Below are 121,896 nucleotides of genomic sequence, written 5' to 3' on the forward strand. Positions count from 1 at the left end.
GCCCCATCCCTTTCATTATTGGCCATTTCGGTGTGACATTATACATCGTGAGTCTAACTGTCGGTAGTGATCATCCTTTTGAATAAAGCATTGTCGCAGGCAGGTGGAGACGCCGAGGGACCCAACTGCAGACCCATAGCGCCGCCACGTGGTGAACCAAAGAACGACGGCTTCCTCTCGCGGTGCTCGTGCTCCAGGACCGCACAGGAGACCGACATCTACCGAGGGAAGGGAATTCTAAAGAAAGGTCCAGCTTTCTTTAGCCAGTCCTACCAATTCCACTAACATTTCATAGCCCTGCTCTGTGCCAGACACCGGGGGACAACTCCTAGAACCGATGATGAATAGGACATGGCCCCCGCCCTGTGGGGAGGACAGAGGTGACCACCAAGAACCCAGAAGGATCTGATGGAGATGGGAAGAGAGGGGCCACAGTGTCCAAGGACTCAACAGTCCATAACCAGGCCAACAAGTCTTAGCAAGTCTGCCCCTTTCCTACTACATGTTCAAAGGTATTTCCTCTCTCTGGGATTTCTGAAGAATTACTTATATCCGTCACGAGAATCCTGGATAGAGACAGTTCTAATTGTTAAGAGAGGTTGTTCTTAGCTCTTCTGAGGTCACATACCCTTGGAGAAGCTGGGGAAGTCTGTGGGTTCACCCTCTTAGAAAATACACCCATGTCACATGCAACAACACAGCAGAGAGCTTCTCAGACCCCGTGATGCTCCTGTAAGCATTCCCCTGAGGGTCCCTGGTCTCCAGGGTCACCCTTCCTACTTCAGGGAACTAGATTACTAACTGTGAGATGGGTGCAGGTCATCAATGAAATCAGAGAGATTGCCAAGCACCCACGATACCCTCCGGAAAGCTCCTTTACAAGTTGGCAAGGGACTTGGCATTAGGACCTGTACCCCCTTCGTCTGACGGTCTGGATGCCACAGACGTTCAGGGCCTGGGCTTGGGTCCACATGCCTGCTTCACCCTCAGAACAATCACTCAGCTTCCCTGGGGCTTGGCCTTCTCACCTGCCAACTAGGAGAAGTGATGCTAAGTCCCTTTCCTGGCTGTACTTAGAATTAAAGTTAAGTCTGAGTGCCTGACAGATACTAAGAGCTCAAACACTGGCTTTTTATCATCAACATTATAATCAGGATGAATTAATTCTCTAACCCAGCCAGCGACGATTTACCTATCACCCACTATTTACCCAGTGACAAATACTAAGTATTGGAGACACAGATTTGGCTGGATGCCTGGCTACATAGCTAGACCCCAGCTTCCAAAGTTTGGTCCAAGGACACACAGCAAAGTTATCACCAAGCTGTTAGCTTGTTAGAAATGCCAGACCTCAGGGCACCTGGGTGGCTCAGTGGGTTAAAGCCTCTGCCTTCGGCTCAGGTCATGATCCCAGGGTCCTGGGATCGAGCCCCGCATCGAGCTCTCTGCTCGGCGGATAGCCTGCTTCCCTCTCTCTCTGCCTGCCTCTCTGCCTACTTGTGATCTCTGTCTGTGAAATAAATAAATAAAATCTTTAAAAAAAAAAAAAGAAATGCCAGATCTCAGCGCCCTGCCCAGAACTACTGAATCAGAATCTGCATTTTAACAAGATCCCCGGGCAATTTCCAGACATTTTAACATTTGAGAAGCCCTGCTATAAATCTTGAAGATAAAGAGAGAAGATGGCTTTTGAACAGTTGCCTTACTTTGTAGTCTAGAGAGAATCAGAACCAGCCAGAAGCAAATTGTCTTTGTTCTTTGTCATGCAAAGTGTCACTATTCAAAGCAGGTCAGAGCACTGTTTTGACCTCACAGAGGTTGTCCTTCCAAGTACTCCGGCGCTGCTGACAGGCTGGGAGGAACAGTGCACAGTTGGCTCAGAAGCTAAGGAGCCTCCTGGGGGAAAGGGACAAGAAATTCCCATGCCTTTTCCTTTGGAAAGTCAACATCGTTGGAAGTTCTCTGACAAGCCGAGGCGGTTGCAGAGCGATCTCCTAGCAGGAATGGCCACTGAGGGAGCTGCAGGAGAGCATAACAGCCAGGAATGTTGGGGCGATGTGGTCTAGTAGAGGGTGGCTATGTAAATCCAGAAATGAATCCTTATAACAGGGGTCAGTCTCCCCACTTCCCAGGAAGGACCCTTCAGCCTGGAGGAAGGTTCTCGAGGAAAGTCCCAGGGAGCTTAAGAGTCACCCCCAAAGCTAAGCCCAAACTCTGCTCTCTACTCGCAAAACACCCAACCAGCACAAAGGGTCCTCTGCTGAGAATAGCCACACTGCGGGTTAGGGGTGGCAGGGGGTGGGGTATTAAGTACAAATTCAGTACAATCAAGACAACATTCTCCAGGGACACACAGGAGGAAACCTAGTTTGGCATTGAGCCATCAGGAAGACCTTCTACCCTTTGAAGCAGACTGGGGGCCCAGTGAAGGTGGAGCAGCCAATACAAGGCCTGGGCCTTGGGTACAAGGCAACTTGGTCTCACTGAAGCTTGAGAGCGGAAGCGAGTCTGCGACTACAGAAATTGATTAAGGCCAGATCTCCGAGGACCTAGAGGACCTCCTACAGAACTTGCAAGTACCTGGGAGCAGTAGAAAGCCACAGCAACTTTTGAGAAGAAACCATGCTTCAGATCCTCCGAGGACCCCAGCAAGGGTGGTTTGAGGAATGAGAGAAATTTGAGGCAGGAGATCCAATTAGAGGATAGCCCCAAGGCCTGACCCAGACAATGGAGGGGAGAAACTTGGGGAGGCATTTTGGAGGGAAAAGACAAGCCTCCCCACTTGCTGAAGAACAAAGAAAAGGCCGGGAACTGAATATGGCCTCTAGATCCCCACCTGGGCAGGTTTGAAGCCAGATGAAGAGGAGCTGCTGGGAGAGAAAAGGGGCTCTGGCAGCCTGGTGGCTTCTCACCAGCAGGCAGCGTGTCTCTCTTTCTCTCTCTCTTCTTGCTTTCTGTTCACCCTGCAGCCCCGCAGGAAAATACTCTAAAACCCAGCCAATGCTTGGGAAGATCTGAGAGCAGCCAGAGCCCCGTTAGGACAAGGGGGCTGGAGACTGAGCAGTAGAGTCAGGCATGCAGGTGTGAGGGCCCAAAAGCACCCCAGACACCTGGGCTGTGAGCTTCCCTGGTTGGCCCGAGTGGGTCTGCGTTGTCTCACATCACATATTGCAGGGGGATGGGGAGGGGGATTAATCTGTGCATGGGACTCCACTGAGAAAGGAAAACTTGAAACTCCCACCTGGTTTCCCCGGGGTTCTGTCCTCAGTGCCTTTGTCCCGGTGGATTTAGTCTGTACCCCATCACTGTAATAAACCACACCTGTGATTACAATATCTTGTCTGGATCCTTCTAATGAATCATCAAACCTAAGGGTGGCCTCAGGTTTCCCCAAGGACCCACCGTACTCTCCAGGCCTGCCTCCTCACTCAGGACACTGCTGTAGCAAACAGCAACGAGCATACAGGTGCATCTGGACAGTTCCCTGCCTCAGTTGTACCATGGAACTCATTTTCTGGATAGGCACCTCTTTAGTCCATGTCTAGATGGACTAAAGCCACTGCTTGAGGACTTAGCCATTCTGGTGCACGTGCAAACCTGGGAAGATGCAGGTGAACACCGCTTCCGTGTATCGACCCTTCAGGAATGGAAGACTGCAGCCAGTGGGTGAGGCACTCTCATTCTCATCTCTTGGGTGGAAAATTCAAAATTGCCCCCTGTGTAGTTATTCCAAGAGTCCTTCATGAGGACACTGAGCTTGACCGCCCACAGCAGTCACCGCTCAGTTCTTCGCCTGCTCTGGCTTTTCCTCCTTCCCCGTTTTACTCTTTTCAGCTCTCCATTCTGGTGCCGTAGCATCACTTTGCTAAACAGACTACGTGTACACAAGCCCACGCTCAGGATCTGTGTCTGGGGAGGAATCCGGGCTCAGGCTAAGGAAAACTTCCAGATGACGATGGCCTTGTGCTCCTGGGACCCTGTGGCACCTTCATTTCAGCAGCAAGATCGTCTGTGGTCATGTCATCATTCAAAGGACTCATTACTGCTGAGAGTTCTATGCCAGGTTCAAAGTCCAGCTTCTGCCTCTGTCTCCTCAGTGTGGTCAAGTCTGCAGGAGACCAGGAACAGACACGTCCAGGGAAAGGAGGCGCGTGAAGGGAAATGCACATTCCCTCCGTCCCCTCTGCACGGGCAGCTCTACCAGCACTAGACGTGCCCTGCGTTATTAGCTTCGTATAACCCTTACCTGTGCTCCTGCAAAGCCATCTCTACAATACAGCAGCCGTGCAATTAGTCCTTCTCTGGAGAGCGAGAGCGCCATCCAGTGTAGCACTGTGCACTTGCAGAGTCTTGATGGGTAGAAGTGATAGAAAATGTCATTTTATCTTGCCAAAATGTGGAATGTGAATCTGACCAAACCTCTAGAACTAATTACCACTTTAAAGGAAATATGGAGGATAGAGGAATGTGTTAAGATACAATCCATCAAATCCAGAACATGGAAAACTCTAGAAGATAAATGACCTGGTTTCTTTAATAAGAATCCGACGAGATGAAGAGCCAGAGAAGGAGAGACAAGAATCATCCAAGATTAAATGAAGCTTAGAAACATGTCAAGCAAATGTGATATGTGCACTTACTCCAACAAAAGCAACTGTAAAAAAAAAAAAATTTCTTTGTACTCCATCAGGGAAATTTGAAAACTCTCTCTATATTTGATGATATTAAGGAATTATTTTGAATTTTTAGGAGTGATGATGGTAACATCGTTGTATTTTTTTCTAAGAATGTGTCTGTTCTACTGAAGCATTTACAGATAAAATAATTTGATGTCTGAGATTTCCTTTAAAATATCTCAACATGGACAAAAAAAAAAAAACAAAGAGGGTGGCGGAGGGGGGATAAATTAGACCCACACAGTTGTGATCATTGTTGCCTGATTGGTGTGTGCCTAGGTGCTCATTAAGCTTTTCTGTCTGCTCTCCTGCAGATTTGGAAATTTTCTTTATTACAAAAAAAAGAGGAAAGGGAAGAAGGAAGGTGGGAAAGAAGGAGAGAGGGGGAGGAAGCTGTCCTTTTGAAGCTCTCAGAGATGTGGCTGCTGTTTCTCTAAAGATGATGTCATCCCAGCAGCACTTCTGGTAGTGGTCTAAGAACAACAGTAGGAAGAATGACAATGATGCTGATCATGATGTCTGTGCTGAGGTAGGGCAAGTGTCCTTGTCTGGGATGGACTGAGAAGGAGCCACAGTGATTCACCAAATTCTGTCCACAGCTGCCTTCAGTCTGTGCAGGTCCTGTCTCAGTCTGGGGCTGGGCCCCACTGTCCCCAAAGTGCTTGTTTGGGACAGCATGCATATGCCTTGTGCAAGCCAATCCCCACAGGAGATGGGGAGCAGAAATGATGATGGCAGGGAGGGCTGGTTGAAGCAGAATTCTAGGAGGAGAGACTTCCCCAAGCCCTCACCTCAGCTCTCTGCTCACACGGTGAGGGCACGCAGTAGACGAAATTCCTGTTTGGTAAGTAGTAGGAAATACTGAGTATCCATAGTTCAGTCCCCTCCTTTCTTCCTCTGGGGAGTGAGCTGCCCCAGGGAACAGAGTCAAGAACTTGAACCAGACCATAAAGACACAGAAAACCCCTAAAAATTTTTAAGTAAAGAGATGAGGGGTGTTTATCTTTTATTTATATCTTACCTTCTGCCCTTTGTATCTTCTGTTCCCCTTGCCCAGAATGCTCATCCTTACACTTTCCACCTCTTGTCTTGATTAGCTTGCACTCATTCTTTAGGATGCAGTTTAGCTGACACTTCCTCTGAGAAGCATTCTCTGACTGCTCCATCACTTAGAACCTACCTATGACCAAGTCCATGTTCACTTGTCTCCATACTAGACTGCAAGTCCCAAGGAACAGGGACCCCCTGCCCTGTTCATCCTTGAATCCCTTGAGTCCCTAGCTCCCCACCTTATGATAGTACCAAATTAATCACCTAACGTGAACTATTGAATTGACTTTGAAATGTGACCAAAAATACATATATATTGGAGATAGATAGAGCAGGAATCAAAGGTCCTCTGTCAAGAAGGATGGATGGAAGATGATAAGGACAGGAGAGGACTGAACATGGCTCAGAGACAGGGCTAGCCAGCCTTCCCTGGGATTGATATATGCAGATAGAAGAGTCCTTCTCTTAGGAGTTGCCTAAGCTGCTTTGCACATCACCTTTTGCTACATCCTTTAGGATGCTCTCTATTATCCTCAAGTCAGTGTCCCCTTGTCCCAATCCCTTACTCCACTGTAACTCCAGTTACAATCAAGCCTTCATTATATGATACTTTCCCTGTTCACATGCACTGGGCTTTCCTCTCCAGTCTGTATCCTGATACAATTTATCAGCAACATGATAAACCCCCTCTTTGCTTAAACTACTTTATTTCTTTTTTTTTTTCAGCTCACCTATACAGTGATTGAATTATTTATACATTCTGTGACCATGGCAGTAGGAAAAAGAAAATAGTCATCATGTCCAGATATATATGTATCAGATATATCTGGACATATCTGGATAAGTGCTCTAGATAAGTGTTTCCAAATATTAGTGTCACATGAATGACCTGGGGTTCTTTTATATATATGCATATTTTAGGGAGACATAATTGACATAGAACATTATATTAGTTTCAGGTATACAACATAACAATTTGGTGAGAAATGCTCATTGCGCTAAGTCTGGCTAACATGCATCACCACACGTGGTTACAATTTTTTCTCTTGTGATGAGAACTTTTAAGATCTCCTCTCTTAGCAACTTTCAAGTATACAAGACAGTATTATGAAGTACAGTCACCAAGCTGTACGTTACATGTGTGACTTACTGTCTTATAATTGAAAGTTTGTACCTTCTGACCACCTTTGCCCATTTTGCCCATCCCTATCTACTTTTTTTCTGTTCCTTGCCACTAAGATCCAGACCCACCCACAAGTAAAGAAATAACTGAAAGGGGTTTGGTAGTGCTGAGCTCTGGACACCATGAGAGCTCAGAGGTGATTCTTTTATTTTTTTTAACTTTATTTTATTTTTTTCAGTGTTCCAAGATTCATTATTTATGCACCACACCCAGTGTTCCATGCAATACACACCCTCCTTAATACCCATTACCAGGCTCACCCAACCCCCCATCCCTCTCCCCTCCAAAACCCTCAGTTTATTTCTCAGAGTCCACAGTCTCTCATGGTTCATCTCCCCCTCCGATTTCCCCCAATTCACTTCTCCTCTCCTTCTCCTAATGTCTTCCGCGTTATTCCTTATGTTCCACAAGTAAGCAAAACCATATGATAACTGACTGTCTCTGCTTGACTTATTTCACTCAGCATAATCTACTCCAGTCCTGTCCATATTGATACAAAAGTTGGGTATTCATCCTTTCTGATGGAAGCATAATACTCCATTGTATATATGGACCATATCTTCTTTATCTATGCATCCGTTGAAGAGCATCTTTGTTCTTTCCACAGTTTGGTGACTGTGGCCATTGCTGCTATGAACATTGGGGTACAGATGGCCCTTCTTTTCACTACATCTGTATCTTTGGGGTAAATACCCAGTAGTGCAATCGCAGGGTCATAGGGAAGTTCTATTTTTAATTTCTTGGGGTTTTGTTGTTGTTGTTGTTGTTTTGTTTGTTAAAGATTCTATTATTTATTTGACAGGCAGAGATCACAAGTAGACAGAGAGGCAGGCAGAGAGAGAGGAGGAAGCAGGCTCCCCGCTGAGCAGAGAGCCCGATGCGGGGCTTGATCTCAGGACCCCGGGATCATGACCTGAGCCGAAGGCAGAAGCTTTAACTCACTGAGCCACCCAGGCACCCTATTTTTAATTTCTTAAGGAATCTCCACAGTTTCCCAAAGTGGCTGCACCGACTTGCATTCCCACCAACAGTGGAAAAGGGTTTCAGGGACGATTCTTTTTTTTTTTTTAATTTTATTTTTTATAAACATATAATATATTTTTATCCCCAGGGGTACAGGTCTGTGAATCGCCAGGTTTACACACTTCACAGCACTCACCATAGCACATACCCTCCCCAATGTCCATAACCCCACCCACCCCCTCCCAACACCTCTCCCCCCCATCAACCCTCAGTTTGTTTTGTGAGATTAAGAGTCACTTATGGTTTGTCTCCCTCCCAATTCCATCTTGTTTCATTTACTCTTCTCCTACCCCCTTAACCCCCCATGTTGCATCTCCTCTCCCTCATATCAGGGAGATCATGTGATAGTTGTCTTTCTCCGATTGACTTATTTCGCTAAGCATGATACCCTCTAGTTCCATCCACATCGTCGCAAATGGCAAGATTTCATTTCTTTTGATGGCTGCATAGTATTCCATTGTGTATATATACCACATCTTCTTTATCCATTCGTCTGTGGATGGACATCTAGGTTCTTTCCATAGTTTGGCTATTGTAGACATTGCTGCTATAAACATTCGGGTGCATGTGCCCCTTCGGATCACTACGTTTGTATCTTTAGGGTAAATACCCAGCAGTGCAATTGCTGGGTCATGGGGTAGTTCTATTTTCAACATTTTGAGGAAACTCCATGCTGTTTTCCAGAGTGGTTGCACCAGCTTGCATTCCCACCAACAGTGTAGGAGGGTTCCCCTTTCTCCGCATCCTCGCCAGCATCTGTCATTTCCTGACTTGTTCATTTTAGCCATTCTGACTGGTGTGAGGTGATATCTCATTGTGGTTTTGATTTGTATTTCCCTGATGCCGAGTGATATGGAACACTTTTTCATGTGTCTGTTGGCCATCTGGATGTCTTCTCTGCAGAAATGTCTGTTCATGTCTTCTGCCCATTTCTTGATTGGATTATTTGTTCTTTGGGTGTTGAGTTTGCTAAGTTCTTTATAGATTTGGGACACTAGCCCTTTATCTGATATGTCATTTGCAAATATCTTCTCCCATTCTGTCAGTTGTCTTTTGGTTTTGTTCACTGTTTCCTTTGCTGTGCAAAAGCTTTTGATCTTGATAAAATCCCAATAGTTCATTTTTGCCCTTGCTTCCCTTGCCTTTGGTGATGTTCCTAGGAAGATGTTGCTGCGGCTGACGTCGAAGAGGTTGCTGCCTGTGTTCTCCTCGAGGATTTTGATGGATTCCTTTCTCACATTGAGATCCTTCATCCATTTTGAGTCTATTTTCGTGTGTGGTGTAAGGAAATGATCCAATTTCATTTTTCTGCATGTGGCTGTCCAATTTTCCCAACACCATTTATTGAAGAGGCTGTCTTTTTTCCATTGGACATTCTTTCCTGCTTTGTCGAAGATGAGTTGACCATAGAGTTGAGGTTCCATTTCTGGGCTCTCTATTCTGTTCCATTGATCTATGTGTCTGTTTTTGTGCCAGTACCATGCTGTCTTGATGATGACAGCTTTGTAATAGAGCTTGAAGTCTGGAATTGTGATGCCACCAACTTTGGCTTTCTTTTTCAATATTCCTTTGGCTATTCGAGGTCTTTTCTGGTTCCATATGAATTTTAGGATTATTTGTTCCATTTCTTTGAAAAAAATGGATGGTACTTTGATAGGAATTGCATTAAATGTGTAGATTGCTTTAGGTAGCATAGACATTTTCACAATATTTATTCTTCCAATCCAGGAGCATGGAACATTTTTCCATTTCTTTGTGTCTTCCTCAATTTCTTTCATGAGTACTTTATAGTTTTCTGAGTATAGATTCTTAGTCTCTTTGGTTAGGTTTATTCCTAGGTATCTTATAGTTTTGGGTGCAATTGTAAATGGGATGGACTCCTTAATTTCTCTTTCTTCTGTCTTGTTGTTGGTGTAGAGAAATGCAACTGATTTCTGTGCATTGATTTTATACCCTTACACTTTACTGAATTCCTGTACAAGTTCTAGCAGTTTTGGAGTGGAGTCTTTTGGGTTTTCCACATAGAGTATCATATCATCTGCAAAGAGTGATAGTTTGACTTCTTCTTTGCCGATTTGGATGCCTTTAATTTCCTTTTGTTGTCTGATTGCTGAGGCTAGGACTTCTAGTACTATGTTGAATAGCAGTGGTGATAACGGACATCCCTGCCGTGTTCCTGACCTTAGCAGAAAAGCTTTCAATTTTTCTCCATTGAGAATGATATTTGCGGTGGGTTTTTCATAGATGGCTTTGATGATATTGAGGTATGTGCCCTCTATCCCTACACTTTGAAGAGTTTTGATCAGGAAGGGATGCTGTACTTTGTCAAATGCTTTTTCAGCATCTATGGAGAGTATAATATGGTTCTTGTTCTTTCTTTTATTAATGTGTTGTATCACATTGATTGATTTGCGGATGTTGAACCAACCTTGCAGCCCTGGAATAAATCTCACTTGGTTGTGGTGAATAATCCTTTTAATGTACTGTTGAATCCTATTGGCTAGTATTTTGGTGAGAATTTTTGCATCTGTGTTCATCAAGGATATTGGTCTGTAGTTCTCTTTTTTGATGGGATCCTTGTCTGGTTTTGGGATCAAGGTGATGCTGGCCTCATAAAATGAGTTTGGAAGTTTTCCTTCCATTTCTATTTTTTGGAACAGTTTCAGGAGAATAGGAATTAGTTCTTTAAATGTTTGGTAGAATTCCCCCAGGAAGCTGTCTGGCCCTGGGCTTTTGTTTGTCTGGAGATTTTTGATGACTGTTTCAATCTCCTTACTGGTTATGGGTCTGTTCAGGCTTTCTATTTCTTCCTGGTTCAGTTGTGGTAGTTTATATGTCTCTAGGAATGCATCCATTTCTTCCAGATTGTCAAATTTGTTGGCATAGAGTTGCTCATAGTATGTTCTTATAATTGTCTGTATTTCCGCTGCTCTCCTTGGTATTGAAACTGCTCTCCTTGGTAGGTGAACTTGGTCCTGGCTGGGTTTCCCGTTGATCTTCTGGGGGAGGGGCCTGTTGTAGTGATTCTCAAGCGTCTTTGCCCCAGGCGGAGTTGCACCGCCCTTACCCGGGGCCGGGCTGAGTCATCCGCTCGGGTTCGCTTTCGGGAGCTTTTGTTCCCTGAGCGCTTTCCGTAGAGTTCCAGAGGGCAGGAATGAAGATGGCGGCCTCCTGGTGTCCGGCCCCGAGGAGCCGAGAGCCCGGGGCCCCACTCCTCAGTGCGCCCTCAGAGAACAGCGCCCAATGACTCCCGCCACCCTGGCCTCCGGCCGCGCTCCGAGCTGACCGAGCCTGCGACCGGTCCAAGGCAACCCCGAGCTGAGAGTCACTCCTCGGCTCCGTCTCTGCAGCCGGCTTCCCCGTTCTAATACCGGTAAGCTCTGCGACACTCAGACACCCCCGATCCTTCTGCGACCCTGCGGGACCTGAGGCCGTGCTTACCCCGCCTGGGCTTCACCCCAGTTAAGCCTCTGGAGCGATGTCCCTCAGCGGAACAGACTTTTAAAAGTCCTGATTTTGCTCCGTTGCTCCGCCGCTCGCCGGGAGCCAGCCCCTCCCCCCGCGGTCTACCTTCCTGTCGCTTTGGATTCACTTCTCCGCCAGTCCTACCTTTCAGATAGTGGTTGATTTTCTGTTTCTAGAATTGCTGTTCTTCTTCTCTTCAATCTCCCGTTGGATTTGTAGGTGTTTGCAATCTTTAGATAAGCTATTTAGCTGATCTCCCGCTACCTGAAGTAGTCTCAGCTGCTACTTCTCCGCCATCTTGACTCCTCCCCCATTCAGGGACGATTCTTAACTATCCCAGAGAAGATGAGGCCTAACCTGATTTCAAAGAGCCTACTGCCCAGCATGAACCCAGGGCCATTGAGAGGGAGCTGGCAGGATGATTGCTCCAGAAAATGTTCCCATAACTCACAATAAGAAGTCCCTGCCCACTCTGAACCTCCCGTGACCCCTCCCAGACACTGAGCCCTTCAGAGGTGGCATCACAGCCATGTGCTGACCTGATGGAGGGGGTGGAGACAGCAGGTCGTCCCCAGAACCCATTCTCTCCTCTTCCCCCAGGCGCAGAAACAAAGTGCACTGCCACCTTCCCTTGCAGTTAGGTATGTCCTTATGATGAGCTTCAGGCCAGGGGAGGGAAGCAAACAAGTGCACCACCTGGGAACTGACCCACTGTGATGTCATCCTCACTCTCTTTCCCCATCCAGCACACCAAGTGGAGCAGACTCAGAGGACCCAGAGGAACTAGGAGCCCACAAGGTGGAAGGAGCCTGCCTCTGCCCTGCCGTGGCTGCCTCAGAAAGGTGAGTGAGGAATAAATGTGTGTGTGTTAAGCTACTGAAACTTCATCATTTCCCTCTTGGGCCACCTGCATCATCTATCTTAATCATATACCCTAATTCTAAATTTATTTCAAACTAAGAGATACTCAAGAGCAGGTTCTGTGTCTTAGTCATCACTGGATACCCAATGCCTGGCTGCAGTGTGTACTCAGTTAACATTCTTCTGGTATTTTCCCAATATCTGCTTATCCTTGGTCTTTCAAAATTTAAGTGAAATTAGTCAAGCCCCATATATATGACAACTTTTCCAAGGATTTGGGAGAAGAGGTGGGGCAGCAGAGTAGGGAAGGGTAGCTTTTCTTTTCTTCTTGTTCCTGTTCTAAATCTTCTTGCCCCCGATGTTCCCCCTAGATCCTTTCTCTTGGTTTGTACAAAGAAACTTTCTTTCACAGGTATGTGGGTTTCTTGCAGAGTATTTTAATATTTGAGGAGAAAAGAAAGAAATGGTTGCACCGGCACAATACAGATAAATTATTTGTTCCTAAAAATTACTTGGGAGGATGACATCTGTGGAAATGGTGGAGTAAGGACTTCCAGACATCCACTCCTCCACAGAAGGGGTGCCCCAGCATGCACAGGGAGCCCTTTGGCATCATCTAGTCCCAGGCATTTCAGGAAATAACTATATAATTAGTAGCTGACAACTAAGCTAACCAAGCAGAGACTCTGGTGGCCACAAAGACAAAGATGAGAAGATCATCACAGCAAAAACAGACATGGCTGATAGCAGCAGGTCCGTTCCTAGTGCCAGGGACTGTGTTTCTCTTTCCCATCTTCTAATGCCCAGTCTGTGTTCACTTAACACCAAATGTCTCAAAATGTGTTTTTAAAGGCAATTTGTTCATATCAGCTGTAAGGTCCATGCATTACCTAACTCTGCAGTGTCCTAATCTGTAATGGTTCTTCCTTTCTCTTCCTCCCCCAGACTGAGCTGGGCTGATTGAAGCCTCTTGATGTCAGGCCTGTTCTAAGACTTTACAGGCATTATCAGATTTAATCTTCACAAGAAACTGACAAGACGGTCTTTCTTATATCATATTCCCATAAAAAGGGGAATTCCCCTATTGCCCTTGCCAGGCAGTGGCAGGGCACACTGTGTCCTAGACTGCTTATTAACCACACACAGCCCATGTGGTAACTCAGATAAAGATCACATACTTGTCTGTGCAATAAGTCCTACCATCTCCATGGAACAGGTGAATACCTTGAGTGCAGAAAGGTAGCACACTTTCATCTCTGAAGCACACAATACCTGTTAGCTGGCTCTGCATCAGCAATAGTAGCTCCTGATCCACCTCACCAGAGTGTCTGTGTCTCCCACAGAGCCCAGCAAAAGAAAAGGCTCAGGACAGAAATGGATGTGCCCTTTTGTGTGAGCTATGACACACACACATCCCTTTTGAAGGCACAAGGGGCCACCTCTGGGTTTTTCTACTTAATGTTTTCCCACTCTATAGGACACAAATAGGAATCACTCTGATCTGTGCCTTCTAGGACCCCATGCTGTGTCTGAGAAGAAGGGAAATACTCACAACACCTTGAATGTAAGGCAAGTGTTAGAAAGCCCTGCATATTGGAGAAGGAACAGCAAATAAAGTCTAAACCCAGCAGGAGAAAAGAAATAATAGAGATTAGAGCAGAAAGCAATTAAATAGAAACCAAAAGAACAGACCAACAAAACTAGGAGCTGGTTCTTTGAAAGAATGAATAAGATTGATAAACCTCTGGTCAGACTTATTGAAAACAAAAGAGAAAGGACCCAAATAAATAAAATAATGAATGAAAGAAGAGAGATCACAACCAAAACAGAAGAAATGCAATTATAAGAACATATTATGAGCAACTATATGCCAACAAATTAGGCAGTCTGAAGAAATAGATGCATTCTTAGAGACTTATAAACTACCAAAACTGAAATAGGAAGAAATAGAAAACCTAAACAGACCCATAACCAGCAAGGAAACTGAAGCAGTCATCAAAAATCTCCCAACAAACATGAGCCCAGGGCCAGATAAATTCCCAGGGGATTTACCAAACATTTAAAGAATTAATATCTATTTTTCTGAAGCTGTTTCAAAAAATAGAAATAGAAGGAAAACCTCCAAACACTTTCCATGAGGCCAGCATTACTGTGATCCCAAAACCAAAGATCCCACTAGAAAGAATTACAGACCAATATCTCTGATGAGCATAGATGCAAAAATTCTCACCAAAATACTAGGCAAAAGAATCCAACAGTACATTAAGAGGATTATTCACCACGACCAAATGGGATTTATTTCTGGGCTGCAAGGGTGGTTCAACATCTGCAAATCAATTGGTGTGATACAACACATTAGTAAAAGAAAGAACAAGGACCCTATGATCTTCTTAATAGATGCAGAAAAAGAATTTGGCAAAGTACAACATCCTTTCTTGATTAAAACTCTTCACAGTGTAGGGATAAAGGGAACATACCTCAACACCATAAAAACCATATATGAAAAGCCCACGACAATTATCATTCTCAATGAGGAAATATGAGAGCTTTTCACTTAAGGTCAGGAATACAGGGGCGCCTGGGTGGCTCAGTGGGTTAAGCCGCTGCCTTCGGCTCAGGTCATGATCTCAGGGTCCTGGGATCGAGTCCCACATCGGGCTCTCTGCTCAGCAAGAAGCCTGCTTCCCTCTCTCTCTCTCTCTGCCTTCTTCTCTGTCTACTTGTGATCTCTCTCTGTCAAATAAATAAATAAAATCTTTAAAAAAAAAAAAAAGGTCAGGAATACAGCAGGGATATCCACTGTCACCACTGTTGTTCAACATAGTATTAGAAGTCCTAGCCTTAACAATCAGACAAGAAAAAGAAATAAAAGGCATCCAAATCTCCAATGAAGACTCCAGCGAAGCAGTCTAATTCTTACTCTTTGCAGATGACATGATATCCTATGTGGAAAAGCTTAAAGACTCCACCCTGAAATTGCTATAAGTCACATAGGAATTCAGCAAAGTGGCAAAATATAAAATCAATGCACAGAAATCAGTTGCAATGAGACTAGAAGAAAAAAAAAATTAAAGAGTCAATCCCATTTACAATTGCACCCAAAACCATAAAATACGTAGGAGTAAATCTAGCCAAACAAGTAAAGGATCTGTACTCAGAAAACTACAGAACACTCATTAAAGAAATCAAGGAAGACACAAAGAAATGGAAAAACGCTCCATGCTCATGGATTGGAAGAACAAATACTGTTAAACTGTCTATGCTACCTAGAGCAATCTACACATTCAATGCAATCCCTATCAAAATACCATTAAGTTTTCTTGCAGAGCTGGAACAATAGTCTTAAAATTTGTATGGAACCAGAAAGACCCTAAATAGCCAAAGGAAAGTTGAAAAAGAAAACCAAAACTGGTGGCAACACAATTCTAGACTTCAGGCTCTATTGCAAAGCTGTCATCATCAAGACAGCATGGTACTGGCACAAAAACAGACACATAGATCAATGGAACTGAATAGAAAACCCAGAAATGGACCCTCATCTCTATGGTCAACTAATCTTCAACAAAGTAGGAAAGACTATCCAGTGGAAAAAAGACAGTCTTTTCAACAAATGGTGTTGGGAAAATTGGACAGCCACATGAAGAAGAAGAAAACTGTCCCATTCCCTTACATCGTACACAAAAATAGACTCAAAATGGATGAAAGACCTAAATGTGAGACAGGAATCCAACAAAATCCTTGAAGAAGACACAGGCAGCAATCTCTTCGATCTCGGCTGCAGCATCTTCTTACTAGGAACATTGCCAAAAACAAGGGAAACAAGGGCGAAAATGAACTATTGGGACTTCATCAAGATAAAAAGCTTTTGCACAGCAAAGGAAATGGGGGACAAAACCAAAACACAACTGACAGAATGGGAAAAGGTATTTGCAATCTGTCTTATCAGATAAAGGGCTAGTATCCAAAATCTATAAAGAACCTATCAAAATCAACACCTAAAGAAAAAATAATCCAATCAAGAAATGGGCAGAAGACATGAACAGATATTTCTCCAAAAAAGACATCCAAATGGCCAACAGACACATGAAAAAATGTTCCACATCATTCAGCATCAGGGAAATACAAATCAAAACCACAATGAGATATCACCTCACACCAGTCAGAATGGCTAAAGTTAACAAGTCAGGAAATGACAGATGCTGGCGAGGATGCGGAGAAAGGGGAACCCTCCTGCACTGCTGGTGGGAATGCAAGCTGGTGCAACCACTCTGGAAAACAGCATGGAGGTTCCTCAAAATGTTGAAAATAGAGCTACCCTATGACCCAGCAATTGCACTACTGGGTATTTACCCCAAAGACACAAATGTAGTGATCCGAAGGGGCACCTGCACCCCAATGTTTATAGCAACAATGGTCGCAATAGCCAAACTATGGAAAGAGCACAGATGTGAAGGATAAAGAAGATGTGGTATATATATACAATGGAATATTACTCAGCCATTAAAAAATGAAATCTTGCCATTTGCAATGGATGGAACTAAAGGGTATTATGCTAAGCAAAATTAGTCAATCAGAGAAAGATAATTATCATATGATCTCACTGATGTGTGTAATTTAAGAAACAAAATAGGATTATAGGGGAAGAGAGGAAAAAAATAAAACAAGATAAAACCAGAGAGGGAGACAAACCATAAGAGACCCTTAAACACTGGAAACAAACTGAAGGTTGCTGGAAGGTGGGGATGGAGTAACTGGGTGATGGACATTAAGGAGGGCATGTGATGTAATGAGCACTGGGTGTTACATAAGACTGATGAATCACAGACAGACCTGTACCTCTGAAACCAATAATACATTATATGTTAATTTTAAAAAATAAATAAATAAATGTAAAATAGATAGATCAATGCTAGGTCGATAGATCAATAGATAGACAGATCGATAGATCGATAGATAGGTAAATAATCAACCCCCCCCCCCCAAAAAAGAAAGAAGCCCAGCATACAGTAATGAGTTTCCCAGTAGATCAGTGAAAGATGACTGGGGAATCATAACTGAGAAGACAGAACTTATTTGTTGATGGAAATATAGGAGAGCATCATGGAAGAGATGGTGTTTGCCAGGTCGGCCATGGTAGATACACAAAGTGAAGCACAGTTTACTTAGTTTATTACTAAGTAAACAAGAGCGAAGAGTAGAAAATTGTGTTGCCCACTGTGGGCCTGTTGTTCCATATATAGCCACCAGAGGGCAGTACAACATGGGCTGGTATTTAGGGAAAGTTCCTTGGTTTTGGTGTTGGTTCCTTTACCGGGTTCAGTCCTCAGCAAAGTTTAAGTTTCTGGCTTCTGGGGGCTTGGCTAGTTCTGAGCATTCCTAAAGTGCCTGCACGTGGAAGCGTCTTGGCTGAAATGTGAAGCCATCACATTTGTATGGAAGCATTTTTTTTTTCCACATTTGCCCTCATTGCCTTCCCTTGGGCCCTTGCTCTCACTAAGAGGGTCCCAACACCCAGGTCGAGCCACCATCTGTTCCCCCCGCGCAGATTCCCGCCACTTAAGCCTTTTCTCCACCACCCCCCCAAACACAACTTCCTGTTCACTTTCCAAGACCACCTTCTTCCTAAGATCTCCCCGCAACCAGACCAACTTAGTGGTTCCATTCATGTGCATTACATTGGAATGTAATTATTTGTGTTATTTTCATTAAAAATTCTTAAGTCAGAGAAGTACTTTATTTTCTTACTTCTCAGGCACATCTCGTAAAAAAAACAGAGGACTCAAATTTGCACGTGTCCCGTTCCCATGGGAGAAGCCCGTGCTCACATCTCTGCAGAACCCCGCGTGCCACATACCATAAAACCACCTCAAGGCGGGAATGTGTGTGGGGTTACTTTGTATCCCCAGTGCCCAGCAGAGTGCCTAGCACATGGTCATTGCTCCCGAAAAGATTTGCTGGATGAAGATGGAATGAATGAATGGAATAGCTGTTCCGATTCCACCATCAGGGCTCTGACGGTCAGGCCGAACTATCCGCCCTTGGAGCCTTACACGTGCTGGGACCACTAACACCGCAGCAAAGGGCCTGGTGTGTCTCTCCCCTGCCTACGGCACCCATGACTTCCTGATGCACTTAAAGAGGATCCGGGCTCCTCACATGGCCTCTGAAGCCCGGCATATGCCCCCGGGGGGCCTGTCTCATCTAGCACGCTCCCACCCACCGCGCTCCGCCCACTGCCCCATCGGCACAGTCATCCTGCGGTTCACGGTGCGTTGGCACGCCGATGCCTCTTTCCCACATGCCCTTCCTTCTGACCATGCTCTGGCTGGCTCTGCTTTAATATTCAGATCTCAGCTTCAAAATGACTTCTCTGAGAGGCCTCACTGGTCATCCAGCTCAAAACAGATGCCCATCCCTACCGATCACGTGAGTCAGTTTAATGGTCTGTATCGCATTCACTTGCATTTCCACCTGTTGATTTGTGTATTGTCTGATGCCCTAACTAGACAGTAAGACCTAGGAGACTGGTGTCCGCCCCCCCAGTGCCCAGCACAGAGCCCAGCCCAGAATAGGCCCATGTGTGCTGAGCATACGCTCCTGGGTTAACCCTGGACCAGAGCCTCTTCTCCCCAAGCTGCACCCCTCTGACTCCAGGCCCTGCTGCCTTCAGCCACGGTGAGGTGGCTGATAATACACTGATAATACGCGCCCGGCATGTTAGCTGTTAGAATGGACTTGCGCAGTTGTATCACGAGGGCTCTTTTTGTGCGTGTTTCCCTAGCAGAGCTGTCAACTCAGAGAGGGCAGGCATGGTGACTTGTCCCCTCTTCCCAGGTACCTAGCCCCCTCCAGGGTGGGCGGCAGAGCCTGTGACAATCAGCAGGAGTCTCTCTCATCTCCACTGAGAACAAAGAAATCGTGGATTCCGGACCTGGGGGGCCCCTTCAGCTGGTTCTACTTGCACGTGCTTCCGGTTACCCTCCTTTGCATTTACTTACCTTCAACAAGCCCTTTGCAAGTTCCCCTGTTTTCCAAAAGAAGCCACTTCCCAAGAGTGGGCTGGACCCATGGGGTAGGAGACGCAGTTCTGCAAAACGTTAAAATAGATGCCTTTCCTTTGAGGTTTTTTCTGCTTCCCCCACTCCCTTACAAACAGCATCACTGCATCTCCAGACCCCATGGAAAATCTCCGCGAGAAGAACGTAATGTATGTCCTGCACAACTGCCAATATCGCAGCCGATTTCCAAGGAAAATTGCCTCTATCCATCACAGCAGCCCTGAGCCAGACACGCATTAGTGAGGAAGACCCCGAGCCAGCCTCTCCCAAGGGGCTTCTCAAGGCAATGGAAAGAAAGCCCATCGCTGTAGCAAAATAAAATGAGAGAAACAAGGAAGTAAAAGAAAAACCACCCCTAATCAATAGACATCCCCCCATGCGGGCCCTTGGCTACCTTCACTGAACCCAGGGCCAGACACTGTCTTGGAGCCCGGGATGGGTGGTAGGAGGGAGGGCTGCAGGACCACAGCTGCGGAAGCGGGGGCAGAGCCAGCCTGGGCACGGCGGGCATCCCTCCAGAGAGGTGAATAAGCACCAGGGCCTCTCAACACATTCCTACAGAATCCATCCAGGCATTTCCTTGGCGGGGGTGGGGGCAGGCAGGAGAACCCACCTTTACTCTTGAAACTGGAAGCCAGGCAAAGGCACCCGAGCTTCTGTCTCCCATGGGGTTTTCTGAGCCGATGGCTGTCCAGACCACATTTCCCACAGAGCCTTGCTGCTACTTTGTCTTGGGCTGCGAGGGGCTGAGAAAGTGCCCAAAGTCATAAACGCAGGAAATGGGGAGCGGAGGGGGAGGGGGAGCAGGCGGCTAGGGTTTGCGCCTAGGTGTCCTGGCTCCTCTGGGCCAAGATGCCTTGTCTGTGCCCTGGGAAGAAGGCTGCCCTGCCCCGGGGGTGGGCGGGGGAGAGTTCGATCACCACCGCCACGTGCTCTGTCTTTCCTGCAGCATCCTGTGCCTCCAGGCCTCTAAGCAGCAGCCCAGGGCACACATTTGTTCTGTCCCGGTGGAGCCCCACCATGGGGCCAGACAGCCTGCCCTCCCTGAGTCGAGATGCTCCCTCCCGCCCCACCTCTGTCCTGCAGCACAGTGGGAACAGGACTCCCTTTTCTTGCTGGAACTACCATGATTGGGGAAGGTGGTGGGGCCAGATCTCCTGTGGGGAGGCCCCCCACAAACAGTGAACCTTGAATCTCCTGAAGCCTGGCAGGAAAATGAAAGCATGGAACCGAGAATGCTCCCAGAGCAGACAGCACGTTTGCGCCAACACTTGCTAGGGCGGCCCAGTGCGGGGCAGGATCCATCTTCTTGCGTTTCCTTTAGGAGGGGTTGGGGCAATCTGGGGTTTGGGTAGAATCTGGGGCCTCTCTACTTGTGTGGCTATTTGAATGGAAATTTTGGAACAAAGCTGCAAGGCCTTTGCAGGCCACCTCTTGAGTGAGTTGAGAACATAAGTGATCAAAATGACTTCCAGAGATGAATATCCCCAATCAGTAGATGATGAAAATCAAGCATGTCCTGCTGTCACCCAGCAAAATGTCTGGAAGACCAGGCGTGGTATCCATGGTTCCCCGTGTACAAAACTGGAGCTTCCTTCATACATGGGGCTTGCCGTCCATGTGGGGCACTGGGTTAAGCACTATACGGAATCAAGAAGTTGGGGTACAGTTGGAAGCACGCACAGCCAGGGAGCAGAGGAAGGAAACTGAGGCAGAGCTGTACAAGCGTGAACAGCTGGGGTGCAGAGGAAGGAGGCTGGGGTACAGCTGGAAGGGCATGGGAGAGGGGGGTACAGCTGTACGGGTGTGCACAGCTGGGGTGCAGAGGAAGGAGGCTGGGGTATAGCTAGAAGGGCATGCCCCTGGAACCTGGGTGTGAATTCTAACTCTGCCACCTTGCACTTCTGTGATCTTGGGCAAGTCACTCTGACCCTTGGGGCCAGCTCCCTCTCTGACCACACCAGTTGGGAGGGTTCAGGGAGTGGTGTCCACATATCCCATGTCATATGGTCCCACTGTGGCAGACCATGGTCAGTCACATTCTGCAGATCAGTCACTTTCCTGCAGGTAGCAAACCCCAAGTGGGTTTGCTGGAGCTGATCTTAGGCATATGAGCATCCCACCAAGGGTTTTATGTAGAAGAAAAGGAGACCCCCCTGATATATAGGATTTCAGTTTCCTAGTCTGCTTTCTCTGACCATCTAGATGTTCAGTGCTTTGTCTTTCTTCAGGTTCACGGCACCTGGCTCAGGTTAAACACACCTGACTTAAACTAATTAAGGGAGCTCTTCCACTGAGAAGTACTGAACATAGTAACAACAACAGTCATTGACTTGGGAGCGCCTGGGTGGCTCCATCAGTTAAGCATCTGCCTTCGGCTCAGGTCATGATCCCAGGGTCCTTGAATCAAGTCCTAAATCAGGCCTCCTGCTCAGCAGGGGGTCTGCTTCTCCCTCTCCCTCTGCTGCTCCCCTTGCTTGTACTTTCTCTCTTTCTGTCAAATAAATCAATAAAATCTTTTAAAAATATATTTTTAAAAAGTCATTGACTATAACAGAACACACAGCATAATGAACCATATATAGTTTGTAAAACAGTTAACAGAGAGAAAGAGAGAGTCTCAGAGTATATAGGCAACACTTTCCTACCGTCCAGCTTGTGGGACTGCAGCCCCTTTTCCCAAAGCCCCCAGCTGAACATGAAGACCGAGGGGTTTCCTGTCCACCTGCTTTTCTTCATGCAACTTGACCACACAGACTGCTCTCTGGGACAGCCTGGCGGTCAGACAGCCAGGAGTGCTGGAGATAGCACAAGTGTGTAGGCACCTGAACAGGGTCTAAATCCCGATCACGTCCTCTGAGGTTGTGTGGTTCCATTTGAACCTCGGTTATCTCGTCTGTGAAATGGACATACCCATATCCAGCTCATAGGGCTAAAGAGGGATTTTGAGGTCATGTACCTGAAGCACTCAGCGCAGAGATGTTCTCAGTAGGTGGTAATCATTCTCATGCTCAGTAGAGAGCCCTTCTGGGGACAGAGTCTGCTTGGCTTTGCAAAGTCAGAAATCTGATTTTGTCAGCCCGTGGAGAGTTTAAACCACATACCCTGAAACTGAAACATTAATCAAACTGCCAGTGTGTTCACTCCCATTGAGAAATTACCGCCGTGGTGTATTCGTTTCCTGCTACTGCTGTGGCAAACCCCACAACCTTAGCGGCTTAGAACAATGCAAATTTATTATCTTGCAATCCAGGAGGCCGGAAGGCTGGCCTGAGCGTCACCAGGCTCAAATCAAGCTATTGGCAGGCTGCGTTCCTTCCGGAGGCTCTAGAAGGGAACCTGCCTCCTTGCCTTTCCAGCTCCTGGAGGCCACTGCATACTTGGCCTTCTTCCTCCACCTGCAAAGCCAGGAACTGCAGCTGGAAGCTTTCTCCCAGCACATCACTCTGCCCTCACTCTTCTTTGGCTTCCCTATTCCATTCTGAAGGACACTTGTGATTACGTTGAGCCCACCTACATATTCCTGGCTAATCTCCCTTATTTTAAGATCAGCTGATTAGCAACCTTAATATTATCTACAGCCTTAATTTGCCTTTGCTATGGAATATAAAGTATCCTCAGGTTCTAGGAATTAGGACGTGGACCTCTTGGGGGGATCGTGATTCTGCCTACCACACATAGAAAGAAGAATACTTGAGGCCATATAACAAACACAGTATTTCCCACCCAACAGGGTTGTTGAGCATAGAATTAGAACCAAAATGGTGCCAGGCTTATGATGCCCAAGTATTCACTTCCACCATGGTCAAGCATGACCTGACCAATGGACCCAATGCCTACATAACTTCTTCCCTGATGAATGCTGGGCTGGCCCTGGCAATATTTGCTTCTGTGACTTCCCTTTTCCAATCATCCAAAGCTGATCAAACCATCACTGACACAACCAGTCAATGCTGCCTTCTGATTGACATGCTTTTCTTTAGGTGATGATCCTAAGGTCTAGGTGTCCTAGGTGTCTCCACATTTCAGTGATCACAATTTGCATCTCTTTTGGTATCCATTATGTATGGCATTTTAAAGTTGAATTCTCAAAATGTCAACATATCTCCAAGTTCTGAGGGAACATCTAACTATGTTCCCCGAGTACTCACAATATCATGATTCAATCCTGTGGGTCTCCTGAGAGCCTTCTTTGAGTCAAGCACAGTGATGATACCTGGAGGGAAACCAGACATGGCCCCATCCCTCAAAAAGTTCACCCTGTTTTGAGCTAGATAAGGCCTGTGCGACACAGGTACAAGATATCACCCACCAAGACCTTTGAGACAGGCTTCAGAATGGAGAGTTGCTTATAAAGCTAGGGGGTACCGGGAAGGGGATCCAAGGCTATGACATGGTCGCTCCAACACTAATTGAATCATTTGCCTTTGGAAGGCATTGTAGTGTGACCCATTATTATCATGGCCAGACTCTGACTGTGGGCAATTTTCCCTTAATTTTGAATACTAACCCAAAGGAAAAGAACAAGTCGTTTGTTCTTATGATCACACAATAGGTATGAAACCATATGCTATGTTTTTCAGTTGCCAAGATTCTTAATTATGTTCTTTATGTTCTGCATAACGATGAGTATCTATTATGTTCAGGATCACTAGGTGGGTGTCGTCGTCTTTTATCAAGTACCAACAACTGCTAACATTTACTGAGTGATTCCTTCTTGCCAGACCCCCTGCCCTGCATTTTCCCCACGTTCTATCACTCAATCCTCCCAACAACACCAGGAGGTAAGTACTATTACTATCTTGATTTTGCAGATGAAGTAACTGCAGCTCGGGGGGCGGGGGAGGTTTCTGTAAACTGCCAAGACCACAGGCTGCAGCACAGCCCGGGTGGAGGACAGATGTGAACCCAGCGAGTCCCCAGCAGAGCCTGTGAGCTCAGGGAGGTTGTGGCTTCCATGCATCATTTGACCGTAAGTAAGAGGTCACCAAAGATAAACTGCAGTACAAAACAAAATAAAACACCACTAGAAAGGATGGCTACTTGCAGGCAGTGGCTTATAGAGTAGTAAGATTTGAGGGTGCCTGGGTGGTTCAGTCGTTTTAAGTATCCAACTCTCAGTTTCGACTCAGGTCTCGATCTCAGGGTGGCAGCATGGAGCCCCACGTCCGGCTGCACGCCCAGTGGGGTGTCTGCTTCTAATTATCTGTCTCTCTGTCTCTCTCTCTCTCAAATAAATAAATCTTTTTTAAAAAATAGTAGGATTTTATGGAGGGCACTTATTGCATGGAGCACTGGGTGTGGTGCATAAACAATGAATTCTGTTACACTGAAAAGAAATTAAATTTTTAAAAATTGATTTTAATTAAAAAAAAGTGTTACACACACAAAAAAAATAGTAGGATTTTGACAGGATTTGCATTACAAGCAGATGGAACAGTAATCATATTTTTTTTCAGTTGTGTTAAAATACACAGAACATAAAATTTACCACGTAAACCATTTTTTTAAAGATTTTATTTATTTATGACAGAGAGAAATCACAAGTAAGCAGAGAGGCAGGCAGAGAGAGAGGAGGAAGCAGGCTCCCTGCTTAGCAGAAAGCCCGATGCGGGGCTCGAACCCAGGACCTGGTATCATGACCTGAGCCGAAGGCAGCGGCTTAACCCACTGAGCCACCCAGGCGCCCCCGTAAACCATTTTTAAGTGTATGGTTCAGTGGTACTACATAGGTTCACATTGTTGGGCAACTGTCACCACCATCCATCTCCAGAACTCTCTTCGTCTTGCAAAACTGAAACTCTGCCCCCATTAAACAATAATTCCCCACTTCCTCCTCCCCCAGCTCTGGCAGCCACCATTCTGCATTCTGTCTCTGTGAACTCTACCATCTAGATACTTCATATAAGAGGAATCATACAGTATTTGTCCTTTTGTGGCTGGTTTATTTCCCACAGCAAAATGTCCTCGAAGTTTATCCATAGCGTAGCACTCATCAGTATCCTCAAGTCCATATAACCAGAATTTTTCTTCCCTCTTAAGACTAAATACCCATTGACTGTGCATATCCTCATTTTGTTTATCTATTCATCCATCCCTGAACACTTGGGTTGTTCCCACCTTTTGGCTATTGTAAATAATGCTGCTGTGGACAGGGATGTACACAGCATCCATTTGAGACCCTGCTTCCTTTTGGTACCTGCCCAGAAGCAGAATGGCTGGATCCCATGGTAATTCTAGTTTAATTTCTCAAGGACTCATTGTACCATTTTATACAATAGCTGCATGATTTCATATTCCCACCAACAGTGCACAACAGTTCCAATTCTTCACCTTCTCACCAACACTTGTTACTTGCTGTTTTTTGATAGAAGCTATCTTCCTGGGAGTGAGGCGGTATCTCATGATGGTTTTGATATGTACTCCCCTAATGATTAGTGATGTTGAGCATCTTATTAGCCTTTAAGAATTATAATCTTGATATCCTTAATGCACATAAATAATGAAAACACTGACTAGACACTTGCTCTCCAGCAGGGCTGTTTTGAGGATGAAATGAGAAAGGAGACATGGAAAAACCAACATGGCAGCTGGCAAAGAGCAGATAGGCAGTAGTTGGTAACTCTGTCTGTTATCAATTGATATTATTGTGCTACATACCAAATCACCTGAATTCAGACACTTAAAACAACAACCCATTTATTACTGCTCATGAACTTACAGTTCTGGTCTGGATGGTTCACTCATGCAGCTACAGTCCACTGCACACTAGATAGGCAACTCTACGGATTTTGGCTGAGCTCTTTCACATGTTTGCAGTTGGACTGGCTCTAAATTGGTCTAAGCTTGCAAAGCTGGGATGACTCAGCTGTTTACATGTCTCTCACCTCCCTGCAGCCAATTAGCCCAGGTCTGGCCTTGGAGTAATGCCAGGGGCCCAGCGGACACATGCAAGCACGCTTCTAAGTTTCTGCCCGTGTCAGGTTTGCCAGTTGTCCCATTGGCCAAACTCATGTGATAGGCACAATCCAATATGAGACCCAGAGAGGCATGGGAACAATTGAGGCCATTAACACAGCCAATCCACCACGTTCTCCAGGCACCAGAAGGGGTGTGACCAGTGTAGGCAGCACTCTGTCAAAGTGACCTTGAACCACCATGACTACAGTCTACAACCTTGGGTCAGCCTTTCTTCTCTGTTTTCAGAGATCATATGCAACCTGCTTACGCTGGCAACTGCAGATTCAAAAAGAAAGTGAGCTTAGAAACAGGGCCAGTGAGGACGCTTGGGTGGCTTGGTCCATTGAGTGTCTGACACTTGATTTTGACTCAGGTCATGATCTCAGGGCCATGAGATCAAGCCCCGCATGGGGCTCTACACTGGGCATGGAGCCTGCTTAAGGTTCTCTCTCTCCTTCTCCCTCTACCCCTCATTTCTCCCTCCCTCTCTCTCTCTTAAAAAAAAAAAAAAAAAAAAACAACTTTAAGAAATAAGCTCAGTATTCTTGATAAAAGCAAGAATTCTGGAGCCAGATATCCTGGGTTCTACTCCCAGCTCTAATATTTATCAACTGTGCGATCCTGGCCAAGCACTTAACCTCCCTGTGCCTTAATGATATCAATGAAAAAGAGATAAACATGTTATATTAGGGTTGTGGTGGAAATTGTAAAAGCTAATATAATAAAGCGCTCAGAGCAGAGCCTGGGACCTTGTAAATATCATCTAAGTATTGGCCACATTATTCTGTTTTTAAGGTAATTGATGTAAAGCAATGTAAAGATTACAGTCATTCCCAAAGAATATTCAAGTAAGGAGAAACCCTAGCCCCTGATACTTGTGGACGTCAACGCATTTTCTTTATGCACCTCAAAATTCTTATACATGCCAGACATGCAGGAAAATGCACAATAAAAAGACTTCCTGCAAAACATGCAGCTCATTAAATGTTATATGGAGAAGAACTAGAAGAAGCAAGAAACGACATCATTTTCCAGGAAATTCCCTTTAGAACTGTAAACCTTGTGTAATAATCCTATTTTACTGAAGTTCTTTCTTCCTTTTGGAACGTATCACAGGGACTTACTAGCAATTCTCGTGCTTCTTTCATATTTCCAGGGAATGCATTCCTGAAAACAGAAATGTTATAAGGTTTGTAACAGAGCCCATGAGCACCTCAACTTTACGACTCTAGGCGGGAATCCTGGCTTTTTCCCCTTGTAGCCAGGACAAGTAGTCAGCCTTCAGCAGGACGGGGGGTGCCCTTGGTGGCTGGGAGCCTGAGTCCAGTGTTGGCTCCACCACTTACTACCTGGACCTCAGTTTCCCTGATGCCATTAGCAAACCCTGCTCCACAAGATGCAAGGGAGGACAGAGAGGGGAAAGGATGCAAAAGGACGAAACTGTCCTTGTAATTAAGCAGCAGTTGTGTCCATGAAGGTCCCATCAGGAGACAGGAGCTCCCCTGGCCCCTTTAATAGAGAGAAGTTGACATAAAGAATCGGTGACCAAGTGTGGGAGACTTGGAAAATAAAACAAGACACTGAAATCACAGGAACCACACCAGCAAGAACAGCTACTGGCCAGAGCTGGGGAACAAGGAGAGGCTGGGATTACTAAGATAAGGTCACTCCCAGGAGGGGCCCTGTGGGGCTGCCACACAAGCATCTGAGGAAAGGGCTGCATCTGGCTAGCACTGGGGTCTTTGTTGGGGACAGGGTGATGCTGATCCCGGAGTGTGGAACTCCTGCCACCTGGAACCCAGCCAGGTCCTTTCATCACACTGAACACCCTGGGCTCCCTGGATCACAATTTCATCTGTAAAATGGAACTGCTGGCCTTTGTCACTAGAGTACACATCTCCAGCTATAGAGTTTTCTGAGTGTGTGATCCTTGCAAAGACTTCACTGGGCTTCCAGCATCTTCTTCTGGAAAGGGGTCTTTCCCAGGGTTCTCCTTTAAGAGAGAGACAAACAGACACATAAATGGGTTTCCTGGAGGCTGAGCTCGGCTTGAAGGCATCCACAGGCTCCTCCCATCTCAGGATCAGTGACAGATCCTATGATTTCCAGGTGGGGATGGCATCCCAGGGATCATCCCGCAGCCCTGGGTGTGCCTGCCAGGCACTGTGAGGGACTGACACCCAAGGGCGTCCTGTTCTCACAGCTGGACACCTGAGCCCACCTGCTCAGTGAGCCCACACTGCCTTTTTACCCGCTCTCCACCACAAACCTTGCTCACGCCATCCAGCCACTGACCTCCTGCCTCCTTGAGCTCACCAAGCTCTCACCCCACCTTGGGCACTTGGCACAGACCTCCTTCCCTCTGTTTAGATTGCCTTCTGCAGACCTTTGTTCACCTGGCGTGTGATACAGAGCTTAGTTCAAATTTCTTTCTTGGAGAGATACCCAACACTGACTTCCACGTCTCTCCAGATACTCTGCCTTTGACCCTGTTCCATCTTCTTCCCAGTATGTATCCCTGTTTCCAAATTACTTGTTGACTCATTTACTTCCCATTTTCCCCAACTAGAATTAAGATTTTTTTAAAAGATTTTATTTATTTATTTGACAGAGAGAAATCACAAGTAGGCAGAGAGGCAGGCAGAGGAAGAAGGGGAAGCAGGCTCCGCGCCAAGCAGAGAGCCCGATGCGGGACTCGATCCCAGGACCCTGAGATCATGACCTGAGCCGAAGGCAGAGGCTTAACCCACTGAGCCACCCAGGCGCCCTAGAATTAAGATCTTGAAGGCAGCAGCCTTTTCTGTCCTGGTCACAGTGGCAGCCCACACCCAGCACAGTTTCTGTGCCATAACAGGTGCTCAAGAACTGGTTGTGGAATGAATAGATCAATAAAATATTTTAAACTCTGGAGCCTCGTCTCTGAATGCCTGGGCACATTTAGCAAGACACTGAGTACACACAGGGCACCTAATCAATTCCTGAGGGAAGTATTCCTTCCAGCAACTCTCCCCTGGGAAGCCGGCAGCTCTGTGGATGTCTTCATAGCATCAAACCAACCATTCACTGGGGGGAAGGGATGGAGCAAGGTAACACAATCTGAGGTCAGAGGAGACATCTAATCTCTCACACCTGAGCTCCAGCCCATCACCTGGAGGGTTTGTTAAGACAGAAATTACTGGACCAACCCACCTCGAGGGTTCTGATTCAGTAAGTCTGGGGTGGGGCTGGAGAACTGGCATTTCTAAACACGTCCACAGGCATGCTGATGCTGCTGGCCGGGCATTCCACTTGGAGACCACAGCTCACCAGGTAATTATAGGGACAGTCATCCCTACACACAATTGTTGCAAAGATCAAATGCAATTTTTAGGAACGTGCTTAGCGCCATGTCTGAAAGGCGAGGCATGCTCCATGTTTATCTGCCCTACTTGTACCTGCACTGCTCACCTGGAAAACCTGAGCAGCCTCCCAGGGGCCTCTCTGCCTCCTCTCTCTTCCGTGCAATTGATTTCCCTGGTACTTCAGGAGACAGAGTCCTTAAATACAAATCCAATACCACTGCTCTTTTCAAACACCCCAATGCTTCCCTGACGCCTGCTGACTTGAATCCAAATGGAAACCATGCACGGTAAGGCTTTTCCCACCTTACTCCGACATTTTATCCGTACTTCTCTTCTCAACTCCTGCATAAGCCTCCCAAATCAAACCTTCACTTGCTGGGGGAGGCCAGACGTGGTATTCTCTACTGGGCACGTGGAGTGAGGAGTTCACGTGGCATGGCGGGGCGGAAGGGTAGGTTCTGTGGTAGGGGGTGGGGAGGGTGGGAGTCAAAATCTGGGTCTCTCACTTTCCAACTGTGTACCTGGAGCAGGTCACTGCATAGTGCTGTCCTCAGTCACGAAGGGAGAAGAGCAGTCCTCTCCTCAGTGGGCTGTTGACTGAAGGCATCTATGGGAAGCACTTAGAACAGCACTCAGCATGGTGATGACTCAGTGAAGCACCGATCTGCTGACCAAGAGCCACTAGTGGTGGGAAAGATCAAAAGGACCCCGACCTTGTCTGCAAGGTGCAGGAGACACCAGAGCTGGGGCAGGAGGGGGGACAGGTAAAACCCCCATCCCAGGGTGTAGTCCTTAGTAGACTTCTCTTTCCAGATATCTCTTCCCCACTAGTTTGTCATCCCCTTGCAGACAGGAACTGTCTTATTCACGCACGGAAGGAAAGAAGAGCTATCCTAGACGACTGGGAGTCCCTTGTTCTTTGGCTCTAGAGAGCGAAGACATCAACAGGATGGTTGTTACCGGGGAGGAAACTAAGAAGCACCATCTCCAGCAAGCCTGTCCCAAGATTGGGTGGCCTTACCTTCAAGGGTTCCCTGAAGACACATGTCGGAGCCCTGAGGTGGGCTTGGCTCTGTTCTCTGCCAGACCTTCTCCCTCATACCTGCCCCCCCCCAGTTTTTAGCTCTTTTACCAGTTAAAGATAATCTTCTCCCTCACTGTAAGTATGTGATAAAAATGATACAAAAATCAGTACAAAGAAACAAGCAATGTCGGTACAGGATATAAGGCTTGCAAATTGCTAAAGCTTCCAGCAGAAGGTCAGGCAGATGTGGGAGGTGTGAGCGGCGGCACCTAAGGTTTGCACACAGAAGGGGCAGCCCGTCTGTCGCGAAAGTGCCTCAGCATTCCCTGCAGGGACAGTTGGACGCAATATTGGTAGGCACTGGAGGGCTTCTCTGGGCTCTTCCAGGAAAAATATTCTGGGTACCAAAGTGACTAAATCGGGCTCTCCTATTCCAGCCCTTGATGTCTGCACAGAAGCGGAGAGAAGGCTGGGAAGCAGCCATCCTGGGTCAGAGGACCCCCAGCCCTGCTGCTCGGTGCTCACTGAACATCGCCCTGCTTGAGCCTGGCTGACCTCCTCCCGGGACGCACTCCTCAGGCCAGCCGCACAGAAATGCCAGGTATGCGATCTCTTAATTGGAGACTTGGCAGAGACTGAGGACGATTCATTGGCCCCACTGCCCAAGCCTACATGTAGGCAGACGGGGGAGAGAAGAGTCCCCAGCCAGAGCAAAGGATGCCAGTTTCCACTTGGCAAAGTGGCAGACATTTCAGAGAGGATTACAGGGCAATTCTAACCAGCTGTCACAAGGGCTGAGTGTTGTTCTAACCAGTTGCCCCTGTGTGAACCCTCCTCTCCAGCCAGGCCAGTCTGCCCTGTCCTCTGAACACGCTGTGCTTACTTCTCCTGGCACCCCCGGCACACCCTGTGCCCTCCCTGAGATGATTTCACTCCCTCACTGCCCACCCACATCCTCCCTGCCCTCCAAGGCCCAGCTGAGGTCTTTCAGAAACATCCCTAGACCCCTAGATCTGAGGCTCTTAGAACCGCCGGAACCCAGGCTGGTTAGTAGTGGAAAGTAAGGACCCCGTCCGCCATTTACTAAGCTCTTGCTGTGTGCCAAGACCACAGTAAACATTGTATATACATTGTGCCCATTCTCAAAACAATCCTGCAAGGAAAGAAGGTGTCCCGACTTTAAAGATGAGGAAACCGAGACTTCTCACTGTTCACTAAGCTCATGCATAACAGAAGAAGTCAGGACCTTCCTGGTTCCAAACCCACGTGCTTTCCGTGCAGAAATCAAATGCAACCATTTTTCATTTTATTTCAATGCCAGTAGAGTTAACATATAACATACGGTGTTATATGAGTTTCAGGTGTACCATAAAGTGATTCGACACTTCTGTATAACGCTCAGTGCGTTCATGACAGGTGCACTCCTTAATGCCCATGACTGTCATTATTTTTCTTATGGGCTCCCCGTGCCCACACGTCTTGAGGTCAAGGACTTTATATTATAATCCCATGTCCCCCAAAGTACTTACCACAGAATATGAGCAAAACTCCTTCCAGTAAATGTTCCTTTGTGCCTCTCTATTTCAAACTGGGCTTCTGCCTCTTATCATCAAATGGATCCTAGGAAACACAGTTTGGAAATTTGCTTCTTACTGAATAATCAGAGCGCTTTGAGGGAGAGGGCTTGGAAGGTCACCCGCTGCAGATAATCAGGCTGCATCCGGGTATCCTCGTTCAAGGGGATGGTTATGACTAAGAGCCTATGCAAATCCCCCAGTCTGGGCATTTGAACAATTTGGTGAAATAAATGAAATTTCCCCAAACTCTTATAGGTAAGTTGTCTAGATATATATTTAAAAAGCCTGTGGATACTTGGGTGGGGTGGGGGAGACTCCATCAGTTAAGTGTCTGCTTTCAGCTCAGGTCATGATCCTGGGATCCTGGAATCCAGTCTTGTATCAGGGTCCCTGCCCAGCAGGGAGTCTGCCTCTTCTTCTGCCTGCCCCTCCCCCTGCTTGTACGCTCTCTCGCTTGCTCTCTCTCTCTGATAAATAAATACAATCTTTAAAAAAAATAAAAATAAAAAGCATGGTATGAGGTACCTAGGTAACTTAGTTGGCTAGTGTCCAGCTCTTGATTTTTGTTCAGGTCACTACCTCAGGGTCGTGGGATTGAGCCCCACGTTGGGCTCTCCCACTGAGAGTGGAGCCTGCTTGGGATTCTCTCTTTCCTTCTGCTTCTGTCCCTCTCCCTGCTTGCACTCTCTCTCTCTCTCTCTCTCTCTCTGTCTCGAAAAATAAATAAAATCTTTAAAAAAATAAAATAAAAAGCATGTGATGTTAGAACTCCCAGGGGAGTCAGGGAATGAGAGAAAATTATTTTAGTGATGTCCCAACTGCCAGCCAGACAATTAGCCAGAGAATGTTGTCCTTCTAGTTACTCCCTGCAGCCCTGGGCCAGCCCCACCCTGTGCTGGCTCCCTAAGGAGCCCATTTGGCATTTTCATTAGGAATCTTGGAATGCTGCCCCAGGATGCACATAACCTGCCTCATTCCACACCTGACCAGCAGTGGGGCCCGTCGAGAGGCTGCATTGGCATGAGGCCTCCAGAGGGAGTCCTTGGGGGTGGTGCAGATGTGTGAACACGGGCCGTGACAGCTCGGTGCTGACCAGGGATTGACTCTGGCCCCTGTGCCGGGGAGACCATGGAGAGAATGGGAGCCCGACGAAAGCCCAAAAGCTTTGCCCAGCTCAGGAACCAGCAGCTGCCCTGACTGCCTGTTTTATCCAGCAAAAGTCAGACCTGGAGTTGTTAACCCTTCCCAAGTGTTCAGGGAAGCCATAAATCCTTACTTTTCTTTGGAATCTACCCATTTCTAAATATGGGCAATTTATTTAAACTGCTTTTAAAACTCCCTTGGATCAACAAACCTGATTGAAGGCTGGATCCTGCCTCCAGGGAGCCAGGAAGCAAGGCCTGAGTCCAGAGAGGTGAGGAAGACCATGGAAGCAAGGCCTGAGTCCAGAGAGGTGAGGCAGCTTGCCAAGGATACACAGCTTGTTGGTGTGGAGACGACTCAAGGCCTGGCAGCCTGGTGGCCGGGCTCAGTCTAACCCTTGCCCCACAGCATCTCAGCAGGCGCAGGCCCCTGCCAGGGTTGCTCTTACGTGTCCCTGCACGTCCCTGCCAGGTTCATCTCTCTGACCCACAACCCCCCTCCATGTCCCAGTGGCTTCCTGGACTCACATTCAATCTTCTGGGTTGAGCATAAAGTTCTTCCTCTTCCCCTGCTTCCTCCAAGTTCATTCCAGGAGCTTTAGAACTTGACTCATTCATGCACCTACACGTCCTGGGCACCCACAATGCAGGGCATGGTGTCCAGCCCTGGGAACAGAGGCGAGCGAGATCCAGGCCCTGCTGTAAGGAACTGGGATGGTCAATTTTACGTGGCAACTTGGATCAGCCATTGTGCTCATGTATGTCATCAAACACAAGTCCAGATGTTACTATGAAGGGATTTTTTAGATGTGCTTAATATTTAAACCAGTAGACTTTGAGAAAAGCAGACGACCCTCCATGATGTGGGTGGGCTTTATCCAATTGGTTGAAGGCTTTAGGAGAAAAGACCAAGGTCCCTGTCAGATAAGAAAATTCTGCCTCCAGACTGCCCTTAGACGCAATCTACAACCGTTCCCTCCTCACCTCCAACCTGCCAGCCAGTCCTGCAAAGTTTGGACTCGCCACCCTCCAAAATCACATGAGCGAATTCCTTAAAATAACTCCCTCCCCAGTGCATAGATAGATGGATAGATAGGAAAGAGAGAGAGAGAGAGATACACACGTACCTTTCTCTAGAGAACTGTGCCTAATACAGAAACTCATAGTCTGGTGGGAAAGAGACTGATTACAAATTCCTTTCATCATACTAAATTCACATATGATGTGGAGGTTCAGGAAAATGAGGGAAAGGGCAATTTTTTCCCTAGACTTGCAAACAAGATTTTGTGTATCTGTGCTATGTGCATTTTTCAGAGAAAAGCATCAAAGAATTTTAGAAACCAACCCCCCCCCCCCAAAAAAAAGCAACGCAAGGACCGCTAAATTTCCTGTTCCCAGACGGCCCTCCCAGCTTGATATTCTGTAACTCCACGGTACATAAAGTGTTTCTGTGGGTCATTTTGCTCTCGCCAACCACAGGCCTGCAAGACTTCTGACGCTCATTCAAAATGAAGCCTCCAAGGAATGGCACCAAATGTCCTAAGTCTGGAATCTGATTTATTTGTGGATCCAAACTCTGCCCCTGCCGTTTACCAGCTCAGTGACCCAGGACATGCCGCTTCATCTCTCTGAGCCTCGATGTCCTTGACGTAAGAGGGAAGCAATACCATCCCACAGGGTTGCTGTGAGTCTTTAATGAGGTGGCAAACACGACTGATCAGCGTGGGGCTGAAGCCACAGAGGGGATTCAGTAAACGCCCACTCCTTCTTACTCGTACAGATACACTCAAGGCCCAGGGAGCCACCGTCTTCAGCTTGGAGGAATGCAGCAGAAGCCAGTCATGGCTGAGTTGCTCTCCTTCCGATCACAGACACAAGGAAAGAAAGGTAACACACTTGCTCCTTTTAATTCAGAATCCTGAGACGGGACAGATCACTTCCCCCGCCCCTCACTTTTCTCAGCTGCCCATCTGGGTTATTATACCGCCCTCATAGAATTGTCATGATGCCAGGATGCAAGTGCTTTCCTGTCTCTCAAATCCGGAAGACAGAGGATGGATGCTGGGCATCTGGGGTCAGAGTCAGGGGGACCAGCCTTGCTGCTCTGCCTAATAATCTCCTGGTCTTCAGACCTCTGTTCTCCCCAGTAACAAATAGCGGTTGGTGAGACTAGGTACCTCTAAGTTTTTAAGGATTTCATGAGCTAAGTCATACAAGGCTTGGGCTTCCTCTCTAGTAGGGGTTGTAAGCAAGTATGATTTTTTGTTATTACCCTAATTTTTGTGGGGAAACATGGTCGCCGTATCGCTGACACTAAGTTCTTGCTGCAAAAGTCCCCTTTGCCTAACCTTTGAACTGGCATTCTATCATCCCCCACCAAAAAATCCTGGCAAGTGCCTTTTGGAAATGTACTTCTCACTTTACATCTTGGATCATTGAGCTGGGTCAGCAATTAGCTCTCCCTGCCCCATCCTCGCCCCTGCTTTCCAGATGGGACTTCTGAGGTCGAAGAGATGAAGCCACTTGCCCAGTAGGGCATGGCTGGGAAGCCAGGGAAAAGTTGTCTGCTCCCCATTGTTTCTGCTTCATCTTACTGACTGCACAGGGGTCAGAAGGTTGATACGGCAGCCAAGAATCTTGGCAAGCACTCCTTGGTCGGGGTGGGGGGGGCGGTCACAGAGTAGGAGAAAGCATGGTAATTTTATCCCAATTATGTCCTGTTTAACTTGGCCTTCCCTATAGCCTACAATGCCAAACTGCCAGCAGAGTTCTTGCCCTTGGGTAGCCATCAGGAATTCTGACTTCTAATTTGGGCTGATTATTTTGGACAAGTTGCCCAGCCTCCCTGTTCTAATCTTCCCATTTATAAGTCTGGGATAATAATAGCTTCCTCTCTTTGGGGAACATTTCAATGGCTTTTTTTTTTTTTTCCTGAACAGGGTTACATCATTTGTTCCCCTTAATTTGCTTTGTTTGGGTAGGCAGGAAATTATTTTCAGCCAGCAGCCAGTAATCACTAATCACAATAACAATTTGTAAAAAATGAACTGCCAAATGTATTTCAAGACTAGATCTCTATTTGCTAATGAAACATTCCCCTAGGAGTGGCTTTTAGCTGAGGTTCAGGCACCATGTGGCTACAGTTAGAGACTGGACTAGAATGGAAAGTGCAACGGACTGTGTGGTAGGAAGCCCCAGGTGAGGCTAGGAGAACCAGGCGAGGCCAGGAGACTCAGGTGAGGCCAGAAGACCCGGTGAGGCCAGGAGACCCAGGTGAGGCTGAGAGACTCTAAGGAAGTCATTTTATCTGCCTGAACCTCTGACTCTTCAACTATGAACAGAGAGAGTTGGACTAAACGACCAGTAGGGTCCTCTTCAGAGATGCTGCACTGACTCCACCTATAATAATCATTTCATAAAGTAGTTCTCAATCCCCCTGGTCCCTCCCAACCCTGACCCCCATTCATCTTCCAGAAAACTACCAGCATAAACCAAATCATTTCATTCCCTTTTTGAAACTCTTCCAACAACAGAGGAAGGAATGTGAAAAGCATCGTGATTTCATGAAAAGGTATGGTATGAAGTCATTTAAGATGATGTATAAAGAGAAGAAAAGAAGAGCTTAGTTTAGGTGAGAAAGGAGGATGCAAATTATGCAGTAATGTCTCAAAAATTGAAGTACGTAAGGCAAAGAACAGGAGGCAGTATCACAAGGTGTTAACAGTAGTTAATTGACTCAGCTTACTAAGTGCCAGAGCTGGGACTCAAACCCAGGCCCCCTGCATGGAAAGAATAAGAGTGAGTTGTTAGAACACCGTGGGTAATAAGTGTCCAGCACGGGGAAGAGTTCAAAAGATAAACAAGGACTGGAACTGTGACGTGGACCAAGAGAACCTGTATCGAGCTGTTATCACTCTTAGCTGCCATGAAACTCACCATGGATTATAATCAAATAAAGTTAGTTAATGCATTTTTTTCAGACCATTCACTTTATTCCTGTCACACATTAAGAAGGTATGTTTTGTTCATCCTTCAGAATCATCCTTTAAATATCTGTAGAAGCTAAGCAATAAGTCTTTGGTATCTTTAAGCAGTGAATCTTTTTATTTATTCCATTAGCTCACTATTAGAAGTCCTAGATTAGGGGCGCCTGGGTGGCTCAGTGGGTTAAAGCCTCTGCCTTCGGCTCAGGTCACGATCTCAGAGTCCTGGGATCGAGCCCCACATCGGGCTCTCTGCTCAGCGGGGAGCCTGCTTCCTCCTCTCTCTCTGCCTGCCTCTCTGCCTACTTGTGATCTCTGTCTGTTAAATAAATAAATAAAATCTTTAAAGAAAAAAAAAAGAAGTCCTAGATTACACAATAATTAAATTATTTGATAGCTCAGGCAAAAATCATGTCTTTTCCTCTGGGATGGACCACTGCCTTTGAAATTACACTCTTAAAAAAGGTAGGTCATTTATCCCAGGCTTAGTATTTTAGAAATCTCAGGATGCTCCTAATAGTCCTTCCCTCTAATCACCTACGGTTTTCTGGACACAGCCCTAATTGTCACACTCACTGATGACAGACATGTCCCCTGGTCTGAGGCTCACATCCCACATAACAGAAGGCAATAAGAGCTAGATGAGTGTAGACCCAAGAAGCAGGTAAAAATCACTGGCTGTATTGCTTTCTTAAATGAAAGAGTCAGGCTTAAAGAAACAAAAACTACCCTGTTTCATAAGATGATGGGGTGCAAGGCTATTGACACTAGAAAGGCAATTCCCCCTAAATGATGGAGGAGGAATTATTCATTCAAGTTAACAAGTACTCCATCGGGCCACTCTCTCAAAACAGGAAAAACATCGAAGACAAGACATCAAGCAGTATTTTCATGGAGATGGCATTGTGCTTGGAGTTGGGAGGCCAGGATTCAAACCTCAAGCTCTTTCATTTCCTCCATGGGTTTTTTGCACATTCCCAACCCAACTTAAGTTTTGCTATCCGGGTCCAAACAAATGTGGCTAACAGAGCTAGCACATAACTCACACTCCAGAAAACGTGAGTGGAAAACAAACTTAAACACAGAAAGAAGAAAAAAGAATACCTTTCTTATATATTATACAAAAGATACATATTATATATAAAAATGCATATATATTTCAAAAATAGGACTCATAAGAGCACCATGTTATCTATCATTGAGGAGTATTAGTACACAGAGGGACCTCAGGGCTCATGAGTCTGGAAGCTTTCAGCTTGAAGCCCAGCAACTCTAAGGGTTCCATAGATATGAGATGGATGTCTGTAGTGTTTATCTTCCCAGTATCCATTGCCTCATCTCATGATAATAATATCCTGATCTCCTTTTGGGAAACCATCCCTGTTTCACTCTCCATATGGTCCAGGCAGGGCTCACCTACCCCATGTTACAGTGACAGGCACATGCCCCGTCCAGTACCCATCCTACTATCTAGGGACGGCATCAGGTCTGGCCAGGACTTTTAACAGAACCATGAGAAAGAGTCATGCTCTTTATGATGGGGCTGTTCAACAGGCAGAATGTCCACCTAGGCTGCTGATGGACATATTTACAATCACCTGGGGAGACCCTTCCTGAAAAGAAAGGCAACAACTCAGAGAGCAGCACTGAGAGATAGAAAGAATTCAGCACCTGATGGCCTTCTTTGGGTTCCCGGATCCAGCCATGCCTAAAGTTATTGCTTCTCCAAAACTTTTGAGCCCTAGAAACCATTACATTGTCTTTCGGCATATGCCACTGTGAGCTGGGTCTCTGTCATTTGGAACCAAAAGAATCCTGACCAAAACAAGAGATTCTGTGAATTCCTTGAAATGGTATGCAAATGTTATGCAAATATGCATAGATATATTTTCCTAGAGTTTTTAATGAATTCCTGAACTAAAAAGATTAAAAATGACCATTCCAATCCAATGCTAACATTTTTCAGGTGAGAAACCCAAGACCCAAATCAAAGGAGTAACTTGCCTGAGGTCACACAGCAAGCTGGTGAGAGAACACAGAGCAGAATCCAGTTCTGCTGACTCTTCCTACACTTACACCTCCCTCCTGATCAGTGGAGCTCACCTCTGGCCACTGAGAATCACCAGGGAGTTGCTAACCATCACCATGTACATGCTCTCCCCTAGACCAAGCAAGTCAGAATGTCCAGGGATACACATTTGAACACTGATGTTTTTTAAAGCCCCCTGGGAAATTCTAACATGTAGTTAGGATGGGAACCCTTGCCTTGCAACATGAAAACAATGGTGAAGAAGCACACACGGCCCAATGATTCCAATATTCCTCCCATATTAAATAAGTGCCTACTAACATCAAATTAAATATCTTATTCTACCCAAACACTGTAGAGGGTGTTGAGATACAAAAATTGAAAAAAGACATAAGACATGCCTGGAAAAACAGTTCATCTCTTGTGTAAAAAAGAGCAAGAACCATCCATCCAAAAAAGGGCCACTTCTCATCGGCAGCAAAATGGAATTCTTGGCAGCCCTACGCTCAAACTCTCAGCCACCTAACCCTTGGTCTCTTAAATTAAATAAACAGTTCCTTCACAAGGTACAGTCAAGTGTTTGCATCTGTTTGAAACAGTCCCATTTAGGGAATGTACGGCATTTGAGTATATTTACGAAAAGGGCAGAATTGAAAGGTAAAGTTTTTGTGCAATCGAAGTTAAATTGCTGTCAGCATAAAATAGACTGCTGTATCAATGGGATGTTTTATGTAAGCCTCAAAGTAACCACAAAACAAAAACAAAAGATAGATCCACTGACAGTAAAGAGAAAGGAATCAAAGCATACCACTACAGAAAATCATTAATTCACAAAGGAAGGCAGCAAGAGAGGAAGAATGGAACAAGGGAACTACAAAATAGCTAGGAAACAATAAGATGGTATTAGTAAGTCCTTACACATCAATAATTACCCTAAAAGAAAATGGATTGAACTCCCCAATCAAAGGACATAGAGTGGCCGGATGGATTTTAAAAAGAAAGAAACAACTCCCCACTGTATGCTGCCTACAGACTCATTTCAACTTTAAGGACACACACACAGGCTCAAAGTGAAGGGATGGAAAAAGATAGTTCATGCAAGTGGAAATAAGAAAAAAATGTGGGGTGGGGGTGCCTGTGTTGGCTCAGTTGGAGGTCATGATCTCAGGGTCATGAAATCAAGCCCTTTGCCAGACTCTGGACTGAATGTGCAGCCTGCTTAAGATTCTCTCTCTCCCTCTCTCCTTTTGCCCATCCCCCCAACTCTCACCCTCACTCTCTCTCCTTCTCTTAAAAGCAAATAAACAAAAAAGAGCCAAGTAACTTTACTTCTATCAGACAAAATAGACTTTAAGTCAAAAACAGTAACAGGAGAAAAGAACATCATTATGTAATGATAAAGGAGTCATTCATGAAGAAGATATCATAAATCATAATATATATATGCACCCCATATTAAAGTACCCAAATATATTAAGCAAACATAACAGATATGAAGGGAAAGATAGACCACAGTACAATAGCAGGAGTCCACTACAATACCTCACTTTCAACAATGGATAGACCTTCCAGACAGAAAATCAACAAGGAAACATTAGACTTGACCACACTTTAGACCAAGCGGACCTAACAGACATCTACAGAACATTCTATCCAACAGCAGAACACACATTCTTCTCAAGTGCACACAAACATTTTATGAGGCATATTTCTACGCACTGGCAATATAGAGATTGAAAACAAGAATAAGACTCCTGTTCTTGAGGAGCTCCTCTCAGAGGCAGAAGAAGTCAAGTCATGACTTTAGAGAGCGTTAACCATTCTCAATAAAACAATTTATGTCATAGAAAGTCGTACTGGAGAAAGCATAAGAAATAGCATCCTGGGAAATTTTTTATGTCAAAATTGGGAAAGGTGGATGAAATGAAGGCAGGAGAGGTAGAAATTGGGGGGCAGGTGTAGATAATAATGTTGACACCTTATACCTATAACCTTCTCCAGAGGCTTGCTCTTGGACAAATTGGAGTAACCTTACTTGGAGATGCACCATAAGCAGGGACAAACAATACCCGACCCACTCAACCCAAATGCAGACACTGCATAGCCCAAGCTGGGCTGGCACCTCTGTCCGACATGCTGAGATGGAGCGACACTCTCTAAGCCCCACTATAATCTGCACAGGGAACTGGGGTGGAGCTGCAAATGGAGTATTTCTCGGGCCCCTGAGCATCTGAATCCTCCCCCTCAATCACCCCTCTTTCCTACAGAGGTCCTGAAAGATAGATCTACCAGAAAGAGTGGCCATCTAAGAGATAAAAGTCTGACTATTATTCGCTGGGCCAGTGACCAGCAGTGGAATTCAGCATTCCCTATTAAAGAGGAATTTAAAACACAAGTTAGACCAGAAGCCATTGCAGCCTCTACCTCACAAAAAATCCACATCCAAATTTTGACTTCTCCCACTTGCCTCCTTCACACGTAAGGAGCAAAAAGGTGGGGCCAGCACTCTGTTAAACCTGGTTTCGTTAATACTGGATTTCTAAATGGAAGCGATGAAATTTAGGAATGAAGTTGCCTGCCAGCCTTTTCTCTTTGTTTTGTTTGTTTGTTTGTTTGTTTAAATTTTTAATTTTTTTATTTTTTCAGCATAACAGTATTCATTATTTTTGCACCACACCCAGTGCTCCATGCAATCCGTGCCCTCTACAATACCCACCACCTGGTACCCCCAACCTCCCACCCCCCACCCCTTCAAAATTCTCAGATCGTTTTTCAGAGTCCATAGTCTCTCATGGTTCACCTCCCCTTCCAATTTCCCTCAACTCCCTTCTCCTCTCCATCTCCCCTTGTCCTCCATGCTATTTGTTATGCTCCACAAATAAGTGAAACCATATGATAATTGGTACAGCTGTGCTGTCTGATACAGTAGCTCTTAGCCACATGAGGATATTTAAACTTAAATGTAAATGAATTAAAATTTAAAATTCAACTCTTCAGTCACACCAGCCACCATTTTGAGTGCTCAATAGCCACACATGACCAATGACTACCATACTGGACAATGTAGATGTAGAACATTTCCATCTTTGCAGAAAGTCCCATTGCATAACACTGACCATGAGGAAGCAAGAGGACAAGAAATAAAGGGTACCCTGTCTCAGAGGGTCAGGCAGGGCTCAGGTTACCCAACCAGCCCCTGGGAGCAAAAAGGAAAATGGAAAAACAGACAGGAAAACTGATCTGTACTCTTCAACACACAGTGAACCCACTCAGTAATGAGCCCAGCCGAGTCTGTGCTTCAGGATCCAACCCATAAACGCACATCACCCCCTCACAGAGAAACAGATGTCAGGCCAGGGGCAAAGGATCCTCTCTGTTTTCATGGTATTCATAGGAGACTCCTATTAGCCAAAATAATTCATTTTTTAATGGAGTGATTTATCACTAAGTTCACTTGCCATCCAGAAGAACTATGAATCATAGAGAAGGGTCTATGACCCTAGTTCCGGTCAGGTGCTCTCCCTTAGATCAGTCTCTCTCGGGTATTGGACGAATATGGCAGCCAAAAATGGGGGGCCATGTGATTAGAGCATGAGTGCTACTCATGGGAGTCCCACTACAACCAGCAGACAGAAGGCAGGGGCCCTCTACACGGATCACATAACCCTCATTTCACTTCTCAGTTGGTTTAGCCAATCTTGCCTTGTTTGCTCCTGGTCTTTGAGATTCTGAAGGACAAAGATCCTGTTTCCTCCACTGTGCCCCCACATACTTGTCTCACAATTGGTTCTCTCTTCTCAATAAATATTTAACTAAATGATAGTAGATGACATTTATTGGGTCCTACCTTGGGCCCAGGACAAGCTGTGTAATCCATCTGCATTAACTCATTTAAGCATTATAGCAACCATACATAATGGATTTTATTTCCCGTTTTTCAGATGAAGAAACTGAGTCTCATCAAAATAAAATAATTTGCTCAAGGTCACAATCAGTAAGTGCTAGATGGGGAAGCTCCCATCTACATGTGACAAGTCAACACACTGGTACCGTCTTTTTTGCAAAATATGGGTGGGCAGAGAAGTCCTGGTAGAATCTATGGAGAGGACCAACAGAAGAGCTCACTCTACACATCCAAGATCACACAGCTTGTCCATTGGGAGACTATAATTTGAACTGATGTCTATCTAAGTCAAAAGTATATCCACTCTCCAATAATTGGGATAGTGTGTGCACAGGACCAAGGAGAGCGCCTGACCATGGTCACAGCCCACTTAACTTCAGCTACTATTACTGTATCCTACACCATGTTGTGAGAAGTGTCTGCCCCTGATCAACAGTCATCTGGTCCAACAGCAAAGAATCCACCCAAAGATCCACAGGATTGAAAAGATGTGGTTGTGAGGATTCTAGATGATTTCCATGCATGAGTCCTCCTTCACAAAAGCCTGGCAGTATCCCTCTGTTTCTCAGAACAGAATCTGCTGGCGACTGGGAGATTAATCAGACTTCATTAATTCTGCAAAATAAACCATGGCATGTTTACCCTTGCTCTCAAAGGCATTATCATCAATCACCAAAATCAAAGCTCACTTGTCTGAGCAGAGGCGCAGTGGGGCCCCAGGAGCAGGTCACAACGTCAACAGCTTCCCGATGGCTTCCTTTCTTTTGGAGCCTTCCTGGGACCAGCAGGACCAGCTGAGCAGTGCTCCAGTTATCAGTAACAGTCATGAACAATAACCCAACAGCTTGGAATGGACTTTAGTGCTGTGTATTTTTGCTCCAAAGAAGTAAAGACAAGCTACGTTTAGAAGAGGTTAGAAATTCGAGGGGCACAGATTTGTTTTTTCAAGCCACAGCTGCTTTTTTTTTTAAAGATTTTATTTATTTATTTGATAGAGAGAGATCACAAGTAGGCAGAGAGTCAGGCAGAGAAAGAGGGGGAAGCAGGCATCCCGCTGAGCAGGGAGCCCGACGTGGGGCTCGATCCCAGGACCCTGAGATCATGACCTGAGCCGAAGGCAGAAGCTTTAACCCACTGAGCCACCCAAGCGCCCCCAAGCCACAGCTTCTTAAGTCAAAGCCCAGATAGGCCTGAGAGATCCAGGAAGGGTCAGTAATGTGTCCAACGTCACATAAGTCATTCATGGCAGATCTGGGACCAGAACTCAGGACTCCTGAGTCTCAGTCTACTGCTCTTTCCAAACCAATGCTTCTGCCTAAGGGCTTCCGGTTGATTAGAACACACTCAAAAATATTTACTCCTATCTAGGATGAATATATTGCCTACCTCGGTCTTGGCCAATTGATTTCCTTTGGCCATTAAGTAGAAATAGATCCACTGCAGGGCAGGGGTGGAAGTGGGCTTGCGAAGTGAGGTATGCTCTGCATTCCAGAGAAGGACTCCCCCAATGAGCCCCTGGATTCAAGAAAGTTGAGAGGCTCACGGAGCAAACCCAGACCAAGAGGGCAGCTTAGACACACCTAGTCCTGCCCCATCTAATTCAGCTGGGCCCCTGCTGATACACAGACGCAGGAGGGGAGTAAATGCCTGTCTCTGAGATCTTTGTGGCTGTGTATCATGCAACAGGAGTTGACTTATACAAGGCTCATCCTGCAAACAAATGTACAATTCCCGGGATGCAAAATGATGCATTAAAAGGACCCTAGGCTAGGGAAGATTTTAATTTGAATCTTGGTTTGGGCATTTAGTGACTTTGGGACCTCAGGAAAATCATTAAAATTTTCTGAGACTCAATGTCCTAAACTCTAAAGGAAGGTAATAATATTTACCCCTATAGGGGGGTGCTATGGACTGAGTCATCTCCCCCAAAAATCGTATGTTGAAGCCTTAACCTCCAGTGAGGTTAAATTTGGAGACTTGGCCCATAAAGAAGTAATTAAGGTTAAATGAGATTATAAAGGTGGGGCCCTGATCCTACAGGATCAACGACTTTGTAAGAAGAGATGCCAGAGCATTCTCTCTCTCTCCTTCCCTTTCCCCTCCCCCTGCTCCTTCCCTCTTCCTCCCACCCTGTACTCACTCTCTCCAGCCCTGTGAGCACACAGTGAGAAGCCTGGAAGAGCTTCTCAGCAGGAATCAAACCCCACTGATCTTGGACTTCCAGCCTCCAGAATCCTAAGAAATACATATCTGTTGTTTAAACCACCAATTCTATGGTATTTTGTTATAGCAGCCCAAACTGACTGATACAGGGGATGATCAGAACTAGAAATTCAGAATTTTATGTCAACTGCCTAGCATATAGGGGGGTTGAAATCTCAAACCTCTGGCTGGAGAGTAGAGAAAAGTTCTATAGTAACTACATGGAACATCAGTGTGTTGGAAATGCTTTCTCCTCCCATGTGGTCGTAAAACCCTGAGTTTTAGGCTAGGTACATTACACCCAATATAGAAAGTATATTTTCCAGATTTCTTTGCTGCCATTGTGATTCACCTATGTGCCAAGAAAATGTCAGTGGAGGTACCATGTGCAATATCTGACACATGTCCTTAAAAAGAGAGGGGACATGTCCTCCCCCACTTCCTCATTTTTAACTGGCTCAAATGTGCATTTGATGGCTGGAGCTCAAGCAATCATTTTGGAGTAGGAAACCACATGTCACTTAATGCAGGAAGGGGAGAGAAGGAGCCCACATTCTGACATCTTGGTCCCAACCTTGGACCACCTACCTAAGGACTTCTTTAATGTGAGAGAAAAATAAACTAGCTTGATTAGGCCACTGTTAGGTATGGCAGCCCTACTCAGCATCACTTGGAAGCTTGTCGGAAATGCAAATTCTCAGTCCCCACTACGGGCCAACGGAATCAGAATCTCTGGGGCCCTGGACTCTGTGTTTTAACAAGCTCTCCAGGTGCTTCATGTGCTCTGGAGTTTGAGAGGCATTGATGTGGAGGTTTCCTGCGCATACACCTCACCTGATAACTGAAAGAGTAGTCCTAAATTGCAGGTTTTTGTCAAGGACTTGGTGAAGGCTTAAAAGGCAAATGATAAATAAAGCCAAGAAGGATGGCAAAGCTAGTAACTGACAGTGTCAAGATTTAAAGTGATTTTGACAGAGTGAAACACTGGACCAAAGCCAAGAAGATGAAATGTAATGGGGATATATAAAAAGCAATCAAAATGTTATTTTTTATTGGAGGAAATATAAAATGTTCTTCTGTTTGACTTCCTAAATTAAAAAGAAATGTAAAATTACATATTTTAAAATATAACAAATAATGCTACAAATCAATGCCAATTATGACTAGTGAAAGTAACAAGGGAAGGAGAGATCAGGAGAGGAAAGAGCAGAGTGCAAAGGTATAAGAGACATAGAGTCAAGGACAGAGAGGGTGAGAACTGAGGTCCCCTCCCAGGCTCCCTCTGTGGATCCTGAGATGACCTTCGCAGCTGGAGGTAATCATCATAATTAGCCAGATTATGTTGAAACTTACTATGTGCCAGCCGCTGTACTGTGTGCGTTATGCAAATGTATTCTCTCGGGAACTCTGTGAGGTAAGATCTATTATTATCATTGTTTTTCAGATGCAGACTCTGAAGCAGAGAGAGGTTGAGTAGGTCTCCCAAGGCCACACAGCCAGCACAAGGTAGAAGTGGGATATGAACCCCAGGAGGTGAGGGGTCAGGGATGTGACCCTCAGCTGTTCTGGTGTACTCTACCCTTTTGCAGCTGCCCTCTTCTTGTGACTGACTGATTAATTTCTACTAATTGAAAGCCATCCATCGAAATAAGGAAACCCACTACCTCACAGTCCAGAGGCAGGGTGGGATCCAGGGGCATAATTATCAGCTCGAAGACGTGATGGCAGATACAAGTTTTCCCATTCCTATGTGCTATTGTCCTCAGCCTCTGGCTTCATCCTGTAGCTGGATCCCCTCATAGTTCCAAGATGGCAGCCAACAGTCTTGAAACTTCGTGCTTTCTTTTTTCATGGCCAACAAGGAAGAGAAATCTTTGTGCCCGGCATGGAATCTAGTGGAATACATATCTTTTAATACGTTTTATTATACCAATGTTGGCAAATGACCATTCTTAGACAATAGGGGTCATCAATGAGAATGCTATGAATTGATTGTGATTGGTTAATAAGGATCAACCCCGAAGTTAGGAATGGGGCCAACCGAGTCAGGACTCCATGGTATCCAGGACATTTGGGATCCACTATTTGTTGTGATTCCCTCTCCTTTTTCTTTTAAAGCAAATCAAGTTCTTCATCTGTTTGAATCCTCACAAAATAATAAAATACTGAGAAAATCAAAATATTCACTAGAAAGCAACTTGGATAGAAAACCCCTCTTTAACTCTTCAGCAGCTTTCCTAACCTTATATTTTTGGACAGAAAGCCTTGTGCTTTCCCTTGACAGGTATAATTATGCTGTGAGGAGGGGCCAGGTCGTGGTGATGGCGGTAGCAGGTACTCTAGGAGGTGGGAGGAACCCAGCATTTACTAAAGGTCTAGAGAGAACCAAGGCCCAGAACTGTTGTGCTTTTGCTCATGGTTGTTCAGTTGGTCAAGTGGCCGAGGTGGATTTCAAACTCTAGTCTCTCTGATTCCATAACCCTGGTTCTTCCTACCACACCATACAACCCAATCCAGGATCATCCTCATTTGCTGAAATTATTAGCATTGAAATTTTTAACCGAGATTCCTTGGCTATTTCTCTCTGCTCTCTGGCTCCTGTTAGTTGTGAGAACTACTTTCAGATTATAGCAGACTTTCTACTAACTTCCATTTCTTGAACACTTACTGTGTTCAATGTGCCAAGAACTATGCTAGCCGCTTTATGGGAACAGTCTCAGTTTATCTTGCCACTAACCCTGTGATGCAGTTTATTATGCAGAATGACTTTAGTTGCAAGCAGTAGAATACCAAACCAAACGTCACGTGCCGGTGGCTACATCCACAATTCTTTAAGAGTTACGACTCTCTCTAGACTTAACTGTATCTTGAATTTATCTGGCTTCAGTCGAACTCGCAATCTCTTTTCCCATTTTGTCTAATTGAAAAGATTTAATTGGGGCCACTTCAAACAATTCAGAGGTTTTAATGGTCGGATGATACCTTCTACTGGTCCTCGCCTGAATTTTCACCTGACTTTATCACTTAAAGACCTCAGTTTTATCATTTATTTTTTGGAAATCAGAATCAATGATATCCTGTAGTCCTCCGAGTCCTCACATTTTGGGGCATTTCTACTCCCTTCCATCTCTTCAAAATGGACAATTCTTTCCTAAGCTCGACGTTCTTATTGGCACCAAAGGTGTGTGAGTCACATACTGTTGCAAAACCTCTCTGCCGAAACGACAAGCTCATTCAGTACGTGTCTGTCTCTTCAGTGATTACTGGTGGCACATTTACCAATGTCTCTCCACGAGATAACTTGAGGGGCCGTTTTTCCACCCTTCAATAACATACTGTTCGCCTCCCACTCCCAAGCCCCAGAGGTAATGCCCCTTTAATTTAGGTTTTCTGCTACGGCAGCACCTCAGTTCTAAGTCCCAATTGCTATATCAATCAGCCGAGCCTAAGCAATGCTGCAATAGCAACAAATAATCCACAAATCTTTACAAGAGGAAGAATTATTCCTTGCTTATGCCCATGTCCTCTGTAGGTGGGCTGTGATTTTGCCCCATGTCTTCTTTCTTCTAGGACTCTGACTGAACACACAGACGCTATCTGGGACATGCCAGCCTGGCGCCAAGGAAGAAGAAAACGGGGCACACGTTTCTCTACTTAGAAATGGTACATGTCCTCTGCACACATTCCATTCTCCCAAACAAGTCGCTTAGTCAAGCCTGACTTCAATTGGTGAAAATTATTCTCTTCTTGTTGGGAAAGATATTGTAGAGACCCACAGTGAAGTCAATGTGCTGGTAAATGTTTACATGCCTCTTGGGGAATAAAAGCCCTGACTTCTGGCTTTTGCCAATTTCCATGGTGTAAATACTCCCACAATGGCCAATGTCAAGCTTCCAGTGTCACTGAATGCAGAATTAGGAAGAGGCATGTGTCCTCAGCTCTCACGAGCAGTGTAAGCCAGCCACAGCTTGGCGCTAAAGCTACCCCATTTTAAATCAGCGACTAAACATAAATCGAGTCATACCTGTTCCATGATAGGAATATAAAATCTTGCTATGGGCTGCAGGAAAGGGGGCAAGGGAGGAGATTATTTCTTGACTCGGTATAAACCTGAACGGAACCTAAACTAAGGATTTGCAGTAGGGCTGAAGACTTAGACCACTCAGAATTAAGTCTTTATGTTATTTGCTATTCCTCTACTAACTGGTAAATTTGAGTGGAGAGTGAGAACGTGAGAATGAAATATGAATCATCTTTTGCATCTATAAATAAGATGTGGCCCCAGGTTCCTCCTTTGCGGAAATTCTTATTAAGGACTTGGCTCTCCTCCAAGAAAAATAAGGCAGAGATCATTCAAACTCTTTCATTCCCAATTACTCCTGATAGGAACTGCTTGGTGAGTCTACCTCTCTATTTTTTATATGTGCTTACAATTTTCCAGTAAAAAGTTTGTTTAAAATGTCCCTGAGCTTGGAATCAGCTCTAAGTTCTTTTTTTTATTCCCTCCAAAGATGCTCTTTAAGTACATTAGCATCATCACTGTGATGACATTGAGCAAGTTGCTTATGTGCTCTGAATTTGTTTCCCCATCTATAAGATCGGATAACAACTCCTGCCTTTTAAGACTGTTATAAGCTTGAATATCCAGCACACAGAAAGCACCTAAAAGAGTACCTTGTACATGGTAGTCCCTCAATAAATAATTATTACCATGCATAACTAAGAATATGGATAAACATGATTATTACTGAGGCATGGGACAAGAAAGTTTGAGTCACTATTTACAATAGTGTAGCCTCAGAGTATTTGGCAGGAATAATCTGGCTGTTGATTTTGAGTACATCTGACAGGAATGACTTCTGCAGCCCCTCTGGAAGCATGGATACTATCGTAATTTAACAGAACTCATCTCTCTAGTTGTTAGTGCTTTATGTCTACTGACTTTGAACTTGGCCCAAATTGTCAGTCCCACAGAAAGAATGGGTGGTTTGCCTCAGGGTGAAATCTTGGCCTGAAGGGGGTGGGTCCTGAACCCCAACCTCAGAGAGCGTGGAAAGCTCACTCAACCATGTTGTGGCCTTTCATAGTGATTCTGACATAAAAATACCAAAAGGAAAGTCTACCTCCAACTCCACAGGAATTCTGGAAGAGCTGAAGGACCACTCAAACATATATGCCTGGCTTACCACTTAAGGTCATAGGACAGAGCACCAGAGAGATCGTGATGATGATTCGCGATGATGAAGCTTCATCAAAAGAACAGCCCAGGTTAGTTGACCATAGAGTTGAGGGTCTATTTCTGGTCTCTCTATTCTGTTCCATTGACCTATGTGTCTGTTTTTGTGCCAGTACCATGCTGTCTTGATGATGACAACTTGTAGTAGAGCTTGAAGCCGCAATTACGATGCCTCCAGCTTGGGTTTTCTTTTTCAATCTTCCTTTGGCTACTTAGCCAAAGGTCTTTTCTGGTTTCATACAAATTTTAGAATTGTTTGTTCCAGTTCTGTGAAAAAGGCTGATGGTATTCTGATAGGGATTTCATTGAATACGTACATTGCTTTGGGTAGCATAGGTGTTTTAACAATATTTGTTCTTCCAATCCATGAGCATGGAATGTTTTCCCATTTCTTTTTGTCTTCCTCAATTTCTTTCATGAGTGTCCTATAGTTTTCAGAATACAGATCTTTTACCTCTTTGGTTAGGTTTATTCCTAGGTGTCTTATGGTTTTTGGTGCAGTTGTAAATGGGATCAATTCTCTGATTTCTCTTTATTCTGCCTCATTGTTATTGTATAGAAATGCAACTGACTTCTGTGCATTGATTTTATATCCTGCAATTTTGCTGAATCCCTATATGAATTCTAGCAATTTGGGGGTAGAATCTTTTGGATTTTCTAAGTAGAGTATCACGTCACCTGTGAAGAGTGAATATTTAACTTCTTCTTTGCCTATTTGGATACCTTTTCTTTTTTTTTTTTTTTTTGATTGCTGAGGGTTGGACTTCTAGTACAATGCTGAACAACAGTGGTGAGAGTGGACACCCCTGCCATATTCCTGACCTTTCAGTTTTCAGTTTTTCCCCATTGAGGATGATATTCACTGTGGGTTTTTCATATATGGCTTTTATGATATTGAGGTATATACCTGTATCCCTACACTGCAGAGAGTTTTTATTGGATGGAATTAGAGGGTATTATGCTGAACAAAATAAGTCAGTCAGAGAAAGACAAATATGGTTTCACTCATATGTGGAATTTAAGAAACAAAACGGATGAACATAGGGGAAGGGGAAGAAAAATAAAATAAGACAAAAACAGAGAGGGAGACAAAGCACGAGAGACTCTTAACTCTAGGGAACAAACTGAGGGTTGTTGGAGGGGAGAGGGTGGGGGGATGGGGTAACTGGGGGATGGGGATGAAGGAGGGCATGTGATGGAATGAGCACTGGGTGTTACATGCAATTGGTGAATCACTAAATTCTACCTCTGAAACTAATAATATGCTATGTGTTAATTAAATTGAATTTAAATTAAAAAATTTAAAAAAAAATAAATAAAAACTTAAAGAAATAAAACATGGGGGAAAAAAAAAACAGCCCACCACTTTTCTGGGGTCAACTCATTCATTCCTCTGGAGTTGCTATAAATAGTCAAGATGTTTCTTTCAGACTTGCTTATGCTTCTTAACTTAAAAACTAATGATGAGCAAGATGCTGGTAATGATAATAGTAAAAATGGTGCATGGCCCATGTTGTCTGAGACTCCGTGTCCTACTGTTCTGTAGTGTGTGTGTGTGTGTGTGTGTGTGTGTGTGATTCTGTGTATGTACATGTGTACTGGTTCCTCCCAGGTGACTTTTTTTTTTTTTTACTTATTTGAGAGAAAGCGAGACAGAAATAGCGACAGAGAGCATGAGTAGGGAGGAGAGGGAGAAGCAGGCTCTCCACTGAGCAGGGAGCCTGATGTGGGGCTCAATCCCAAGACCCTGCGATTGTAACCTGAGCCGAAGGCAGATGCTAACTGACTGAGCTCCCCAAGTAACATTTTTAAATCCAATTATTAGTTCGTAGAAGTGCACATAGCAATGTTCCAGCAGTGACAATCACACATAGTAAAGGCACCAAAACCTTGGAAGCAATTTAATAAAAACTACTGGAGACAGAGCCTCACTTAATTGGGTCTTCCAAAATTAAGAATGTGATGCTACTTGTATGAGCAGCTCCACACATGTGGGGTACAGCTATGGTCCTATTATTTACTTTTCCAATTAAGTTATTGAGTAATAGTTGCTGTTTTAACAAGTATACCCCTAAATTTTCCTTTATTTCTCACGTATGCAACAGTCCATGCAGTCACATTTCTTCCTGTTGGAGCAAAGAGAGCACCAATTTCTCTGATAAAAGTAGGAGCCTTTGGTCATGTCAAGGCAGGTGAGATAAGGAAAGGTAAAAAGTCCCAGCAGCACCAGCACCATCACCATCAGCAGAATGCCTTCTATAATAGTCTATTTCCAAATTAGACGAACTGGCCACCAAATCCTGGCTTGGCCAACAGCCAATCGTGTGACCCTGGCCCAGTCACTTCCCTCCTGAAGTCTGGGCTTCTTTATCTGCAGAGTGGAGCTAACATCGTACTAAATAGTACTGATGGAGGATTAACTGAGAGAACAGAAGGAAACTTTAGAACAGAAGGAAACTTTAAGTTTAGTCCCTGTTTTGTGGTCAGCTTTTAATACCTCATCACTCCCCTTTCATTCAATCGTTATTTTAACTACCTTCCAACTATCTGCGTAATACAGGCATGGCTTTGTGAAGGCTCAAAGACATGTAATAGCTTTCTCCCTCACAGAGCTTATAATACATTCATTGGTTCAATAAGCAATTATTTTTTAAAAAAGATTTATTTATTTACTTATTTGAGAGAGAGTGTGTGCGGCAGGAGGGGCAGAGGGAGAGAGAAAATATCCAGCAGACTCCCTGCTGAGCACAGACACCGAGGCAGGGCTCAATCCCACAATGGGGAGAACATGACCTGAGCGGAAATCATGGGTCCGCTGCCTAACTGACTGAATCACCTAGGTGCCCCTGTTCAATAAGCAATTATTGAGGGTCTATTATGTGCCAGGCACCCTGGTGGGGTTTAGAGCATACATAAGGTAAGTCGAGGCCCTTGCCCTCAAGCGGCTCACATTCTAGTGGAGAAGGGAAGACATGACAATACATACAGTGTATCTACAGCCCTGAAAGAGAAGAGCTACACCTGGGGTGTGTGGCATGGCTGTTTTCATAGGCCAAGAAAGCATCGATGAGCGTCACCAGGTGGAGGGGCCTGAGCAGAGAATTCTAGAACAGCTGAACTTGTGTGCACAAAAAAACATGGCAGGTATGAGAAGCTGCAAGTTTTCAAAATCTGTGTCCTTGCAGAGGTACTGGGAGACATGGATCAAGAAACTGGTGGAGGATGAAGTATAAAAAGCCACCGGAGAAGCGCTCTCTTTCCCGAAGAGGCAAAGAGGAGCCAAGAAGACAGTGCAGCTGTTAGAGGACCGTGCTCAGTGTCCTACCCTTTGGAAAAGTCCGTCTGCAGTCTGGGGTGTGGTGGAAGTGGGGCTGGATGAGCTCAAGACGAGGTGAAAGGTCCAGTCCCCTTGTCGTCCAGACGGGAGAGATGAGGACTCACACTAAGGCAGTGGCCAAGGCAGTGGGGAAGCTCCGTGGCTACCACCGCCACTCAGGAGGAAGATCATGGGACGGCGAGCGGACAGAACGAAGATGGGGATGAACTGAGAACATTCCATGCTACTGGGTGTTTGGCAGTGGCCTGACGATGACCAGGAAAAAGAAGACCGGGCTTGGTGAGGAGCTAACACACATGTAGTGAGTTAAATAGCATATCAAGAGGAGAACGATGCTACATATGAAACACCACTGGGCTTTAGATTATTGTGCCGAATTAGACAAAGGAGCAAATGCTACCAGTTCAGACTAAGCAAACAATGTTTGATCTCTTTTTCATGACTCTTCTTTGCATAATTTTTCCCCTTTTCTGGGAGCAACATACTGATACACGTAGGAGTACTTTGTCTACTCTCCTTAACCACAGCTGAAAGTCTCTCATTCTAGGCCCAAAGCAGCAGTTATGAAGATACTATGACCTCTTCTTCCCCTAGATTTGCTTCTCACTCTGCTCGGTATCTTGTGCTATTGCCAAAGCGTTCTTTCATTGCGCGAGTGTGACCATGTAATTTCTGGTGCATTTTAGAGTAGTCCAAGATTTATTGAGAATTCATAATTTCATAACTTCCCAGAAAATCTTAGGGTCTGAGTTATAAATATAAACACGGTACAGTCTGCCCCCAAGAACTTTATGAAATAGGCAGGGAGCCCACTTGGACATTCAATAGCTAGTTGTTCAGTAGTGTAGTGGTACTAAGGGAGACGCTGGAAATACGAAGTGGAACTAGACATGATTCCTGCCGTTAAAGACTTTACGTCTGATGGGGAAAGCGAATAAATCAAGCCTTAAAGGAATGGGTGATAAGTGATATATTAGACCATAAGATGCCTTGGGAGCAAGAAATAGGAACAGCCAACCCTATCTAGATGTTCAGAGAAGCATTCTCTATGTGACGTGTACATAAATCACAGAACACAAAGTCTACTAGGAATAGACTCCAAAGCAGGATATACACCAACTGCTAGGGAAAAGGGACTAACTCATTCCAACTGAGTAGATCCAGCAAGAGTTTTTGGAAGAGACCACATTTTAGTTGGAACTTGGGAGAGTCAAGTGAATTAACTCCTGCAAACAAAGTGGGAAACATAAGGGCATGTTTGCAGAACAGGGTGATATCCTTTACTAAGATCAGGTTTGGGGCTTTAAGACAGAAGGAGACAGACATACACTTTTTAAAAAGTTACAGCATAGGGAACGTGGTCAATAATATCGTAACAATATTGTATGGTGACAGGTAGTGACTAGACTTATCATGGTGAGCGATGAGTAATAGAATAGAATTGTTAATCACTGTTGTACACCTGGCATGGATACAACATTGTATATCAACTATATTTCCATAATAAAAATTTTTAAGTCAACAGCAAAAATACTACAACATTCAAGAAATACCATGAGGCAGTAAGTGATTAAGAGCTGTTAGAGGAAAGGCTGGGAGCACAAGTTTGGTGAACAGTGAGGTCACCAGTATGTCTGAGTCATAGGTGCCTGCATGGCCCTCTAGCCAGAGGCTCCTTGTGGACTGTAAAGGCGCTCTTGCCCACCAGTGGACAGTGGGTAAATGATGACAGTTAACTCAGTTAATCTTTCCTCAGCCATCCAGAAATCGTGAGGACCTGGAGCTCCTTGCTACATGTTTATACTTTAACCAAAACTCTAAGAAATTTAGGGGCCTGAAGGGAACTGAGGATAACACTTTTCTGCTGCTTGTTCAGATGCAAACTGAGAAGCCAAAAAAGTGACCTCCAAAAGTTGCACCAAGGCTATCCAGCCCTCATGTCCAGAGTTGTAAACCTTTTAGGGGATGGGGATGGGGTCCGTAGGGAGAGCGAAGGGACCCACAGATATGGAAGGGAGCTCTTTATAGGTTTTTCTGGGACGTTCTTTCCACCATCCCTGTAGGACAGAGTACTGAACTTGCAGCCTGGGTCTCTGCCACTACCTGGCATTGAACATTTAATCTTTCTATGTCTTCACATCCCGTGTCCCCGTTTGTAAAACAAGGAGGTCTGAGCGCCATACTAATAGCTACGTATTTAGGGGTCACCATACATGTCAGGCCAAGCGCTTTCCACTATCTTTTTTAGCATTACAGGGTTATGCTCATTTCAGGCATATAATAGAGCGAGGATGTTATGCTCACATAAGTGTCCTTAGCACCTGTCACCACATAACATTATTACAATCCTGACTACTTCCCTGTGCTATCTGCACTTTTCATTTCACTTCTCTTCCGATCCTCACAACCACCATAGCAGACCTGACTAACCCCATTTTACCCAAGACGGTTCAGAGTGTGTGAGTAACACATCCGAGGTCACACAGCAGGAGCTGCAAGGCCAGACTGCAATCCGAAGTTGCCGGACCCTAACACCACGGAGTCCGGGTTTCCTAGGGCTTAATCTTCGCCACACTGGGGCCGGGGGTACCCTTCCCTGGACTACCAGCCGCCTCCCCCTCCTCCTGCCTGAACTCCCGGGGAACGCCCCCCTTCCACCACCGGGCATGCTCAGTCGCTCTCGAAGGGTTTTCGTTCTGCTTGAGGAAATTTTTCACGCCGACCCGGCAGCCGGGCCCGCCTCACCCACGTCTCCTTCTCTCAGGATTGGTCAAATTCAGCGAGTCAGCGAGGACGCCCAGATGACCTCCCAACTCCCCCTCCGCCCCCACGCCCAGCAACCCGAGCGCTCTGGGCGCGCGCGCTCCGAGCGTGCGTGCGTGCGTGTGAGTGAGCACGTGAGACCCCGGAACGTGCACCGAGGGCGGGGGCAGGAAATGGGAGGCGAGGGGCGGGGCTGCCGTTGCCATGGCAGTGACGTCAGGCGTCGGGGAGCGAACCCGCCCCTTCCCCACGCGCGCGCGCGCACACGGAGACATGCACACGCGCGCGCACCGCCGCTCTCCCTCAGACACACTGGAGGGAAAGGTCAAACTAAAGGCGAGGGAGCCGGGAGGCCGGAGGGAGCCGCCGCTGCCGCCGCGCGCCATGACGGACGCGGCCGAGGCTGCTTTCTCTCCGCGGACGCCGCCGAGCCACTGCTCTCACCGCGCCCCTCGCCCCCGCCCCCCGGACCCCCCTCCTCCCCGGGCCTCGCGCGTCCCCGCGCCCCCTCCCCATGGCGCTCTGGGCGCGCGTCGGGCCTGGGGCGCGCGCCGGCCGCGAGCGGGCGCGGGCGCGGGCTCGGGAGGGTGGGGGCCGCGGCGGGCGGCCGGCCTCCTTGCGCGACCCCCGGTACCTTCGCCCGGCCCCTCAGCGAGAGCCCGCCAGGTGAGTGCGGCGGCGGCGGGGGGCAGAGGGCGTCTGAAGAGGACAGGGGAGCGCTCAGCCCCCTGCCCGACTGCTTCCGGGGACGCTGACAGGCGCTCGGGACCTGGCCTCTGGGGGGCGTCGCAGGGTCAGCCTGTCGGGGGTGGCGGGGGGGTATTTATTTAATTATTATTATTTTTTTTTTTGCGCCGCTGCCCCTCGGGGTCGGGCCCCTGGCTGGTGAGGGGCTTGGCACCGGGGGAGTGCAGCTGCCGGGTAGGAGTTGGCAGGGCGACCCGGGCGTGGGGTCAGGCGACGGGAGGCAGGTGGGCCCTTCTCTGGGGCTTGGTAAAGTACCGGGAGAGGGCGAGGGGCCGAGCAAGGTGCGCGGGGTTGGGGTGGGGGGTGGTCTGCTGGAAGCTTTTCGGACGGGGTCCTCGGACAGTTGAGAGAAACTCTGCCCCTGGGACGAGGCTCTGTGCTTTTGCCCGGGCCAGCGAAAGTGGCGGATTTCACAGCAAAACTCGGGGAAGCCAGGCAGGACCGGACGGAAGGGAGAGGGACCGGGAGGACCCGTCTGGATGGGGACCAGAGATGAACAAATCTGCCTGTGGGTAGCACTGGGGCATGATGTGTGGACGTTGCCATGCCAATGTTTGGTGTTTGTTGCTTGTGGTTATTTTAGGACTAAATGATAAAAAAAAGTTACTTGGGAGAGAGGGAACTGCTTGCATGGTCATGAGCTCTTCCCTGGGTATGCAGGAAATGGGTAAATCTTTCACATTACCACCCGCAACTGAATCAGTGCCCGGGGGGCTTTTAAACGATAAATACAAAACTCGGAATGAAACACGGGAATGTCTGTCGCATGAGTTTCAGGTGTCAGGCTCCGTGGTCCGTGAGAGAAAAATCGGAGGGCACTGTGGTACTTGATATGCTCAGGCAGTCCCCTTTTTGTAATAAGCTTTGGAGCTCCTCGGAGTGGAGTTGTAACCGCCCGGGTTAAGTAATCACACTGACCCAGTGCCACCCGCCAATCAGGAGCCTCCGTGAGTGTAACTTGGAAGACTGCTACCAGCCCAGTACTCCGCTGCTTGTGAATAACCGGTGGTTCTGCTGGGGTTTTTCCTCTTTAATTGTCCGCTCTTCCAGTGCTCTTACCAGACCTTAAAATGAGTGATCCCGTTAAATGCTCTCCACTAAGTCCCTTTTAAATTATCAGGCGCTAGCTCTCACATGTCATTTTTTCCTATTTGGAAGTTGCTTGGATATCTCAAATATAATAGCTTCAAATTGATAAGGATTTTTTGAGTAGTAAGTCCAGCTTAAGCAGATTATACCAAGTGGGTAATGTGTTTTAAAATTTAAATCTCATCCAAGAAAACCTGTGGTTTGTGAAAGGTGCAGGATTGTGACAGCTGAGGAAATGTCTGAAGGAGGCTTCTGTGAAGGATAAGGGAAAACCAGGACACCTGGTGAGGTCGGTGCTCACTGGCAGGCCCAGCGTATGCACACTTGCTCCTTACTTGAGAATTTCTGACACGTGGGAGCCTCTTCTCTTGATTGTGGGTCTTCCATTATTTGTCATTTTCAAAAAGTGCTGTCAACAGAAAACCCTCACTTCAAAATTGAGTGGTTGTGGCACGTACCCAAGGTACCGGAGCGTTTCAGTCCAAGATGTAAAGGAGGTTTATTCAGTTTGGGATCTTGTTCATTCTTTCTGTGCGGCAGTTTTTGTACCTGACTCTTCTGATGCCCTTTTGAGGTCTTGCTCCTATTGGCTGTTGCTGACATATGTCTGTAAACAATCCTGTCATGGGCTACGTGACTGTTACAACCTAAAACATCATTTCCTGTAATATATAAATACTTTTTTTCGTCCTTCCTTCTCTCTTTTTAAAGGGAACTGTAGAATTGGGTATATCAGCACTTACTCAGCATATGCCCCTCCTGTAGATCTCATTGACCTTGGTAGCATCATGGAGGTCACGTGTTCATGGAGATAAACTGTTCTTGAACAGTTTCCACCAAGTGATAAAGACATATGGAAAAGAGATTTTTTAAAAAATTTATTTATTTGAGAGAGAGAGAGAGAGATCACAAGTAGGGAGAGAGAGGGGGGAAAGCAGTCTCCCTGCCGAGCAGAGAACCCGATGTGGAGCTCGACCCCAGGACCCTGGGATCTTGACCTGAGCCGAAGGCAGAGGCTCAACCCACTGAGCCACCCAGGTGCCCCGGGAAAGGGATTTGAGATATGCGTATCTTGATTTTTAAAAATCGTTTTTATTGGGAATTTATTGTGCTCACTGCCAAAAATAAGTAATTGATTTCTTTTTGAAGAATGCATACGTTTCTATTTACATTAAAAGAATCACTTAACTTCTTTTTTCAACTTTTCTGGTATTGCTTGTATAGTCTGTACTGACAAATGGTTTCTTGGGTGACATTTTTAAAGGTTGGGAAATAAGGAGAAGGGCAGTAATACTGGGATGAATTTGGCCTGGGAAAGCAGCTGTGCTCTAAGAAATATGATATTTACAAGTATAAGATTGCAAGACAAATTAACTAGTGGTTAGGTATGTGAGAATCCTATATTTTACAAAAAGGATTCACTAAAAGGTGCCTTCAAATAATCCCTTTTACATGGTACTTAACCAAACGTGACTTGATTTATAAAAAATCATTTGGCATACAGCAATTTAGGAATAGATTTGGGGCATAATGTAAGATTTATCGGTATGTTCCTTGAGTTGTCCCTTTCTCAAAAGTGGGGACAAAATTAATATTTATGGGCTTCTTAAATTCAAGCTTATGCTGCTTGTAGGCTGCCAATTAATATGTTATGAATAGAAAACTTGTCATCTGATTTGTGCTGTGCCATTTAAGAAGTACATTGAAACCTAATTAAAATGCCAAAATTTTATGGTCAGGTTTGTGTGGAAGCCCATCCAAGGTACTGTAGTTAACTAAGGTATCAAAAGCACCTTGTTATAAGATACTGTTACTAGGACAGTGGTCCTATAGCATAGGCCAACGAGTGGTTATACCCAGACTTCAGCAAAATCAAAATAAATAGATTTGGTCTAAAGTCCACATGCATTGAAAACCATTACCTTGAATTTTTCTCTAGGTGCAAATTATTCCTCAGAATTAAAGGCTTGATTTTCCTAAGCTGTAATTCTCTTTGGGTCACTTGTGAAAAATTCTATTTTGATAAAAGAAGGACTATGTACTCTTTAAACTTTTCAGGGAACTTTTTTTTTTTCTTTTTGTTATTGCAGTTGGGTTTATTTAGAATCATAGAAGGTATTAAATGAGGTACTCAGAGTTTTCATCTGAAATCATCTTGCTTGGGTGACATAAAAACAAAAAAGGAATGTGAGTTAATACAATTAGAACTTGCTTACAGGTTATCGCAAACTTTATGTTGGGATACATGGTAGAGAAAGAAACTGCACAAACTTTATTATGGATAATTAATCAAATTTACTTTGTCTTACTTAAATATTCATGCCTGGCTTCATAAGAGTGACACTTCTCCCCAGTTTTAGAGAAGTCTTATTTTTAGAGACAGAATTTAAAGGATAAGACCTTTATAAAGGTATATAAGTGTTCAAAGCATCAAAGTGTTTGAGTGCTTTAATAGTTTTTGTTTTGTTTTTGTGCTTTGAACAGAAAGCAAGAAATTATTTTCCTGCCAAGTATGGGTTGAGAGCCCAACTTTGGGATAATGGGTTAGGTTTTTTTCCTCTTAGCATTATTGAATATTATAAAAATTGAGGGAACAGCTTGAATGATGCCATTGTGTTCTTAATATAGGCTCTTAGTTCCTCTCTTAAACAAGTGAGTAAAAATGAAGTTTGAAGATGTGATATTAAATTTTTTCAATTAAAAAAAAATTCCAAGGTATTGTCTCAAAGGATTGCTAATTTTAGAGCATGGTGAGATTTAAAAAACCTTATTACTTGGACTTATCAGTAATAAAGGCATGTAATTAAAAAAAATTAAATACATGCAAAAAATTAAGTAGACTATTTTGGATTTAAAATATTTGTGCCAAGGGGTACCTAACTGGCTCAGTCAGTTGACTGTTAGATTCTTGATTTTCATCTCAAGTCATGATCTCTGGTAGATGGAGCCCTACCTCGTAGGGCCTGGGTCCTGCTTGAGATTCTCTCTCTCCTCCTCCTTCTGCCCCTCTCCCTCTCTAAAAAAAAAATAATAAAAAATTTTAATTGGAACATAAGGCTGATTTATGTTATCAGTTTCATTATATAACTCAGTGTCACTTTAAAAATGTCATTCAGTTTTTCTGTTCCCAGTTTTCTATAAAATGTGGTTAGTACATGCTTTATGTAAAGTTGGGTTTTTAAATAATATTTGCTAGACTTCTTAAGCATAAAATATTGCCTAATAACTGATATGTATATGTAAATCTTCTTTATGGGATTTTTAAAAAAAGTTTGGACCTTGTAATCAACAGAAATTTGGGCAAAAGTTGGAAAAATCAGAAAGGCAAAGTTCAGAGTTACAGATTATCTGTGAATTGTATTTTTCTCCTTCTCCCTGAAGGATTTTCTTTCATTCTTGCTTGTTTATGCTTTCTAAACTCCATTCGTGCTAGTTTTTAGTGTTGGATGGTATCTACACTATCAATAGAAAGTTCTCTTGTAAATCTGCCCTGTGTAATTTCTCATAGCTGCTCCATCTGGGACAGTGTTTGAATTTCACTGAGTATTTTTTAATCACAAGTTATTACTAAATAGAAAGGTTCTAATGATGTACTTCTATGTGGTGGCTAATTAAACAGCATAATAAAAAATAAAAATAATAAATAGGTTATTGCAATTTTCACAAACTAGAGGAAAATATAAATTTATCTTAAGATATTTTACAAACATTTTTACATTACTCCAGGAATAGTTAAACACAGTATGTATAATTTAATATTTATAACCATTATTAACATTTGTTCTAATTTTATTTGATATATTATTAAAATCAAATTAAAATCAGAATAGTAGGTATACAGTCTCATTTAAAAATATCTGTCTATGGAATATTTTTCAAAGCAACTTGCCCCTAAATGGGCAAAGGATGAAAATTTAACAGTGAAAACTTCTAATTAAATATACAGTTAAGTATTCGATATCAGGTATTGTTTTGATTGTTATCTTATATATGAGGATTTTTTTGGTATGTTTTTATAGGATTACTTTCAAGTATTTCATTTTCAAAGTTTTTTTTTTTTTTTTTAAGATTTTTTAATTTATTTGATGGAGAGAGAGAGATCACAAGCAGGCAGAGAGGCAGGCAGAGAGAGAGGGGGAGAAGCAGGCTCCCTGCTGAGCAGAGAGCCCGATGCGGGCTCGATCCCAGGACCCTGAGATCATGACCTGAGCCGAAGGCAGAGGCTTAACCCACTGAGCCACCCAGGCGCCCCCTCAAAGTTTTTTTTTTTAAAAAGCACTTTGTTCTTAACGACTATTTTAGAGTCTTCACACTTTTATATTTGAAAGAAGTGGAAATGAATGATTTATTAGGTTCCTTTCATAAAGTGCACTAATTTAATTGGAGCCTGTGGTATAACTTACTTTTGTTATAATCAGAGAATTGTCTTTATCCTAAACAAATTTATATGAGAATAGCTAGCAATTTTGGTAATTTTAGGTAGGATAGACTGTGCGCAGAAATGATCAGTGTTGGACGGTGGGTTTACAACATCATATGGAAATGGTGTTTCCCTTATAAAGACATTTCTGTTGTGTCTGTTTAAGGATCCTTTCTTAAACATGCCTGTAAGTAAATATATTATATACTTTAGTCAAATGATATATTGAAGGATTTAATTTATATCCTATGCTTCTTTCCCATCTTCCTCTTTTTAATAATTATCAATAATTGGCCTTTACCCCCTTACTATGGAGGAACTTTTAATGCGTGATAGAGTGGCCCAGGGTGGTGATGTTTTTTTTTTTTTTTTCTAATGTCGTATCTGATGGAGAAAAGTGAAATTGTTCTGTAACTCTTAATATATGTTAAATACTGTTCTGAACATTTGCTTTTAATCTATGATTTATAAAGGGGAAAGCACTTTAAACACTTCTGAGATTATTTAAGTGGTTATATACCCACCTCCCCACCTTGCCCCGGATATTACTGCAAGGAATGGCGAGGATAAAGGTAAAGAGAAGTATCGTATGGGTTAATTTAGTTGTATAAAGGGAATATATTTGTTTTAATACAAAATGTTTTAAATTAATCATTAAATAATTTTTCCATCAGATTGTAACCTTGCTTTTTTATTAGCACTTCTGACTGTGAAGAGTCAAGAGTAGCAGACTGCCAGGAGAAGCATATGGGAATCTTTAATCAGTTTACATATTATTGCTAATGCCTGAGGAAGAATAAGCACTTCCACACTGATGATTTTCAGTGATCACATAGAGCTCCGCATTTTATAAGGTGGGATAACAGATGCCCAGGTGGTAAGTGGGGAAGGATTACCAGATTCAAAATCATTGTTAAGAAAATTCAAGATTATCAGTCTTCAAAAAAATACATTATATCAATTACAATCATATATCCTATATTTTCCACCACTGTACCAATGTTGACTATCCTGTGGCCATAAATACAGTAGTTAGTATGAGGTTATACAATGTGCTCACTTAAATTATAGTTTAACTGAAGGGTGAACAGGCTGATAATTAATCTTATTTTTTTCTGTATTATAACAGTTTGTCATTGATTTTTTTTAAGGTCTAGTATTGTTTGCTTAGTTTTGTGTACGCCTAACTCCATAATGAAGATAAACCACGAGAATGAATTATTAAGAAGTTAGAATCACATTGGGAGAGGCATGAGATAAATAGAACATAACGGTAAGGGTGCCTGGGCGGTTCAGTTGGTTGAGTGTCAGACTCTTCGTTTTGGCTCCGGTCATGATCTCAGGGTCCTGAGAACGGCCCCCACAGTCTGCAGGAATCTGGCTTGAGATTCTCTCCCTCCCACACCCTTGAGCACGTGCTCTCTTTATCTCAAATGGGTCAATAAGTCTTTTTTTAAAAGAACAGAATTGTATGCATATATTAATATTTCTCTTTAAAGCAGTGGTTTTGAAACTATTCTGTAAAAGGTTCAGGAAGGAGTCAGGCATGTTCATTCCAATTTCAACCAGTGCAATCTTACTTGATCAATTATAAGTATGAAAGTTTACACAGGTTTCTTTTGAGAGCAGGGTTCTGTTGTTTAAAATAAAAGTGTGATACCACTATTGTTAGCATATTTGATCTTATCACTGTTCTACTTAAATCCTTACAGTGGTTGGGTCCTTCTATTACGATTTTGAAGACTTTTCTTTATCTAAGACCAGCTTCATTCTTCTTCTCTTCTCACTCTTTCTCTCATTTCCCATGTAAACCCTTCATTCTAGTCCTACTTAAATTGCTTGATATTCCCTGAGAGGAAAATGTTCTCTTACATCTCCATGCCTTTGCAAAGGGAGCTGCCATCTTTCTTACCATGCCAGGCAGGATTCTGCTCCCTTGGAACCTTGGTCACAACTCCATAAAAGCATTTATTTCATTGTTTTGGAACAGTGAACTCCCTTGAGAATAGAGCCCATCCAGTTTTATCTTTGTATCTGTACTACTTGATGTTCATTAAGTATTCAAATGTCTGTTGAATAATTGCATCGAGAATTTGTGAAGTAGCAGAATTACTTTAATGTACGCCATGTGAGTAAAACATCCCAGATCCAGTCTTTGCAGAGTGTTTTTAATGACGTAGTGTCAGGCTGTGTATGTCAAAGGCACCCAGTTGCACTTATCATGAAGTATAATAAAGCCGAAAGATACATAGGAAGATGAGATTAAGTTCTTGGGTCTTACATGAAGCGTATTGGATTTAGTTATCTAATCCTAAAAGCTGGTTGTGTAAACATTTTAACAATGATTTTGTAAATTTTATACAGGTCCGATAGCTCATGAAAAAATTTATTCATATGTGACTAAAGCAAATAGACTCAAGACCTTCGTATGTCAAAGTATATAATATATTGATGCCACTCACAGAGGTTAAAAAGTGGGCCCTGACCCTCCCTGCCTAAATACATACCCCTTTCCTGCCTGTCGATACTATGTGAACTTCTACAACTTACTTAACCGTTCCGTACCTCCTTTTTCACATCTGAACATGAGGATATTGAGAACACTGCTTTACATGGCTGTGATGAAGTGTATACGTGAGCCATGGTATGTTGAGCACTTAAGAGAATGCCCACCACCCAGAAAACACCAATAAATGTTAGCTCTACTTAATTTCTAGTGGCTTCTTGTTTAAACAAATGAATGTTTATTGTGCATCATTTAAGATCAGTTGCTTTAATATGTGAATATCTAATTGAAAAGAAACTTAACATTTTTAGTTAGCTATATCTTTCACCTAGCAACTGTTTTATCCCCTTACTGACTCATTCTCTGGTCTCCCAGTGGCGTATAGACTGTTTCTGTCAGATGGGTGGACATGGGAGATTTGAAACTACGTTCTCCTCATGTCTGCAGCAGAGCATTGTGTTCCCACGACCTGTGCATTTGGAGGTAGTGTCCACAAGAGAGGAGGGAGAGAAGTAACAAGTCTAAGAATCCAGCAACAGGTTCTTAAACAAGCCTTAACCTCTACCAGATAAGTCTTAACATTTCATTCCTTTAGTAGAGAATATATGTTCAGCTTTTTTCCTTTTTTTGCATTTTCCTTTATGATTTTGGCTTAGAATAATTGATTGTTTAAAATCCAAATTTACATTTATTCCAGAAAGGTACATACACATTTACTTTAATTAGTCTGTGAGCCTGTTTTTCTCTCATTCTTACATTTACTTCCCTACAGTGAGGGAAATCAGTAGGATGTCAGTCATTTGTGTCAGTACTGTGTTCTATGAAAATCCTCTGTACTATGAAACCCTGTTAAATAGCCCGTCTAGGATGCAAAGAAAATCGTAAGGGAAGAAGAAAATTGTATTCCAAGATACTACTTTGTAAAGAGTGGGTTATTCTTAAAACAAATAATAGCCAGCTTGTCCTTACAGCCTCCTTTGACTTACTTTCTTCAGTGTCACAACACATATTGGGTAACTTTTAAAAACTGTTCCATTAAAGGAAGGAATTTAACAAGCATTGTTGAATGTTCACTGCTAACTGTGGGTGACTTGCAGATGAGGAGCTATGGTGCAAAGATAAATCAGGCAGGCATTCGTCTTCATAAACTGCTTTATGACCTGCTAGTGAGACCAGAGGGTGTAGGGAAGATGTGGGAACGAATGCTGGAATGAGAGTGGAAACGTGCTGGATTTTGAAGAGAATGGGGAAACAAAGTAAGTGCAAGGACCATTTTTAAAATGCCAGTGGTGTGCAGTGTGATAGTCTGCCAGGAGAAATTTGAGTGCTTATACAAACTGATGGATATACTTATTATCATCTTGTAATCAGAACACTAATTTAATATAAGCCAATTTTTGTTTAAGTGCCATTTGAGGAACTTTTTTTTTTTTTTTTAAAGATTTTATTTATTTGTCAGAGAGAGAGGGAGAGAGAGCAAGCACAGGCAGACAGAATGGCAGGCAGAGGCAGAGGGAGAAGCAGGCTCCCGCCGAGCAAGGAGCCCGATGCGGGACTCGATCCCAGGACGCCGGAATCATGACCTGAGCCGAAGGCAGCTGCTCAACCAACTGAGCCACCCAGGCGTCCCCCATTTGAGGAACTTTTAAAACATTTTTTGCACCTCCCTGAAAATTATAGCAGGTAGGTCATGCTAAGAAAAACAACTTCTAGAATAAATACAATTTTGACTAAGCCTGTTTCCTCTGTACAAACCAGGACAGTGTGTTCGTGTTTAATGTTATCTGGCCTTGAAATTTCATTTCCCTTCAACAGCATGCCTTTCTGTGTTTGTCAAGGCAAACAACTTCTTGTTTTACTTCTTATCTCAGTTCTTGTTCCTCGTTGTCACTATTAATATTAATATTATTATTATTTTGTCAGAAAAGAGAAATACTGTTTGGACGTTTTCAAATGCCTCAGATATGCTGGGTTACATAGAGGAGTGAGCTAGGTTTGTATGACTTTCCCAGTTCTGTCCTCTCTATAGCGTCTCCCCCATGCTGTCCTCCACCCTTCCTTGTTTTAGAAGGTTCCTAAGTGTTGGAAAAACTCATTGATATCAGTCTGTTTCCCATCTTACTTTCACTTACTGGGCCTTGGCATTCTAGGGCTATGTATGTGAAACACACAATTCGTACACACAGTAATTCTTCAAGTATCTGAAAACGACTATTAAATCCTACTTGGTCTTCTTTTCCACAGTCAGGGGTAAGAAGCTAATTCTTAAAAGATATGCACATGACGTGCTTTACAGACCTTTCTCCAGCCACACTGCTAACTCATGACAAAGTCTGTTTGTCAGTATACCTCTTCAAATACAGTGGCCAGAACTGAACCAACTGCTTCAGATGTGGTCTGACCCTGGCTGAATACAATTAAGCTATTATCTGAATACTGTACTTCTATTAATGCAGCCTGAAATTTGCATTACATTTTTTGGCAGCCACATTACCCTTTGATCATACTGAGCTTCTGGTCAACTAAAACCTTGTCTCCTTCTCACGTGGGCTACTTTAATCTTTCTCATTCTTTATTTGCCAGTTGGATCTTTGAAAGTACATGCATGATATGAGGTCTTGGCATTACCATACAAGTTTAAATGAATTTATCTTTTTCAGATTTCATCCCATTTGACTGTCTGGAGATTTGAGCTAACATTTGTATAAAACTGCACAGTTTTCTTGGTGCTTTCATATACATTTTAATTTAATCTTCACAACAACCACCCAAGAATCAGAAGAGAGAACGACTTTCCACTAAATCAGGAATTGGCAGATGTGGGACTACGTCACTGGTTTTTTGATAACCGATCCTGTGCTCATCCTATCACTGCTCACTTAGGAAGCATTTAGCATGCCCTTCAGTATGGGGCTGGCATACTGGTGCCGGTGCCTCAGTGAGACAGAATACAGTCTGCCTGGTGGCATTTCTGGCCTGGGACACAAATAATTACTGCCAGTTGCTCAGCACTGTGTATTGGTAAGGTGCTGTGGTGGATTGCTTTATTGTTAAGAAGAGTTTGTTGCCTTTCTTTACAAGGGTCCCCTTTGTAGGAGGATTATATTTCCTACTTTGTTGAAATCAGGTTTGGACACTTGGCTTTCCTTGACCAATAAAATGTGAGAGGAAGCGACATATTCCTTGTTTGAACAGATGCTTTAAATTCCATCTTGTGGTTTTCCAGTGGCTCTTTTTCCTCTGGTACGGAACCAGTATGCCTTAGCTAGAGCTCGTCCCAGAGTGATGGAACAGAGCTGAAGCCAATCCATGACAGACATTATAGACATAAGTGAGAAATAAATCCTTGTGTTGTAGGCACATGATTTTTGAGTCGTCTGTTACACTGTAATATCATACATCCCAAGCTACAGTGTGATGCTGACATCATTCAGGTTACTCGATGAAGACGCAGGAGAAGATGTAGGCCTTGTCCTCGAGGAGAGTGCAGTTTTGGTGAATGCATTCAATGTCCACAGGTTATTGGTAGTTGGGGGAAAAGGAGAATATACATATGGAAAGGACTTTGAAGTTGGGGCTCTTTGCGACCTTCATTTTACCCCGAGGCTGAATTAGTGTGTTGACTGGGTCTGTGACCCAGCTCTTCACACTTACAACTATTTATTCAAAATTTGGTCAGCATGGTTTTCTAAATCCTCACTCAAATCACCTTTTGTTAAAAAAAATAAAAGGATGGGCTTCTACAGAAAGTCATCAGAAACTTTCATAAATCTGTTAATCAGCACTCACTAGGTCCCCTAAGCATCTACCTAGCTAAACTGTGTCACCTGCACATCCAGATGAATACGAGGTCCTAGGTTCCGTGTCATCCTGTTTGTGAGCATTCAGATTTCCCATGAGCACAGCTATGCGTACATCTCACTTTGCATGGGCTATTAGACAAAGCCCAGGCTAGGATTCTTAGAGGAATTTCCTCACACTGAGAAGGTAAGGAATACATGCCCCAGGGTTCAGGGGAGCAATAAATACATGTAAAATTTTATGTGGATCTGCATCATTGAGGGGTGTAGCCTTCTTCACATACTCAAAGGGAATCGTGATTCCCCTGGAAGGTTACAGGTCCTGTTGTGGAGTGAGAATGGAAGTGGAACAAGGATCTGGAGAGTGCCAGGATATAAGGGACAGGTGAGACAAGAACCCAGAAGGGAATCCAAGAAGGAATCATTGGGAAGGGTTGAGGACCAGGAGCAATTACAGTGTTACAGAAGCTGGCTTCTCATTTATCATATTACAAAATCTGTTCTAGAATTTTGCATGAATTCTGCAGCCATCCTCATGGTATTTCCTTATGATTCCTTAGAAGTTACCAAACTTGGAGATATATTTAATGTCTTAGAATAGGATTTTTCTTGATCTATAAATACTAATTTAAAGCAATTCTGTCTTCTTTTTCTGTCTCCTTTTTATTTTGGGCTTCAATTACTTTTTTCTTTTTTCCCCTTAATCCTTTTTTACCCTTCCCAGATTAAAGATCATTCTTGTTTAAAAAGGCTGACTCAAGATGGGAATGAAGCAGTCTTTTAGGTTATCTGTAGACAGTTGATCCCACATTAGGAAACCTGCCCCTGTTATTCTTTAAGTCTTTAAGTTTTTCTTTAGCACTTCTAACAAATGTCTACCTTTTTAAAACAACTTTATTGAGATATCATTGTTACACAGTAAATTGCACATATTGAAAGTATACAGTCTGGGGGCACCTGGGTGGCTCAGTGGGTTAAGCCCCTGCTTTCGGGTCCTGGGATCAAGTTCCACATCGGGCCCTCTGCTTAGTGGGAAGCCTGCTTCTCCCTCTCTCTCTGCCTGCCTATCTGCTTGTGATCTCACTCTCTGTCAAATGAATAAATAAAATCTTAAAAAAAAAAAAAAAAGTATACGGTCTGATAAGCCTTGACATGTATGTATGCCTATACAGCCATCACCGTTGGGACACCTGGGTGATTCAGTCAGTTAAGCATCTGCCTTCAGTTGAGATCCTGATCCCAGGATCCTGGGATCGAGTCCCACATCAGGCTCCCGGCTCCCCTCTATTTGTGTGTTCTCTCTCTCTCTGTCAAATAAATAAAATCTTTAAAAAAACAAAAACAAAACCATCACCACATTCAAGATACTGAACATAACCATCTTACCCCCAGAAGTCTCTTGGTAATGCCCCACTTCTCCCCAAGCAACCACTATTTGTTTTCCTTCACTTAGATTTGTTGGCATGTCCTAGAATAAAGTTTATACTCCTTTTTGGTCTAGCTTTTTCCCCAGCATGATTATTTTGAGATTTATCCATGTTCTACCACTCATCAATAGATTATTCCTTTTTTGTTGGTAAGTAGAATTCCGTTGTATGGATATGCTATAGTTTTTGTGTCCATTCACCTCTAGATCGCCACTGAGTTATTTCTAGTTCCTGGCTTTCAAATAGAACTGTCATGAACATCTACGTACATGTCTGTGGATGGATGGATGACCTCATTTTTTTGGGTAAATACTGAGGAGAGGAGTGGATGAACCAATCAAGTGGAAGGTGTAGGTGTGTATAGAGAGAGTGAGAGATTTTAAGAAATGGGCACACACGACTGTGGGACTTAGCAAGTCGAAATCCACAGGCCAGGCCAGCAGGCTGAAACCTCAGGCGAGAGAGTTGATGTGGTCCTGACACCAAAGTCTGTAGCCTACAGCAGCAGGCTGGAAACTTAGGATTACTATTCCTGTTTTGAGACCATTCCTTCTTCCCCAGGGAACCTCAGTTTTTTGCTTTGAAGGCCTTCAACCGACTGGATGTGGCCTAAGCACAGTATGGAGGGTAATCTGCTTCACTTAATGTCAGCTGACTGAAGATGTCAGGCATGTCTACAAAATACTTCCCCAGCAACCTCTAGACTAGTGTTTGACCAAGGACCTGGGCATAAAACGTAGCCATGTTGATGCATAAAGTTTAACTGCCACAGTCCCTAAGTATGTCCTATTTCTTAGTGCTATTATAGAGGATATGTACTTTAAAAAGTTGAGTTTCTGATTGTCGCTAATTCACTAGTTTGTTTTGTTTTTTGTTGTTGTACTGCAGCCTTTTCATGATTCTTAAAACAGTTGAATGGCAGTGTTTTCATTCTAGGTTAAGATTACCTTCATCTTTTTAGACCTGTCCTTAAAAATATGAATTATTTTAAGCTGGTGCCATGCCCAGCATGGAGCCCAACATGGGGCTTGGTCTCAGGACTCTGAGATCAAGACTTCAGCTGAAATCAAGAGTCAGATGCCTAACTGACTGAGCCACCCAGGTGCCCCTAAAAATATGAATTATTTTATATATTTCCTGATGTTATTAATCTCCCACTTTTCTTATTTATTGGAATCCTCTTCATTTTAAGTGTCTTAGCTCATTCAAGTCATTTTTATATAATCATAGGATTAAACTGTTCTTATTTATTTTTTAAAGATTTTTTTTTATTTGAGAGAGGGAGCACGAGCGGGGACGAAAGGGAGAAGGAGGCTTCTCACTAACCAGGGAACCTGATTCATGGCTTGATCCCAGGACCCTGACCTGAGCCAAAGGCAGACTGAGCCACCCAGGTGCCCCGATGCTAATACCTTTTTAAAAAGAAAGAGAAAGTTTGGGAGAAAAGATGAAAGTTCACATTTTTAGGCATCACCTTTTGCCCTTCTTTTCTGTGTTCAAGTCATTTAACTTTTTCTGAGCCTCAGTTCCTCATCTGTAAAGTGGAGGGATACCCATTTCATGGAGCCATCATGAAGTTAAATGAGATGATTTGTGTATAGAGCCTGGGATAGTCCTTTCTTACAGAACAGCTTTCATTATTATTTTATTCAACAGATGTTTAACACTACTAGCATTTCTTTATGAATTTGGAATAATTTTGTCACTTTTTTTTTAAAGGTTTTATTTATTTATTTGACAGACAGAGATCACAAGTAGGCAGAGGGCAGGCAGAGAGAGAGGAAGGGAAGCAGACTGCCCGCTGAGCAGAGAGCCCAATGCCCAATTCAGGGGTCGATCCCAGGACCCTGGGATTATGACCTGAGCTGAAGGCAGAGGCTTTAACCCAGGGAGGCACCCAGGCACCCCAATTTTGTCACTTTGTCTAAAAGAAAACAAAAAAGCACTGTTCTAAACTCTAGAATTATAGGAGTTAAAAAGATGAGCAAGGTTCCTGCTTTTTTAAAGCTTCCATCCTGGTGGGTCCTGACAGGAGAGGCAGGTCGTGAACAAGTAAAGGAATAAATGAACCAAATAATTTCAGGTTGTCATAAGAGCTATGAAGAAAATCAAAGAGATGTGCCAAAGAATTACGGGGCAGGGAGCCCACTTCTGAGAGGGCTGGCAGGGAAGACCTCTTTGAGGGAGTAGTGTATCAGTAGAGACCCCAGAAGGATTTGAAGGAACCAGGTGTGTGATCTACAGGAGATGTGTCTGGCAGAGGGAAGAGCGAGTGCACAGCCTGTAAAGTGGGAAAGAATTGGCACATTGGAGTTGTTGAGAGAAGCCTGGAGATGCTGTGGGAGAAGAGGAGAGAAGTCAGGGCAGTGTGTGTAGAGCCTTACAAGCCACAGTTAGGAGACTGGGTTTTATTCTAAGTGCCGCAGGAAGCCACTGGAGGGTTTTAAGGAAGAAAGTAGCATGTATATTGGATGGAAATGTCCCATGGACCTTTTGGAAACATTAACCTAGCTGAGCCAGCTGTATACGTTAGCGTGACTTGGATTTCTCGTTGCCCAAGAAACATTAAACTACTTACCATTCCTAATATAAAAATCCTAACCAGATTCTGTCAAGCCAAGTCTGTGTTATCGAAAGCAAATACTATTTAAATCTTTTTAATTTCACTAAGATTTTTTCTTATGCACTTGTATGTATTTTCAAAAATAGTGTTTTCTGGATTTTTTTTTTCTTTTCTAAGTACATGTTGCAGTTGACTAGCATCTGTAAAGAGCACAACTTTGGTTTCAGGTATGAGCATAATTACCACATGGAAACATTTGGTAAATATTAACAGATCTTTATACATGACTTCATCATAGAATCATGGAATTACTGAGCTGAATGAACCTTAAGAATTATTTAACTTTAATTCCTTTCATAGAGGACGCACTTTAGATCCGGAGAGGGTAAATGGGTCGCGTGTAAGCACTTAGAATAAGCCTGGTTTTTATTATCCCCCAGTTGCAGGATGAGAGATTCTTGAGGCAAAATGTGGAACCAGGGAAAAGACAGTGGCATCAGTTTGCTTTCTCTGTTGATTACTTATTTTACACCTGCTTTTTACCCTTATCCCTGGACTGAGGAAACGGAGATGAATCAGACAGGCCTTAGTATGGGAACAGACGAGTAAACAGACGGTTGCCATATACATTAAATGCCCCTCTAAGACAAGCTTAGTGTATTGTGGGCGTAAGTGCTGAGTGTGTCTGTTGCATGACAGTAAGTTCGGTCTGTTTACCTGCACGACTGAGTGCCTGGCCCCTTGTGTAGTAAATACTATGTTGCTTCTGCTTTTTGGCCTTTCCTGTGCTCTTTTGCCTCCTAGTCATAGCCCTGGGCTAAACATAAGCCAGTTTGAAAGCCGTATGTCAGACCATATCTAACCAGTAAGATTTGTCTTGACGGCTCTGCTCTTGCCACTTGAGAGCACTGAGGCCTCAGTATGTACCCATGGCCAGAGATGAGCCACTGTGACAGTAGCATGTCTTTTATTTTAAACAGAAACCCAGTTAGAGATAGATTTAAGAGTACTTGATCTTGTATTTCTCCTCTCAAGTGATTCAGATTTCATTAATTCTTAATTTTGAAAAACTTAAATGGAAATAGAAACATCAGTTTTTTATTTTTTTTTTTAAAGATTTTATTTATTTATTTGACAGAGATCACAAGTAGGCAGAGAGGCAGGCAGAGAGAGAGAGAGGAAGGGAAGCAGGCTCCCTGCTGAGCAGAGAGCCTGATGGGGGTCTCCATCCCAGGACCCTGGGATCATGACCTGAGACGAAGGCAGAGGCTTTAGCCCACTGAGCCACCCAGGCACCCCATGTTTATTTTGACTCATTTTCCTTTTTACTATATTTGGGGGGTGGGATAGCCATTCCTAAGAAAACTAGCACATGAAGTTCATGGTTGATGTTCTAACATGTTCTGAATCTTAAAGCTCCCAAAATGCATTGAGAGAACAGGTAGATAAAATAGCACTGCTGTAATTCAAGGAGAAACACTAGTTTCCTTTTAAGCCTTTCCCTTTCAAAAGCTTATAATTTTCTCTGTAACCCAAACACTGTCCCATGGGCAGGTATTTTTTTTTTCTTGCCCTTGATTCTGTATTATAACATTTTATTAAGAAGGAAGATACTTTTTGTCCCCCACAGGAAGAATGGCCATATTTGCAGCGGTTGGTTTGTTTGGTAATAAGATGTAATTCCATACCCCAGAACCTGCTGTAGTTTGAAGAATAGTATCAGTATCTTTTATCTACAAGAAATATCTGTGCCATTGTGTGTGTGTGTAAAATCAAAACCTGCGAATATAACATACATTGTCAAGAATATTAGATCATCAGTTCCTGATGACTGTATTATTTTTCACAGAGTATTAGAAAACAGCCAGTTTTGAAAGTCTGTTGTAGTAGGTGATCATGCATTCTCCATCTCTTGGGTCATATGAGGATAAAATTACCCATCTCCATTATCTCCTGGATCTTATGAGGAAGAGAGGTAGAATTTTAGACCTGTGAACTAAAAAATTTGGACTCGAGTTAGCAGTCTAAAAATGATAGAACCAAGTTATGCAAATAACTGCCCCCCCCACCTTTATTTCATGTGGATTGAGAAACTGAACTCTAGAGGCGTTTTCTGTGAAAGGTGAATAAGCTATCTATCATGGATGATTTTAGCTTGTGTAGAAAACATCTCCAGCTGTACTAAATATAAAACTGTCAGCTCTCCGAAGGTGTCTGCAATTATTACTCATCTTTCTCAGTTGACAGAGGAGGCATGTGGCATGAGTGAGAACGGGCTCTGGAGCCGGGCTGCGGGGTCAGGGTCCGGCCCAGCAGCTACTGTGTGGCTCTGGGTAGACGCTTTCCGTCTCATACTCCTCATTTCCGAACAGAATGATACCAGTACCCACCTAACAGGGCCGTTAGGAGGACTAGATGTGTTAATCCGCATGACCCACTAAGAACGCTGCCAGTAACACTGTGAGCCGTGGATGCGTGTTAACAGTTCTCATTATCGATGCGCGGCTGTAATAGTTAGGTGGCTGCTTTTATGGGTGACGTTTTCACAGGGAATTTGGCATTTGAACTAGGCCTTGATGTATAAACAGGAGTCATAAAAGGGAAATGTAAAGAACTGAACATCAGAAAAGCTGTGTGACCAAAGTGGAAAGAGGAGGTAAAGCATCTTTTTCTCTTCTTTTCTCCTTCCATTTATTGCATATTAGCTGTTGCACCTGCCAGTGAGCTCTGCGTTTGGTGAATGTTACATTATCTCAGTCCTCTCGATAACCCTACAGGATAGATACTTACAATTTACAGGATAGATGCTTACAATTCTCATTTTATAGATGGGAGGGTAGCCACAGAAAAGTGAAGTCACTTTCCCAGAGTCACAAAGTTAAACGTTGGCCTAGTTCTGTCTGTATCGCTCTCACATTCTTATTATTATCCAGTACTGCCTTCCTAAGAGACGACTGAAAGAGGATTAAGAAAAAAAAATTGTTTTTTTTTAAAGTGTGAAGTCTCCGTGGTTAGAATTCTAAACATTAACAGAATCATGGTATTAGGGTTGCATGTGATCATTTTGTCACAGTGAGCGACTCTGGATACTGTGTATGCTAGTGCTTTCAAAAGATTGAAGAGAAATGTGTGTGCAAGTGCTTGCTGAATGTGTTTCCCCTGGCATTCTAGGTGTACTTCCATACTACTGTATGGAAGTACTTGTTTTTTCTGGACTGAGAATGACGGGATTTTGGTTGCTAAAGTTTTTATTTTTCTTATTATTAATTATACAAATTTCCACAGTGGCATCCTGATTGACACCTTCAGTGCTTTTCACACACTTTTGTTGCCTGCTGTTCGAGAACCCTCTTCAGTTTCCTGCATCAGAGGGGTGTCTCCCGCTCTGCTTCCCAGTCTTCAGCATATATGGTTTCCTGTGTGGGGAGTTTGGAATATAATTAGGATGATCTTAATTCTGTTACTGTTTATTTGTTCTGTCCTCAAGCTACTTTGTCACTCTTTCTTTTGAAACTTTAAGGGAATTGTTAAGTACATGCCCATACTTTTTCTTCTCAAATAGCTCACTGGCCTTGACTTGAGTTTTTAATTTTTCTGTCTCCCATGTACTATTTTCTTCCACGAAAGAGCTGACAGTTGGTTTCCCCCCTCTTTATTTTTAATGCCTTTTCTTTACTATCTAAAATTCCTCATCTCAGAAGATACAGCCAACAACTCGGGTGCTAGCCTTTATCAAACTAGAATAAGACGGAAATGAACTAGAATCTTGGCAACTGGCATCTTTCCCTAGAATGTATCCTTCCCTCTGCTTTAAAAAAAAAAAAACACAAGATGGTAACAAATGGCAAAGATGTAGCCAGAGATTGAAAAATAAAAAAACCGTTCATGATTTGTCAGCAAACCATTAACACCTGCTATACAGACTATAAGACACTGTGAAGATTTCTGCCTTTAAGTAAATCTCTTACCTATACCTTTTCTAAAAATCTTCCTCATCATTGCAAAGCAGGCCTTTATGATCTGACTACTGCCAGCAGCCCCTCATCAGGGCCTCGTCCTCACCACCTCCCCATCCCCGTCGTTCAGGTCCGCATCTCTAGCACTAGCAGTGTGATCTTAAAACAGGAATCCAGTCTTGATTTTTGCCTTAAAAGTCACCATTGGTTCTTCTACATTCCTTTCAGCACCTCATCCAACCTGTAGCTTCCTTTGGATTGTCATTTCTGAAAAGGAGAACAGGTGTCTTGCCGGCTTCATTCACTACTCTCCCCCAACACCTAGATCAGTGCCTGAAAGAGCTAATTCCATATATTCTCTAGGCCAAGGCTTCCCAAAATGTGTGCCTGTAAATGGTTACTAGTTGGTTGAGAAGTACCCATGGGTGTTTTCCACCTTTGTGAGGGCCAAATGGAAGCCCGGCTCATCCAGGGCTCCACTAAGAGTAATTGGATCTGAGGTCCCTGCGTAATGATCTGTGACATGTGGGGTACAGGCAAGAAGATGTCCCGTACCCTTCATATCTACTTTAGCAGCCCGCCTCAGAGCGTGCCACTGCCTGTTGCGGGTGACAGGGCCATGGAGCTGCTGGAGAATTTGTGTCCTGGTGCCTGGGGAGACAGCCGGAGGCGGTACCAGTAGTCAGAAATGGGAATGGGAAGCAGTACAGGCTAGTCAGTTTCCCAGCTCTCTGTAGAAGTCTCAAATCTGTCTTCACATGCGCTGGATACATTTGGTGCACTTGTGGCTGCTCTGCTCATTTAGTGACCTTCAAGTTAGCTATGGAGTGAGCAGTCTAACCTTGTAGGTGCATCTACAAATGATTTTTAATTTGCAGATGCACATTGATAGGAACTTGATGTAAGAATGCTCCGGTTGCTTTGAAATCTTTTCACATGCCACAGGGATTTTTTATAATACTTGCCAATGAAAAGGAAGACCTTTTGAATCTTCATACTGTAATTGTAAATAATGCACCTGTTCGAATGACTGAAAGAAATTATTTTTTTGCACTTGAGCAGATAAGTGTGAGTTTGGTTATGACTTAGTTTACACAGTAATTCTTAAAATGCTATTTAAGTTAACATTTTAATAAGATTTTCTTAACTGAAAAGTGAAAACAAAGAATAGTGTTTCTAAAATTACTGTCATTATATCATCACTTAGAGACGGGCCCAGTTAGCCTGTTTAGTGGGAATGAAGCCAGTGATTCATTTTTGCTTATTTGCTTGCTTGTTCGTTTTCAGCCGAGTTAGTTAATGCCACGTCAAATGAAATTCTGTAGAACTGTGTGTTCACACAGATGATCACCCTCTCAGTTGTCATGGCCTTCAGATGGAGACTTGCTTTCAGAGGGAAGGTTTTCAAGAAAGTGTGAGTGTAAACCTGTAAACACTGTTAATATCATGTAGTGCTTTATTATTTCAAATATGCTTTTATACTCCTGTCATTTACTTACTCTTCACTGCCACTCAGAGTTTTTTTTTTTTTTTTTTTTACTCAGAGTTATTTTTAATCCCATGTTACAGGGTTTTGTTATTCTACAGATTAGGAAACTGATTCTGAATAGTTGACTTACTCAAGGTCGCACAGCTAGTGTATCAGAGAAAGTGTAAGGATTTGATTGAACAGATGTGATCTCTTCAAGGAAACAATGTAAGCAGACTTTGTCAAAGGTAAGTTTAGTAGGAGAGTCATTTATACCTCTTGTCTTTAGAAGAGGATTCTTTTTCTCAAGTAGAGCATTAAGTAGATTTCCTACTTTTTTAAAGATTTTATTTATTAGAGAATGAGAGAGTGAGCACGAGAGTGGGGAGGTTCAGAGGGAGAAGCAGACTCCCTGGTGAGTGGGGAGCTCGATGTGCTTTATCCTGGGACTCTGGGATCATGACTTGAGCCAAAGGCAGACACTTAACCTCCTGAGCCACTCCGGCACCCTGATTTCCTATTTGTGAAAACAGTATTTTAAATTAGATACAAGTGGACAACTTCTGGAGGTTAAATAACTTGTTTGTATGTATGTAATGTATGTTTTACCCATTTTTATAAGTATTTGCAAACAGAAAAGTGATAAGAAGGGTAATTTTCAAATATTTGAAAATGGATTTGTGGCAAAGATGGAAATTAAGTCAAAAATGGTAAACCTTTAGCCACAGCTTACGATGTGTGCTGTTTTGTTTGTTTTTAAGATTTATTTGAGAGAGCGAGCGCACGCGCAAGTTGGGGGAGGAGCAGAGAGGGAGAGAGAGAATCTCAAGCAGACTCCGGCTGAGTGGGAGCCCGACACGGGGCTCGATCTCAGAACATTGAGATCGGGACCCGAGCCGAAACCGGGAGTTGGACGCTTAAATGGCTGAGCCACCCAGGTGCCCCACTGTGTGTTTGATTATGCATAAAAGAATAAAATAAAAGAACATTTATGAAATACAGATTTTATAAGTAAAGATGGTGTCTAAAATATATTTGGTAATTGATTTCCTTATAACATAACATACTTTGTTACTCAACTTCTGTATGTTTAATTTTCATTTGTCTTCAAGAATACATCCTATAAAAATGTATGGCATTTGACAGAATTACCTCATAACCCTGAAGAAAAGTGTCTATGTATTATGCACATGAGTTAAATATAGTAGCTCTGATAAAAGTGTCTTTCTTGTGATCAACCTCTAAAAAGATTAAACTTAGAATAGAGAGCAAAATTAAAGGAGAAAGTTGGTAATAACTGGTTCATTGCAACTTAATGTGCAGCATCCTAATTAGTCAAGTACCCTGTGCCTACCTAGGCATGAAATAACTCTCTTTATTCTAATTTAAATCTGCAAATTTTCAATTGTAGAACAACTTGAATAGTCTTTGTTGTAAGTAGTCACTGAATTTTTTTTTAAGTATTTGTCTTCAGAAACAATGAAGGTCATCTTGTATCCATAGAGACCACATGCTCCTTCCTCATTTTTTCTATATTCTGTAATGGGTAAAAGTTACTTATAACACTTAGACACACAAAAACTATTATAGAGCAACCTTTAAATATAATCACAGGGTAAATATCAGTGACTGAAATCTCTTACTCCAGAAAAATCCATACTCCAAAAAAAATTGATACTGGAAAATTAATGTATTTGTGTATATTGGTGTTTTCAGTAGTTGTCCGATGGGGGGGGTGTGTATGTATGTATGTACACACACTTATAGATATATGTGGGTTCATTTCTTGGAAATCACTGTGACTTAATTGTAGACTCTAATTGTTTTAATATTTTTTAAGAAATAATTTTATGTGTGTTAGATTAAAGCAAGTCTTGGTTTCAGTGGGGTGTAGATTTACTGCATTTTGCTTAGTCTTCCTTCTCTCTTTCAGGTAAATAGGAAAGCGAGGGAAACAACATGGTTTTGGTGTAGTGCTTTATAAAGTTTTTTTTTTTTAAGATTTTTTTTTTTATTTTATTTATTTGACAGAGAGATCACAAGTAGGCAGAGAGGCAGGCAGAGAGAGAGGAAGGGAAGCAGGCTCCCTGCTGAGCAGAGAGCCCGATGTGGGGCTCGATCCCAGGACTCCGGGATCATGACCTGAGCTGAAGGCAGAGGCTTTAACCCACTGAGCCACCCAGGAGCCCCGGTGTAGTGCTTTATAAAGAAAGCCAAGTCATGAGTCTGTTCCTCTTACTTTTCACTTTGCTTGGTTCATTTCCATGGGCTGTATATCCCTAACCTAAATCTAATGGGGATAGAGAAAAAAATATTAGACTCCTACTCATTGTAGCTCCAGTGCCAGTAAAACCCACTGTACTGGCAGTCTAAATTGGGACACTTTCGTTAATGAAGGGAGTCACTTTTAATAGTAACCAGGGTGGCTTGCATAAATTGAGACTGGTTTGGGTGGGTGTGTGGTCACTCTGATGATTAGGGGATTAGGATTGTCATTCTGCTGTGTTGTTTCTTAGTAATCTTGAAACTCTAGGTTTAGGGAGAGAAAAACTCATTTTTGCATGTATTAAGTAGAAAAATATCTTCATGTGGTATCACTGGGTGGTATCTTTAATTTTGCATATTTGCGAAGTTAAATTTCTAATGTGTATCAGCTTTGTTAATCAGCCTATTTGGAAGAAGCAGTTGGTGAACCACGTTTTCTCTGCTAACTAATTAATAACAACCTTAATGTTTTTGTCCCAGAATGTCAGAGACATCATTCAGCCCTAAAGAGCCTGTACATCATTAGATAAAGAAGGTGGCAGGCTACATGCGTGTCTGTTCCTTCTGCTCATTTGTTGTCGAGAAAGTCTGTTGTTGTAAACATCCCCGACTGGAAGCTGTAAGACAGCAAAGCTTTCAGTCAGATGTTTGCTGCTACCGGCTGTTCGCGGACATCACTCGCTCTGACGGCACCTGAGAGGTGGAATTGGCGAGGCTGGTGAGGGCATGGGAAACCCCAGAGACGTCTAGATGCCTTCGATAACTGTGTGCAAGGACAGCCCCGTGGTGTGGGCCGCAGTGCTGAGAGCAGGACCCCCTGCGCTGGGCCAGGCCTGAGCTTCCCAGAGGCCAAGGTGCTGAGAGGATTGAGTCCAAAACTTGGTTCTGCTGTGGGTTCTGAGGTTTGTTTCGCCTGTCAGTGAACTTGGTATTCCTCACTGCCTTTCCAGGGTGGCCTAGAGTTCCACTTCCCAGCAGTTCGGGAGACTGATTTCCACTCTTAGAAATTCCTTCGAAGTTCTGCAGATTGGGTTTACCACGACCACCACTCAGCAGCATAAACCTAGAAATCTCATTCTGTCTGTAGTGAGGAGGTCTGCACGTGAACTTTATCACTGTCCTCGCACCCCCCTAATTTCCTGCTCCCCTCACCCCAAGTGACGTCCCAGCACCCCGTCTGAAACATGCCTGGCTGCGGGCCCCCGAGCCTGCATACAGCGTGTCCCTGTGCTTGTGCTTGTCTTGCTTCAGTAAGTGCATCTTCCCAGGTATTTTCGGGTTCCCGCTTGCCTTTTCCTCATTAGAGTATGGATGCCTTGTAAGCAGGTGTACTGTGTCTTATTTTTTGGGTTTTCCCACAGAGCTGAGTAATACGGGGCTTTTCTCAAAGAGCATTCAAGGTGGGCTAATTGATCGTGTATAATTTTATAGCAGCTTCTTTCCTGTGTTTTAAAATTTGTTGTCTATTAGACCCTGGGCAACTTTTGTTTTATTGAAATTTTTCTCTTCAATAAAGCATTGGTATTTTTATGATTAATTATTATTAAACTGCTAAACATCGTACTGTATTAGGTTCAGTACATAATTAAACCAAAAGATAAAGTTCTTGCTAACCTGATTTTATATGCATATTTTTTTGATTGCATGACAAGCTTTTTCAGGGCAGGGACATTCTAGCTTTATATAATTCCCGTTCCTGCACAAACATGCATATATAGGATTCTAGTAACAATTTTATGTTATTGCAGCACTACCTACTATTTCCTTTTCATTTTAATCCAGATTAGCAAATGACAGTTTGGGTCATAATGTGGCTATTCCAGATGTATCTATACTACAGTCCTTACTTTTAAAGGCTCCTTGTTAGAGTGGTGATTTACAAGACTTACTTGGTCAGGAGTGGAGGGAGGAAGGGTGGTTCGTTGCTTCAGATGCAAGTAGCTTGGCAACTTGTAAGTATCATTTTCAAGCTTGACAATTAGCATGCATCAGGCATCCCTGCTGAACTCTTAATGACGCAGATTTATTGCATATTCCGCGACTCTCTGTTTTAGTGCACTGGGAGCTTTTGGTTCCAGATAGCTGCAAATGGATAGAGCCATTTCTGAGAGCCCCAGAAGTGCTCCCTCGCAGAGGTAGAAGGAGTTCTCTGGTAATGAGATTATTTTGTTAAACAGGTGACATTGTTTATTTCCTGTGAAAAGTTTGTGATTGCTTTAAAATTAAGTAAAATGGATGGGAACTGCCTAGTTTAATAATTTGCATGGTTGAATTTGAAAGGTTTTTCAAAATGATAGCCTAAATCCAAGCTGAGACAGTGTAACAACTCTACCCAGCTAGTCCAGTTATCCCTTGATACTCCAGGATTAATGGTACAATCAGTGTTATGTAACATTTGTTCTATATTATTCTGCCCTAATGAGGTGGATCGGAGACCATGTCAGCTATAATTCTGGATGCCCTTGCTTCAGTGTACTTGAGTACAGCCTTTTAGTCATTTGCAAATGACTTCCTCCTGTTTTAATTTTAAAGAACTAATTCCCATTGGCCTGCAAATTTAGCAATTGATTATTTAGAACAAATCCCTTAAAATGTTAGATTGTCAATATCCGTAAACCTGTGACAACTTGTTTCTGTAGCTTTTGATTTAGTTTTTAGCGAGAAGTATGTAGTCAAGGCCAGAAACTATTTAAGATTATTTGATCAAATTAATATCAAAAGCAGAACATTTTAAGTTACCGAACACCATTCTGAAAATGACAGTGTTTTTTCCTTAAATATTTTGAGATTAGTTAGGGGTTACTTTCTTAAGCCAACAACTACTGAATTGTGTTAAGTTCAATTCCAGTTAGATACTACTGTGTACAGATATTCTTGGTTAACCTCACATTGTTGATGGGTCCTCATTGGTCTCAATACCTGAGTCCCTTCCCCCTCGACTCAGAGGCTCGGGGTGACCCAGAAGTGTCTGGTAAGCTTAAATTCCCGGCATGCCTTCCTCATTGCATGTAGCACTCCGGGTCCCTTTCACTTCTCTCATTAAAACTTCATTTATTGAATCAATGTGCTTCTACATGCTGCATGTATTCAGGAATTTTTTTTAAGCTTGAATATCAGTCTGAGCTTAATTATTTTTTTAAAATTGTGCTGTTTCAGATAGTCTCTGTCATGGTTTCCCAAGTTTGGTTAATTGTGTGTGGACATATGATACATGTTTCGACGTTGGCGTTTTCTTATTTGTAGCATATTACAAACTTCCAAATAATTTGACTGCTGTCTTTGACTTTCTAACATATTTGGTGAAACAATTAGGTTGCTGGTTCTCAAATATTAGTGTGTTGTAGAAGTACTTGGAGGACTTACTAATTGAAGCAGAATGCTGGGCCCTGCGAGAGTTTCTGACTCAGAAGGTCTGGGGTGGGGCTTTGAGAATGTTCCTTTTCCCCCTGAATCCCCAGGTGCTGCTGATGCCTCTGTTCTGGGTCCATGCTTTCAGAACTGTGGGGCTCATTTTACATTCTTTTCCCCATCCAGGATTTGCCCATTTAACAACTGAATTAAAACAACAACAACAACAATAACATTAAATCCCCAACTTAAAAACATGCAGTAATCCAAAAATTTGATTTTTAAAAAGGTTTGTTAGAAACCTGAGACCCATCCCCCCCCCCCCGAAAGTATCATATTTATTGGCTAGTCCAAAAAACCCCATTTCAGTATATTTGCAAAGAAAAGCAGCGGAAGAAAAAAATCTGTTGCAGTAAGAGTAGTTGAAACAGAAAACAGTACTCTTAGAGGGAAAAAATAAAGGGTGTGTGTGTGTTTGTGTTTAATCTTGAGACCTGATACTTCAGGAAAAGTAGCCCGGAGGGGACAAGAGGCCAGGCCAGGTAGAAATTTAGGAGGTTCTGGAAGGTCCTCCGGATGCCTGTAAAATTCCAGAGATTTTTGGTTTGCCAGCAGTAGTTCTTAAATTTAATTTTACTTCGAAATTTGAGAATTTCCCCTTCTTTGATGCAAGTGTATCGATAAGGCCACTTCTAATGCTTAATAGAGGCATTTGAAGTAATATTAGTTTAATCAGAGGAATGCAGAGAGAGGAAAGGGGATTTCTATGGGTAACTTAATGCTTAGGACAGTGCAAGGTGGAAGGAGATCAGAGAATGTGGGAAAGATGTTCCTCCAGTGAAATTGTCTGAATTATGAATGTGGGGGAGATGGGAAGAGGCACAGGAGAGGGAAAGAAAAATGAAAAATGAGGACAAGGACGACCACAGCTAAGCTTTGAGCTCCTCAGAGGTCTTTTATTCATTGTGTCTTTTACCCCAAATGGGAATCTTACTAAGGAGGAAGAACGGGTGATGAAGGCATCATACTGGCCACTAAATGGGTTCCTGTAAATGCGAGTTCACTTGTTTTGAAGAGAGGGATACAGGAAGATGAGAGCCTGTAAAATCAGCCACATTTAGATCTGGAACATTTACAGGATGTCTGCATATATTGCCATAAATTATTTCAGTGAAAAGAATATCACTTCTGCCTTTTCCCTTGGATTCTAAACTTCATCTCAAAATACCTCCCAACTCTTGCCTCATTTCTGCGGATCACTGTACCAGTTCTTTTTCCAACAGATTCTACAAAATTATCTTCTTAAAAAATACAAGTCTTCATATGTACTGTAACATAAATTTGACCATCAGGTAAAGACCAGTATCAACACAGTAGAGGGTTCTGTTAGTCCTGCTTTAAACCAAGTTGCAGTTCATGTAAACATCCTACACTCAGCTGTAGTACACGGACTGGCTGGGAGGCGGATGTTTACTTCAGCTGACTTGGAATATCAGCCGTTAACATCGATGTAGGCTTTGGCAGGAAGAGTACACAGAGGCTTGATTTTGTTGTTGTTGTTTTTATGTAATTACTTAAATGACTGCCCTATCCTTTTATTTTGTGTTACTATATCTCGAACATGAGATAAGACTCTAGGTATTAAAAACAAAAAAAAGACTCTAGGTATTAGGACAAAAAAAATGTCCTTATGTGGTAGTTGGGGTCAGATCTGTCGGCATCGCAGTGTGATTTAACAAACACGGGCTTTGACGTCAGACATCTGTAGCCATCTGGGCTCTGCCAGTGAATTTGCTGTGTTTGGAGGAGGGAGAGCCACTGTTTCACACCTCAGTGCTTTTCACATCTGCAAAATAGGTACGGTATGCACTTCACAGGACTGTTTTGAGGATTGATCTAGATGACGGATGTAAAGTGGCTCATTAGGACAGTGCCTGTCACATTAAGCACTCAGTAATTGCTAAGATGTTGGCTGTTATTAATGCTAGCTACAATGGCTGATAATAGTATGTAGCACATTTTAGGTGTTCAGTCAGTAATTGCTGTTACGTCTAATTAGACATAACTCGTTTTTATTTTAGCAGTAAAGATGACACCACCTTTCTGTTTTAATAGAAATGGTTTGCATCCTTGACAACACCGTGATTTAGTGGTAAAGAGTTGGGATAGGCCAGCTTCTTGTGCTCCTTTTCTGGGGCTGCCACTGACCAGCTGTGGTACTGTGAGGGAGCTAAGACTCTCCCTGTGCCTCAGTTGCCTCTGTCTGCTTAACTAAGACAGTACCTACCTAATGGGATTGTTACGAGACTGAAAGAGTTAATACCAGTAAAGTAGTACTTTCTAAGCTCTTGATACATGGTAGCTATTACTGTTTTAAAAACATCTTAGTTATCTGTTATTTTGTCCCAGAGTATAATTGTGCCGTACATTTCAAATAATTTAAAGATAAGCTAATACCTAATAATTAGTTCCAACTATGTTTTGGTTTGGCTTCAATGATCCTTTCACGTTTCATGCTTCCATTGAAAATACTCTTTTCAAATTTGCTATAGCTTTGTTTTTCAGTTCCAGCAACTTTTTATTTTTTTGGTGAGTTAAAACAAACAAACAAAAAAAACAACCACAAAACCAAAATTGCTTAAGAAGTACACATTATTCTGGCAGCTTGGCCAGTGTCTATAAACCCTTGTCTATGCCTAAATACTGAACTAGAATTTACATTGGATGCTTCTCCTATGGAAGATGTCTACCTGTTACGAGAAATTCAAAGTTAAATAAAAATGTGAAATTAGGGGCGCCTGGGTGGCTCAGTGGGTTAAGCCGCTGCCTTCGGCTCAGGTCATGATCTCAGGGTCCTGGGATCGAGTCCCACATCGGGCTCTCTGCTCACCAAGAAGCCTGCTTCCCTCTCTCTCTCTCTCTGCCTGCCTCTCTGTCTACTTGTGATCTCTCTCTGTCAAATAAATAAATAAAATCTTTAAAAAAAATGTGAAATTAAAGCATGGAGACTTGTTCTTGAAAAGGCGAGTGCTATTTGTCTAATTATATTTGTTCAATAGAATAGGGTAATTTTTCATTATTTGTTACTGAGAGCTGTTCTATTATATTCTTGGAAGCAAAACATATTTCAGTGAGTGCTGCTTGTTCCTTTGAAACTTGTCAAATGCTTAAATTGTTTTATAATTTATAACACTTCAGGAAGAACCTTGCAATGCATTATGGAAGCATTATCTAATCTAAAGGTAGTTCTATAAAATGTAATTTTCAAAGTAGGTATACTTGGGAGTTCCGATCAATTCACCTTTGAACCTCAGTAAATAAAATAATAGAATTTTTCTTTTATAGTCTCAGATATTAAAAAATAGCATATCTTGTGGTTTAGGCTATTTTGGGGGGAGGGAAGCTGTGTCATTCTTTTTTCTCCTTTTGTTTAACGGTCATGTGTTTATATGTGTATATCACGTATCTTCCTGATGATATAACAGGGTCTTTGCTCATGGGGGCTGTCGGCTATGCCCCACTTTGTCACTTAGAAAAATCTCCACATGAAAGATAGCTAAGATTTGAGTATTTGTCTTGTTTTAATTAATACAGTGAAACATTCCAGATTATGCTGAGCTGTCCCCCACCCTTGTAGGAAAACACCTGCTTTGATTTCTTTAAACACCATATATTTATTGGAAATATAAAATAAATTTTTTTCTGATGAACGTGCTTATAAGTGTAGGATGTTACAGAATCTGAATAAATATTAAAATGCCCCCCTTTTCCCCCTTATTTACCAGTTTTTATTGCCATTTTTTATCTTTTTTACCATTTTACATTTTTTACCATTTGCCTTATTTACCAGTATTTATCTGCCATTTATTAATTGACAGGTAGAGAATATAATATAAAATTGGATGTCTTTGATAAATTTGGATGGATATGATCTGAAATTGAACTATTTTTAGGGCACCTGGGTGGCTCAGTTGGCTCAGCATCTGATTCTTGATTTTGGCTCAGGTCATGATCTCAGGGTTGTGGGATGCAGCCTGGGCTGGGCGCCGAGCCTGCTTAAGATTCTGTCTCCTCTGTCTCTGCCTCTCTGGCTTGCTTGCTTGAGCATGTGTGTGCTCTCTCTTGCTCTAAATAAATAAATGAATTAACGAATAAATAAACATTTAAATTTGAACTATTTTCGGTCAAGTGTGAAGATTTGATACGTCACATAATTTGACATAAGCATTTGACATAAATTATTTAACTTTTCTATCATTATCCCTTTTCTTATCTCATGGATTCCCAATAGTAGAAATGTAGGGTTCTAAACCAATGTCTCAGTAATCAAAAAAATCAGTTAAAATGCAGAATCTGATACATGAGAGCTTTCCTTTAGTTCTGTTTATTTCAGTTTCTTTAAACAATGATTCTACTTTTTTGATAAAGGTCAAAGTGTTATTCAGTGCAAAATCTTACACAAAATTATAATAAGGAGCTCTATAATTTCTATATTGTTAATGCATATTGAGATTTTTTTTAAAGCTAGAAATATGCTGGTATCAAATTCTGGATTAAAATGACACATAAGGGTATTTTTTAATAACTTTTAATTCATAAAACTGCCAGTGTATTATGAAACCAGCAGCAGTTTCACATTTAAGATTTTTATCTGTATATAAATTAGGATTACTTTTTTATATCAGCCTTAACTTCCTTTAATTTTATGGAAAAGAACCAATCCCAAGGGCATTTTTATGATTTAATACATGTTATTCCTATGAGGCTCAGTAAAAGTGTTCCATGAAACCAATCTTAGCTGTAGAACCTGTTCGACTACTTAACTGGCTGTCTTGGGACTATAACCAGACGTAATTATAACTGGCTTAAAAGTTTTGACCTTTTCCTTGCTTATTCCAAAGTGATTCTTTAAAGACTATTAAGCTATGTTCAGTATTTGTCCTACCGTGTAAAAATATTTAGAGACAGAGTTTGAGCTGTTGATTTTGTTTTTTAAAAGTAGTTTGAGAAAGTTCCCTAGCTACTTGTTCTCCATGCAAATTTTAAGAGTCCAGATTTTCTGGGCGGGGAATCTTCTAAGGTTTTTTTGAAAAAGTATTAAAGGTTCCCCTGAAGGAATACATTTGGTTTCATTTTGACCTTCTAAGTTTTCCTTATTCTCTATCTTAACTGTGAACATTTTTGTTTTGGGTATCCAGTTTATATTTGAACAGTCAGATGCTTCAAAGTATCATCAGTGTGTAGTCAGTAGCACAGAAAGATTCCATATTCACCAGAATACTGCATTACTTTTAAGTGAAGTTATCAGTATGTATGAGAAATAGAGTTTGGGGACTGGGTATTGGCAAATATTTTATTTTCAGATATCTTTGTAAATGTTTGGCCATTGGTTCTGTAATATTTAGAGTAAAATGTGCAGGTACCCTTTCGCGGTCTCCACACTCGTATGGCACATCATCTTCTCTGTTACACTCTAAATTGTGAGCAGTGTGCATCCTTCCAAATTCCTTTCGTGTTTTCACACACATACACCCTACTGGCATGGGTGGGATTTCTAACATCATGGATTCATACTATATATAGTGTATACTTTTTCATGCGTTTTAGAGAACTTTTCGTATCTTTGCATCACTAGTTTTTAGTTCCATGTATAAATGTGCCATAACATGTTTACCTCCCCATTGGTAGACCCTCCCATAGTTCGCTCCAGTATTTCACTATGATAGGCAGTTCTGCACAATGCCAGTATTCTGATGCCTAGTGTAACTGTTTCTACAGGACAACTTATAAAGGTGTAATTGCCGTGTCAAGGAAGATGTCCATTTAAATACTTAACAGATCCTGCTAAATTAATCTCAAAAGAGTCTGTGCCAGTTCATACTTTCATTAGAAGTACAAGAGAACGCTTGTCTCCTCACATCCTTGTGAGAGCGCCCTCAGTCTTGTTCAGTTTTGCCGATTAGAGAGTTGCAGAGTAGTACCTCCTATTTGCATTCCTTTGACTAAGGGAAGTTAATGCCTTTCCGTATCTTTATTGGCTTCTCTGTTACTCTCAACTTTCCTCCTATCCCCCTCCTTCTTTCTGTCTGTCTTTTGGCTCACATATTCATGCTCTTTACCCATATTTCTGTTGATTTGCTAATTTGTTCTTATTGCTTTCTGGAGACTCTGTATACTTTGGACATTTTTTTTCTGTGTTGTATGTGTTGCAAATACTTCTCTATCCATCATTTTTTTTTTTAACTTTATTTAAAAGTGTTATGTAATATTTTGTGACTTCTGGGTTTTGTTGTCTTTCTTTAGGAAGGCCCTTTCCACTTTTGGTATTGTACATAAGTTGTCCTAAATATGTTATGTCTTAATCTTTTAAAATTAGGTTTCATCAAAGCTAAGAAATGCCACTGATTCTACAACACTGGTATTTTATGTACTAAGGAAGAAGAGGGATGCCTGGGTGGCTAAGTCGGTTAAGCAGTTGCCTTTGGCTCAAGTTATGATCCCGGGGTCCTGGAATCCAGCCCCACATTGGGCTACTTGATCAGCAGGGAGCCTGCTTCTCCCTCTGCCTGCCACTCTGCCTGCTTGTGTTCTTTCTCTCTCTGACAAATAAATAAAATCTAAAAAAGAAAAAAACTTTGAGGAACAGACCACGTACTTTCTCATCATTTCAAATTTTATAGTTACTTAATGATCTCTTTTAGACATTTATTCAGACTAATTTTTTTAATTATAAAGCATAGTAAAAAGAAAGTCTATCAGCTCATTTTTGCACTAACAAACCTTACTTAGTCCTTGGGTGTTCTGAATTTGTCATGAATTTAAATACATCTTTCATTATTACTCTGTGAGTATTCATAAATACCACAGTGTATGTGAAACGCCTATTGTGGTACTGATGCTTATCCGATACTTCTATATATGCTGTCATCTCAGCCTCAGGGTAACTGTTATTAGTGCATTTTACAGTTGAGAAAACGGAGACTCAGAAAAGTTACTTGTAATCAGAGCAATTAAAGCGATGGACATTGCTGAGTACAAGACGCGGTGCAGAGGCTCATATTCAGGATGTGGTTCTGAGTCATTTGTGGAGATGAAGACAGTAAGTACATGGACCAAGTCTGCCCTCAAAAATAGAGGCAGTCTGGAAGGAAACATCTGTTAATTGTTCAGAAGTGTGTGATTAATGTGTGATTCTTTCAGACCTTTTCAGAACCAGCGGGTGCTGTGCTGTCCAATAAATGTTCATTTCTGTACTATAAGTTTGCTGATTTTTTTTTGGTTCCTGTCAATTTTCATATTTTTATGCTTCTGGAATCAATAGGATTTATAATGGGCCTTCACTTTAAGATGGGCAATGAATACAGTGATACCAAGAAAATTTCATAACCGTTCTATTTACATGTTAAACCTAAACCAGAACAAGAGGTTATAGTTGCACACTTAGCCTTGAGCACTGTTATCTACATTGGAATCCTAGCCAGTCCTAACAGTCATCCACCTTCAACCTTTCACACAAAGTATGTTTTTAATACTGCGTATACAATGAAAATGATGGTTTTTATTATGAACCAAAGGACGTCATTCAACCTGTTTTCACACAAGCAGTCAGATTTTTAGCTTCAAACTGAACAAATATTCTGTACTGTTATATATAAAAAATGATTGGACATATCTCAGGCAACTCAAAAACAGGGCAGGTAGAAGACTCACAAGTGCGCCAGCATTAGAAAAAAAACGTAATCGTAGTGCTAGGCAGACTCAGCGCGGCCACGCGGTACGGGGATATGTTAATGGTAAGGGTTGGAGATGGTGCTCAGGATAGAGCAGAGCACAAGCCTTTTCTAAAGTCAGGTTGCATATCCTGGGGTTTGAATCCAGGCCTTTTATTTATTTCTGTGTAGAACAGATTGAGTGTGTAAGAAGCGGAGTTCGTAAAAGTTGGCAAACCCGTTTTACTTGTTTCTCAGTCTTTTCAGAGCACTGCTTATAAAACACTGATATTTATAGTAAATATCTCATTTAAGTACCGGCTGGCCCTAGTAAGTCGTGTGTCCTTGTGCCATGCACATTTAAGGACTTCACCCCCGGGCAGGTGATTTAAGACAGCTCTGGTGCCGTGGAGCGTTTGAAGACACTAAAGGGAAAGCAAGAAGAGAAGAATTTTGAGGAGAAAGTGATCACACTATGACCTTTGGCTAATTCCTGAAGCATTCCAGCTTCGTATTCCTTGTATGTAAATGAGGACCTTATAGTCTTGTAAGTCGCTTTCTTTACCAGTGTGACTGCATCCAGGGGTCTGTCTGTGTTCATGTGTATCAATAGAGCCCGATATGTAGCAGAGAGTTCCGGGTTAAACCACTTGGACTCACCTGTAAACTGGAGTTGCCGATCTCCTAAATTGTAATGAGGATTGAATTGGATAACCCTGACAAACCGGTTAGCACACTGTGTGCATATATTAAGCACTCAGGAAATACCTCATGCTTCTGAACTCGGTCCAGGTGTCAGGACTTAACAGGATCTAGATCTTGGACCTCTTAGGTAAAATCAGTCTTGTCTTTTTTTTTTTTTTTTTTTTTAAGATTATTTATTTGACACAATGAGCACAAGCAGGGAGAGTGGCAGGCAGTGGGAGAAGGAAAAGCAGGCTCCCCCGCAGAGCAGGGGGAATCCGATGTGGGACTTGAACCCTGGTCCCCAGGATCATGACCTGAGCTGAAGGCAGTTGCTTAACCGACTGAGCCACCCAGGCACCCTTGTCTTTGTGACATAAGTGTGTCTTGTTCTCAATTCTAATTAAACGCTGTTAGTGGCGCTAAATTTATCTAATTTATCTACAGGTCTTCTCTTAGATTATGAGCCCCTTGAGGCCAGAGATCGGTTTATCTGACTGCATTAGTTCAGTGTCTGATGTAATAAATTTTGTTGAAAGAATAAATTCTATTCCTGTTTTTAAATGGAATCCCCTCCCCACTTAGTGGACGATAACCTGGAGCAAAGGTGACAAGTAGAAACGTCACAAAATCCCAGTCATGGTCTCAACCCTTCCCCCCTTATTTTTAACAGTTTGATGTTGTTATTTTAACAACTTTTAAATGCCCTTGCATCCCAAAGGATTTTTTTTTTAATTTCTATTTTTTTTTTTTTAAGATTATTTATTTATTTATTTATTTGACAGAGATCACAAGTACACAGAGAGGCAGGCAGAGAGAAGCGGGGAAAGCAGGCTCCCTGCTGAGCAGAGAGCCCGATGCGGAGCTCGATCCCAGGACCCTGAGATCATGACCTGAGCCGAAGGCAGAGGCTTAACCCACTGAGCCACCCAGGTGCCCCTTAATTTCTAATTTTTTATTAACACATAATGTATTATTAGCCCCAGGGGTACAGGTCTGTGAATCGCCAGGTTTACACACTTTACAGCACTCACCGTAGCACATACCCTCCCAATGTCCATAACCCCACCACCCTCTCCCCCAAAGGATTTTTTTACTTCTTCACAGTGTTTTCCTTATAATAAGAAAATAAAGTAAGAGAGTAACTGCTGGGTGGAGAAGACTGTCCACTAAGAATTAAAATGCTACAATTGGAAATTGTATAAAGACGTCCTAGTGACAGTAGGAAAGAGTATAGATCATAGAATCAGCTCTGGGTTCATGTTACAGCACTGCTCTCTTTTGCTGTCTCACAGTGATCACATTATTTTCTCTCTACAAAGTGGGCGTGTCTACTTCATATTACACATGTAACAGTAAGAAAAAGACTGCAGGTTAGGAAGTGTTGGAGATAGTGCTCAGGGTAGAGCGGAGTCCAACTCTTCAGAGGTTGTTAAGATGGTGAACACGAGGTAATACATAGTACTAGCACTGTGCTTGCTTAATGGAAGACACTCAAATAGTTCTGGGACTTAGTTTCTTGTGGGGGCTGGTGGGAGGAGGTTTTGTGGGGGAACTTCTGTAGGAGCAGGGAGATGAAAGGTAGACCCTGAGCCCAGTCTCCTTGGAATGGTAGAGCAGAACCAGAGCCAACTAAGAGATTTTTTGTCTTGGAGCTAGTTTCAATTGATACTACCCCCTTTAAATTTGGGGAAAACCAACGTGTAATATCAAAAATGCAATTGTTTTTTTTTTTTTTTTTTAAGATTTTATTTGACAGAGAGATCACAAGTAGAGAGAGGAGGAGGAGGCAGGCTCCCTGCCTAGCAGAGAGCCCGATGTGTGACTTGATCCCAGAACCCTGAGATCAGGACCTGAGCTGAAGGCAGAGGCTTAACCCACTGAGCCACCCAGGCAGCCCTGCAATTGTTTTCTATTAGAAATATTGTTTAAATTAGGGGCGCCTGGGTGGCTCAATGGGTTAAGCCTCTGCCTTCAGCTCAGGTCATGGTCCCAGGGTCTTGGGCTCGAGCCCTGTGTTGGGCTCTCTGCTCAGCGGGGAGCCTGCTTCCCCTCTCTGTCTGCCTCTCTGCCTACTTGTGATCTCCCTCTGTCAAATAAGTAAATAAAATCTTTAAAAAAAAAAGAAATATTGTTTAAATTAATTGTACTCTTGGTTAGATTTGAAAACCAGAGCTGAAATGTTAAATGGTGATGTTTTACTGACACCATGCTGATGTTGTAGGGAATACAGAGATCAAATGGCTAAGGTATAGCCAAGAATTAAGTCCCAAAGGTTAATATATTCTCAACACAAGAAGTCAGGTCTCTGCTTCATCATACTTGCCACACAATCATTGATAACTTCAGATACACAGTGAAAACATTAGAGCAATATAGGTCTTTATTGATTTTTATTTTCCTTATAAAACAAGTGTGGCAAGAATTATTCTCAGTACTGCTAATACAAATAAAATTGGTTGATTATTGGGTCCTTTCAGTCCAGTGGTTATGGTACATGAACCTTCGCTACCTATGAGAGTTTTATCCAAACCATTTCCCAGTTACTGTGTTTTAAAGGAACCCCACAAAGGCCCCAACTTTGCAATTTCTTCTCTCCCCATTCTTACTTTATACTTTCATACCTTTGTCCTAAATGTTTTCTTCCAACTCTCAGTTTGTATTTTCTTCATTTGTCCTGCTTCTCAGAGTGTGTATCAGTTTAGTGATTTAATTTGACTGTAGTAGAACAGAAAACTTCAAAACGGTAGGCTTGAACAAGTTGGTGATTTACGTTTTTCCCCTCTCTCGCAGAATAGTTTGCAGGAATCCTGGTGTCATGGTGGACTGAACTAAACATCAGTCTTCCTCCCGCCACCATTCGATAGCTCCAAACTCATGGAGATGTCAGATAAAACATAACAAATACACACAGCTGCTGCAGGGGTAAGGGAAGGAAATCTCAGCTGCCAGAAATGAAGAAAAAGCCAGAGTAGCAAGCTCGGTAGCAGAAGGCTACACGGACCCCAGGGGTCATCATGTTGGCTCTTAGCCTCACCAGTGGACTAGGGGACTTGAACAGCAAAGGAGACATGACCTGACAAAATTCAGGGAGGCTGAGACAGACCTCTGCACAAAGTCAAGACCCAAAAGGTGCTGCAGCCTCAGGAGGGGAGAAGCAGAGCTCCATCCAGCAGCCCAGGGAGCAACAGAGCGGCTTCTGAGCCTAAGACTAGGTGAAGGGGGAGGAAGAGTTCCTTGAGGAACAGTTACAGTGTTCATTAGAGTCTTGCTGTCGTGGTATCCATGCTTACCTTAAAAATTACTGTGAGTGGGGCGCCTGGGTGGCTCACTGGGTTAAAGCCTCTGCCTTCGGCTCTGGTCATGATCCCAAGGTCTTGGGATCGAGCCCCGCATCAAGGGGCGGGGGGGGGGGGTCTCTGCTCAGCAGGGGGCCTGCTTTCCTTCCTCTCTCTCTGCCTGTCCCTCTGCCTACTTGTGATCTCGGTCTGTCAAATAAATTAAAAAAAAAAAATGTGAGCATCTCTTCAGTGCAGCAGCACAATAAGGTGTTGGTAGCAGACCAGTGAGCAAAACACAGAAGCTTCTGCCCTCTTGGGGTCTCTAGTCTAATAACAACCAGAAAAAATTTACTAATTGTATATATATCATACACACTGGAAGACAGCTTTTGAAACAACAGAAGGAATGCACTAGAATACAGCACAAAAGAGATGGAAAAAATAAAGATTAACACATAGAAGATCCAATGTATAGGGGCGCCTGGGTGGCTCAGTGGGTTAAAGCCTCTGCCTTTGGCTCAGTCATGATCCCAGGGTCCTGGGATCGAGCCCCGCATGGGGAGGGGGGGGGGGTCTCTGCTCAGCAGGGGGCCTGCTTCCCTTCCTCTCTCTTGCCTGCCTCTCTGCCTGCTTGTGATCTCTGTCTGTCAAATAAATAAATAAAATCTTAAAAAAAAAAAAGATCCAATGTATAAATGGACTTAAGGAGTTTAAGAAGGTCGAAAAAAGAACGGGAGTGGGGTGAGCCACTGTGAGCTGACCTGAGCTAATGTAATTGTGTACAACTCTTGGTAAATCAATGTTATGCACTGAACACCACCACCCCCCAAAAAACCCACCCACACTCCTCCCCTCAAATCACTCTCAACAGCCAGATTGTAGTGAAAACAGTTTCACACCAGCTTCTGTCACAAAGTGCAGGTACTAAGCAAGAGAACAGTTCCTTTAGGCTGTTCGGCCCTTTGAGATGCTCTGACTACAACTGTGCCCCCAAAATTCCTTCAGGGGCATCTGGGTGGCTCAGTCAGTTAAGTGTCTGCTTTGGGCTCAGGTCACAATCCCGGAACCCTCTGCCCCTCCCCCTGCTCGTGCTCTCTCTCAAATAGTCTTAAAAGAAAAAATTCCCTCGGGGGGGGGGGGGGGAATTCCTTCAGGAAACAGAATTCTGTTACCTTAACAAAACCTGTGATCATGACTGGACAGAGGATCTTTTAGGGGATTGGATTAGGACATTATCCCAAAGGCTAGGGACTCCAGGCCAAGCTGGATTCTTTGACCTTTTCTTGCAAGGTTGGGGTGTACAGCTAGCCAATCCATATAAGCTTGAAAACCTTTAATTTCAACATAAGAGCCAGTTTTTGAAGTGCATCATCTAGTTAACAGCACAAATTTCATCGATAAAGTTGTTAACATTTTAGGGTGTAAATCAGCGAAGCTTTGGATGTTCTTCAAGACACAGCAGTACCTAGAGAAGTTTCCTCTTGAATATGGATTCTCTGAGAGGGAGCTGAACTCTACTGTCTTGATCAGGATTTTAGTAGGACCCAAGTGATGACTTTACGTAAGTAATAACATGTGCCACATATGCTGGAGTATTTCAGTATAAGTCGCAAATACCTTAACAGCTATATTGAAAGAGATACATGGCAAAGAAGTTTCCAGAACTGATCAAAGACGTTGTAGCAGGAATGATACCTACCTTCTCGTAACAGAACCAAAGTAGCAGCGGCGTTTAAACTGGATAGGCTGTCCCAATGTTCAGTAACCCCACAAAATCAGTGGGGCCACCGGCTTTACTATTCTTTGTGACCCACTGTCTTCAGCATGTGGCTTCCATTCTCATCAAAAGATGGCTCACATTCCAGGTAACAGGAAAGAAGGGCCAAGGGCAAGATACACTTCAAGTATGATGACAAAATTAAGACCTCTCAGGGAAGAATAAGAATTTGTCACCAGTAGGCAGACACTTAAATAAATGTCAGAGGGTATTTTTAAGGTAGAGACAAAATGACCCCAGATGAAATCCAGAAATGCAGGAATAAATGAAGAGCAATGGAAATAGTAAATATGTCTGTAAACATAATTATTAACTGTAAAATTATGGAGTTTAAAAAACCTGTGGAATTAAAACATCATATAATAAGGCAGGAGAAAGTTAAGTGGAGTTAGTGCTCTCAGGTTCTAGCACTGGGTAAGTGGTAAAAACACTCATTAAAGTCAAGGATGCATGTTAGTCTGAGTTAAACACAGTAGTAGAATGTGTTAACAGTGTCAGAGAGAGGAGACTACTACAGGCAGATATAGAAAAGGAAACATGAAGCAGGAGGGTCAGATTTTAAAGATTTTATTTATTTGACAGAGATCACAAGCAGGCAGAGAGAGAGAGGGAAGCAGGCTCCCCGCTGAGAGATTTTAAAATTGCAAAACATAAACCCTAACACTTTTAAGTGATTCATTACTGGAGTTAAAGTTGAAAAGCTAGCAGCTGAATCAAGATGATCCTCCTACATACTTTTTTTTTTTAAGATTTTATTTATTTGACAGAGATCACAAGTAGGCAGAGAGGCAGGCAGAGAGAGAGAGAGAGAGAGGAGGAAGCAGGCTCCCCGCCGAGCAGAGAGTCCGATGCAGGACTCGATCCCATGACCCTGAGATCATGACCCTGAGATCATGACCTGAGCTGAAGGCAGAGGCTTAACTCACTGAGCCACCCAGGTGCCCCCTCTACATACTTCTTACAAAAGACACCATTATAAGGTCACAGAAAGGTTGGAAGTAAATGCATAGGGAAACTGTATTAAATAACCAAATGAGAATAATAGGACTATAGTTTTATCAAGCAAAGAGATTTAAGGCAAGAGGCAGCACTAGAGATAAAAGAAGACATTTTATAATGATAAAGGAATTCATTTACCCAAACCAAATAATCTTAAGTGTATATGGGCCTAAAACACATTTAAAATATATAAAACAATGACAGAAGAGAAATAAATCCTTAACCATACTTGGAAACTTTTACACAGCTTTTGTGATAGTTAACATTGTATTCAGACCAAAAAAAAAAAGAAAAATCAGAATGTGGATGATCTGGACTATATTCTCACTAAAACTGTGGTTAGTTTACATACATTGTCCACTTGATCAAAAAGATGTAACTCACATTTTCTTCAAGTAAAGAGTGAATTATTTACCAAACTTGGCCTTATGCTGAGTCATAAAACAAACCTCACCCAATTTCAAAAGATCAGAAGCCTTCAACATTCTCTAACACTGGTGGAATTAAGATAGAAACCAATAACAAAAAGATGACTAAAGAAACTCCCAACTTCTTGAAAATCATATAATGGATTTCCAAACAGTCCTTTGGTTAAAGAATAAATCAAATTTCAAAATATTTTGAGGTGAATAATAATGAAGATACCGAAATTTTGAGTTACAGCTGAAGCAGAGTGTGCAGGGAAATATATAGCCTTGAATGCATATATCAGAAAAAAAGCAAAGCTGAAAATGAATAACTTTAACTCCTAATCTCAAGAAGCTAGAAAAAGAACAGGAAATAATAGACAAAATCAATGAAATAACAGAGAAAGTCAACAAAGCAAAAAGGTCAGGTTTTTGAAGTCTAATAAGATTAACCACCATGGTTTAAATTTGAGATGCTAGCCAGTGAAATAACGCCTAGGAGGGCCACCTGGGTGGTTAAGCATCTGCCTTTGGCTCAGGTAATGATTACAGGGTCCTGGGATCAAGCCCCACATCAGGCTCCCTGTTCATTGTGGAGTCTGCTTCTGCCTCTGCCCCCACCTTCCGCTCAGGCTCTCTCAAGTGCTTGCTCGCTCGCTGTCTCTCAAATAAATAAAATCTTTAAAAAAAGAAAAGAAAGGCCGAACAGAAAGTTTTGAAAGAAGAAAACACTGTACACAACTGGTTGTATGCGTAGGAAATTCAAAGGACTCTATAAACTAAGGGATTTATCAAGGTCATTGGATATAGTCAATATCAAAAATCAGTTGCATTTTTAAAGGTCAGAAACATTGAAATTGTTAAGATGATACCATGTACACTAGCATAGAATATCAAATACCTGGAAATAATTTTTGAAAAAAATCATATTGGGAGAAATCTGAAAGGATCTAAATAAATAAATGGATATACATGTTGATGACTTGGAAGGCAGTTTTGTAAATTGTTCCCCAGCTTCAGTGTGATACTGTCACAACCCCAGCAATGTGGGAAGAAGTTAACATGCTGATGGAAATGCAAAGGACCAAAGCTATCCAAGGTAACCCTGAACAACAATAAAACTGAACAACTTTCACCAAAACTGTGGTTATAATTAAGATTGTAATGTTGGTTGGCATAAGGATAGACAAATAGACCAATGTCACAGAAGAAAAAGTTTAAGCACGAATCCACGTATATGAGTCACCTGATTTATGTCCATGGGATGGACAAAGGGATCGTCTTTTCAACAAATAATGTAGAGTTTGATATCCATATGGAAAAAAGAGACCTCTACATCAGACAGAAAAAAAAAAAATCCATGTGGAAAATAGTTTAAACATGAAAGGGAAATAATGAAACATAGGAGAATATCTTTAAGATTTGAGGTAGGCAACAATTTAAAGGACTTAAAAGCGTAAAGGGAAAAAATTTTAAGCTAATCTGCAGTGATAGAGTCAAGATAGAGGTTATCACTATGCTGAAAATTTTTTTTCAATAAAGGCAATTTGGTATCAGGTATCAGGAAAGAAACAAGATATGAGTAAGGGTATAGGTGAGTTTTTTTAATGATAAAGCTATTGTGAATTTACATGGACAAATTTTAAATTTTAGGTATTTTAAATGTAGATAAGTGTATGTATATATAAAATATCACTGAACAAATCTGAGTCTGTTGTTTGAAATTTCCAAGTAATACGGCAGATCTAGATGGTTTATATTGTAGCCTATTAAACTGTCAAGAAACATAATCTTTGTAAATACTGTTCTTTAAGAAAAGAAAAAATGGGAAAACCCCACTTTGATACTAAAGTCAAGTGGGATATATCACAAGGGAAAATGGGTAGGCCAGTCTCTTTTATGAGCAGGGCCGATTTAGCCTAAATGTTAGCATTTCAAATTCATCAATTTATTCATTATGACAAAGTAAAGTTTATAGACAAAATGAGAGGTTGGTTTAACACTGGAAAATGTCTTCATGTAATATGTCACATTATTAACAGATAAAAAGGAAAAGCCATATTACCATCTCAAAGAATGAAGAAGGGGGGAATCAACAAAATGCAACACTCGCTCGTGATTTTAAAAAGTAACTGAGTGAAACATTCCATTGATAGATTATGAATAGACAGACAATCCCCTAATATGATAAGTGAAAGTTTACTAAAGGCCCATGGTTAACATCACAGCTTTAATGATAACATTTTAGAGATGCCCCTTTAAAGTCAGCAATAGGACAGGAAGGGCTGTTGTGCACCTGTTCCACAGCGCCCTGAGATCTTGGCCAGTGCAATAAGACGGGAAATAGACTAAGCATTGGAAAATAAGAAACATTTAGTGGGCAAGATCATCGGTGTTTTTTTTTTTTTTTTTTTGAAAGTCCAAGGGAAACTACAAAGTGTTATAACTAATACGAGATTTGAGAGTATTTGGATGTAAGACCAAATACGCAAGAATTAGTGGTGCCCTTTTCTGCTCAAAAGTACTTGAAAGTAATATTTAGGAGAGTCTCATTCACATTAAAAACTATAAGGTACGTAATAATACACCCAAAGTTAATGGGGAAAAGCTCTACAGAAGAGGGTGAAGAGTCAATTAATACAAAAATATGTTTTTGGTCTTTAAGTAGTCAAGGAGATGCAGTTAGATGCCATGTCACAACTCATCACATAATACCAAAGACGGGCACAGCTTGGGGAACAGTTTACACTTCTTTTTAACTTATACTTTTTTTTAACCTCACTTTAGTAAAGATGAAATCACACTTTGGTTATAACAAAAGCCACATATAAATATTTTTACAAAAAGTTCTGCATCATACTTAGGTTTAGAAATCGTTGAACACTGGAAGCTTATTATAGACATTTGTAGCAGAGATCGACGATTGAATTGCTTTTTCTCCAACCTGGAAATTCGCATTGATGTTTTTATTGTAAAACAACATATTGGTTGGCTCTAGATAGAATGAAGTCCAATATTTTGTTTTAAATTCAGCTGTATTTGAAGTTCCTAGCAATAAGTACAGTTTGTGAACTACCATAGTCTCCTATATTGGTCCTGTTTTGACTTCCCACAGTTATCTAAAACATTTCATTACCATGACATTCATTCACATGAAGGTTACAGTTGCGATTAGGAGAAAATGTGTAATAAAACAATTTTGATAAAATTCCTTTCTCAGCATATGTAATATCAAAACACAAGGTAATTTAGTGCTTATGATACTCAGTGATTAGTATTAATACTCAAAATTTGAAACTCAAATTTAACATTTCTTGAGACCTTTGCTTTAATATAGTATCTGACACAGATTTTATATTTAGTTCACTAGGTTGTAAATTCAGTTTTCTTACTAACAAAGGCTGAGATTTTATAGTCCTCCATCTAAATGAATGCTTTTTAACTCCTAGTGATAAACATTATACATTGATTTTATTTTAAAAAGAGTCACATGTTTTACATTTCCAAGTTCACTTTTATTTCTGAAGGAAGTTGAGGTACTTCTGTCATTGTTCCCATAATGCATCATGTGTGTACACCATAAAGCACGTAGGAGGTTATTTCCCTCGGCAGTGTTTGAATTAACATGAAAAAAGAAAGTAACTTACATATTCTTAGCACTAGAGTCTCCAGTCAAATCCAGTCCATGGTCCATGAACTAAGAATGGTTTTGACCCATGTGCAATGAAGGATTGACTTAGCAGGTCTGGCTTATTCAGATCATGCACATTCCACATTCCATAGATAAGTCTGGCCCTGGACCAGCTCCTGGGAGATAACCTCTAAGCTCTTAGAATATCCCTTGTCATGTGAGTGAGTGCCTGTGTTTACTCGAGGCCTTGAGTCACACCAGATAGTTTACGATAACAATGATTTATGCAATTATGGTGGGGACGTTGTACCATGCAGTATCAGTGTAATCTCTGGAGGAGCTGGGAACTGAGCGAGGTCAGCCTTGTGAGTGCTACATGCTTGTGAAACTGACCCCCAATAAAAACCCTGGACATGAAGTCTCCAGAGAGTTTCCCTGGTTGGCAATATTCCATACATGTTGTCCCACATATCTGGAAGAACTAAATTCTGCCCATGCAACTTCTCTTAGGACAACTGGGAGCTTGGCCCTGATCTCCTGCCCTCTTCCTTATGTGCCTTTTTATGTGCTGATTTTAAACCCTCTTTTTGCTATCCTAAATTATAACTGTCAGCATAAAGACTTTTCTGAGTTCTATGAGTCATTGAACTAGATAGTGGTCTTGGGGACCCCAACACAGTATGTTTAAAGAATTATTATTATTATAAAAAAGAAAGAATATGCAATAGAAACCATAACGTGTCCCATGAAGCCTGTCTGGCCCATGACAGAAAACTTTTGCCAACTCAGGCACAAATGCAGCAAATAAATAATCTGTGTTATTTTCATAGACTGAAATCGTAACAGTTAAAATGGATGAATATCAATGTAAAAAAATCTCAAACTGTTTTAAGTGAAAAAAGTAACAGAAGAATAATACAATATAATGCTATTTATGCAACTGGGGTTAGTGTTGTAAGTAAATGTACATGAAAACCATACGAATCCCATAGCAGGGATATCCGCATACTTCAGGACGGTGGTGAGCTCTGGGGAAAAAAGAGTGAATGGAAGGTAAAGCTTATTTGTCACATTTTCATTCTTAAAAAGAGATTCAGGGGAAAACGCCGACCTCACAAAACAAGTGAAAGTGTTTTACTAATTTTTTAATTTAAAATTACATTAAAATTTGATTTTTTAAATTAAATTTAAAATTTAATTTTACTAATTTTTTAAGTCAGCTTAGAATTATAGAACTGTTGAGCTAAAGACTTCATCTGCTTCAATCAAATTCCTCAGGGCCGAAGTTAAGAAACTGGCCTTGGTAGGTGAATTGTCCAAGGTCATGCTGAATTCTTGCTTGTTTAAAGAGGCCGTTCACGAGGAAGTATGTTCCTGCTGGCAGGGTTGGTGATTCTGAACTGCGGAAACTTGGAAGTTGGTTCTTTAAACGTAAACACATAGGGGGATGCTCTACATTCTAGAGACCTATCAAGTTCTCTTTCAGTTTTATGAATCTGTAAATTGAAGAACATTGAGAGATTAGGCGAGTAAGGAAGAAAGAGAAACTTCCTAAGAATTCAAACAACTAGCTTTTTTGCAAATAGTAAAACATCGCCTTCTCAAAGATTAATTTCCTGTGAGCTGGGGGGCCACTAACTCCACTGTAGCTTTACAGTATAGGCGAATTAATTAATTCATATTTTCTTTTAAAAAAAAAAAAGTCTGGGATGCCTGGGTGGCTCAGTTGGTTAAGCAGCTGCCTTCGGCTCAGGTCATGATCCCAACATCCTGGGATCGAGTCCCGCATTGGGCTCCTTGCTCAGCAGGGAGTCTGCTTCTCCCTCTGCCTGCCACTCTGTCTGCCTGTGCTCACTCTCTCTGACAAATAAATAAATAAAATCTTAAAAAAGTCTGTACTCTTGTAGCATAGAGATCATGCCAAAGTTAGTGTCCCATTGGTATCTTGAAGATTTTAAGGGTTTTAAATTTTAAGGGTATTAAAATTTAAGTACTTTTTAGGATTTTAGTAATCAAATCAGGATTTAGTAAGTCAAATTTTAGTAATCAAATAAGAAAGTGATTTTTTAAATGCTTTGTAGGGATGCCTGGGGGGGCTCAGTTGGTTGGATGACTGCCTTCGGCTCAGGTCATGATCCTAGGGTCCTGGGATCGAGTCCTGCATCAGTCTCCTTGCTCAATGGGGAACCTGCTTCTCCCTCTGCCGGCCGCTACCCCTGCTTGTATGCTCTCTCTCTCTCTCTCACAAATCAATAAAAATAAATAAAATACTTTGTAAACAGTAAATAAGGGTAAAAGTCTTACCACTAAAGTTAAACACACAGAACTCAGACTTCTGATACATAAAATTTAATGACACCTTTCGTACATACACTGGGAGTTATTGGGAGAATCAAGTGAGATAATAAACGTTAAAAAAAATAGACCCTTTTATACACATTTAAATACTATGTAAATGAGACTTATAAAAAGTATTACTATCACCCTGCGATGACACTTGTGGGCTAATTATCATTGTGAATGGAAAAACACATACTCTCTTTAGTTTCCTGAGACCAGAGGTGAGCTGTGTCAGCTATAAATAAGGAAAAGTAACATTCATCCAGCTTTTTCTTTGTAACCCAAACCGGGTTATATGACAGATGAGAGAAAAATAAGACCTAGTTCCAGCCCTTTTTTTCCAATTCAATGTTTATTGAGCACCTACTCTGTATTAGGTGGAGGGAAGCTAAGCATTTACATTAAGTGTCATCACATTTGCCTGGCAAGATATTACCCGTATTTTACATATGGAACCTGAGACTCAGAGAAGTTATATAACTTAAATTCCAGTAGGCTCAGAACTAGCATTTGAACCCATTATTTCTTGCTTGAAAGCCCATGCCACCCAAAATAACTAACAATACAAGAAAGCTAGGAGCCGAGTGGTAAATCGTCTGGTCAGTTGTTGGTAGCAGGTAGTGGGAGGAGATGCTAGCGTGGGCTGCAGCCGGCAGGGGAGGCTTCTGGACAGTGGCCCTGAAAGACAGCTAGAGGCAGAGGCCCTGAAGGACAGCTAGAATTTGGCGGGTGAAGAAGAACGAACACTGTCAGCAAGGGGAGGTGATAGCTGGTCACCATTTCCCAGGGGCCCTACCTCATTGAATCCAATGGTGTGTGTCTTAGAGATGAGAACACACTCTGGCAGTGCTGTCTCTGGCAGGCATTTGGTCCCAGGACAAGAAATAGGGTTGGGGGAATGGGAGACTTATGGACACATGGAGGATGGAAGACGAAACCTGGAAATGATGGAGGATTCCACTCCTTTCTAGAACTCAAGAATAAGACCCAACCCCAAGGCCAGGATAAAGGCTATGATACAACATTTACAATTCTATAAACACACCACATCAGAGAACTATTTGAATGTTTTCAGGTGGATGGCACCTGACTTTTGAAAATCCTTTTTAAAGTAGGCATTGAGATAGGGTGGACAGGGGTTGGGGTCTTGAGACTCCAGGGATGGATTAAGAAGACTTTGTCTCCGAACACCATTTACTGATACTTGCATTTACATGAATACATTGAGCCTCAGTCACCACCGAAAATTTTGGGTTGTGAGTATAAAGTAATTGATACAAAAATTCTTTTAAAAAGACAAAAATTGGTATAGATTTTCATTTTCAAGCAGCATTGACATCAATACTACTGCAAAGATTGTAACAGAGAGTTTATCATAACATGTGCTCTAATATGGTTTTAAAAGCTTTTCCCCTAGCTTTGAAACACAGAATAGATATTTATATATATAGCTTTTCATTTCTATTGGCAATGACTTTTAAAGAGAATTAAACCATATCCTTGTAGCCAGACTTTATAAATAAAAGTGGTAGCAGAGCCAAGGGAAACCTTATTTGGGATACATACGATACTGGTTTTGTTTAATTTTCATATTTTTAATAACAAGATAAAAGCATAGATGTAAATTTCCCCCTACCTGCCTCCACCCTGCTGGCTACCAGAGCCAGGAGGGTATGTGAGGCGAGCTACCAATTAAATACGTTCCTGCACTTCAGTGCGTCCCTGTGTTTACCTGTACAGCAGTGTTGGGCGGTATTTTAATCCATTTCCCTCCAGCAAGTTTACTCAGATTTCGTTTCTTATGGTCTGTATTGTTAAAACAGTACATAGGCTTTTCATGGTCTAAACTCACTCCTGGGACATCTGGGTGGCTCAGTCGGTTAAGTATCTGCCTTTCACCCAGGTCATGATCAGGAGTCCCAGGATCGAGTCCCACATCAGGCTTCCCACTCAGCAGGGAGTTTGCTTCTCCCTCTGACCCTCCTCCCTTTTGTGCATGCTCTCTTAAATAAATAAATAAATCTTTTAAAAAAAAAAAGTCTTTCACCAAAGCCCAACGTGTAAGGCACATGTGAGCCCACCTGCGGAGCTGTTTCCCCAGTTACCCTGATAGCATGTGAAGGGCACAGTTTGGAGGCTGTGAGGGAAGGCCACCTTCTTTACTCTCATCTTTGACCACTAGCCTCAACAATTTCTCCAAGTCAGCCACTCTTCATCATGTTTACTTGTCCAGAAGATCCTGTTTTGTATTCCTGTGCCTTTCCATATGCTGTTCTTCTGTTGGGAAAGGTCACCCGTCCTCCTGACCCTTTATCTCAGTGGCATCTCATTGTCTTTGATAGCCTCTTTCACTAGAAATCTTCCCTGAGAACCTTGACTGGGATTCCAGATCCTTCATTTTATTCCTCTGTCATAAAAGTTATTACACCATAATAGCTAATTTATTTGTCCAACTCTCCCACACTGCAGTTATGGTCTTTTGGAGCACAGGAACATGTTTGATATTCTGCCTCCAGTGTGAGACGTGTGATTGATCCTAAAACTAATACCTCCTGGGTGGAGAGACAAGAATTTACCAAGAGACCAAGTTAGTGAATACTTTGAACCGATTCCTTGAGCCAAAAAGGAAAATAGGGGAACTGACAAGAGAATTCTCTTCAAGTGGCTGCCTGGTTTGGAATTCGTCTGTGGGCTTAAGAGTGGACCTGACACCGCCTCCCAGAAGGCAGCCATCACTAGGTTAGCCCTAGGGAACGTCCGACATGAGTCATGTGCCTGCTGCCATATCTGGTGCTGTGTATTTATAGCTAATGCTGGTAGGTTTTCACTTGTTAAATAGCAAAAGAAAAATGGTTGCATGAAGGCCAAACAAAACACTAATGGAAATGGTTTTAATAATTAATTTTTTAAAGGCTTACGAATGATAAATCAACTGGGAAGCTATAGAAACATTTAAGCTGAAATTTCAGCTAAAGGAACCACTCTGGCTTGTCCTGGGGTTAAATGGGGGTAATTTAAAAGCTGCCAGGAAGAAGACCAGTGATACTTTGTTTTGTTTGCTTTTTTTTTTTTTTTTTTAAACAACAACCATATCCTTGAAAGGAAGAGTGTTTTACATTTAAGTGCTGCAAGATGATGTGAGTCAATAAAACACAGAATGGAATGAATTGATAGCTATGTTACTTAATATAATTTTTTTGCATAGCACGGTTTTCAAAATCACTTTTAGATAATATATAAGTTTCCTGTCCTTATACCCTAGTTGGCACATTACTTCTCTCAGGTAGTTATAGCAGAGCAAAAAGTTCTATGGAGATTTTCTTACTTGAGTTTTTCTTCTATGTAATTCCATTGATGGGCCTCAGTGAACTCTCAATAAACGGTTAGCAAAAAAATTAAAAAATGCATCAATTCCCCTGGATAAAAGAGAGAATGGTACTTGCGTTTATTGAACATCTACCATGTGCAAAAACGACGTCGGGCACTTTTTCACATGGTATCTCGGGAAATCTTCACAATTAGCCTAAAAAGCCACCCCCGCTCTATAGATAAAGATACAGTCTTGGCAAGGTTAGCCCAGTGTCCCACCCACGCGACATGTGGCTCAGAGAGGGGTTGGACCAAGTCCATCTGACTTAAGTCTCTATTTTTTTCACTTTTACATTGCGTTCCAGTGACCATGCAGTAAGAAACCTTGTTATCAGAAGTAAAGGTAGGACATAAAGGGAAGTGCCCCTAAGGGGTTCATGTCCTCCCATCTTGTTTTTTCATTCTTTCTCCTTTTGGAGAAGATGAGCAAACCTCTATCCCTGGCTCCCCCCTTCACTATTCTGTTGCATGCCCAGATTGATGTTATAAAAAGATGATGATTTACATTTGAATAGTAATTTCAGTTTACAAAGAGTTTGCAACATCCCTTTTCCTCTTCATTTTACAACAGAGAAAATTAAACTCCAAATAGATTTGTGACTTACCCAAATTCACATATCTAATTAACAGCAGAGGAATTTTAACTAGATCCAGAATTCCTGATTCCAGATATTCTCCATTATATCCTCAAGTGAGAACATGTGTGGTTTTTCCTCTACGGCTAGAGAAGATTTCACTCTCCGGAGCTCCATTTGCTTCTTTTCTTATCTTAAGAAAAGCTTCTCCTTCCAAGGGATGAAATTTATTAGGTACTCAGAAGCCTCTCCATATCCTGCTGTAATTATCTGGATATGCAGATACCACTCTCTGTTGAAAGATGTCAAAACATTCCACAAATGGGTGTAGAAAAACACATGCAAATGATTAGACCATCATTATTTATTCCAAATGATATGAGGGTGGTCCTCAGCACAGCAGCGAGAGAAGGCTTAGAATTCCACCCACTAAAAGAGAGCTTCCAGCCCACTTTTCTCCCCATGACTTCTTACATAACTGCTACAAAAGTCCATCAGCTGAACAGGGCAGACTTTTCCAGAAGATGTCAGAATAGAAGAGGGAACTGTAATGGTTATGTTGTCTCATTGTCTCAGTTTACTTTAAGAAAATTAAGCTGGAGAAGGCGGGCTGGCCTTAAAATGATTTTCCCAAAGTGAGCAAGTAAAGTGACAGAATGGGAAGAGCACTGGGATTTGAAAGATCCCAGGAGCAGTCTGCTTCTTGAAGCCTGACTTTGCTTATCTGTATCAAGAGTAGTATAATCCCACGATGCTGTTGAGCATATTAAGTCAGATGATCGAGGGACAGAGGAACTCGTGTTTGTGTGTAAGCAGACAGAGTAGCAATCTAAGAAGCTAGAAACACATTTGTATAAGATCAAGAAGGGTGATCTGTCCACAGCAGAGAAGCGGGTAGTGTTGAGACTATGAGGGGCTGGTTTAAGGATCTTCAGAATGCTGTTTTTAACCAAATGCTTTATTCAGGTTATAGCTTTTGCTGTCTCGTTGTAATGATAAAGATGGCAGAACAAGGTGAGTCTAAAATCTAGCATCTCTTTTCTTCCAGGCCATTGATCCTTTCACTTCCTGTTGCTGCCCTCAATGTTGAACATGCAGACTTTGATGTGTGGTTATACTTATTTTTTTCATAGAGAACAGTTCTTTATTCAATTTATTTCATTTTTAAAGATTTATTTATTTATTTTAGGGAGAGAGTCAAGGCTAGGGGCAGAAGGAAAGAGAAAAAGTCAAGCACATTCCTCACTGAGCATGGAACCCAATTCGGGGCTAGACCCCAGACCAGGAGATCATGACCTGAGCTCAAACCAAGAGTTGGACACTCAACCAACAGTAAGAGAACAGTAAGAGAAGCCAAAAGATACCCACCCAGGTGCCCCTTTTCAATAATTTTAATCATTAAGTGTTCTGGGAAGAAATAATAATAATAGAGGGATTTTTCTTCTTTGTAATTGAAGACTCATTGATTTTGACCAGTTTTCCTAGAGAAGACAAGCAAAAATCTGGACCAAAATAATGTTTTAAACTGAAAAAGAACCAATAAAATTGTAAGGAATTCCCAGCCATGATCTGGGGAAAGGTGCAAACTTAGAACAGTAAGCTCAGTATTAATGAATGCTTTTGTCTTAGGAGTACTTGCCAAGCTAAAGAGGGAACTGAAAGTCACAGCTACTATTCTTGGCATTCTGGGGCTACAAATATAGAGTCAATATTCAGTATTTATCAAGGTGGGCACCATCTTGTAAATGCCCCACTTTGGTCTGGGACCCAAAAGGTTTATATCCTAAGAACAAGAGGAAACCAGAAATAAGCGAGTCGTCAATCTATTTAACCAGGTTAGGCTTCATGTCTGATGGGTGGCCAGAGCACAGAAAATCTTGAAATTTTTAAGCATTCCCTTGTGTCTACAAAACAAAAATCCTCTTAAATATCAAATTATTTCTAAAAATAAATTTTTCAATTACAGTATACAGCACACAATCCCAAATAACCAGGTCCTAAAGCAACAGGACAGCATGAGTGAGAAGAAACAAAACAGACCCACAGGGACACATATTAGTATTATCATATGTTAGTATTATCATATATTAGTATTATCAAACACTGAAAAACAAGTGAACTATGTTCTTTTTTTTTTTTTAATTTGTCAGAGAGAGAGAGAGAGAGAGAGAGTGAACACAGGCAGATAGAGTGGCAGGCAGAGGCAGAGGGAGAAGCAGGCTTCCTGTTGAGCAAGGAGCCCGATGTGGGACTCGATCCCAGGACTCTGGGATCATGACCTGAGCCGAAGGCAGCCGCTCAACCAACTGAGCCACCCAGGCGTCCCGTGAACTATGTTCTAAATAGAATTTTGGAAATCATTGGGTTTAGCAGCAGATTAGGCAGTTAGTGAGTTAGTAAAGAGAGTTAGTGAATGGCAGGACATATTAGAAGAAATTACAGAATGAAGAATGTAACGACAAAATAAGGGGAGGTGGGGAGCAAATAGAAGAGAGAGTGAGAGTCTCAAAGATACCATGAGAAGACTCATTACAGGTTTAATCAGAGTCCCAGAAGGGGAGGAGAGAAGAATAGGGTGGAGTACATTTCATATAAGGTAATACTTGAGAATTTTCTAGAAATGGTGAAAGACATTAGTCCACAGATTCAAGAGACCATACAAATGTCAAGCAGGCAAAACAAAAAGTAATCAATGATGTAGTGAAATTGGAGAAAACAAAAAAAAAATGAGAAAATCTTAAAGGCAGACAAAAGGGAGAACTTGCTTTTAAAAAAGTGAGATGTAGACATCTCAATAACAGTAAGAGAAGCCAAAAGACAATGGATGAGGGCTACAGGAAATTAATTGCCAAACTAGCATTCAGCACTTCACAAAAATACTTTAAAGAGTGAAGGAGAAATAAAGATATTTTCTGAAAATAAAATCAGGGAATTTATCACAGATAAACGGCACAAAGGAAATTCTAATGATAATCTCCAAAGTGATAGGTTAGTGATGCATGAATAAAGAACAGAGAAATTTATAAATATCACATGGAGTTAAAAATATTTAGAGAGAGCTGAAATACTACAGCACTGGACTATAAATCAGAAAGAAGTCAAACGAAGTTAAAAGTTTTCTAAGGTCTATGCACTGAGAAGAGTGTAAAGGTATCGACTCAAAATAGACTCTGATAAGTCAACAATGCATGTTTGACTTGACATGACCACTAAAAGGATAAAGATTATATTACTTTTAACTAATAGCCCCAAATGGAATGACTGAAAAAGACAGAATTCTAGAGGGTGGTGGAACCTAGGTAAGCCAAATAGGAAACATGATTTGTAAGAGTGGATTTAAATCTAAATATATCATTAATATCAAATGGGAATGGAATCAGGGCTCCAGTTACAGAACAAGGATTGCAAGACTAGATTTTTTTTTTTAAAGATTTTATTTATTTATTTGACAGAGAGATCACAAGCAGGCAGAGAGGCAGGCAGAGAGAGAGGAGGAAGCAGGCTCCCCGCTGAGCAGAGAGCCCGATGCGGGGCTCGATCCCAGGACTCCGAGATCATGACCTGAGCCGAAGGCAGCGGCTTAACCCACTGAGCCACCCAGGCGCCCCTAGATTTTTTTTTTTTTTAAATAGAAGTATAAGTTATTTACAAGAGATACATTGAAAACACATGAATACTCATAAAGTTTGAAAGTAAAACAGAATTATGTTCTATCAAGGTACTATTACCTAAAATAGGATTTAAGGCAAAAGGCATTACTAAGAATAAAGGTCATTTTATAATGATAGAAAGTCCAAATCACCAGCAGACCATACCAGTTCTAGTTTGTATCTACCAATAATATGCCCCCAAAACACATGAAGCAAAAATTGATATATCTACAAGGAGAAATATATAAATCTACAATTACAGAGATTTTAACATATTAAAATCCCATGGGCAACCCTTACCCACTAGGGGATCAGAGCCAGTAGGAAGATTTCCACTACATGCACCCTCAGGTGGCTGATTGAGCCTGCTGTCTCTGAGAGTCCCGGCAAAACCATATCCCAATTCCTCTCAGCAGTGGTCAGCTCAGTAAAGCACCCTTGACCTGGATCGACCCCCTTCCCTGTTTTACTCTTCCCCACCCCTGTTCTTTTTCCTTGGGATCATATCCCAAAATAAATTCTTCATGCCAGTACTTCTCCCAGCCCTGCTACTGAGGGACCCAAGCTGAAACACGTGGTACCACCAGTGGCCCTACAGACACTTTCCAGATGGATTCTGGTATTGGATCAGTCAGACAGTGGTTGGGGTCCCTGAATGTTGGTAAGGGGGTCATGTTAAGCCAGGCATGCAATATCATCACAGTTACTGAGATATACACCAATGGTGAGAGGAAGGAAGAAGGTGGACAATGAAGCTTTGACTTATGTGCTAGTGGTGACATTGAAAATATGTGGTTGGTGTTAATTACTAGAAGCATGGAATTAGCTGAGTTTGGTTACTGGTCTTGAGAAGTCTTGTAAAAGGAAGAGAAAATGGCCGGCTTGGTGAGCCAGCTATCAACCTCAAGAAATGCTGTGAAACCAGAGCCCTTCCTCACAGCATAGAGAACCCGCCCTTCTTCCTACAACCAGCCAAGGCTGCTGAAATTCAGTCCTGGGGCTTCATTGTGCCCCAGTGCTACAGAGTTACCAAGGAGAAGGAATAGAGCCTTCATGATCTCTGGTGCCAGTGTGAGGACCCAGATAAGGAAACAAGATACCTTCAGACGCTGGATAGGTGTATTTGGATGGAGAAATCTGAGAACCTTGAGCACAGATTCCTCCAAACACCCAGGGAAGCAGAGCCCTCCCCGCTCCCAGAGGAAGGAGGACAGTCTTCCTCCCCAGCAGACACTGCAAAGACCACCCAAGGCAGGAGCCTCACGAGATGATGTTTTCTTGAGATCGTCTCTGCTTCCCTTACTTCCACCAGAGCAATGGCGTCAGGCCAAGCACAGCCCACGTTGGGCAATCCAGCTCCTTCTCTAGGAAGAAAGATTGTATACACCCACAGAATTGCAGGATTTGGTAATTTGCACTAACATGAGCCAAGAGACCTCATGGTGGAGTGGACCGTAAGGAAGAGTGAAGAAAAGACAACCCCTTTGCACCCATCTAGCTGACTTTACGTGGTTGTAAGAGCAAATGAAGAAATTAATATTCACGGCAAACTCTCTGCTAGTCACTGTATCAGACACTTCACATAAATTATTTAATTAGAATAAAATTAGATAAGTGTAAACAGTCTTAGAAGTTATAATCTTGTTTAGAACACTTAAATATGTTATTTTAATACCGTGCCCTAGGAGAAACTCCGTTCGAAGGTTTGTGAAACCTTGGTGAGTAAGAGTCAAAAGGAAAAAAGACAAGAAGGAGTTGGGGGAAAAGACGAACCGTGAGAGACTGTGGACTCTGAGAAACAAACTGAGGGTTTTGGACAGGAGTGGGGTGGGGGTTGGGGAGCCTGGTGGTGGGTATTATGGAGGGCACGTATTGCATGGAGCACTGGGTGTGGTGCATAAACAATCTTGGAACACTGAAAATAAATGAATAAATAAATAAGTAAAATTTTTAAAAAGTTTTTAAAAAGAAGGAAAGGAATGTGACATTGCAAAATTACAGAACTATTAGAATCTGGCTTTGAGAAAGTTGTTATTCAGTTTGGGGCAGGGTGGACCACCTGAATAGTGTTTTAAGAAAACTAGCTGCTCATTGATCTTGGGAGAAAGCAGGTCAGGAGCAATTCGAACGCAGAAAGTGTAGATAAGCAGTTGGGGCTTCAGTGGAACAAAGTGAATTCCTGGAGCTGCCCCTCCCCCACACGAGGTCACAGTGAGAGGTCCTCAGTCTGAAACCCAGAAGCCAGCCTTCCGTGGGCCCAGCGATGCTCTACACAGTGATCTTGGACTTCCCAGCCTCCAGAACTGGGAGAAGTGAATTTCCAGGGTTTATCAGCCTTGGTGATATTTTGTTACAGCGGCCCACACAGATTAAGACATCCCCATGGCCTTTGCACCTGCCTTTACTGTGGGCCTCAGTCAGACGACGTGTTTAAAATGTATGTTCCTCCTGCTGCCCTCTTGGCTTCTGGAAGTCAGGGGCCTGTTTTATCCAACCTTGTTTCTCCTGTGGCCCATACACAACAGCAATTTCATAAATGTCCGTCAATGGCTAGCTGGATGACTGAAGGAGCGAGAAAATAGATTTTTGATAAGAAAACGTGGCTGCATTTCAACTTGCTGTCCAAGACATTTTTAGGAAATAACATAGATACATAGTTACATAGATGTTAACATGCCAAGGTTTGTGACACGGGCAGAGACAAGGTCAAGACCTTCGGAGGGCCACAGAGCATTAACTGTAAACAAGTGTCGGGAAGTCAAACAGCAGCTGACCTATCTCTGCTGTCCTGTTTCCTGGTCAGCCTGCGTGGCCTCACAAAATCACAGCTCATTTGGTTCCCAGACACGTGGTGTTCCGGGACACAGCTCTCAGGAGCAGTTAATGAAGCTCATTCGTTAAGCTCATTCTGATGTGTCGGAAAACTGCCTGTCTCGCTTTCACACTGTACCCAGGTGCTGGCAGCCAACTTTGTTTTTTTGTGCTTTTTTCTTTTTCTTTTTTTTTTTTTTCTTTTTTAACCAAAAGCACGGGGGCACTGGTGTTGGTAGGGGAAGGAAAATGATATAGGCTGCATGACACAACTCACTTCTAACTTTTATCGGAATACAAGGTCTGAGACAGACCTGTGTCTGAACCCAGCTTCTGCTACTTGAACGTTGTAGGATTTGAAGTCAGTTTTATAACCTGTCTGAGCTTCATTTTCCTCATTTGTAAAAGAAAGTTAATTCCAGCCTCCCATGAACAGGTCAATGTTTAACAACTGGTTCTCAGAGGAAAAAAAAAACAAAACCAACACCCACCCTCTTTTGCAGGGCTTGCTAATGTCCATGGCGCGGTTCTTCCCACCGAGGCCTGTTTCAAGGTGCCAGTGTCATGTCCATGGCCACAGAGTTGGGCAATAATGAGCAGAAGGAGCACCGTCATAGAGCATTCCCACCGGGCAGGGGTCAGAGATGTCAGTGACCTCAGGGGCCTGCCTAGTAGTAAAACATAATGAAATAATTAGGAAATGCTGAACTTTAAGTTCTATTACTTTTGTTTTCAGTACAAATATCTTTATATATAATATATTAACATCTATAATTTGGTGTGCATCTATTTTGTTTTTGAAAGAAATATCTTTACATAGGACATATTAAGACAATATAATTTGATTTTGATAATGGCTGAATGTGGAAGCCAGCTCACCACATTCCTGAAATTTAACACTTGGCTGTCATGAACTGTAGGTACCGGTTTCGAACACACAACTGGCCGTCTCCAGCTCTGGGACTTCGCCAACGACACAGCAATGGCCAGATTGCTCCATGGTAGGTACCCAGATCACGTGACGTAGGACTGGAATGTGGCCCAGTATTCCGCCACACTGGTTTTCCAGAAGGGCCATATCAACTTACCTTCCTGCCAGCAATGCCTGAGGGTTCCCAGATCCATCCGACAAAGTGCATCCGTGGAGAAGTAAAACGAGGGTGGGCATCCCCGTGCAGTGTTTGAAGCAGCGGCTGGGCATCGAGCCTGGAACCTGGATGAATCTTCCAAGCGTAGTGCTTGTGATAAGAAGTAAGAGCTGAAAGAGATTTCGAGCACAATGCTCTTCGTTTCAGTGCATACAGAGCAGTAGACTTGTTTTCCAAGAATACACACGTTAAAAAGTGCACATCAAGTGTATCTGAGTGCTGCCCATGGAGGGAGAGGGTTCCTTGTGTCAACAACATTTATTGAGCACTGAGTGGTACAGGCCACCTGTAAGCATCCTACACGGTCCTTACGTTCGGTGTCTTTTCTCATCCCTGGCCGACAAAAACTGTTGAGTTTATGAGCTGTATTTCACGGGTGTATTCTTATAGCCCATTGTCTTTAATGAACTGCGCAAGGTTGCACGTTTAAATAATTTATTTTCCAGAAAAAAATACATGGATCCTCTCTGTAGGGTATTTCTATAGTTAAGCAGTGTTTGTAGTACAGGAGTTACATACAGCACATTCATCAACGCTTAAAACTATCATGGCAGGGGCACCTGGGTGGCTCAGTGGGTTAAAGCCTCTGCCTTTGGCTGAGGTCATGGTCTCGGAGTCCTGGGATCGAGCCCTGCATTGGGCTCTCTGCACGGCGGGGAGCCGGCTTCCTCCTCTCTCTCTCTGCCTGACTCTCTGCCTACTTGTGATCTCTGTCTGTCAAATATATAAATAAAATTTTTTTAAAAATACAAAAAACAACAACAACAAAATCATGGCCGGTTTGATGTGGGCAGGATTCATCATAACAGCTGCAGAGAAACGAGCAGTTTCAGCTCTGTCTTATGTGCACTATCGCACTCAATCGTCACAAAGAAAAAGAAAAGAGAAGAAAATTGGAAGTTTAGAGAAGCCAAGTGTTTCGCCCAAGAGGAGAGAACCTGCAGGGACAAGGACAGCAGCTGCTGGGCAAATTCAGGAGTCAGCTGGGACCCTGCTGGGACACCTTGCTGGTGAGGGACACCACGGACCTGAGCATTCCCCTCTCGGTTACTCTCTCCTGCATTCTTTGTTCTGATGCCAGAAGCACATGTACAATTGTGATTAACTTATAAGTGTGAATTATTTTGTATGTAAATAAAGATAAAGCCACTAAGAACCTTGGACGTTGAAGAAATGTCCCTTGTGTTTATTCGCATGATTAGAATAACAAGGCCTAGAAAATGCAAGGCTCATGATGTGCCCAGGCACACAGAAAATTTTCCGCAGAGCCTGGACAGCGAGCACTCTTTCTAGTTCTTAGACCAGGTGTGGTTTAATAGAATAAGAGAGCTTAGACACCTTTAGGGTCATTAACTAGCTATAAAGCCGAGAAAAGCTGCTGGATATTCCCAAGCTCCTCTGTCCTCCGTTGTTGCAAAGATCATCTGTTCATACATTTATGCCCTCATTCAACAGAGAATTATAGAGGCAACTTCTGTGTGTCAGTCACTGGTCTAGGCCCAAAGATATAACAGGGAGTATATAAAAATCTGGGTACGCGTGGAGCTGACATACTAGTAAACTTAATTCAAGTAACCAGAGAAATCAACGTGTCAGTCAGTCGATCAGTCAGTGAGTAATGTAAATATATTTATTTTTTTTACATGTAAAAATATAATAAGGCATAGTAAGGATATAGAGAGTGACAAGAATGCATTTTACTTAGGGAAATCATCGCTTCTCAGAATTCAGAATCTACATTCCTGGCCCCAGGCTTTGTAGTAAAAACAAGCCCCTCCCCTTCGGATTTCTGCGGGGTGAGCCCAATGGCTGTCCTACTAGGTACCCCGGGTTCCCTGTGCCTCACATTGAACTCATTTCTCCCTCCAGTTCCCTCCAACTGCTCATTCCTCCCTTGATTTAGCTAGTCTTAGGTAACAGGACCTCGGTCCTCCTGCCGAGGACAGAACATAGGTTTTGAAATCAGACTTGGGTCGCAGTCGCCTAGCGTTTGGTTGCAGGAACTTTGGAAGAGCTGAGAAAACAGATCTGGTTGAGCCCCAGGTGCTCCCCGGAGCCATCAGGGGGGCTTCTGGCTCCGGAACCTCAGGACTGCGGTCCTAGTCAAGAGGGAAACCAGCCAAATCAGGAAGCAGCCACTACCACTGCGGGTCCAGCCCCATAGCGTGTCTGTGACAAGTCACCCCCAGAACAGAACACTGCTCCTTGTTTTATTTCAAGCATGTGTCTCTGTTCCTCAGATCAGTGGTGCTCTGCCGTGGCCACCAACCCCACTGTCTTTCCGATTCCCGTTCTCTGTCTGCTCTAGAAGTGTGTTCCAGCAGGAGTGTCCCGGTTCACCAGTTCTCCACCAGTGGCCGTTTGCACCATTGCACCAGCACGTGCCAGGGGCTGTGAGGACGTCCCGCACCTCCCGTGAAGGGGTCCTCATCGCTAGCTGGCCAGCAAGTGCTCCAGCTCGAACATCCGATGTTAGAGTCTGCTTCCCAGGAGCACGTCCAGCCCCGACCACCCTAGACGGAGATCCCACACACAGACTTGGAGGTGGGGGGTTGCATGTCGGAAGTCGGCTGGGGCATGTGTTCTGGAGATCGCTGCAGGGAAGTAGGGATGGCTGGAGTGGTGGAGGGAGAAGCTGCCCTCTGATGCAGCTGTGACTGGAGTCTCGGCCAACCCAAAGGCATCCCCACTGCACCCCTGCCCACCACAGATGCCTTAAGCACCTTCAGATCAGCTGGCTTCTATGGCCCACATTGATCTTGTGCAGTGACTGTCCCCTTACAATGACCCTCTCAAACCCAGCAGATACCTGGATTCTTCAGAGAGCTCTGGGGCTGCAGTGGCCTTCCACCTGTTCTGAATGGAAGCCAAGAGGCCAGTCATTGGCCCTGGGATATAACCTTGAGTGGGTGGGGCAGCCCCTGCTCCTGAGAGCAGTTCCTAGTGAGGCAGATGTCTGTCAAGGTCAACACCAGTGTGTACAGCACCCGGAGCAGAGACCCTGAGGAGGGGCTCTGGGGGAGCGCCATGGGATCCACGCACATGAACATGTTACTTAAAGAAGGACGTGGCCGGAAAATGAAAGGATGGTGGGTTTCACACGGGGGTCTGTGTTGCTGTCCTGCTTTCTGAGCTTACTCTGTTGAACTTACCTCCCCTTTGTGAACTTGTGATTCCTCCTTTGAGAAATGGGTATGACGATAAGAACACCTTGCCCTGCCATGACACAGAGCGAAACCTGAACCACACGAAAATCTGGATGTGAGAGCCCGGGGTGAAACTGTATATCCGTGAGGGTCCCTGTTCGTATGGTCTGACTTCGAAGAAGCGCACAACGGGGGTGTGAGTTCTAGAGCAGAGCTCCTTGCAGCTTGTGCCAGAGCTTTACAAGGAGGAGGGGAGAATTCCTTGTCCCTGTGCTTCAACGCAAAGAGGACTTTTAACGATAGGGCCCTCGAGGAAGGGGGAAACTTGGTGAGGAAAGGAAAGAGGGAAGAAGAAAGAGATGGAACATCTGTGAGGGAGAAAGAAAGGACAGTGAATCCAACATTTGTTAAAACAGCTACTCGGGACTGGGAGCTAAGCTCAGCCTCGTGTCCACATTCTCTCTCCGCGAGAGAGGTTGTTCTATTAGGGCTCTCTGGGTAGCACGTAAAAGAAAACCAAAGTCAGACTCTCTTAAGGGAAATAGAACTCAATCTAACTTAAGACAAACAAACCAACAAAAACACAAACAGAAGGAATGTCTTGGCTTAACAACCCAAAGGAAGCGCTGGCTTCTAGAACTTGATCCTGGGGCTTCAGTGGTGTCTCCAAGGCCCAGTTTCTCTGTTTTTCATCGCACAGCTGGCCCTCCCACTGAGCTGGCTTTGCTCTCCAAGATGGCGGCAGCTCCAACCTTTCCTTCCAGCTTCAGATCCACGTTGGGGGAGGACCTGCTTCACTTTGTCCTCCATTCCTGCCCAAACCTCATCCCTCAGCACACGGGTCACGCTACCTCCCGGACCTTGAATCCATGTGCGGGAGAACTTGATGTTGTCTGAGGGAATGCATGATTGAGACATGGCTAGAAAGTGGTAGTTCTGGAGGTGGAGACTCGGTCCGCATGACTCTGAAGCCCGAGTTTCTCTTGGAGCGATGAACACCCCACCCCCGCCGACCCCATACACCTCGGCTGAATCACCTCACCCCCTTGAACCTTGTCTCCTCTTCTAGCTCTGAGTTTGACAACTCCACCTTGAGGAAACCTATTAACCGAGTGAGCTACAATGGCACTATTCAGTCCGTAATGGCGTAACTATTGCCAAGTACCTGGTTCTCTTTCTTTCCAGTGTTTGTTTGCGATGAGCCTAAGCACGGATCGGCCCAGCCATCATCATACTGTTCATGTTCTCTTTGGCTTCTTAGCACAAGGGCCCTCTTTCTATTTCTGCGTTGGAGACGATGGGTACTTTGGCCCCAAGCATGGAGCTCATCGAACACACCAAACCCGCTTCCTCCTTCGCCCTGCTCCCCCCAATTACTGTTGTTCCGGGCTTCCCTGTAAGACAAATGCTTCTTTCCACCATATTGACCCCAAATATTTCATCCATTCACTCTCACTGAAAGCCAAGTGCTTTTTTCGGGCTGTCTGCAAACAAAAGCTAGTTCGTGGGGCTGTGAGGGCAGCGAGCCAGATTACCTTTTACGGGTTGTGTTTTGTTTGTAAAACGGCAGTGTCTTTTGTAAACATGGTATGTCAGTGCCACATAAATTGTGCCTACCGAACTAGTGGCCTGTTGTCGTTTCCATCTGCAGTTGCTTCTGGTTGGGCCCATCTTTGTCACTGTGTTTGTAGAGTTGCAGTGTTGTGTCGTTATAATTTTATATTTTGTTTCTTTTGCCTACTTCAGTGAGTTTTCCATGCTATTAACCTGGACTTTGCTGTTTTAATTGCTGCTTTATGTTCAGGAAGTATTTGTTGGTTCATTCAATGAGCATTTATTTAATAACTACTTAAGTATTCCCCTGTGGGTTTCTCCCAGGTTTTACTATTATAGATAATGGAATAAATATCTTTGTGCATATACCTCTCTCTATTTTTTGGATTATCTTCTTAGGATAATTTCCCCA

General features: G+C 42.9%; 1 protein-coding gene across 1 annotated transcript; it reads left to right on the plus strand.

Moving 5' to 3' along the window:
- The first annotated feature begins 57,122 nt into the window (after nucleotides 1-57,122).
- LOC125097749 (proline-rich protein 18-like) lies at nucleotides 57,123-121,567 on the plus strand. The gene is made up of 3 exons (XM_047725744.1): nucleotides 57,123-57,480; nucleotides 116,557-116,637; nucleotides 119,093-121,567. Exons 1-3 carry the CDS (start codon nucleotides 57,199-57,201, stop codon nucleotides 119,201-119,203), a joined length of 474 nt encoding a protein of 157 aa, XP_047581700.1. The 5' UTR covers nucleotides 57,123-57,198; the 3' UTR covers nucleotides 119,204-121,567.
- The last annotated feature ends 329 nt before the right edge of the window (nucleotides 121,568-121,896 follow it).

The sequence above is a fragment of the Lutra lutra genome, chromosome 4 (assembly GCF_902655055.1).
Source record: "Lutra lutra chromosome 4, mLutLut1.2, whole genome shotgun sequence".
NCBI lineage: Eukaryota > Metazoa > Chordata > Mammalia > Carnivora > Mustelidae > Lutra > Lutra lutra.

Bases quoted from the DNA above. Each gene is read 5' to 3' on its own strand.
- LOC125097749 (XM_047725744.1), top strand. From the start codon at position 57,199: ATGACGGACGCGGCCGAGGCTGCTTTCTCTCCGCGGACGCCGCCGAGC. The intron at 57,481-116,556 runs GTGAGTGCGGCG...CATGAACTGTAG, and splicing joins CCTCAGCGAGAGCCCGCCAG to GTACCGGTTTCGAACACACA. The intron at 116,638-119,092 runs GTAGGTACCCAG...TGTCTGCTCTAG, and splicing joins AATGGCCAGATTGCTCCATG to AAGTGTGTTCCAGCAGGAGT.